The sequence below is a fragment of the Mauremys mutica genome, chromosome 8 (genome assembly GCF_020497125.1).
Source record: "Mauremys mutica isolate MM-2020 ecotype Southern chromosome 8, ASM2049712v1, whole genome shotgun sequence".
Lineage (NCBI taxonomy): Eukaryota > Metazoa > Chordata > Testudines > Geoemydidae > Mauremys > Mauremys mutica.
The window spans coordinates 86,739,541-86,883,719 of NC_059079.1; the positions used below are offsets into that span (position 1 = coordinate 86,739,541).

Below are 144,179 nucleotides of genomic sequence, written 5' to 3' on the forward strand. Positions count from 1 at the left end.
AATCATGTGCTACTGCTGGATGATCTGAAGGCAAACTGCCAAAACAAGTGAGAAGTACTGGAAAATTACCTCAAAAGAAAAACAAATCTACAAACATTCACTGACATTTCTAATGATGACTCTCATACTTCCTTTGCTTCTTTTTTGTATTCACTTTCCTTTACTATTCTAGGGAAAACTTTACTAAAGTGAGTACTCATGAATTGCTAAGTTTAAACTCAAATGCTCAGCTATTCACTGAAAGTGAATGTGCAATTAAATATTTGATTGTGTATTTTTTTCAGTATAATCTGTGTTGGTTATTGACATGAAGAGATAAGAAATGCTACCACATGACTTATGCTGGTAACCAACATGGCACACATTTTGAAGTTTGAATATTTGCAACGAACTCTTCATAAATGACTCACAGACCTAGAATTCTTTGCTAAAGAAATTGCTAAATAATATTAAATGATGAAATAGAGAAAAACACAACTTGTTTATGGACAATTTGTGAATCTAAGAAGAGGTGACATTAATTGACTAAGTTATCCTTTATGATTTATTATTCAGGATGGATTGCATCAGCCAATCTGGAGAAGCAGAAGAACATTTTTCTCTCCATTGCAATCATGGGGAGATGAAAAGCATTTTCCCCTTTTCCTCTTTAGTGAGACACATTTTCAGCAAACAATTTAAAAAAGGGGCCTAGTATCTGTCGGTTAAGGAGTGTTTTAATATGGAGGATAATTACATTGGCAGTTATGAAAGTACTTGTGTTTCTTTGCTAAATACAGGCAAGGGCTGTTGAATGAATAGCACAGAGCATGCTTTGACTTCTTCCCCACAATGGGCAATCATCTTTGTGATGCAGAATGTATACTGACACTTAGGCCCTGATCTTGCCTTTTGGATTGCATGCAGCTGATCAGCTTCACCCATGTGGTGTTGCAGTGAAGTTAACTTGACTTTGATGATCCTCCATGCAGATGCAGCTGTCCATCTGTACACTACACAGCACAGGATTCGGGCTCTACTTTAGATCTACCCACAATGGACTATTGGGTGAGATTAGAGTAAAACTGGCCAGTGTGATAATAAACTAGAACACCTGGGGAAATGCCAGTGTGAGGGGAGTGTGGGCTGAAGACAAGCCAGGCACGTTGAACAAATCATTGGCAAGGGGGATCAAAAAACAGGACTGAGGGAAGAGGACAGAGACCCTGGGAAACAGGGAAATGAACAAATTTCTAACAGGTTGTCTTTGACAAAAAAATGGGGTAGGAGGTGGGCATTGCTTTCTAGAGCCAGGCTGCAACTAAGCTGAGGTGTCTTATCTTGGGAGAAGCTTTAATCTAGATAGATTCTGAAAATCATTTCTTTTTTAACGATAATGTTTTCTCTATTTTAATAATAAAACTATATAAGTCTTATTGCTCTCTTGGAAAAAGTAGGCAAGGAGGTAGAGTGCCTGGAGCATGTCTCTTTTCATTAGGTGTTTCATAAAAGGATGCAGACTCAAGTGAGAAGCCCACCAGCCAAAGAGGGATGTGAGTGGTAAGGGTGCTGTGGCAGGAGAGCCTGAGAGCAACACGGTCTCCATTTTGGGAAAACAACTCCATTGACATTACTGGAGTTTTGATCATATGCTTGATTTTGGCCCATATACGACTACATTCAGCAATACTTTTAACTAGCAAAAGAGGAATAGCAAATAGTATTTCTATGATTAAATATTAAATATATTTGCAACTTGGTCAAATTATCATTGCTTTTGAAACTTTACCATCACATTATAAGTAAAATAACGATTATAAGGGATATGAACTCAACATACTTAAGTAGTTTTCTGCTCTAAAACTCTTATAAAACATTTTAAAAAAAGGTTACTGGCACATGAAAGATAGAGAGTTTATGTGGATATTAGGCACCATGCCTCAATTTGCTTTGCTTGTGCTTAAGGCTAGTCCTTGGTAAATGAATAAAAAGAGTCCTTGAAAAATAACTCTGGAGATTGATTTTGCTATGTTAATCCCAGTCCTTCTAGAATGAGTGATGGAGCAGATAGAAGGAGGAGTGAATAAAGATTTTTTTCCTTTGTGCTGAGAATTCAGGTAAGTATACTTTGATCAATAATGTATACATTATTATTGTGTGTTTGTGTTTACATACAAGAGCATCATTTAAGGCAAGATGATGATAGTACAAATTGATTTTTACATATTAAATTATCTTCCCCAATGTTTCTTTTTTCCAGAAAACTGTGACACTCTCTCCATCTTATGCTATGACATTTATCTTGCACTCATAACACTGGAAAGTTATATAGGCAACACTCCAAAACTGCTTTAGCTTTTATTGGCAATGCTTATTAGTGATAATTCCTCCATCAGGTACCTATCTACTATCATGCATCAGCAATAACTTTCAATACCTAACAGCCACTGGGCACTTGGCCCAAAATGTCCTTCAGTCATTTACAATGACCTGATTTTAAAAGTGCTCTACAGCTGCAGCCCTCACTGAAGTCAATGGAAGCTGCAGTGCTCAACACCTTTGAAAATTAAGGCCATAATTAGCTAGCTGGAATTTAGTCCATAGTACATTTTCAGCTGATAAAAGATTTCAGTTTTGCTTCCAAAAATATTGTCTTTCTATGTGCCTTCATTTTGGGATGCAGTTTGGTGCAAAGCACCAAGTAGGCTTGTCGTGATCCTGCCATTTCTAGAACTCAGTTATTTGTATTTTGGGGTCATTTCCCTGAGGGATTTAGACACAATTAATAATGGGGAGGTTTTACTGGACTAGAGCCAGAGTTTAAAACTTTTCTAACAATACATTTCTATAGGTCTGTGAACTTTCTGCTCATAAAAGGTGAATCCCCTGAAGACTGAAGTCCTGTTCATCTATAGAACAGATGCAGCCAAGGTGATAGTAGTGCTTGCTTCCCCTTACACAGCCCTGCCAATATTCATCAAACTTAATTTGGAAGGCACACTTCTTGGAGAGATAAAGGTAGTTCAATCTCCCATGCCCTTTTAGTCCTTGGAATTGCGAAGGTCTGAAAGCGCTGGCCTCATTCTCACAAATAGATTACAGCATAAAGCTGCAGATTCATGACAGCAGAGTACACTGCAGAGTAAAATTAATGTGAATTTCCCGCCAGAAGTATGTAACATATCTTAAAAGTAACCCAGAAAATTCCAAGCGCTTGGATCTCTAATTCATTAATGCTATTTTATGTCCTGTATACTATGCAAAATGGCCTTGAAGCAGCTGGAGATGGCCATTGGAGAGTTCCCTCTGTGCAAGAGAACTCTGAGCACATGGAGATCTAGTGGAGGCAGTTCCTGAGCTAGTCATCTCTCACAGACATGACAGGGGAAGGAAAGGGCGTGCTGGGGATTTTAAAGGAAAATATTTGGCTTTAGGAAGAAGGGGAGACGTAGCATGATGGAGAAAAACTCTGCTACATTTGATCATCCAACGGCATAATGTCTCTGAGCAACAGAACTGGCCAGAACATTTTTGAAGACATGAGCTGAAACTCTTCATGGGAAAGTGACAGTTTCAACTATATTTACAACAGGAAGGTTTCAGAGATCCCAGGTGGACTGTCTGGTTACTTCCATAATGCAAGAGAGACCTGAATTGAAAACCTGACCTTTTAACCCGAAAACTGACCTTTTATCACAATTCCATTTTGTGAAATGTTTGTTTCAGAACAAAAACAAAGTTCAAAACCTCAAAAATTGTCATGAAATGGAACTGTCTTTCTCTGGCCAGTTCTACTGAAAGACCTCCTGCTTGTGGAATAAGTTTATCACTGCCCTTGTCCAGCTGAGAATTTGGGAGTCTCAACTGTCTCCTTGTATCCTCCCTACTTCACTTTGTCTGAATCAAACCCTAAATATTTATCTCTAGTTCTGTTCTTTCTGGTATAGCCAAAAGGCTGATAACCCCTGGATCATTTTCTCTCTTCTCTTTGAACATCAATGTTCAAGTTTATATTCTGGTAGGTGACCTGCCCGACTGTCAGCATTTCCTTTTGGGGAGGATGAAGAAAGGATTCTAAACATGTTGTGAGCACTTCTTTCTCCAAGAAGTCACTTTTAGAGTCACCTATTTCTCAAACCTGTTTCCTGAAACCTTTAGGTGCTCACCCAGAAGGTGTCTCAAAAAAATTGTGGTGAAGCACAGTGTTGTTAGTTTGTGAATGTGATGATGATAATTAACCACCTGCCAAAAACCTTAAAATACTCTAAATATTTGATCCTCACAACACTTTGTTGAGGGAGGTAAGTACCAATCACAAATAAACTGGAGTAAATAAATAGAGTCAAAGAGGTAAAATCTTTGTTGAAATTCTATAATGGATAAGAGGGGGGATCTTAGGAAGAAACTTATCCCGCTGGACTATAGCTACCTGAAATATCCAGATCTTACATGCTGTGTAGTTCCTACAAGTTACAGTTACCTCAGAACACACTGCCTCTCACTCCATCTCTCCCCAGTCAAGGAAAAGCCCTGGAATTCCTGAGATTTGAAGGAAGCAGACAGCCAAGGCCGGCTACATATTAGCAAACTATTACCTAGCAGCTCTGTGTTCTTGGGGAACCAGTACTCAGCCTGTCTGACTCACAAAAGACCTCCTTCCTCCCCCAGCCTCTATTTGAACCAAATCTGCATCAGAAGAAAGACTTACAAAAAACAATGAAAAGGCAGTGGGAGACACACCTAAACCCTTGGGATAAGGATGACAGACTTGCAGGGAGGGATAGCTCAGTGGTTTGAGCATTGGCCTGCTAAGCCCAGGGTTGTAAATTCAATCCTTGAGGGGGCCACTTGGGGATCTAGGGCAAAATCAGTATTTGGTCCTGCTAGTGAAGGCAGGGGATGGGACTCAATAACATTTCAGGGTCCCTTCCAGCTCTATGAGATAGGTATATCTCCATTTTAATTAAGAAAACTCCCCTAGCCTCATTTACATTGAAGATGGGACAAGAAGGCATCTCCATTAGCATACAGAATGGAGAACAGAGATTCCAAGGCAAGAACCACATGGAACTCTGGGACCAGAAAAGCAGGGAAGCACTGCATGGTGGGGGATCTCTGCTCCAGATGTTAATGAACCCACGCCTGCACACACCCAGCTCAGTAGTTATCAGACCAATTCTAGTAATAAATCCTTTATTGGTATCCAAAATAGTGAAGCTCCCTAATTGCATTGTGAGCTCCCTCCAAGGAACACTGCCCAAAGCCAGGAATGATCAATTCCCATGTCTAGCCTGAACAAAACAACTTTGATATTCTCCTTTGTTTACATATAAACATATTTAGTGTTCTTCCTTGAACCATTTTTGTTTCTCTACAAAAACTCCTACCTGTGCTCAAGTAAGTGTTCTGATGCCTGGATCCAAAATCTGCATCAGTTCCATTGGGACTTCATCTTCTCCTGACTGATCATGCTGGGAGCTCTGCCTGTCTCCAGCATTCCAGACCCTCAGCTACCACCACCACCTGGGACCCCCAATCGATTCAAGCATCACAGAGTGGTGAGAACCCAGCTCTTTCTCTCTCTCTCTTTCAGAGTATAGCTTTTTTATCCTGACTTGTGAGATCAGTTATAGTTTTCTAAACCTGACTTTAATAATCAAATTTAAGTTAAATTTAATATTATAACTGGTTTGTTCGTTTGATTCCCCTATGGTTATTACCTGGCAATAAATAACTTTCATGATTAAGCTGGTTGCTTCTCTCTCACTCTCTCTCTTCCTCTCATGAGTGGGTTTTTTGGTTTCCTCATTCACTCTGCGGCACCCAAAAATCCTGTGGGGTTTGCTCAACAAGTAGGTTACTACCAAAACAATTGTAACATGAAAGTGGGGATAGAGATGTGCTGAGGTTTTTAAGGTCAGGCTTGACAAAGCCCTGGCTGGGATGATTTAGTTGGGAATTGGTCCTGCTTTGAGCAGGGGGTTAGACTAGATGACCTCCTGAGGTCCCTTCCAACCTTGATATTCTATGATTCTATGAACCTGGGACATACAAGGGTGGCAGCTTGGAAGTGCTGCTCGACCCAGTCTGTTGAGTCCAGGGGCATATGAGGGTGGCAGATTGAAAGTACTGCTTGACCCAGCCTGCTCAGGCGTGCTCTATTCCGGTGTGGTAGTGATGACATATGAGGTTGACAGCTTGAAGGTACTGTTTGACCCCACCTGCTGAGTCCAAGGGCATATGAGGGTGACAACTTGGAAGTGCTGCTTGACCCAGCCTACTGAGGCCAAGGACATATAAGGGGTCAGCTAGGGAGTGCTGATTAACCTGGTCCTCTCAGGTGTGTGTGTGTTAGTCTGATTCTGGGGCTGGAAAAACCCAGCCCTGGGGAATCTAGGTCCTGCAGGTTAGCTCCATTGGGAGGGAACTTGCAGCAGGGAGAAGTAGAGCTCTGTATGAGAACACAAGTAGTACATTGATAGAAGTACAGACCCCCCCCCCACACACACACACTCCAAAAGAGTAATCCTAATAAATGAGCATATCCCAAAGTAATGGGCAAAGCTGGTAACAAAATGTGTAAGAAGCTTTTTGGTGGATGGTAGGAAGGCCTCTGTATATTCCTAATCTTTTAACCAAAGAGCCAAAAAAAAGTTTGAGTTTGGTTTATTTCAAGATTAAGGCTAAGGTTAAAGATAATTATTATTTACCAACATAATTTGCCTGGTCAATTGCTAGTATAAAGATTCTCTATGGCTGTGAGAAACAAAAGTATTGGGGCCATATGATATAGTAGACACTACAATATTTTCTATCTGAGTTCAGTATTTCAGACTTACCTGTTTTTTTCCAGACTTCCCAGCAATAACTGGCCATTTTATCCATTGAGTTAAATAATTTGGGAAGTATCATGAAAAGCCTCAAGTTAGTATTATTTTGAGATGTACATATTTACATATTTGTGTACTTCATCTTTTTGCATAAATATTAGAAATTATTCATAGAAGTTATTCATCACTGGTATGGCATTGAAGAATTATTGGTTTTTAAGGTCAGGCTTGACGAAGCCCTGGCTGGGATTGGTCCTGCTTTGAGCAGGGGGTTGGACTAGATGACCTCCTGAGGTCCCTTCCAACCCTGATATTCTATGATTCTATGATTCTAAGAATCTTGTATTTCCCCCCCCCCCCGCCGCCCTTTTCATTGTGCCCCAAATCCCCAGCTGTGGCCAAGGAACACACAGCACAGCTGAGGTGGAGGTGAGAGCAAGGTGAGTTTAACTCTCCTATACACTTGTCTGATCCTATGCTAGCTATGCACCAGGCTTCTCTCTTAGCACAAAACCAATGGGACTATTCGCAGGCTTAAAACTAAGCACATACTTAAATGCTTTTTTAGATCAGGGCCCTGATAGTCTACATTACATTGACTGTTAATGGCCAAGCGAGGCTGTTTTAGCAGCCGGGGATTGCTGGGACACAATGAATCTCTACCTACATTCCCTTTCCCCTGGCCTCATCTCACCATGCCAGCTGAAGGGAAGGAGGTGGCATAGGAGCCATTATGTATCTGCCAGTGGACAGTAGGATTCTTGTGTCTAGCTACCCTGGCTTTTGGGTAGGGAAGCTTTGCATTGACAGCATGTAGAAAAGGGGCATGTATGCAGGGTAGAATCTGGGGTTATTCCTTTATCAAGCACTGTTGTTAGGAAAAGGAAAAATAATATTGTACTGAAACTGTAACACAATGATAATTGTATATAACTTAACCTATTTTCCAGACTCCTTTTTTTCATATACTGCACTCTGGTCTTAATAGGCTAATCGTCCTTTCTCAGGCTAGTCGAGTTAATTCATGGGCATCCGACATGCCTTTTTAAATCATTTTGGCAGTATAAAAAAGGGCATTCTTCCTGAACTGTATTCAGCTGTTTGATTTATTAAGAGTGTGAGAGTGACTGTCCTCTGTCTCTGGGATAATAGCCACTGCACTGATACAGAAGTACATTACTGGTAGCAGTAAAAAAATGAGGCTGTATGGTAGACTCATTTTCAACAAATAGAATCTCTGTGTCTCTGTAGTAGAGAGCAATACTTAGCGAGAAAAATTATTTGTGAACATTTTGATGACTTCTAAATAAAATTTTGCTTCCCCCTTCTCTTGTTTGTTTTTCATGAAAATTTGAGTGAGTGCTATTTTGTTTACATGCATGCTGATCAAAAGCAAATTTCAGCCCTGTAGCCAAGATTTGCTTAATGAAAAACTTAAAATAATTTCAGTAGGAAGTGGAAGTAGCTTACAAAGTTTAGGTCACCCAGTCAGGGAAAGAAATAATACCATGTGAGTTAGGTGGTCATAATACAAGTACTGAATACTTGAATAGTCAAAATGTGTAGAGTCCTGCTCTACCAGGAGCTGCAGTGATGAAAGCAGCAGCATGTCAGGCTGCTACTCTCAGGAGCCAGTGTCAAGCCTAGGGAGCTCCTCCGGCATGGCTGTACCACCCCCAGCCCTGCCTGCTGGGGTGGGTAATAGGCTAACTGGCAGCCACTTGCACACACTAGCTTTACCAGTGAACCTGACGCCCGCTGCCATGGGCAGGACAGGGAAGGTTATAGCCACGCTGGAGAAGATGATCAGGCTGGGTGTTGGCTCCTGCGAGTGGTGGCCTAACATGTTGTTACTTTCACCACTGCAGTTCCTGATAGAGCCCTTCAACTCCACAGATATCCACTTTATATGCATGGATATCTGCATCTGTTGAAATACATTTTGCATCTGTGCAGGGCTCTAAAATGTGTGATTTTTGTGCTCTCTGGAGGATGAAATGTGCTTGCCCAAATGAAAAATGGGTGAATGAATTAACAAAAAACAACAGTCTATTTGATGGCAGGTTGTGAACAGAAAAAGGGCTAAATTAACCAAATAAAGTATTCATTGCAAATTGTTTGCACAGTTCTATCGCTATAGTCTATTTGAACATAATAGTTAAATTAGCAGATCCTTTTTTTCCCTCCTTTTAACATGTCTAGCTAATGTTGCCTACATCAAGTACGGAAGTTAAAGTAAAGTGAACTAACACATGTTCACTATATTAATAGCATACTTAAAATTATCAAGTGAACAATTGTAAAGAATATCCAGTGAGTGCACAAAATATACACTATGTCAAGTTAATCAAGAGAGTTTAGTGAAATAATATAGTGAACAGGACATTCCCTGATGCATGAATAGGCAATATGGATATTGCAGCATTACTCTGTTTATACTTACAGTACACCAAACAACTGAGTGTTGGTACTGGATATTCAGACTGAAAGCAAACAGTTTGTTAAAATAGTTGTGTTACTATTTATGCACAGTGACAACTGATACAATTTAGTTTCAACATCAGTCTGGTATAATATAAGTAAGGGGCTAATCCAACATGCTATACTAGACATTAGCTTTATAGCAATATATAATATAAAGAAGAGTATGATCTAGTATAATTGAAGAAAGGAGAGGAAGAATAGCAAGTTACCCTCTTTTACTAACCAGAGCCCAGATCCAGCACTGAAATCAATGAGATTGCTCATGTGTTTTAAAATTAAGCACATGCTTAAGTACCTTGTTCAATAAGGGCTTGGGTATATTTTGAAAACTTCCAGGCTCTTAGCGTTTATTTATAAGTAATGCAATTGCATTTGAGTTCTTTATCCTGTCAACTACAAATGCTTGGTTAGAAAATGTAGCAATTGCAATAGGATGGGCATATCTATTAAGAAAACCAGCCGTGTATAAGCAGAAGTTTCAGAAGGCCAAAGTGGATGAGAGATTATTGTGGCTCAAACTACTTAAGGAAAATCCCTTATTCTTTGTAATCTGTTTTTTAAGATGCAGCATTTCAAAGCATTCAACTTCCATATTTGGTGGAACAAAGCGAGCCAAGATCTATTCTCCCTGCAGTGAAAGCTATGAAACCCCATTAACTCTGAGAGGAAGGGTACTCCTGAGGTGGCTCTGAGGCTGGCGATAAGGTGAATTGAGTTCAGTTCCCTATGTTGTCACAGACTTTGTACAACATCTAGCAGGGCCAATCAGAGGGAGGCAGGAGGGCCATTTGGCCTGGGCCTCAAGTTCAAAGGGGGCCTCAAATTTAGACACTTGTTAATTTTTTGGCATGTAAGTTTCACAACTTGTTTTTATGTGCAGTGCCATCAGAGGATTCAGGGGGCCTGGGGCAAAGCAATTTTGGGGGCCCCTTCCATTAAAAAAAAGTTGCAATGCTATATTCTTGTGGGGGGGGTCAAATTGCCCCACTTGCTCCCCCCACCCCCCCCTTTCGGCGGCCTTGTTTATGTGATTTCCTATTGGACCAAAATGTGACACACTCTCTCAGCTTAGAGATGAAAATTTAAGCAAATAAGAGATGTGATTTGGTAAAAGACATAATTTTTTTGATGGTTGTAATCAACTCAGACTCTAGAACACTAGATTCACCTAAATCTATACAAGGTTTGCTACTGTAACTCACACACCTCCTGGGTGTGGTGTTCTGTCCCAACTAATGGCACCAAGACCACTTAATGCAAGAAATAAAAAAAATGAGTCTGCTCTACAGCCTTAGCTAACAGCCAGTTGGCTTTTAGCTCATGCACTAAGGTCCTAGGTTCAATCCCGCCCATTGGTGACCGGGGTCTGTCAGCATTACACTACCAACTCCTCCTAAATAAAGGCTAATCTCATGGTAGATTGAAGCTCTCATGGATTCTCTGGCTCATATGAAACATGTTTCTTCTTTGTTTTATGTTAACAACATTGTTTCACTTTTTAGTGTTCTGCAATTATTTAAAAAGGAAATTATAGGAATGGACAGCTTTTAATAATATATGTTTTCCTTCAGTTATATAGCCAATGATTCAGGTCTGTTCCCTCTGTAAGTGCATGTCAGCAAAGGCCTTCTTTGTTTCATTGCAGGCATGATTGCACAATGTACTATTACTACAGTGCCACTAGTGATTCCCTAATTAAAGGGGAATTTGTCTCACAATGAGTTAAAAGTGAAGCATGCATGTAATTTTTCAGTCTACATTCCAAAATTGTTAGCGTCTGAATTTTCTTTTATCTACCAAATATTTATTAAGAAATAGAAAAATATTCAGAGTAGACAATCCTCCAGCCATCTCTTCCACTTACAGTATGAATTTTTCTCATGGCACTCAGGCCTGTGCACACCATTATATTTCAGTTTTACCTACCTATTTGCAGATGTCACCTGCCTCCATTGCCTCCTCCAACTCCCCAAGACCTCCTTTAGTGCTATTTTAGGCCTTTTTCTGTATCTTTTTCCAGATTTTAGCCAGATCTCAACTTGCCAAGTCCCAAATGTAGGATACAATGTGTGACAAAGACTCAAAAAGAGAGAGACGAAAAAGTTATTCATGCATGTGGGTTTCCTTCCTTTAGCGCAAATAATTCCTTCTATCTCTTCAGTTTCATGATTCTTTACCAATGATGCAAATAATCTTCAACAATACAAGTGAGGGACACCAAATTTGGTACCGAAATGAGTAATGTCCCTGGAGATGAGCTGAAGCCTATAAACCTAAAAATCCAAGACCTAATATAGGCAGTCCCGGGTTTATCATGGTGCCAGTGGCTCCATGGGGCCAGACCCACACTCAGAAGGGGTCCCAGTGTCAGGACCATGGCCCCAACTCCCCTCCCGGCTCTGCCTGCGCTCTGCCCCAAGTCCCTACGCAATGCTCACTCCTCTGTCTTCACCCGCCTCCCTCCATCTGACCCCTGGGTGTGGGGCCAGTAGTGTGGCTGGGTTGGGCAGGCTCTCAGGGGTCACAACCCAGGGGTCTGCCCTACTCCCCAATGTAGCTCTGGCTTGGGAATGCTCTGCTGACCGCTACCTGTGGGGCCCCGCCCACTTCCCAGGGCTGAGCTGCCTGGGACCAGGGCACGGGCGGGGCTGTCTCGGCCAGTGTGGGGGCAGTGCACGGGGCTTGGCTGCACCCCTCCAGGCAGGTGGGTCCTGAGGGAGCCCGGCCCAGGCAGGCCCCACTCCCACTTTGTCCTGGCTGATTGTGCCATTCCCAAGGGGCCAGAGCAATCCCTGACGGGCTCCAGATGTACTGCCGGCTCAGCCCACATGCTGACATAGTCACTTCCCAGCGGGCCGGTGGGTGAGGCTGGGGGGCAGGCAGGGTGTGGGGGAGTGGGTCTCTGGGAGATCTGTGGGGGGTGTCTGTGTGTGTTGGGGCTTTGGGCACTGTGGGTCTGTGTGCTGGCATAGAGAGGCAGGGCTCCAGGGTGTTTCTGGGGCAGGCCTGGCCCTTTCACTGTGTCAGGGTTGAGTGCAGCCTCACTGCCTAGTCCCTGTCCTGGGGTGGGGTGGGGTGGGGTAACTCACATGGTATTATTTCTTTCCCTGACTGGGTGACCTAAACTTTGTAAGCTACTTCCACTTCCTACTGAAATTATTTTAAGTTTTTCATTAAGCAAATCTTGGCTACAAGGCTGAAATTTGCTTCCTCAAGCTTTTCCTTCAGCAACTAGAACATCACCGGAGGATACACTCTGTGACAGTGAATGGCTATTGCAACCAGAGGACTGAGCTCCTTAACCAGTAATGCTGATTTAAAGAGTCACTTTAAAGTCACCTTAAGTACTCAGATGTGATTAGGGGTGGGGTGAAAGTAAACCTGTAACACTTTGCTTGATGGTTAAGAGACATCAGCACATCCTTTTTGTTATTCAGTGGTATATTCAAGTCCTGATCAATACAAGCTGATGGAATTTGGGAAATGGCACACTGAGCAACTGTGACAACAGATGTCAATGCATAAGGGCAGCAGCTCAGTTCAGAGGCCCTTTAATGAGAAGGCATGTATGTAGTAGCTGCAATTACAAAGGATAGAAAATTAGAATGGAGGGTATCAGTGACAGTGCATGAGGAGAAAACCCTGAAATCTCACCAGTTCCAAAACTCATCCTAAATAATTGCAAGCATCAGGGAGGGAAAGGCAACTTGCAAAACAAAATCCAGGAAAGAAGAGGGAAAGGACAGAAGACAAATACATAAAACAAGAAATATGCTCCCTTTGACCCTGTATTGCAGGGATCGGCAACCTTTGGCCTATAGCCTGCCAGGGTAAGCACAATTACCCTGTGTGAGGGACACCAAATTTGGTACCGAAATGAGTAATGTCCCTGGAGATGAGCTGAAGCCTATAAACCTAAAATTCCAAGACCTAATATAGGCAGTCCCAGGTTTATCATGGTGCCAGTCCGCAGGTTCGGATGATTGCGGCTCCCACTGGCCACGGTTCACCACTCCAGGCCAATAGGGGTGGCGGAAAGTGGCAGCCAGCACCCTCGGCCCGCGTTGCTTCCTGCCACCCCCATTGGCCTGGAGCGGCAAACCGTGGCCAGTGGGAGCCGCAATCGGCTGAACCTGCAGACGCGGCAGGTAAACACACCAGCCCGGCCCACCAGGGTGCTTACCTGTGAGCCACGTGCCAAAGGTTGCTGATCCCTGCTGTATTATCTGTGCTCCTTAACTCTTATTTGAAAATTATTTGGAAGTTGGAGTCTGAGGCCTTTCCAGGGAATCTTTTTTTTACTCAAGTAAATCTATAAATTGGAAATATTTCTAAAAGGTGATTTCTAGATATTCTCTTTTGCCCCCTATTGGCTCTGTTTATTTATTTATAAACAAATGCCCAAATGGAGTGTGTTCTTCATCTGTAAAATAGGGCAATAATCCTACTTATCAGTGGGATGAATGCTGTATTATGTCAAATCTCCACCATGAGTTGTTGTTGGGGACATAAAAATCATCTCAGATTCCACCCACACTTCGTTCAAATCATTCCCCAAATACACTTACACTCTGAGCCTCACTCAAAGATTCCCATTGGCTTCAATGAGCTTTGGATCAGGCCTTTTATCCATGTGTGCCCCTTTTCTCCTTCAACCCTGCCCCCACCACCCCTTTTCTCTTGTATGTTCTACCCTTTACTTGTCTGTCAAGTTAATTATTTATGTCCTGATCATGTAACTTGCTCTATGCAGATGGACCCCTACACACAGCACCATTGACTTCCCTGGAGTTCTGTATAGGAGCAGGGGTCTCCCCGTGCCAAGCTTATTGCAGGATTGGCACCTTAGGGCATGGTTATATAGGGGGGGGGTATTATTTCACACTGAGATTGAGCATAGTGGCTGGTATGTAGTAGGTAACCTGCAGTAAGAGCATGCACACGCACTACTTCCTGTTTCAATCCATATAATTGTGTACACATGACAGGGACTTTGTGTGGAATAAGCATGCAACATTCTGGGCGTGTATCCCATGGTCCTTTGCCTTGCTTTTGGGCAGAGTGCATTCTGGGACTTTTCTCCCAGCGCATTGCGAGATACATACTAGAAGTCATAAAATCATAGAAGATTAGGAGGTCTTCTAGTCCAACCCCTTGCTCAAAGCAGGACCAACCCTGTCTTTTAAGTCTTTTAAGTGTTTCCTGTGAAACACTGAGCACATTTATGGATGCAATATAATAATTACAGTACAAGTTAAAAGGAGAGGAAGCTCTAGGGAGGTTGTTCTAAATGGCAGAGAAAAGAAGCAGCAGGTCACAGAAATGAGAACAGGAGAAATGTAGCGGCAGTACTCAGAACACCTGCCTTTAAGCTACAAGGCTGTGCAGTAACTAATATTTGTTTATTCCATAGGCTATTCATAGACTTTGTGGCTTCCTCTAATTGCCTGAACCCCTGTACTGGCTGTAGGTAGAGGGCATGACAAAAACCTGTGCTAGAAATTAAGGATGAGTCACAAACCCATAATTTCAGCATTTGCCAGGATTCATCTGTGAATGTTTTCAGAACTTTCTGTGACCACACAGACATATTGGTAACCCATTAAGATCTTCACTCCAGAGAAACAACAAGCAATTGATTCAGTACATACTCTGCTTTTAGCTGATGCTTCTGGGTATCGACAGGGTCCCACAGAAGCATACTGTAAAATGGAGTAGGAATAAAACATACATTTTATTTGGAAAATGAACATTTAAAAGGAGAAAAGAGAAAAATGCAGGATTGAGAAAGCTAATCTTCCCAACACCATTCTCCGATTAGTGTGGCTGCACTAATATGTCAACTCACAACAGATAATATTCCACTGTGTCTTGCAAACTTGAAGGTCACCTTAAGATTCAGCATATGAGGAACAAACAATTCTGGCTAGGGTACATCTGGGATGTCCGTGTTTTTTCGCTAAAGGACCATGTGGCAAAATGCCAGGGGAAAAAAACAGTTAAACTCAGCCAGCCTTTCATAGTTGGGAGCTATTGGATTTTGGCGTGGAGTATGACAGAGGAGCCATGAAAATGAATGCCAGCAAGAACCTGGAATGGTTAACTTGGCTGTTGCAACCAATTAAGTAATTCACTAAGCTCATATTGAAATGCTTTGTAAAATGTAAAAGTCAAGGAGTGCCAGCAGAGTCAGTACATTTATAACATCCCATCTTCATTGAAAAGAAGCATCATCTTGAGTGCTTCTCGGCAATCCTCAAGGAATTCTGAATAATTTCCAACTCATAGCTTTATCGTTCTTCATCAGTGCCAGCAAAGAGTAACCCTGAGATGAAACTGAGCCAAATACTAATATGGCCGCTTTCAGCTTTGAGTTGCTCAAGTTCCAGCAATCTCAAGAAACCAGAGTGACATCACCTGTCCACCTCCCAATTACTTAAGCAAAATACAACTTGCTGGATTTCCCTCAGTGTTCCTGATCTCACTCCTGCTCTCCCAATACAGTCCCTTGCCACATCAGCTATGGGATTTGTTCAAGAAAATGCTTTCTTAACAAACAACTCCAGCATATGGTGTTATAAAAGGATATACAATGTGAGTTCAGACAGAAGTCTAGAATATAATCTATATATTTTTAAACAAACACAAATAGTTTTTTTTAATGTTAGCCTCTAAAAACTAAACTGAGGTGCCTTCAATCGGCGTACCAAAGATCCTACATTTTTACATCATGTAAATGATGCAAAAATGTAGCCTACTGAGCTGAACTTTTAGCCTTCACTTAGTGCCTTTAGTATCCTATTCAGCATGACCAACATTTTAGCAGCTCTGCTTGAGATTTATACACAAAAGGAAGCACTTTTTAGAAACCAATATTCTCCACACTTGCTAATTAATGTATCAAGTTAATATCCATCCAGAAACTGAAAGCTACTTCCTTGCACTGGTGATTATCATTTCCACAACTTCATGGCACAGCCTCTGTGATGAACAGAACATCTTTGCATTAGCCAGGATTATTATTCCATAAAAAGTAGGAGGGTTGGATACTAACCCTCCTACTTAGACTGGTTATCTGCATAGATTTTTAATGTTCTTGGTGGGGAAAAAAGATTTCTTATTGTATTAGAAGAGGAAAAACTTGGATGCTCTCTCCCCACTGTATTGAGTGTTTGTTGAAATGTTCCAGGTTTATTTTATTTGCTTTTATTTGTACACAGAACAGAGAAATCATGAGGCAGCTGTGGCAGTTTCTCCACATGACCGGCAGTGCCACTAATGTGTTTCCATCTGCCCTAAAGAGAATACCAGGGTAGCTCAGTCTCTGTGCCTATTCAATCCTCAGCCTCCCTGAAACTTCCATCAAGGGTGTCAATTAGTGTAACTGTGAGAGCAGACTTGGGGATGTGCCCTGAGAATAGGATGGATAACACCCACACATTTTCACATGCTGTGGGCCACCAAACATATTTACAGGGTTTACAGGGTGGGCACGGGGCTGCCCCTCTGGAGCGAGTGCCTTGTTCCCCTGGAGGTAGATGGGAAGGAGGCCACTGGGTACTGGGATACGGGCGCAGAGGTGACGCTAGCCCGGCCCGAGTATTATCCTTAACTCAACCATTCTCCTACAATTATCATGCTGTTTGAGATCCTAATATATTTTTATCCACAGTTCACTCATAGAATATCAGGGTTGGAAGGGACTTCAGGAGATCATCTAGTCCAACCTCCTGCTCAAAGCAGGGCTGATCTCCAGACAGATTTTTGCCCCAGATCCCTAAATGGCCCACTCAAGGATGGGTTTAGCAGGTCAATGCTCAAACTACTGAGCTATCCCTCTATCTGTTTTTGCCTCTTCTCTCTCCCCTATCCTCTTTCCCTCACTAGAGTAGCTTTAACACCAAGCGAATAGAAATTAACTGATGTTGCTTGATTTAATATCACTCTAAAAAGCTTTAGGGACTTGCTCACTTTGTGTGCTACTTTATTTGGTGTGTAGTCCCAATGAACTGAAAGGAACATTTGTAGTATTCAGCAAGGGTAGCAGATTCTCTCCCTTAATTACCAACTGATCATTTGTTCAATAGCATTTGTATGAAACATTAACTTCCGTTGCATAAGGGTGAAATTCTTCATATATTTTTAATTAAACTGAAAGCCTTCCAGGTTTGCATAACATGTTTTTTTTTCCTTTCTATGTTGTATATCTTTGCCTATTCTTTTTAACATTTTTAATGAGTTCTTCTTCTTAGCCAGGAAACCTGCATGGCTTCTCTTTACTGTCTCTGAGCAATTTGTTGTTCTCCACAGTCTGATCCTCACTGACAGTTTTCTTGACTCTATTTTCTGTGCACAAAGAGAAAAACATGCACTTCAGTCTAGATTACTTTCATTTTAGATTAGGGAAAACAGCAGTACAAAGTGAGAACAAATATAAAATCTTCATGAGAGAGAAAGCAAAGTATCTGTACAATTGGTAATGTAAAACACTCTGTAAATTCTTTAATCTCTAATCCTCTTGGAGCCCTGTCACTAGTGGAAAGGCAGTTGGAGAGACTTTTCATTTCATGGTGTAGGAAGGATTGTTGTGTAGATAAGGTCCAGGATTGGGACTGAGTAGATCTAGGTTCCTTTCTCTGGCATGGGCTTCATGTGTGTCCTGAGGCACATTGTATGCATTCTCTGTACCTCTGTTTCTCATCTGTAAAATGGGAAGATTAATACTTCTTTTGCCTATCTTGTCTATTTTTATTTTTGCTCTTTAACAATATCTCCACAGCAATAGAAGAAATATCTGCCTGATATCATTCAAATATTGCAACATGTGTCTTAAGTTGTTATAACAACAGCCCAAATTCAGCAAAGCACTTAAACATATGCTTATGTTTAATCAAGTGCTTAAACCCCATTGACATCAATGAGATTAAAGCACCATTACTAAACAAGGATGCTTTCCTAAATCGGTGCCCAAGATTGCAGGGCATTAAATATCTTGAAGGGTTGAGTAACTCATACAAAATAAAACATATAACATAATATAATAACATAACATAATATAATATAACGTAATAAGAATATGAAATGTCCATTGCAAAATGTAAACACTAGATTTGTCTCCAAAATAAGGTAATGCTGAGGATGAAGTAAGAACAAGGCTATCTTTATTTTTTCATATATTTATATTTATTTTGCATTGCCATTCCCAAACTTTAAACACAAATTAACTTTACCTTTTTGATGTTGCATGGATATAAGCTGCTGTTTTGGAGATAGTTTCAATTGTTTGCAATTCCTTTCATCAACATTGTTCAAAAATTCCCACCAGAACCTGTTATTTTGACTCCAGGGCTACCTGACATACAGATAATAATGTTCACATTTTTGTTTGATGATTTGATGTTATCTCTTGTGTTCTTTGTACATTTCAAGGTAAATAATTTATTGTGAAACTGATTTTGTTCTCAGCAAAGAGGTATAATGTCTCACTTCATTTTAGCCCACTTTCACACTGGCAAAAAATGTGTTCACTGTTCTCTTTGAACTGGGTCAGATTTTCACTCTGCGGATCTGACCTCTGACGTCAGGGGATCAGGCATTTGCACTATGGGTAGAGTTTATTCACTTAGCTGTGGATCCGTACAAGCTCCTCTGCCTTATTTAATCCTTCATTGCTCCCGCTGAGTGAGGGGGCTATGAGCAGAACACCTGCACAGGGGGCTCTCTTCAGTTGGTAAGTAGTACTGCCCCTTCAGCAGGATTCCTAAAACTAGCAAGATGTCTAACTAATGTCTATAGAGATATTGTAGAGAAGGAGATATCCAAGAGAAGATACTCGGTGCCCTGAGCATCAGCACCGTGCTCTCCACTGCATCTCACCCTCGTGCATTCCAAAATCACGAGTCAGGCCCCTAAAAATCATGAGATTGTCTTAAAAACCAGAAAAAATAGTTATTTTTTTAAAAAGTGTCTTCTGGTTTTCAAAGCTTTAGAATTCATGTTTCTAGTTTTTCTCCATTACCTTGTTGTCTAGAGTAACAGGTCTATAAACCCTGCACTAGCTTGGGAGGGGTTAAGGAGCTACTTTGGGCTGGCATGGTCCTGCCCTCTGCACTTGTATATCATGCCAGGACTGGAGGGGGAATTAAAAGGAGGGAGCCCTGGTAAAGGAACAGGCTATTGAGCTTTTCCAGCCTGAAGACAGGGCTGACAGCCTGCAGAGCCCCTGCCGTCTCAGAAGAAGGGTGCAGATCCCCTAAAAAGGGAAAAAGAGACTGAGACTTGCACTGGAGACCCAGTGAAAGCTGAAGTGGACAGTGATACTGAAGCCAGAGCCGCATATGCTGATCGGAGCTGCTTGCAGATTTCCCCCTCCCCCCACATTTCCTTTCCTTTCTACCCTTATTTCATTTTATTTGCTGTGTGCTCTGTTGTTGGAGCCACAAGAGGGCAAGAAATAGCCAAGAGGTCTTCTTGGCCAAAGGGCTAAGCGCTGGGCTGCTAGAAAGACCCCCCCACTCCTGCAGCACCTGCTAGGGTGTGGGTAATCAGAATCACACATGAGTGCTCCCCAAGTAGCCCCTAAAGGAGACACCCTATCACAGACTGACCGAGACAGCTAGAAACTTGCTTTTTTAGAATATGAATGTTGAGATTCTGATGCGCTAACGTGGCTGCAAGACAAGAGCTGAGACTTGGGGGGAAAAAAGACCAAATATTATGAAGATCACAATAACATTTTGAGGGTTGGTTCACATTCTGCCTTGGAGAGATTGTGTATGTGTGATAAAACTGAACAAATAAAGGTTAGAGATAAAAGCTACCCACTTGTAATAAGCTAGCTTCTAGCTCTGAGCCATGGGAATCTTTCAGTATATATCATGGGATTCTGTTAATTTAGATTAAAAAAATAAAATTATTTTCTAATCATAGCAAAAAGAGGTTCAGGAACTGGAACTAGTTTGCTAACCCTAAAAAAGTAGTTTAGGGATTTTGTAAAATCTTGTACTCCATTACTTTACTTATCCCTTAGGACTGCATCTCTTATAAACATGTTTCTTTCACCTGCTCTTCTAATTACTCTTCCTTATCTAATACACAATTACTATTTTCCTCAGGGATATAGGGTTGGAATAACAAGAAAGAAGGTTTCCATTTGTTTTTAAGTATATTTTGAAAAATTACTGAATATCTCTAGAAAACTGGTCCCTATTGTACCTATAACAAAATATATTATGTATGAATTCTCTTTTTATGTTATAAATTGGATGGCTTTTGAGTGATTAGTGGTATTGTCTCATTTACATATGGATTAAATAGCCCTATAAATGTTAACAAGTTTTTTATTGATATAACTAGAGAATCAATTCAGTCCGTTTTTATTTTTTGAAGTGTTCAGGGAACACAAATATTTGCTGGGCAACAGGACTGTGTCAGCCTATTAATAAATAATTCACATGTGGTAGAATTACTTAATTGTACTACCACCAGAAAAGATGTAGGAAACTTCTGTTTTTCAAGGACCTCTGAGTTGGTGAAGGGTATTTAAGAACAAGGCTTTTAGATAGTCTGTGTCTGAAATAGCAATTTTGATAACTTATTTAATTTAAATTCTTTTTTTAATAATTTCGACCATACTGCTTCTTAGTTGTATGTGTCATCATTTTTTCTGATATTTTAACACTGGATAAAATGTAGGTATCTGTGAAAAATTAAGCATGTCACATTATATTCTACCTGATGAAGTGACAAGAGGAATCTTCCATAAATTTCAAACTACTAAAGCCTGAATACATCCTTTCTATAGGAAAGACAATCCCTTAACTAAATAATATTAATCAGAACATATAGGGCCAAATCCTTGTAGACAGTTTTGCCATTGACTCTAATAGTCATAGAATTAGGACATCAATGTGCTTTATGTAGACAACACCCGGGTATATTTTAACTATTTAATCCCTACAACAGCCCTGTGAGGTAAATATATATTATTGTTATTCCTACTTTTAAAGATAGGAAAACTGATAGATAGGAAAGGTTAAGCCCAAGGTCACATAGTGAGTGAGAACTTCATTACTTCTAGCTCATTCCTCCTATGTGTTCCTTCCTCAGAGAGTTCCATCACAGGAGCTCCCAAATATGCACCCTGTAGGGTTGGGGTGAATTCTGAGAACTTTCAGAGGGGCAACTGCACCTGTATTCTCCCTTGTGGTCCTTCAAGAACACCCACTTTTAGGGTCCTGGCTCCCCAGCCAGCATCTCTTTTGGGCTCCCCTTCTAACTGGGATTTCTCCAGGCTGCACATTTCTCTGCCTTCACTGTGTAATCCCAGCAAGCCAGACTGCCTAGACCAGCCAGCGTCTTTGTGTTTTGTTTTCTCCTCAGAGGCTATAAACAGAGTAATTACCCACAGTTATAAGTTACCACACTGCCATTTCTAAGCAAGCTCTTGTACTCTTAAAGTGGAAGCATTACAGAGAAAACGTATTAAAAACAATAAAAGAACCTACACGCATGCTAATAATCTTATCAGAGATCACCCCTGCTCCCGCCAACTTCAGAAGAACCCCACCAAGGAGTTCTTCTGTGGTTACAAGTTCATAAAAGCTTTTTCTCAGAACAATCACAGCCATGAATATATCAACCTCTCCTTTATACAGCTTGGTGTTTGATCTTCAGAGTCTGGGACTAGCTAGTTAGCAGACAATGGTTCTCTCTTCAGGGCATAGCTTCAAAAGGTTGGATATTTGAATTACTGAGGTGGAATTTTGTATTCACCTTTCCCCAGGTATTTCCTAGAAAACCCACTTAACTTTGTATGCAAAAGGTCATTTTTGTCTGGCACATTGTTTCAAATAGCCTTTTCAAGTTCCTAACACTTCCCAGGATTTACACTGGTCACATCTCCCCTTTAGAGAAGTTCCATACAATCCAGCAGTGATATATACATTTTGTATTTTTAATACAATGGGACTCCAAAGCTACTTAAACTTAATTTAATAAGGATTTTCAAGGACACTGCAGGAAATTGCTCTATCTGTCATATACCCCATAATCTCCCTGCTGCATGAGATAATACAAGAATATAAACCATGAGACTCTCAACTCCTGACATGTTTGGGCAGAGCTATTCAAATGTTGTTTCTTGGGACTCCTCTCTCACACTAGACAATGGCTGTGCCTCTGTTGTTTTTTCTACTGCACCTGCTCCTAAATCCTCGCCCTTACAAGTCCCTTCCTACACATATTACTATGAGAGATAGATTGGTAGAAGCAGGATCAATTTCTGTTGTGCCATCACTATATATTTTCATGCTGTAAGCACTACCCACCATAAAATCTGTGAGGGGCAGTGTGAACCTGGGCCCCAGCTGCACTGGGGCAGGAGTTCCTGGCCAAGGCAGCTACTGCCAGTGCAAAGGACAGACCGTCTCCAAGAGCAAATACTTGAAGTCAACAGTCTGCAAGCAAGCCACAGCCTGAACATTGATCCAGAGTATTCAGCAAATATTTATGAATATTGGAAATATTCTTAGAAACCAGGATCATTTCACAAATGATCCACAAACAATAATAAAAAAAATACAAATAAATTTTTGGAGAATTTGTTTGCAATAAATAATTCAATTAATTTTCTCCAGCTCTAGAATGTTTGGACATTATTTATTTATTTGCTTGGGTATATTGTTCTGTTCTGTTCAGCATCTTATACTGCACTTTACCACTATTGGATCTGAGTGTCTTAGATAGCTCGGGTGCCAGTAGTTCAGTATGTGTAGCACCTAAGAAATGATTCAGTAAGACAGTGAACAGGTCCTTCTGGTGATGAGCATGGCTTCTAAAAAGAATTGTATCACAGTTAGCAATAAGCATTTCTCCGGGATCTAAATGCCTGCATAGTCAGTTAAAAAGAACTTGTAAAACTACCTGTGATGGTGCCATTTAGTGATTTTCAATATTAGAAATTTCTTCTGGGTCTTCATCCAATTATATTGCTGGATCAATGTTTTGGCTTTGTGTTTGTTTCTTTATACAGGATTCAGGGTATATTTGATATTTTCCTTTGTTTAAGAGGAATTCAGGGACCAAATTTATGCAAGCATGAGCATTCACAATTATCTATAGGGAATGAGGGTGGGGGAGCAACTTTTTATTGCCCATAACCATTTCCTAAGCAGATATCTGGGTTATATTGTTCTGCATACTTACTCAGAAACAACTGCAGAGCTGATATTTCTTTAATACCCTGAGGGGACTGTCAGATCCCATCCTTCCAACTTCTTCCATTAATATAATCGGAATGTGGGAATAATGTTGTGTTACTGTCCCATACATTTTTAACAAAATTATTAGTATACTCCTCATTACCAGTTGTCAAGATCCTATATTTCTATCATTTGTAAGGTAAGCTTGTGCCTAGCTAGTCTGCATCCAAGATTCCCTGACACTCTGAAGCCCCTTAAGAACCCTCCAGGGTACATTCTGCTTATGTGTTTACATTCCCTAAAGAATAGTTGAAGCTTCATGAGAAACTGAAAAATTATTGAAACTAGAGACTATGGAGGGGAAAAAATATCCACAGCTTGGTTCATAAAGTTTAAAATACATTCACTGTGGCTACACTCAAACTCTTTTGTTTTTTGCTTTCTGTAAACATTCAGGTGATATGAGCATTGGAAAGAAAATGTCAGGCTCCAAACCCAGTGAGGATCACTACAGTAGCAGGGAATAAGAAGGTGTGACCATAAATAAAGATGGATCAAAAGAGTACAAAGCCACTCTTGCGCATCTGTGCCCCTGCTCCATATGCTATAGCTCCATCAATGATACCCTAGGACAGTGGTGGGCAACCGGCAGCCCACGGGCTGCACGCGGCCCATTACGTCAAGCCGCTGGTGGGCCCCCAGACCATTTGTTTACATTTTCATGGCTGCCCACAGCTCCCAGTGGCTGTGGTTCACCATTCCTGGCCAATGGGAGCTGCAGGCAGCCGTGCAAATGTAAACAAATGGTCTGGGGGCCCGCCAGCGGCTTGCCCTGACAGGCCACGTGTGGCCCGCGGACGGCAGGTTCCTCATCACTGCCCTAGGATCTAGTCCACTAGCTCCTAAAAGTTCACCTATTATTTCTCAAAACTTATTTCATAGTATTGTTTCAAGGGATAAAATTAAGTTGTTATTATTATTATTGTTGTTAAGTGAAGAAGATTCATTATGGCTGTGAGGAACAACAAGAGTTGCCACTGGAGTTGTATTGGTTGCATGTGACTGTTGGGGGAGGGAAAGAGGAGTGGACCCAGTAAACTGCAAGACTTCTTTCACACTGTAAAGGAGCCCTTATTGAACAAACCTCTCTGCATTCCAAGAAGCCAGTTTATAGCCTGTCTAAGTTAATATTGTTATGGGCAAACCTGCAATTAGTAACCAGATAGATGGATTATTTTATGTATGTTCATCATATGAATGTTAAGAATGAAATGACAAAGGATCAGCATTTTTCCCTGTGAATCAATTAAGGTGATTTGTTTTCTGAAGCTCTACCTCATTCTCCAAAGAAAAAGATGGCATTGATCATTCATTTATAGATCTCATCTCATCTCTAAACTGTAAAGAAAAATAGAGTGTTAGTAGGATAAAACTAGGTCTTATCAGATATAGATTTCATTATGCTAGTAGCACAAAGCGTGTGCCTGATGTGAAGATCCATACTTTAATGTGCTTTGCTACTGAGTGAATTAAATCTTTGTTAATTCTTTCTTTCTTTCTTGTTTTGATAGATATTAATTTTAAATAAGGCAAAATGGGAGATGCTTTTGCACTCTTGCTGTCCTCAGATTTTTTTTCTATAAAAGAAGCAATCTTATTTACTTTTCTGAAGAAATTCACACTTGGGAGTGAAAACAATGAGGAGTCCTTGTGGCATCTTAGAGACTAACAAATTTATTTGGGCATAAGCTTTCGTGGGCTAAAACCTACTTCATCGGTTATTATTCAAAAGGGTGTTAACTTGTAAGCAGAACTGTAGCACACTGTTCACACTCTAGTACTCAAGATGCCTGAAAGCTTATGTACTGTCTCGTCTACATTTTTCACTGTATACCAAAAAACACTGCAATTAAAAAAACAAAAACAAAAACAAAAAAACCCCTCAGTGATGTGTCAGCTGGGAACTCAGAGCTTTTCAGTCATGGAATTCTCTGTATATGCTGAATATGAGCATCCAAAGTGGGTATCATTGGGAACGTTGCTTTTGACTTTTATGGGAGGAGGATTAGGCCAATAACTGACATAATGATACTTATTAACCTGTAAAGGCTTCCATGAGATTTAATTAATCATTGTTTGAAAAGCAGTTTGAAATCTGGTATTAAGGATAATACAGACATTTTAAAATATTATTATTTCTCCTAGGCCTTGGTTAGGACTGGTTTGGTTTGTGCTTCTTGCATATGCATTATTCTCATTACAAATGCATCTATATAGTTGAATTCTGCCCTCGCTGTGTGAGGATTCTTCATCAAATGGTAAGTAAAATTGTTATTTATTTACCATGGATGACACCGCCATCCACCCAGTTACACAGGCCTGGGAGTTGGTTTCATTTTTCACTTGGTCCTATCACTGAACCCGCATATTCAGGCCACTTATAAACATTGCTGATTTTTTTTACATATTGCTTCTAAAATCTGGCCTTTCTTCCATGGCCATATAGCCTAAATCCTTGCCCATGCTTTCATCATTTCATATCTTAATTAATACCGCCTCCACATTCGTGTCCTCAACTATTGCTACCTGGTTCCTCTCCAGGCTATTCAGGATGCTACTGAGGGAGAATTAATGTGACCGGGTGGTAAAGATGGTGGGTAATGAGATCGGAGAGGCAGGTGGGATGAGTGAGGCCAAAGCAAGGACAATTTTGAACTGAATTTTCATTTATCATTAATAACGGTAAAAACATAAGTTCAGTCACTCTGTCTGTGGTCAGCTTCCCATCTGTAAAATAGAATAATGTCTGCCTTTTCTCCCGAAGTTTCAAGTTTTTTCAGACAAGTTCTCTTGCTATTCATCTGTAAGCAACTAGCACAATAGGGCCTTATCTTGGCTGGGAGCACTAGGCACTGTCAGAATACAAACAACAAAGAAATAATAATTCTTGGCCGTGCTCTTACCTACCATATGGACATTCCTCAAGGGTGTCCCAATGCAACTGTGGCAGCCTGTGCCATATTGGGCTTGAATCTATTTTAGTAAGTGTATTCAGTCAACAGGCAAAGCGCTTCCCTGGAATATAGCTGGCTATTTTCCATTGCAGCAGATCTCTGTGGAGAGCAGAAAAACCCTCACTGAGTCCATTGAAATGTCACTTTGCTTGTTGCTTCATGTTTGCTTTGGTAGCCTAACATTACAATACAAAGTTGACCTTTGAGCCTGTATTGAATAAGCAGTGGAGCACATGTTCAGAGGAACGTGTCTATTCCTGCTCACTCTGAGCCAGATTCTGTTTCCCTTACTACTGCCTTAGTCTATGAATAGTCCTAGTGAAACTAATCAGGTTCCTTGAGGAGTAAGTTCGTACTCAGCCCAATTAAGGCTAGCAGGATTCTGGCTGTTAGGAGGTGTTTGAGATGATTGTTTTCTTTCTTCCTGTAGCTATACATGCTGAGATAAAAATACTCAAATCTCATGCTTCAGATTTAAGATGGTTACCACAAAGTCCTGAAAGGGATATTTTCTTCACTTGTATCACTGTACACCGTTGAAGGCTTGATGCATTATTGAAATGGGAATGTATTAGCCTTTATTTAAAATATTTATTGTCTCCTACAGGAAAAAGGATGCCAGACTTGATGATGGTGAGTGATCTGTTCTGGTATAGTAAATCCTAAATCATCATAGTTTTATTTTGGTCAATATTTGGCCTGATTCGCTCCTGCCATGCACCTTGCGTAGTCTTACTTTCAGATGGAGACTCAAACTAGTATCCTTTTTCAGACCAATACATCCATTCCACTGGTTTTCAAGAGTGGGGTGAACCTAAAGTGGTGATCTACTTGAAAGCCTTGATCCTGCAAACACTTCTTCAAAAGCTCATTTTCTCATTTTGAAGTCAAAGAGCCTATTCACATGCTTAAAGTTAAGCACATGTATAAATGCTTTCCGGATTGGGGGCTAAATCATTATTATGTCACAATCTAGCCAGTTTAAAAATAAAGCCTTCTCAAGAGCAAACTGTAATACTGTTCGAATATGCTTTAAGCTACTTTTAACAAAGTAACCACAAGGATACTGTAGAGTGGAGTGCAGCAATTTTATTGAAAAAGTCCACTAGTGTGTGCAGTTCCTTTATTAAAAGGTTGTCAAATACATTGGACAAGGAACAATTGATGATCAAGAATTAGTTATACCTTTCTATACATGTTTATTTCCAAAACTATACAAACAGTGGAAAACTGTCCTTATGTCTCCATATAATCTATTAGTAATTGTGTAATAACATACACATACATCTCTCGTAGCAAACTCCAAACCAATTTTTCTAGAGTTGACATTTTACATCTTTGACAATAAAAAAAAATGTCAGTAATATTTACATGTGCTTAACGTTGCATAATTGAGCATCATACAGGTTCTGAAAACCACTGGCTAAATGAGTTTCAAGATTCACCCAGGTGGGTTAAATAGTTCTTAATACACATAAGCTATGCACATATGATTTATTAACAAAGACACTCTTCATTTCTTTTCATTGTTTCAAGGTTACCTGTAAAGTGTGTGCTAGCCAGGGTTAGAGTCTGTATTTTTGGAAAGGTACGCACAGAGCAAAAAGCAGCACTGACTAATATTGCTGTTCAGAAACATGAATGGGTGGTGAATGATAGGTGTATACATAGTGCAAAGTATAATGAACCAAAATGAACCTGAAGTTTGCCTAAAAAATAAATATTTGTTGTGGTTACTAAGAATCAAAGCTGTTTCTAATCCTTCTGATTAATTCAAATTGATTGTGTATTATTATTATTTATTTATTAGTGTATTTGTATTACTGTAGCACTTAGGTGCTCTACTCATGGGCCAGGACTCCAGTGTGTTAGGTGCTGTGCAAACACACAACAAAAAGGTGTCTGCTCCAAGAGGCTTACAATCTATTTCCCCAAAACACCCTGTGTGAGAAGAAGAATCAAAGTTCAGGCTCAATATGGGAAAAGATTCACTAAAAACTTAAAAGACCACCGATGATCTTGCAATGTATAATAACTGTAAATTCAGCTGAGACTTAATGTTATCATTGGAAAATGAGGGCTAAAACAGCAGCAAACACATACAGTTACTTTATAAACTAAGTATTCGATTGGTCATACAGATTGTTCTGTCTACATGTTAGTTGTTTCAATCCTTAAGGCTTCTCTAAAGTCTTACATGAAAGTTTTGTTGTCTGCTTGAATCTTCCATGCATGAGGGAGAGGGGCAATTCTTCCAGGGGGAAAAAAATATCCACATTTCAGTTACAATAGCACAGCCAGAGACACAAAATAAAAGACAATACGTTATGGTACCTTTGCTTCATTTATTTTGGCCAAAAGAGATGCATGCACTAGAGACTTTAAGTACTACAAGGTATTGAAATATTTACAGCATTGTACATGTGTTCTTAAAAGGATGGCATAGTGAAATGTCTATTTTTATTTGAGAGGGAAAGTTACTTTGCTAGCCTAGTAACATTTATTTGAAGTGAAAGGTGAAAGATGACTCTTCCAAAAAGAAAAGCCCACAGAGGACCAAGATATAGCATATTTATAGTAGATGCTAACAAACTGTACAATACTTTACCTTGAAATTCTAGCCTCAGTCACTCATGATTGAAATGACAATATCCAATCATTACTGAAAGTTGGCATGTTTCCCTCCCTTTTCCCCAATACTGCTCTGTTTGTTTCTATTCCAGCTGGTAGAGCTGCATGTTACCTGTTTTATTTTTTGTTTCAAATCACTTAAACATATTGAATGGAATTGTTTAAATCACAATAATTATATGATAGTTTTAGATGAACAATATGATATGGTTGATATTTACTGGGTTATGGCACTAGAGAATTCAGACCACTATAAAGCGTGTCATAAATACCTTAAGTGGACTTCAAAAGGAAACCATCTCTCTAAGAAATTCAGTGAGTAAGGCTCATATCACCTATTTCCTTTCTGATTTTAAAGGTAAAGGTAGGATACCCAGTACACCAGGTTAAACAAACAGAAGGCAGTTGGAAAGAAGATGCGGGCATAGGAGTCCATTTTGGCAACGCGGATGTGTATTCTTCCATGCCGCCATGCCCCTGTTCGGCAATCCTCAAAGCAGCAGAAAAAGCTGGCACAGTCCTTGCCATCGAGACACTCATACCCATACTCTTCATCCCTTTCTTGGAGGTGTGTGGCATTGTTCATTTGAATAGTAGCTGATCTTGGTCGGATATCAATTGTAGGTGCCTGTGATGAATGAGGGACAAAATATGGGAGCAGGAAGAAAGAGATTGTTACAATCTTCGTAACAAAACTTGATTTAGACTAATGGTCAGTCTATGCAAATAGGAGTAAATAGGGATAAATAGGGACTTGCTAAAGAACAAGGAGCTCTAATATTAAATCCTTAATTTTAAATTATTAAAAGAACATTTGCATATATATAGCTTAAATTCTGAGATAAGCAATGCAGATTAATATTACATATTAATAAATATGAGTAGGTAGGTTTAGTGCCAAATAAATTAAACTTTAGAGGTTAAAGGAAACATTCAGGAATGCAAGTTAATGGCCATTTGGATTGCTTTTGCCTTTTATATTTTAAGTAGTTGCATGATATATGAAGACAATTATTGGTGTTGCACATGAAAGGAATTGCAGTAATCAACTGGAAATGCAGGATTTTCTTTAATAAAAGTATGTCCATGCTTAGGCAATGGCAAATATCTGTAATTTGCTGAAAAGAGCGAAGAGAATGTTAACTGGTTCTTCTGAATCAAGAGGTTTGAACAGTCTCCAAAAGTTTGCTTTTATTAATCCATACAGCTCAGCATCTATCATTGTTCACCATCTAGAAGCCTTTACATGTCCAACACTATATACAGTAGTTGTACATGTATGTACATTTGCTATAACTTGAATTAATTAGGCATTTCCAACTATTTTGAGCAATTGGTGAACATAGCATTGCATAATGCATGCCACCCAAACTTTTGGCTGACACCTGGCCAATTTTTTTTAAGACTCTAGAAAATTACAACAGGTCAATTTCCACAGAATATGTCAATTCTATTCGCTTCAGCTTAGACCTTCTTAATTTTTTCCCCCTGGAACTCAATCTTTGCATTTCTGAATGAAGATCAGAGTCAGATGTAGTGTACAACTATCTATATTTGCTATTTTGGATAACAACAGCATGTGGATCCAGTGACAGTATTAGAAAATGTATGCATTTAAAACCCTTTCAAAACTCTGACATTAGGCATAAGAACACCATAGGGGTAATTAATGATGGCCGTGAATTTTGAACAGCTCATCATTAGAAGAGATTTGGGTTTTGTTTATTTAAATTAGATCACAAATGTTAAAAGGGGTCAGAGTTGAGTTCTAAAAGGGTGCATTACTGGTGCTCAGTGTGGCTGGTGGTATTGGATCCCATGGGTAATTGATAAAGAGAGCAATACAGATGCTTTAAACACATGAGGCTCTCTTAACTCATGCGATCCAAAAATTTTGGGCTCTCTTGAACTTCAAGTTCAAAACCGTAAGTGAGTCAGGGTTCGGGCTGCTGAATCAACTCTACAAATTTGTTTAGAAATCTGTAGTCATTCTACTTATTTAGGATGTTGCCCTGAGTAGAATGCTTAAATATCTAATTAAAAAGGAATAATCTCATTTAAGCTCTAATAGTTAAATTCAGCAGTCGCATGCAGTAAATTTCCATTCCAAAAACTTTATACCTTGAAGGAAAACATCCGAAGAAGCTTTTGTTTTGTAGACAGAAAGAGAATCAGAATTTTTAAAATAAAGAAAGAAAGAAGAGGAAGAAAGAGACAAAAATAATATAAATTAAAGATACTTTTAAAAATTTAGTAAGTAAAAAAATAAGTAAATTATAAACAGGAAAGGGGGACAGGCTTTTAAATAAGAAACTCTGTTATAATATGGATAAGAAAATATTTCTTTCATCTCAGTAACGTGTAATTAAAGTGGACAAAGCCACAAAATAGGGAGCCTGGTTTCAATCTTTTCATTGTTCAGGGGAATTTAGAGCTGTCATTTGGGTCATCCCATTTTAAAATTAGGGGCTATCTGCAAAGTTTGGGTTTACATTTGGGGCCAAAGTCTCTGCTACTGGAAATTGGCCCTTCAACTCTCCACCCTAATGTTCAGGGTTTCGTTGAGCCTTGATTTAATATCAGGCCCATCCTTTCTTCTGATTTAAGGAAAGAAAACCTAATCTTCTATTGGACTGTAGAAAACAGTTGTAAAAGTCCCCAGGTGCCCACAAACCTTTACTGTTTACATGACTTCTTCATTTGGTTATTTATCCAGCACAAACAAATTCATGTTTTGTTTGGTCTTTTTGGTAAATCAGCAGATCATTGACAAGCTTTTAAGGAATGAAGTTATAACAAAATTATTTACAATAAGATAAAACTGTGCATTACAGTGACAAAATATGTTAATCTTTATTTGCTCTCCTGTGTATTTGCTCTCCTATGCACTATAAGTGCCTAAAAGATTTAGAGTAGCAGCCGTGTTAGTCTGTATCTGCAAAAAGAACAGGAGTACTTGTGGCACCTTAGAGACTAACACATTTATTTGAGCATAAGCTTTCGTGGGCTCCATACGTCCGATGAAGTGGGCTGTAGCCCACGAAAGCTTATGCTCAAATAAATTTGTTAGTCTCTAAGGTGCCACAAGTACTTCTGTTCCTTTTTCTAAAGGATTTAGGCGCTCAAGTCCAATTGACTTATGTACATTTGAAAATGTCCCTTAGGTACATTTGAAAATCTCCACTGGTATGCTCCATGCACTGTGAGTGTGTGTAGAGGGAATGCAGAGGAGAAACTTCAAATGCATTTTCTTTCTTTTTATATTTTGTCTCTTTTGGTTCCCTCCCTCTCCCACACACTTAGATTCTGTTGCTCTAGAAGAACAGAGTTTTGCTTCAGCATAGAAGGGAAAGATGCCAACCTCACTGAAACCAAATAGTCTACAAATACTGCACTGACAACAGGGGATTTCCAATGGCCTTTACCGCAGCTGTTATAAAGGCTGTTATCATATACTTGTTACTGCTAGCAGGTAATGCTACAAGTGTTAATAGAATCACATTCTGGGGTAAAAAAAAAAAGGGATTCAGGAGAGAGGGTACAGTAAGGAAAATAAAACAAGGAAAGAATGGAAAGGACAGAGAGACAGGGATTTGCAAGAAATACATTTTGTGCTTTGAAAATAAAAATTAAACACTCAAGTGCTCTGTATTCTTTGCTTTGCCTTTGTCATTCCCCAAGAAATAATGGTACTTAAACAGGTATTTTTCCCTACATGAATGAATCTAAAGGAGAAAAATTCCCATTGTGACCAGAAGTTTTGCTAATCATGCAACAAGATGGGGGCAGCAATAAAAAGTAGAATAGCTGAATTTTTAAATCTGTCTTGTGCGGCAAAGAAAAGATAATCAGTTCAGTGTACAAACAGGAAGTCACCGTATAGGGTCACAAGATACGGGCAGAGCTAAGACAGAGAAATTGATTCTCATATCAGTGACTCTATTTACCATAACACAAAGGCATGGTTTTGGTAATAGTTGTATCTTTCAGAACACTTTGGTTAGATGGAGCCTGCCACTAAGAAATCAATCTCTAGGCTCCCAGACAACTGTAATATATCAGCTATTCATTCCCCATGGTTGACTGAGTTCACATTCCCATTTACGTCTGTGAACGGTTTACAGCTATAGCACAGTATAACGAAAAGACAAACACAAAGTAGGATTTAAATGCTCTCTCAGAAAACATAATTGAGATTTATATAGGGAAGTTTTCAGTCTTGATAGTAAAACGATACATACTGGGTTTTTCTTCTTTTTGTCTTTATCCTTGCTTGGCTTTCTGTTGCTGACAAAGTAGTGCAGGGTCCCATACTCCACCAGTGCAGAAAAAACAAAAATAAAACAAACTGACACAAAAAGATCCATTGCTGTCACATAAGAGACCTTGGGAAGAGATTTCCGAGCGATTGTACTGAGGGTGGTCATTGTCAGGACAGTTGTAATACCTGGTAAGGAGACAGAATTGAACAAAAGAAATGTTACTATTTAAGGTGACAAAGTAATTTACTATGCATCCGAAGAAGTGAGCTGCAGCTTACGAAAGCTCATGCTAAAATAAATTTGTTAGTCTTTAAGGTGCCACAAATACTCCTGTTCTTTTTGCAGATACAGACTAACACGGCTGCTACTCTGAAAAAAGTAATTCTGTCACTTGCCACATGCTGACTGGTTTTGAAGGATGCCCTGGAGTCCTGACATACAGCAAGAGTGTTAAAAAGGAGCATGCTAAGCACTGAAGGACTGGTGTACTCAGTGAGAGACTCCAGGCAGTCACAGGAAATACGAATTACAATGCGTTGTTTCCAATGGGACTCTCATGCTGTAGCACCTGAAGAATATTAGGAAACCTTTTCAGCAGAGGTAGCCAAACTCAACTGGGAAAAAAAGATCAACCTCAACAACTTTGTCCTTCCTTAGAACTGAACTTTTTGAAGGTTCTTTACTGTTGAAATAAGTTTCCTTCATTTTCAGTTTCTGGGCAGTGCTGAAATACCCAAAGAAAAGTATTTGTAGCTATGACAAGAGGTGGAAATGCCTAAAATCCCTCAAGGAAGTATTATGACAAAAAAAAAGTGAAAAAAAGGGGGGCTAGAATCTTAAATGTCAACAAAAAGCCAAGACCTATATTTAACGTCTCATATGAATATCTCATATGAATGAGTTTGATGTTCATTAAATGAAGGATTAAGGATGCAATCCAAAGTCCATTGATAGTGGAAAAACTCCTACTGATTTCATTGGGATTTGCCTCTGTTCTTCATAGCAGTCAAATATGTGGGGAAACGTGCACCTCACTAGCCACACTATAATTCTGACAATTCACCTTAATTGTAACTAATCCACTGTCTGTGAGACTATCCTATAAATTTAAAGTTTTGGATGCAAAATCAGAATTTCTATAGGACCTAATCCAGAGACTCCCATAGACTATGATGGGCTTTGAATCAGGCCCATAAAGATTTAACAGGAAAAAAAACCCCACAATTTAATCCCAATTTGTGCTTTTAAGGATTGAAAAATACAAAAAAAAATTGGGAAATTGCCATTTTTCCCTAATTACAAAACCCTTAATTATAATAATAATAAATAGTTGTCAGCTTGAGCTTTCACACCTGCCTACATTCTTATATTTTGAGTTTACATTATGAATACCTATATACTTTGAGTACAGAAAACTGCTCATCCACACACAAGAATTGAAAGCCAACAACGATCACCAAATAGAGACTGAACTTGTATGTATGTGAAGTGACTTCTCCTGTATAATGTTGAAGGTGAACATCACTGATGGTTTCCCACTGTTGAAATAGCCCTGAAACCCACCTACAAAATGACAGAAACTCTGCTGATCCTTGTATGACACTAAGAACATTGGTATTCACACCCTTCACACGATTGAAATAATCTTTGTACAAAATATGTCTTGTAAGGTATCATAAGAAAACTAATAACTCACAGATCATTAATGTTCTTCTGTGACGTATGTATGCGGTGGGGTATTCAGAGTTCTGGATGTATGTATGCTAGAATTATGACTAAAGTGTGTAATCCTGGAAGGTCAGGGGGAGTTGTTAAACAGGTCTATGTCCTGTGCTGTGTCTAATTGGAAGGGTGTACTTACCACAGGTAAGTTAATAAGTTGTGATGTGCTTTTGGATCATTAGAGGAAAAAATGAACCTTATTATTTCTCTGAACTGTCCCCGAGAGGGCTGGACATTGCAGAGAACACAGTTCTGGGAAAATTTGGGACAGGGGTGTGTGTTGGGGTCACCTTGTTGGTTGTAACCAAAGTGGGTGGAAGTCAGATTGGGACTGCAGACAGGCTGCCGTAGTCAGAGCTGCTGAACCAGGCCTGTATAGAATATGGACACTCATGGTGTGATCTGCATATTGGTAGGTTGGCTAAGCACATCTCAAGCTGGGAGCTCCAGCAGCAAAGCATTGTAAAGCACCCAGGGTTGCAGGGCAAATGGTGACACAATCCCTCACTGGTCTGGATTGTCCCACTCCCACCCTTGAACCCCATCACACCCTTTGGTGGGGAATGACTGGCACAAAGCCAAGAGCCAGCACATTTGCAACAGGGAGTTTCCTTCTAACAGGGGAATTCTCTGCTGCCCATTTGTTGTCAAGTTCTAGTCCCTTTAAGCTACCTGAGTGGTGCAAACAGGCCAGTTCTCATGAGAGAATCCGGTCCATGCTGTACATCTCAAAAATAATTGAATTCACTTACTGATCTTGTACACATACAACATTATTTTAAAAAGCTCTGTCCTGCAAGTCCTTGATAATCTGGTTCTGAGTCTCCATTGGAAAGAACTTTGCAATCGTGTTGGCTAACCTGTATTGTGTTTTTGTGCAGAACTGAAAATTAGGCTGGCAAATCTAAAGACATTTTTACTTATCAGGACTCAAATCCAGGTCTCTGAAAGTGAAAAGTGGGTGGCCTTAATTTTATCATCTAGCCACATAATTTTACTTTGCATTTTTAGTGCCATCAACTGTTTCTCAGAAACAAGTTATATTTATCCTACTCTAAGTTTATCAATCGGCCAATTCATGTAGAAATTGCTAATTGTAACTAATTGCATGTGAGACTTTTGGGACAACATATGATAGGAACTCTGATGACATCTCAAAATTTGTTTGATTTATAGTTGAGAGGACTCTGTTCCTGTGAAGTTTCCCCCCTAACTTTTGCCAGACCCAGAGGTTTGGAGATTCTTAGAAAGCTGGTTTGAATTTGGGGGGTGTTTACTTGAAAGAAACCCAGACTTGGGCCTTTTGAAGTTTGCCCATCACTAGCATAAAATCATGTGATTAAAAACTGCCATGAAATATTCCAGGTACATTTCAGAAATGCACATATTCACATGCCTGGCTTCAGTGTCCCATTCTGTAGGTGAAGTAACCCCCTTGGATGAAGTTCATCCCTGAGGGAAACTTACAAAGCATAGACGGACCACTGCAAGTGCACAGAACCCTGCTGAAATCAATGGAGCAGGCTGGCTGTGCATTGTAAATTGCAGGATCAGAGCCTTAAAGTCTAATTTCAGATCTTAAAATAGGTCTTATGTGGTGTATAGGCCTTGTGTGTGCCATCTGCAGAGGGCTGTCTGAAGATGGGTGATGTTCAGAGACAATAACTTTGGCAACAGCTGAATATTTTTTGTGGGAGCAGGGGGCCAGGAGAGGTCACATAGTAAAGAGTCAGGTATTAAAACACATAATCATACAGAAGTAAGTATGGAATTAAAATACAAACAACCGAGATACCAAAACATGGTGAACAATAACTCTTTAGATACAGACAAAAACAAATCTTATAACTAAACACCACCACTTCTTAACAGAGGTAAAAGAACAGCTGATTTTTGGTGCTTTTGAGACATACATATGAGATTTGGTAAAAAGAAAGATTGTCCAGATAGCAAGATAATAAAAATAGGTTTGATCCTTTAGGGAAATAAATTTCTCTCATGCATGGATGTCCTTTACTGAACCAGATGTTCACACAAGGAAACTGGGAGTTAGGCTATTGTGCAGCTATCAAAAGAAAAAGGATGGAATCAATTTTTCTAGTGTGAACATCACATCTTTTTCCAATAATCCATTATTTCTGCTACCATTTAAAAAAATTAATAGTGGGATATACAGACTTGTAAAATGTTAAACTACATGACATGCTGCCCAACACACTTATAACTGATCTTTTTTTTTAAAGGATATTCTTATTAAGCAGGCAAAGGAGGGTAAATATCCATTTTCTTCATGAATACACATGCACTATGATGGCTGGTACAGATGTGATGGGAGATCTTGCAGCACCCTTAGAGACACCTCAGCAGAGAAAGCTCAGGACTTCACACATGATATATACCCCTGTGCCATGCATGTACCTTTGTTCAACTTTGTTCATGGTATTTCATGGATAACTGGCCAGATTAACTCTTCCTTGGCATCGACTATATTCATAGCATTGGATGTTTTTGTGTAAAAGCCAAGCTGCTCAAATATCAGAAAAATGTTCCCCAACATTTTTATGGCAAAAAAAGGATGAATTTCAAAAAAATGCAAAGTCTTGAGTATATAAGGGAATCAGGTGCTCCTGAAACTCACTGGTGTGCAGGCTTCCACTGCAATTATTTGAAGTATGCAGTCCCTTTGCAGGACTCAATATAGTAAAAGGAGGATGGGAAAGAGATGCAAATACTGCTTGACTCACATTATACCTAGACAAGTGACATAAATTCCAGTTGCCATCTAAGTGACAAATAGAACTCTTTCGCATGTGATGCACAGGGAACTATACTAGACTTGCAGCCAGATGCTCCCCTATACTGGAGCTCTGGTAGATACATAGATCATATCATACATGCTGTAAGACACGGCAACTCACCCAGAGATGTTCTGGCTGGAACTGCATCCTTGTTAATCCAGAAAGAGACCCAGGACAGCACTACAATGAGTGTGCAGGGGATGTAGGTCTGAATAGTGAAATAACCCATTCTTCTGCTCAAGTCAAAGTAAACTGACATGACTACGTAGTCCCCTGTAAAACAAAGATATACATAGAATTGCATTTAAAAAACCCTTTAGATTTACCATCTGTTACCTAGGTATATACATACTGAGTTGTGTTCAGCATGTTTGGATAGGCACAGGCACACACACATATTCTGTAGAGCTGTGTAAACCTGGCTGAGTTTGATTTCCTGCTGTTCTTTATTAAATGAACCCTGCTCACTTCCATGTTAGGGAAGGAAACATCCCCCATGGCCCCACATGTATGTACTCCAACCTTCAAGAGGAACAATTGTCTACACAGCACAAGGTGCTCCCTCCCCAACTGTCTTATTCCCCTCAACCTGCTCTCCTTTCAGCTGGATTTATTGACCAATCTGCAACTCCCTAGCATAGTGCTCCATGTATCCTAGCACCTGTCTCACTAATGGTACAGCATGTCTCCAATCACTGTATCAGAGTGCTTTTCACACCTATAGTGGGAAATCCTTGGTGCAAAAGAGTTGGTGGGAGAAGATGGCCCCAGGCCCACCAAAGGCTCCATTCCAATTTGTGGAAGTCTCTGTTAAAGAGAAGCCCCAGACTAGAATAGCAGGGATGATTGTAAATCTACATTTGCAGAGCTGTAGGAGGGAGGGTTTACCAAAACTTACTCTTGCTCAAGTCAGCATAGTTAGTTGTTCATTTTGAATACAAATTTACAGGCATATTAAAATTAAAAACCGGTACTTAATCTTCACTAGAATAATCCCTAATAAACTCTAAACATGAAAGAGTTTAGAGGTAGCCTTTCCAGGACTGGTGCTTTTTCCAATAGAAATGTCTCCATCCTAGCCATTCCTCACTGCCCATACTAACCATATTGACTATTACTGTTATTATAGTCTTTATCAACTAAAGCAAAAGAAACCTCCTTACTACCATTAGAATACTGACAAACTAATATAATAGATATCTGATATATACTGAGGAGTCCGAGCTAAATGCTAAGGGTCTGTTTTTATTACTTTACCCTAATTCTCATATCATTTCATGGACAGGCTAAAGTTAAATATTTAAAACATACATGGTTAAAGAGAACTATAAAATCAAAACCCATACAATTGCAATATCAATGATTCTTATCTCCTGTGAGTCTAATTGGCCACTTTGTGAAAGATAGTTTTTTTTTCAATTTGAATTTCTGTATTGATTCACTTTAACATATGCTATTAACTGCCCTGGCATTTCTAAAATGGGTTATCTCTCTGCCATGCTATGATAGAGATTACACTATGTATTAGCTGCTGTATTTCAAAGGAAACATCCTTTAAGAGGAAGCTCTTTTCATGTTTAATTTTTTTTTTGTTTAAATGAGGCTAAAATCAGCAGAGGAACAAGAGGTAAAACAAAGACCAAAAAGTCTGACAAGGAACAGATACAAAACACTGGTTCATGGTAGAACTAATGGAAAACAGATTTTCAATGTGCCTAGATAACTCATCAGAATATTAGAGTCCAAAGTCACAGTCAAGGACATACATAGATTGTAGACCCTATGAATGTTGAAAATTGTATTTATATTATATAAAATTACAACAGTCCACTGCAGGGTTTCTTGCTTCTTTCTATGAAATTGCTGGTCTTGAGCCAGTATGTTGGAATGGATGGACTGGTATGTAACTAATTGTTAACCCCGCATTTTATCCTAGTTTAGGACTGATTTCTTTTGGCCCAGAGCTCCAGAACCTGTAGCACTCTCAGCTCCAAGCACTTTTTACTCATAAGAATAGGAAATGGCATGGCTAACTCATGGCAATACCATTTTTGTTGTTGTTGTTGTTGTTGTTGTTGTTTTTTTTTGCAGGCCTTCTAGGACAAAATCCAGACCTCAGAATCCACCCTGACAAGATGGGCAGATTAATTTCACCTACCCAGGTAGCAGAACTGCTGTGAAGTCCCTGTGCAAAGCAGATTCAATAGGACTTTATGCAACATGCCCCCGACTCCCACCCCTTGCCCCAACTTACAGGGTGGGGAAAAAGAATAATTGGAGATATACCTACCTCCTAGAACTGGAAGAGACCTTGAAAGATCATGGAGTCCAGCCCCTTGCCTTCACTAGCAGGACCAATTTTTGCCTCAGATCCCTAAGTGGCCCCCTCAAGGATTAAACTCACAACCCTGGGTTTAACAGACCAATGTTCAAACCACTGAGCTATCCTGACAGGAGAATATACTGTTACCTATATTTCCCCAGCTTGCCCAGGTCCTACCCTGTGTGAGACCCCTATACAGCCATCCACATCCAGTCTTCTATTGTGGTACTACTGTCTGGGAGTTATGAGGCAGGAGCTTTATTCCTTAAGGCAAATATAAAGTATTAATTATTATTATTATTTTATTATATAGTACATTTAATGGACACATTTTCTTATTTAATTAAAAAAAATAAAATTATGTCATTCCTCAATCCTCCTCTCCCCTGCCCCCCCAAAAATATATAAGGAAACTCTCAAGAAGTTAATAAACTAGTAGAGGTCTTGACCCACTTAGCACCATTTAAACATACCTTGGATTCTCACTCTGATGTCAACAGCTCTTCTCTATGAACAATTTATTTCCATGGAAATGTGAGTTCCCTTTCATCTGGCACTTGCTATACACACTGGGGACACTCCAGAGCAGGGGTGGTCAACCTATGGCTCCGGAGCCATATGTGTCTCCTTGTATAGGCACCGGCTCTGGGGCTGGAGCTACAGGTGCCAACTCTCCAATGTGCTGGGGGATGCTCACTGCTCAACCCATGGCTCTGCCACAGGCCCTGTCCCCACTCCACTCCTTCCCATACGCTCCTCTGAACCTGCCGTGCCCTCTCCCCCTCACCCCCGAGCCTCCTGAATGCCATGAAACAGCTGATCAGGAGGTGCGGGGAGGGAGGGTGAGGCATTGATCGGTGTGACTGCCGGTGGGTGGGAGGTGCTGGGAAGTGGGGGAGATGATCGGGGGCTGCTGACGTATTACTGTGGCTCTTTGGCAATGTACGTTGGTAAATTCTGGCTCCTTCTCAGGCTCAGGCTGGCCACCACTGCTCCAGGTGCTAATGTTTTCTATTTAATTTATCAAGAATTTTTGGTCCTTTTTCTGCTGCTGGATTCCTGAATTGGAAATGTTGGTAAATGACACATTTCGGTCAACATGTTCCCTTGAATCAGACACTGATCTAAGCTTTTAGATTTTGTTCCTCCTTCACAAACACCTTTTGTTCTTTCCTGCACTCAAGACCTGCCTAAGGAACTTGATTAGTGCCCCTGAATGCATCAGCTTGTGGCAACATCTACATAGTTCCCAGGTCTCACTGCCAAGGTCTGGGCGAGGTTGGGGGAAAAGGTCCTTGGGGGCTGAAGCAGCTGCACTCATAAGGGTAAAATGCGAGCTAAAGTCAATGGGAATTCTACTGAAGAAGTGCTGCCGGACTACATCTCCAGTGGTAAAGAGTGTTTATATCTGTGCAGCTGCTTTGAGGTGCTTGTGGGGAGTTGATGATGAAGGACTGTCTACCACTCAGGGTACTGGATTAGCATTCAGGAAAGCTGGGTTCAATTCCCAGATCAGCTACAGATTTCTTGTAGAAAATGCTGGCCCTGTTGAAGTCAAGGTGAGTTTTGCCATTGGCTTCAATAGGGCCAGGATTCCACCCTTTTAAGTGAAACCCACGTATGTGTACTTCCACCTTTTCATCTTCTCTGTATGTATAAATATCTCATGTCTGTGTGTTCCATTCTATGCATCCGAAGAAGTGAGCTGTAGCTCACGAAAGCTCATGCTGAAATAAATTTGTTAGTCTCTAAGGTGCCACAAGTACTCCTGTTCTTTTTGCGGATACAGACTAACACGGCTGCTACTCTGAAACCACTTACTCTAATCTATCTTGCCTCTGTTGCCTATTTGTAAAATGAGGATAATACTTCCCTAACTCACAGTGGTGTTGTGAAGATGAAATCCATTAATGATCACACACTACAGCTGGTGGCGGTGGTTTATAAAAGTAGCTAGTTAGGGAGACCCTCTGCTGTATATTTATACAGAACCAAGCTTTGTGACATATAGACAACGAAGTGTTCTTTACACTGTAAAGATATCAGTAGTATCAAGGATCACTTGTAATAGCAGCCACTGTGACCCCACACTGCGAAAGTGCTCTGTCTGAGATGATAGGCTTGTTGTGCCTCTCACACCATTTTCACACTAATATATCACTCTATTGACTCCTCTGGAGTTATTCTTTATTTCCACATGTGTAAAAGTGTGAGAGGAGGACCATGCAAGGTATCTTAGTGATCAAAAATAATGTCAACACTTCATCAAAAATCCCACCTGACTCCCAGCCCAGTGTTCTACCCATTATATTCCATATATAATTCCATAAATTAAATATATATTTGCCTAATTTTTCTTGAACAAGAAGTGACATTGTACATACTGATAAAGAGAACCCAAACTGTGCAAACATATACATTGCAACTAAAATATTTCTCAGTGAAAACTCTGGGATAATTGGTCCCATAGCATGAAAAAGAAAATAACTGTTCACTTTCAGACTATAAAAGAAGATAGCCTATCTTATGCTAACTATATTTATAAGCAGTTTCTTTATGGATATTTATTGGCAGTTGTTAAAAGCCAGGATGCAGTCATTCGGGATATTGCTAACACAACCATATTTGCACCCATCTATGAACACTCGACAACATATCTTATAAACATACCAAATGCTAATTCACTTCAATTATTTTAATAAGTAGCTCTCAGATTTCGGGCAATAAAATTATGCTTGCCTTTTGTTCAACCCTAGATCCAAAGTGCAGGCTAATTACATATCTGCGTTGAAAGTGTAGTCAAAGGTAACAATAAAATATTCTTTTTATGCAGCTTCTTTAAGAGTACCATATTATTGTGACACTATAAGGGCCATTAATTAGCCTTTCTCACTGTTAGCTATACATTGTATCCCCATTTCAGAAGAAATTCTTCAAATTCTACCTGTAAACTTCCCTTTCACAATTATCTCATTTTCCATCAAGCATATGTTTGGCTTTATTTTTAAATTTCCGAAGTACACCTGGAAGATTCTCTCTCAGCACAGGTGTATGATATAAAAATTAATTGCACAACTTGCAGATATTCCAGCTATCCAGATTTCTAATGTTTCTCTCCCCACACCCCTTTTACTTGCAACTGAACCCAAAGGAAAAAATAAACATGATTTAAAAGTATGGAAACATGGAGACATAGATAGGAATAACATTTTATTTCAAATTAAAAAGAACAAAATAATGTATGATTTAGAATGTGTGGAGAATCCCATCTTTTTCAATTAGCATGGACTATAAGCTAAAAGCTATTCACTAGGAAATATTTCTGTAAGAATACGTGGTTTTGACCACAGGAGGGCACTGTCACCTCAGAAAGGAAACAGGCAAAGACCATAAGTCTGTCAATGGAAAACAGAATCTTAAAGATATCAATGACTGCTCCTTAAAATGATTTGCATAAACACAGCAATGGCATGATGCATTCTGTAAGTATATTGATATGGATGCTCCTCCAAAAGAATGTACTACAACTTTAAGACAACCCAAATCCTATGTGATAGAAATGTTACTAAAGTAATGGTGCCATCATAATATCAATAATTGAATATAAACACCATGTAAATTGTTAATGGGAAAATTGTTGTCCTATGGTGGCAGACCTTACCTTCATTTTCCCCATAAATAACTAAATTAATGGGCAATAGGTCCATCAATAGTCATTAGCCAGGCTCAAGTTGTCCCTAAACAAATGCCAGAAACAAGAGGACAGGGAACTGATCTCTCAAAATTGCTCTGTTCTGTTCATTCCCTCTGAAGCATCTGGCATTGGCCACTGTCAGATGACAGGATTCTGGGCTAGATGGACAATCAATCTGACCCAGTATGGCCATTCTTATGATCTTAATAGATACATTCTTGATCTGTCTCTTTTATTCTTAACACTACCAAAATAATCTACCTCCAGCATACAAAGATTCCATTTCATACAGCTTTTAAAGAATTAACTGATTAGGCAAAATACTGGGGTTTAATGGAAAAGGCATATTTTGTTATTTTTAAGATATATTATATGAAAATATCTTCACGATATAAAGAGTTGGCTTTCATGAATATAGCCTTTCAATAAGAAGTGATAATTATACTACCTTAATCAAAGCAATCCTGGGCGTCACTCTGAATAAAATTTTTAGCCAAGGTAAAGAAACAAGTGTTAAGTGACTACAAAGGTCCTTCTCTTACTTATTTCCCAAGACCTATATATGGTTTTCTGCAGGAGTTTGCTGTATTTATGGGGAAGCTGGTGGGAACTCCATAATTAAGGTACTACTGAAAAATGCAGTTAGAGAGACGTTTTACCCTATGGTGATTTTGCAAGAAAAACAAAATTGCTATTTTCCAAACTCACACAATTTACGAAAGGGATGCAGATTTAATATCTGTGAAAAATGTAAACGATTCCACTGACTAAGTTAAAGTTTAGAAGCTGTTCAAAATGACCCATTTAAGTTTTATTAAGTTCTTAGGGTCCCTCTAATTTAATACCTTTAAAGAGGTGAAGTGTCAAATTTACCATGTGAAGAGATATTGATAGTATCTTGTCTAACACAGCATGGTTTTGTTTGCATTTTTCACCATAACGTCTTTCATTTCTGCCAAAGCATTTGATGATAAATGCACATGACGATGGATGGATTTTACTATAAATGGGACAGTGACGCTACAATGAAAGTGATATATAATGCATTTAACCAGGGCACTGCCAGGATTTAAAGAGCCCAGGAAAAAGAGCCCACCAGCTGTTCCATCAGCACCCCACCACCAAGTGGCAGACCCTACCATCAACCCTACAGCCCCATCCTACCCTTAATTTTGTTTCTGTCCCTCACAGTGATTTTAATTCTGCCCCTCAGTCAAAAATGACTATTTTACTTACTATTTCCATGCTTTGTTGTATTTGTTCATTCATTCATTTTTCAATCACACAAGGACTAAACAGTTTAAAAAAGAATTAAAACATTTATCTGCTGCAACAACAACAACAAAAAATAATAATAACATTCCCTTTCCTTGCAGTTGTACAGCTGCCAAACTTCAATAAAAGACCAAACAGATTTCTGGTTTTGGAGAAAATACATTCAACATTAATATCTTGGGGAGGGAGGGGGAAGGAACAATCTGCTGCAGTACTGTAGATAGTTGCTTAAAACAAAACAAAAGCCCTCAGAACCTCTGAAATCCTACAACCGAATGTTCAGTATTTGGCGTGTCTGTCTGTTATATAAGGGACAAGGCAACCCGTGATTATCATTGATGCTGCATGGCATCTGTACTGAGTGAGTTCCATTCCTGTCCATTTCAAAACCATGATTATAGTTTGATTATGTAATGAAGTAAAACAACATTAAGGTTTGCACTGTAGTCGATTTATAGAAGATTATCTCTGGGATTCAGCTATCCACAAGCCTGGTTTTCAATTTACATTCCAAAAGATGAATGAATCCTAATTACCTTCTACAACATGAAGAGAGAGAGAGAGGTTGGGGGGTGGTGTTTTGTTTTTAAACAAATTTTGTGTGTGTGTGTGTGTGTGTGTGTGTGACAACAAACACATTCTGATCATGGGGAAAAAAAACTGGTTTGTGCTTGTGTTTGTAATGACAACCCCAGCAGATGAAACTACTGCAAAATTAGAAGAATCATATGGCTATCCAAAGAAATGAAATAACTTTACTACTGGCTACCAGCCTGACAATTCATGGAGTTTGTTCAGTCCGTAGCCACTCATTTCAACTTGGATTTTGATATCTCATTTCATTTCACAGATGGTGTTCCAATATCATTTAGTTTCTAATTATAGGATGGTCCATTGTAATGATGCCAGACAGTAGCTAAATGTCCATAGGTTTCATTAGTGGAACTCTCCCTTCTCCCCTTTGAATCTATGAGAACAAAACTCAACCATAAGAATTCACTGTGGCCTGAAAATTTTGGCATGTTACGGGGTCTCATTGTGGTGTGTGTTATAAATAGTCCATATCTGAACACTAAAAATTTGAAGAAATCTTGAATGTGGGTGGCTTTGCATAGTCCAAACTATTTTCAAATGCAATTCTGTCAGTACTTCTTTCCCCATTTGGGATGTAATTAAAAACAAACTAACTCTTTTATTTTGAAAAGCAGCAAAGCAACTGAGCTGGCATTAGCAAGCACTTTCCAGCAAAAACAGAAGGATTTTTTCGTGTGCGGGATTAATGTGCATGTGTGGCAGTGCCATTGATGTAATAGATTGTAACTGCTCTAAAGGAACCGTTCTGTGTAAATAATCTGCAAATTAAAGAACCTTCTGCTTGCTCTCCCTTTCCCCTTCCCACTACGCTTCAAGGTATGGTGAGATCTCTGTGTTTCACTCTGAGCTGTTCAGGTTGGTTAGAGTATTTCTTTTCGCATTAACTTCTGGGACACAGTGATAAATATAATAATGAAGCAAATAACAGCAAATTTAAAATAAATGCACATGTATATGACTAACATCTGCAGTTACAGCAGCTAGAATAAAAATAATAAGGCCAGATTTTCAAAACAACTCAGCATGTAAAGGGTGGAGTTCTTTTGCAAATCTGGCCAGATATGTCACATTGAGTCCTCAGCGCTTTTGAAAAACTAGCCCTTATTTAGATGCTAAATGAAAGCTGTTCTCTGTAAACTGGCCCTGAGGGTGGGTGCTGAACCTGGCCTTGATTTATTTTCAACATTTTGACCAAAAGAGTTATCATTATAAGTGTGAAAGCTCCAAGAAATAACGTGATTGTGAATTTGCATAAGGAAAAAATATTGTCCGATGATATAATCTTGCATAGTTAGAAGCTCTGAGGTAGAGCTCCAACCTTGCTGCTGTTACAGGGAGGCAACGTGGCTGGATGGATTATTGTTGTGGTCGTGTATGGATGTTTCAATATTTATGAATTTATTTACCTATCACTGCTGGTTTAGATTAGATACTATGCTAGGATTATGGAACTGCATGGGATGGAATTTGTAAAGATGCTATTAATTTAGTCATGATAAAAACATAACCATTCCTTTGGATAGATAGTGACAAAGAAAGAAATAACCTAAAATGGTGGATTTTTAAAAAATTGGTTGGGGTGGTGGTGGATGAAGACAAATTATTAAGGAGGAGGTTTTGCATTTATGGACTTCCTAGACAAAAATGTATTTTCAATAAATATTTGAATGACAAGAGGGAGGGAGTCCACTGCACTGAGGATATGGAGATTATTCTGAGTATAGCAGGATGCTTGGAAGAAGGCATGGAGGTAGGAGTGGAACAAACAGAGCAGGAGAAGACTTTGTAGGGGTCCAGTTATATCTAGTTCTTGTATCTGAGAATGGCAAATGGGGAAGCTTCTTAAACATAAATTTCCCCAGGCACATCCTTCCACATTCTTGCCCAAAACTTCAGGAGAAGGTGCTGTAAAATAAATATAATGCTGATCTCCACAATAGGAGAAATCAAATTAGCTAAAGCTTCTGTTCCAACTAACAAACCACTTGCATCTAGTGTCAGCAAAGCTCCCAAAAAAAAGCATTACTGTTGAATGAGCAGAATTTTGGGCATGCCATGGGCACCGATGTGACCATTGATGAGTGGTATAGTTCATAGAATGTTGCCTTACGAATTCTCTTTAAAGTCTTTGTGGATTGTCTGTGATATGGCAAAGGTCAGTTTGAAATTCCTCTGAAAGCCTTTCATTCTGGGAGAGGAGAGAAATTCAAGGGTAATGAGCATTAATTTTTCATCTTTATATTTCTAGTTATTTTCAGAGCCAAGAAACAGCATTATACCCCCACTGCTGTAATAAAACCAGATTTTTTTCTGTTTTTCCCTCAACAGGGTGGAGTATATGAAATGCAGGGAAGTCAAGTTCTATAGAGAGGGTACAGATTTTACAGATTCATTCTGTCTGCAGGAAGTACCACTAGAACACCAGCATCATGCTTCCACAGAATGCACACAGAAATCACTCGAATGTTGGTCTTATAAACAAAGAGCCAGGAAGATTCTGGGATGCAAGGAGGAACATAAGATGCTTTACTGCTTGAGTGCCTGCATTTTTTTAAAAAAACCACATCAATTTCATTTATTTTTGGCTTCCTTTAAATATTTTAAAAGATTGCATCTGTGTTTCACTGGAATTTTTGTTTTAAACCCCCAGGAAACCAATCTAAACTACCAAGAAACGACTAAAACTCACCCGGGTATGAGATCCTGGAGGGCAAAACATCAAGGAGCAAAAGTATTTCAGATCAAAACCAACTTTCTCCAAAGCTCAGCATGATCAGCTCCCAACTGTCAGGCACTTCAGAGAACCAGGGCAGCTCAGTGATAAAAGGAGACGAATTTCAGCATAAGTACAGGAGCCAAACAAAGCTAGAGAGAGTGAAAAGTGGATTGGTTTCTTGGGGGAAACAATACCAGAAAACTATCACAAGGAGGCACTGTGGAGTAATGAATAGGTCTCTGGACCAGCGTTTAAGAGTGCTGAGTTCTAATCTCATCTCTGCCACTGACCAACTCTGTGATGTTGAGCAAGTCACTTCATCTCTCTGTTCCTTTACTGGCGGCCCCATTGTTACTTCAGAATATAAGCTCTTTGGAGGAAGGAGTATCTCTTACTATGTGCTTGTGCAGTGCCTGGTACATTGGGGCCCTAAATTACATGGTATTTTTCACAGAAAAAAGTTTCAGCTAAAAAATTTTGCCCAGCTCTCGTGAAGAGGAGATTGGTTTCCTGGCTGCCAGGACTAAGGGCAAGGGCTGTCTGTACTTTCTGCATTTGCTTTTGTGTCAGCGTTCTAGGGAAATACTCATTAGTGAATTACATCCATTATTGGTATGTGCTGAAGAACTGTGAAGCACCCACTAGGACATCCTTTAAGTGTGTACATTAGTCTTCATTAGACATAGAAATAAGCTCCCATGAGGGAAAGAAAGATAACAAATCACAGTCTAAACAGCTTAGAGGCCGGTAGTTTCTTCTGTTAGAACCTTCCTCAGCCCAGTTATATCTAACAACTAAGGCACAGAGGCAAGCTTGAATATCAGATGCAACAATTTTTTCCCTGTTCTAGCCAAAACCAGGTATTTTAATTAACCCATGTCTGCATTTTTGTCTAGAGTCTCACTTGAGCATGCGGAACAAAGGTGTCAGACAAGCATGATAAAGGTGCAGTCACTAAAAAGAAGTTGGCCACAGTGATTTTTGTGGATCCTCGTCTCCTGGACATTGCATGTCTTTGTAACAGAAAGACATGATGGAAGGGTCAGGGACAAAGGAATGATAATACTTCTACTTCACTCTTAATGATTTAGTGGTTTTCTCGGTAATATCAGAGACAAGGAGACTGAAGGAGTGAGCAAAGCAATCGATAATATAGTGGCCTTCAGAACCATTATGTAAGAACTACAGAGCTGGAACCTTGGAGGTTTTGGGCCACTGACACCTCTGCATCACCACAGGAGGATTAGGCTAGGCTCCCTGGGCTCAGCAGGAAGTAGCACCTAAGAGGACCTGAGTGGCAGCCCCTCACAGCCTACTGATTGGCCAATACCAGTACTTAAACCAGTAAGCCATGAAACAGAGCTGTCTGAGCAACAACACAGACTGCCTGCCTGTCTCTGCTTCAGACCATGCTTGTGATAGACCCTAGGTTTGGCTTTTGACCCTGGTTTGTCCTCAACTTCACTATTTCACTGCTGTCTGTAACCTGGCACCTGACTCTGATCTATTGGTAACCTGATCCTGTCTGCCTCCTGAGGCCTGATTCTTATTTTGCTCTCTTGCCTGTTTCAGACTGTGATCTCCTGGTACCTGATGGGCCTGACTTCTGACCACCCACATCCCACTTGTGACACATTAAGTGACTTCAGCTATTGGACCCATTGTCAGAGGCAAGGAAAATAGCCTAAACTTTCCCTATTCTAACCACATACAGAAGGTTGTCCAATATGTACTGGGGAATGTGGACTTTTTCAAGGTGATCATGTTGTGATTTTTTGACCATAAATGTTACCCTTAGCAACTGTGAAAGTATATGAAAGTTCATAACATGTCACCATAACCTATGACTTTTTGTCTGCCTGAGAATTAACCTTGGAGAATAGGTCAAGTTATTGTCAATAAATAAATGTTGTGAATGGGTGCAAGAAAGCTAGCGAGAAAAATGGAATTAGTCCAAACGAAAATGGCCTATTGATATAAGTCAAGGACTATGGTGAGAGCATTCTTAGTAAGCAAGAAAATGTGGGAATTAAGTTACCTATACCAAGTTTGGCCTTATGGAAATGGATTTACTTGGACAACAAAATAATGAGGATAAAATATGCCACCCACTTTTACTCCTTAAAAAGAAACTTTTAAAAAAATCATCTTCTTTCCCCATGTCATTCCCCAACCTTACGGCATTGCAACTCATGTACACTCTTCTCGGATTCCTTGACTTCAGGTCAGAAGGATCAGATCAGGCTAAGGGATTTTTTTTCCAAGAGGAAGGCCAGCTTGCCTTGCTCTTGTTTAAAGACTTTGTTTTCAGCTGTGAGTGGTGAACATCATCACATCTAGTTCTCAGCCCATCAGTGGGGATATTTAGTTACCCACACTGCAGAGACACATAAGATCCGGTATTGTTCTCCCTTCCCATATTTTATTGTTTTCTGCCTCTTTCCATTTTTTCTACTAATCCTATCTCTATTCCCTTGTCTTTTCATCAAATCCTGAAATCCAAGCCTGACATGTTTAAAGAAAAAGAATCAAACCAAATGATGTCCTTTACCAGAATGTGAACCAAGGTCCAATCAGCAGGTGTCATAGTAAACTTTCCAGCTAAAGCATCCACTCTTAACCATCTAGTAATCCAATGTTCCAATAACATCAGCAAAAGCCATATTTCACCCATCTTTTTTATCCTGTCTCTCCTCCACCTTTTGTCTGTCTGTTTCTTAAAAACAGGATAAATGAATGCCCTCCACACATCAGGACTGAGAGTAAAATTAACACATTCCTTTTCATCAAAGAAAGGTTATTAATGAAAATTAGAAACTTTAATATTTTCATTCCAAAAAGATTAAAAACTTTAATTGGGTCCAAATAAGGTATGTGTTGCATAATCACCCAACCACAGTTTCAATATGAATGCTAGTTTTCATTTCCTGGGTTTTTTTTCCTGTGTGTTTAATCAATCAACTTTCAACTTGAATGAATGTTTTTGTGTGTTGGCCAAATAACCAAGTAAATCCAAGATCTCTGTAAAAATAAATAAATAAACATAACTCTATCACTATTTAATGTTAGACAGTGCAGCCCATAGAGATAGTGCTTGCTTATGTTTATATAGAAATGTGTTGAAATGTAAGGAGGATCAAAAATCTATTTCCTAAAAATAGGCTTGACAATAGTTAAATGGGGCCTGGTAAAATTAGTGCAGTAAAGTGGGAGAGCTCAGAGGCAAGTTAGAGATAAGTTAGGATATAACCCCAGGTCATGTTGTAAACATGTTCTGGTACTAAGTGGTTTTTACAAATGTTTTTGCATTTTCCTAAACATTAACAATTTACCTATCTATACTGATAGTTATTGATTACCCCCAATAGTCATTTCATTTTATCATGCAAGTACAAGTAAAGCAAATGAGCATCACAATATAACCATAGACTGCACTAACTATTTTATATTAAAGGGTTTTTAAAAAAATGTATAATTCATTGAGTCATTCACAGTCCTCCAATAAATTAAATTATCTGTAACTGTCCTGGAGGCTCGACCCTTAAAGAATTCAGTTTGGTTTTACTTCTCCTTTTGTAAATTACTAATTGGGAACACGTGCATTGAAAGTTACAGTAGAGAGAGTTTATAAACACTTTTACCTCTTGGGCATTTAAGATCACTGTTGATACAACATTTCTGGCGCTGTGACCCTAGGCAATGATAAAACAGATCTACTTGCCTAGGAAGGTGCACTCAACAACTTGCCACAGGAATTTACATGATCTGACCAGGCATCTCCTGTAAAATTCCAAGTAGGAACATTGACTTGAGGTCAGGGAAAGAAAGCACAAGCTACTTATGATGCCACTGCTTTCACTTCTGCAGGTGGGAGTCAGATAGAGCTGGTATGACCTTTATCAAAGATGACCCCAAAAAGGATTTGGTCCAGGCCCAACTGAATGATCCAAAGGTATCCATTATGTCCAAGATCCTGTTAAATATTCTATTAGAGATAACAATGGGAAACAAAATCCAGCACTGCAAACAATGTAATTTAAAAGTCAGACTTAGCATTAAAAAAAACCATCCAATGTTTAAAAAAAACAGGCAAAATTAATCAGGATGGTGCCTGGGTTCTGGTGGTGTCCCTGAGCAGGGAACTTAGTGGTGGATAAAGAACAACAGGAGAGCTGGTAGGAGCCCCCCTGAGCGACCAACCACTCCAATGAGCTGTCAAAGACAGCTAAACATGAACGACCTCAGTACAGCCAGGGGGAAGCAGGGACTGTACTTGACATGGGGATCTCTGAGACAGAATATCTCTCGGGGCTACTTCTGGGCTGATGCAGCTTATGTATGACTCCTTGCTGAGGGCTGTGTCTAATTTACACCACCTTAAATAACTTTTCAGAATATGTCCTCCTCCAATCCCCAACGAATCTCGGTTATACTCCATGTCTCTCTGCTCATTTCTGTGTTACTGCTGCACTGTGACTCAATACCATCCTGCTGCAGCAGGCTGTAGCTGTAGCTGTTTGTGACTACCGGCATGAGTTGATCACACCTGGGCAGTTCACTGTATCAGTCTATGTGCTCCACTCTGTCCATTATCTTGGTATATGATTGCAAGTCGTGTGTGTGTGTGTGTGTGTGGTGTGGTGTGTGTGTGTGCTGGAGTTGGGAGAAGAAGGGGACAATGTCCTTTTTATCTGTTTGTACAGCAATGAGCATTTGTCAGTGTTCACGTAATAATAATAATCAGTCCTGGTATTCTCTGCTCTTACTCTCATTCCCAATATACAGCCAAGTGCAGTCTGTATAATATGTATCACTGAATTCCACACTGTGTCCTTCCTACAGTCTAGCCAAATGCAGTGGTGAAAGTAGAAATCATTTCTTGCTGGTACTGCACTCAGGGGAGGGACACAAGAAAGGGCACGTGACCTCCCCACGTGACCCTCCATGTGACTCCTCCCCATCCCGCCCCCAGCCCAGGCCCCCAAACAGATGCAGTTGTAAAATGATGCTTTAGGCCTCTGGTGCCACCTGTACTTCCAGATATCATTGAGGATCCAGCAGTACCCCAGATTGAAAACTTCTTAAATGAAAGGAGGCTAGGAAGGACAATCACCCCATTTTCCCTTAACACACTATCGGTGCCTCCCTTACATCCAAACTAAGCATCTGCCAGCTTGCCTTTATCTAAGTATTGCTCTCCACCAGTCACTAGGAAAGCAAAGATGCTGCGCCATCTGGGTTTGATTAAAAAGAGGCATAGAACTGTGTGTGCCATGTGCATCTTGATAGAACTACAGCTCAAATTGTTTTATTATTTTCCTCAGAATGACATACAGGAGGGGCAATCAAAATCAGCCTGGCAGAACATGCATGAGAACTGTCTCTGGACAGAGAAGCAATTGATTGAAATCACATTCTGTGATCTCTTGTGGCCAAATCCTGTTCCCATTGAGATCAAAAGGAGTTTTGCTATTGAGTTCAATGGGAACAGGCTTTGACATTTGGAAAGGAAAGAACAAAACCACTCAAGCAAGGGCTGTGTTGCTTATACCCCAGGTATCAAAGGCTGCTGACTCATGAGAAAATCAGCAGACATCTGATCTTTGTCCACTGCAAGGGAGAAATCAGCAATCAATGAGGCTAAAACAGTCTCTGTACCATTTCCAACTCATAAGTCCATATGCAAAGGACCAAGGAAATATGAAGGCTCCAGATTACCTTAAAGTCCTCAGTCCCTTGGTTAGAATGCTCCTATTAGCATATGTTCATAGACCAGAGGCTGGAGCAGGAAAGAGGCCAGAGCAGGAAAGAGACAAAATTGAGATGTTTCCAGGCCAGGGCCTTTTTGGCTTCTGCAAAGTGCCAAGTAAAGGGAAATCTGTTCTTACTGTGAGAGATGGTGTTTGGAGTCACATGAGCAAGTTATATGTCCATCACCCCCACCCACATTCTAGTTAGAACATTCACAAAAAGTCCATTAAGTGTAGACAAGAGTTTTCCAGGGTCCACTGTGAGCTAAGTGTTCCTTAATGGGCCATTCAACTGGACTTGTCCCTTCATGAGCTGGCTAAATACCTTGTGGGCTTTACCACAGGAGCAAACATGTAGTAAACACAGCTAATATTCATAACTTCAGATACCAAGCTGAATATAGATGCACAAAAATAGCATAATCATAAGTACCAGCTATTTCACCTACATGACTGTTCCCAAAAGAGATTCTGAAAAATCACACCGCATACCTCAGAGCCTATGTGCCATCACCATGCCCCACTGGAGTTTTGTTATCTGTTATGTAACAACAGAGATGAAGATGGTGACATGACTCCATTTAGCTTAAAAGGACAAGGCTAATTTTTAGCTGTTCAGGTGTGACGGCACCTTTAGTCCATGAGGGCGTACTGGCTGGCACACATTCAGGTTAATGGGCTTCAGTGTTCCTTTGCAGTTAACTTTTTCATGTTCATAAACCTGGTATGTGCTGAGGTGGTTTAAAGCATAACACAGGTTTTTAGGTTTGCAAATCTGTGAACCTCTGCCTTTTTGAGAATGTATTATTATTAATTATTAATTATTATTATTATTATTATTGCTGGTCATAACTTGGGAGGGTCTCGTCTCTGCCCTCTGCTCATGAGGTTATGTTTGTGTCTTGTAGCACTCTTCTGAACATCAGTTGGAAGGAATTTTTTTTTTTCAGTAAGTGTGGACTGATTATTTTCTCTTAGAAGGCATGTAATTTTTTCAGGTTCAAACTGATTAACACAGAAAACAATTGCAGCTGGTAAACTTTCTTTAAATTCCATAGAAATTTAAGTTCAGCTATATTTTCCAGTACAGTGATGAAATGGGTGTTTGTATATACAAACATCAACATTATGAACTACTCACTTTCCCCCCGAATATGTAGTATTTCAATCTGTTTATATGGAATACGGGAGTTGGGTGAGGAGCCATTTCAGCATATGTATGACTTATTAAAATACAAATTGTAAGTAGAACTGTATCCTAAACTGCATTATTGTATTGTACCCAAACATTGCATTTCAATGGGAGATTCAACTTTAGGAACAGAATAGACTCCTGAAACTCTTACCACAAAAGTGGTCCATAGACATGCAAATAATAAGAGTTCCAGGAGTCTGTTAGACTAGTTTTGCTGCAAAGACGAATTCTATATACACTGGGGACAACACCTGATATCTGTCAGGCTGCAGAACTGGGCTAACATCAGAATCCAAACATCCTCTGATCCGTGCAAGCAGAGGCCTACCTCTACTGATTTGGACTTGATGTGATGCAGTATGAATATCATGGATAATTCAGACCAATGGGGAAAAACAGAATAAAAAACACTGTTTAAACACCTTCCGTCCTCCCGCCCCACCACTCTCCTCTTGAGGGCTCCTGACCAATTTAACAGCACTATACACATGCTAAGAAACTTAAACAAAGCCTTTGTTTAAGTTTGTTACCATATGCATTATGCTGTTAAAGCCATATAAAGAATGAATGCCCTCCCTAACCATGTTCTGCTCCTTTAAGGAGCAGAGCGCAGCACCAAGTCTTTCCGGTATCCCATACCCAGTAAAAATCTCTTGCCGGTACTGCGTACTGGAGAGTACCACATTACTTGAACTACTGGCCAAATGCAGCTTCTGTCCAAGATTCTCAGTACTGCTACTACTTATTTCTGGACAGTGTCATTATCTCTCTTTTGCTTACAGTGAGTGTTGGAAGGAATGTTTAATATTTTCAAGAGATGGATGCTGCTCAAGAATGATGATCAGGAAACAGTGCATGGTTTCTGTTTCCAGCTGACACTGGCTATATAAGGTGTCCATGGACCCCATGAGGATGCTTCTGCAGTGAGCTAGGAAAACAAATAGCTGATATTCTGCTTGTCTGCCTCTGATGCCCATCCTAGTGCAGAATCATGCAACCTTTTGTACCGGAACCCCAAATCCACCACAGCAAAGTGACACTGACATACAGTCGTGCATGCTATTGTGGCTCAGTGGCTGGGCAGGGGACTTGGTATTTGGGAGGCAAGGTCACAGTGTGAACTTGATCAAGTCATTTAATCTCTAAAATGGGGATAACGATTCCCACCCACATTGTGTAAAGTGCTTTGGGATTTATAGGTAAAAAATGATATACAAGTTTTATGCATTTTTATTATTGTAATATTTCTAAATATTTCCTGAACAATAGAACCTCTATGTATAAATATCAATTGAATATAAATATTAAGCTACTTGCCCATCCCTAATATAGCTATCAAGCCAAATTCTCCTCTAGTGTACAACCATTACAGGCATTGGCTAAGGATATTGCATGTTTCACACAGTAAAATGTACTATAATCTTGTGAAAGTTTTAAAAATCAGTGAAAAAGCTAATAAGCAAAAATCAAAGAACAGGCATGTCAAAATTTGATTGGAACCATTTTGATTGGGGTACATTTTAAAACAATATTTTCAAACACCAATTCTAAAATGTACAACTTACCTAAAGGAGATGCATACAACCTTAGTAAAGAGTACCAAGATGTATACAGACAATGGGGACAGATTCTATCCTGTATCAGAATTCTGCTTAGATGCTTGCACAGTTCCTGATTCTGAGAGCCTGCCATGGCCAGAGTGTCCTTAATGAATCTTATGCCAGTGAATTAGTGTAGTGGTAATCCACCATTGCTGCTCCCCAACACACCCACTACACTGGAAGAAAGGTTTGGCAGAGGTGTAGGATCAATTAACAACACAGATGTGCCAGCAGGGAGTTTCCTACACCGCGGGAAATTCTTTCCTGGTGACTTGTCTGTGGATTATGACCCCTGTATGCCACCTGAGTGGCACAAAGTGGCCAAAACTGGGCTGGAGATTCTGGACCACTATGCTGACTGTCATGTAGCAAACCTTTCAGAAGCTGGACTGTGTCAGAAAGTATATTCCCCCCACCCCTCCCACACACACAACTGTATCAAAAAGCTAGGATATAAATATAAACTTTAGAAATAAAAACAACTGGGCAAAAATATGCCTCCAGGTATGTGTCTCTTTCTCGCTCAGAAAATGAAAGCCCCAACAATCTCAAGATGCATTGTCTCCATCTGAAGATCTTGCCTTTCCAGCCTTAATTATTTGCTGAACACAGACAAGAAGAGAGGGAAAAGAGGAAGAAATAGCATATGTACATTTTTAAAGAATTTGCTAGTTCTTATTTCTTAATTGGATTGCATGCAACCATGCACAAATATGTCCATATACCAGTGGGAACCTTCTATTTTATTCATAAAACAGAACTTTTAACTATGTATGATATTATATTGCTGTTCATTTCAGCAGTAATATAATTATTAGTGCCTAAGACTGCCAGTCCTGGTTCTTCTAGGCACTTTTCAAACAAAAAAACAAAAAGACAGTCCCCTCCCAAAGGCCTTACGAGTAATAGTAGTAGTGGTAGCTTTTGCTCTGTCTCCTTTGTCCAGCTAAGCTATGTAAAGTGCTTAAATGTGTACTTGCATCATTTCCATCACTCCAGTATCTGACTACCTACAGTTAAAGCTGAAATTCAACTTCCATTATAATTCCATTGTTCAGTTACTCTTAACTCTTTCAAATAAAACCATTTGGGAATGAAATGTCCCCTGTTTAGTCTCTGCTCAGAGGTGAAATATTCTGAAAAGTGTGAAATGTGTTCAGTGTGTGTGTGTGAGTGACAGGGTGGCCTGTCCCTTTAAAGGTCAGAGGCCTGGAGATGACAGGCCCATCCAGTTAGCTCTGCCTGCCACACCTGGAATAAGGTCTGGGATTAATTAGTAGAACCAGCTGGGTATGGAGGGGCTGAGTCTCCTGTAAAGAACAGCCGGAACCTGAAGAGAATGGTGTGCAAATGCCAATGCTAGGAAGCTGCAGCAAGAGGGAGAGATACCTGTAGGGATGACAGTGGGACCAGGGAAGTTGCTACAATAAGGCAGAGCTAGGTGCAGCCTGCTAGGGTAGGAAGTACCTAGAGACAACAGAGGAGTTTGGCTGTGTCCGGCTTAACATTGGGAGGAAGACTGTTGTATTAATTTTGAACTTTAAATTAATACAACAGCTCCTAAGGAGGGTTGTTGTCATGAAAGCCTTTGTGGAGTTTATTTAAAAAGCCTCTTGAAAGGCGAGAAAACAAGGCAGGCCACCGCAAAACAAACTTTGGCCATTATGGGTCACTTGTCATTGGGTTGGCTATCTCCTGAGTGGCCTCAGGGTCTCCCCTGCAGGAGCCTTGCTTACTCTTTACAGCCTCCTGCTGCTTTTCATAGAAGCTCCACCATGCCCAGCTAGTTCTGCTAATTAACCCCACACCTCATACCAGGTGTGGCAAGAAGAGCTAATTGGAAGGGGCTGGCCCGCTCTAGGACTCCAGCCCTTAAAAGGGCAGGCCACCCTATCATAGTGTGCTTATGTTACATAAGTTCTAATTAGAAATTTTGCACAACCAACTCCACAGCAGTTAGACCACTGTTGTTCAAACAAGGACATATTGCATTCTGCACGTCTGAGGAGCGGAGGGTACATGGGCCCAAATGGGACATGGATGGGCCAAGATTAGATGACTCTGTGGTGCTAGTTAGCTACACAGGAAGAGCAGGTTGCACCCTTGAAAGGGTACAATAATGTGCATGCCATCTCATGCATCAAGTTGATTTGGGAGACTTTTTGCCTTAAAACAGGATTGTGCCTATCAGGTCCATTGAGCCCTGATTTTTGTAAAACACATGTGCAGTAGGATTGTTAGGTTATTTGCTAAATATAAGCTTTAAAACATTGGGGTGCAACTGAAGATGAGACTTTGCTTTTTGTTTCTGATCATTAAAAAACAGCTTCAAAAGTTGGGGATGCTGTGAAAAAATTAGCTTACACTAAATCTGCAAAGACTTCAAAACCTGACTAAGATTTTAGGAAACTTGGTGTATTACATGTTGTAAAATAAAGAGAGTATATGTTTCCTGAGGGACATACTGACCGCCGCTTCCAGCAGCTCCCATTGGCCTGGAGCGGCGAACCACGGCCAGTGGGAGCTGCGATTGGCCGGACCTGAGGACAGGGCAGGTAAACAAACTGGCCTGGCCAGCCAGGGGCTTTCCCTACACAAGCGGTGTCCCAAGTTTGAGAAACACTGGTTTACAGGATAGTCACTTAACCACTATAGATTGTATTTGTAAACTGGGGGTGGTAACTAACTTGTGTTTATGTAATGCTTTTTCATCTGTAGATCTCAAAGCACATTAAGGTGCTATAGCAGACTCCCAGGGATCTTGGAATTTAGTGTTTTCAGACTTCTACCACTTTTAAAAATATAACACTTGGACTCATAGTTCTGACTTTTTATCATTATTTAGCCATGTTTACAAATAAAGAAAAAACCTAATACACTTGTATTTTAAAGTGAAATGTCTCACTAGGATGGACTCTCCCTCAAAAATACCACTGCAGACTCCAGCTGAGACACAAATAAATGCCATTACTCATTCTCATTCTCCCATCAATCTGCCTAAGGATGATGCCTCCTCTGTCTGTAGATTCCAAAGTAATCATGGTTTGTTGAGCATTTTGTCTTGCAGAGCCAGGTGCAAACCTTCAGCAATGTGCAAATTAATCTTGTTCACAATCACAACCAACATTTAACAGCACAAGCAAACACTGCCAAAAGGAGGTGCTGCAGAACAGCCCACTGTATGATTGGTGAGGAAATTGAATAGAGGAAACTGTCAAGTTTAGCTTTAACAGAACAGTTATTTATGTGCTGGGAAAGGAGATGACAAATTTATTTGGGTATATTTTTAGCCTTCTTGAGCTTTTTAGAAGGATATTGTTGCCAGGTGGAGAGTGAGCAGCTTTGGAAGAAAGAGAGAGGGAGAGAAATGCCAGGTAGAGAGTGTGAAGGAAAGAGAGGGAGAGAGAGAGGACATGTCAAACCCAGGACCCCTACAAATTTTAGATAAAAAAATAAAGCTTATGGATGTGGGGAAAGAAATGGAGCAAGAAGAATGGCCCCTATTATGGGAGAACAAGAGGAGATGATTGCACATAGCAAGGACACAGTCAGAGAGAGATGGTTGGGGGAAGGAAGGAAGTATGATCAGGGTATAGAAAGTATAAAGTAACAGAGACAGATTGAGTCAGAGACAGTGATATGTAAAAAGCGACAAAGAGTCCTGTGGCACCTTATAGACTAACAGACGTATTGGAGCATAAGCTTTTGTGGATGAATACCCACTTCGTCGGATGCATGGCAGTGATATGATATTCTAGAATCATACTGGCTCTAGAATAAAGGAAGGAGACAGCCTTGAGACCTTGAAGCAGCAAATCCTAAGGAAAGAATGGAGCAAGAGTGTGTTTTGCTCAGAGATAATATCTCAAAAGATCCAGCTGAAGAAATATCAATATTTTATATTCATTATCATCATTTAAGTCCTAATAGATCAGTTTAGGACATGAAAAGTCCCCATGAGACTACAGACACCATCTTCGGCTTACTGTTTTTGAGTATTCAGATTTATATTAGAAAATGAAGCTCTTCCAAACAAATACAGGCATTCACTCTTCAAAATAAACATACCCAGGGGAATGTTCAGAGTCATGCAAAGTGTGGTCATACAGGAACTTATAGCTTACATTACAATGCGAAAATGATGGCACTGGATTTGTTTTCAGGACACAAATTGTATCCTAAAAGAAACATACATTTTGAGGGTCATGTGAACCCAAAACTCACAGTGAAACTTGGGCACCCAAAATCATAGGCATATCCTAAAAAGAAATATTCCATTGTGAATAAGAATCCTGACTGAAATAAAAAAACAGCTTTAAAAATGTTTTACCTTGGGAAGCCTTAAAAATAAGAGGAAACAGAGGAAAACTCCCTTTAGTCATTGAGAAATTGTTGAGATTTTCCTTACGGAATTAGAACAGATGAAGTGAGAGGCAGAAGGGAAATCCAACATAAACCCCAAACATGACAAATAGAAGAAGATAAAGTGCCAAGTACAACTATCAGCACAAGCATTATAGTCAGTGCCAGGATCATGCTGCGTCATATAATCCAAGTCCAGCCAGATAACCCAAACATTATGCTTCCCCCCCATGTCATGTAGGTCATACCACAGTTTTGGTCTATTGATCCTAGGGCTAGTGGCAGCTGAGCTCACAGAACTGTTGCAAGATTCTCACTCACTTCATTAAGCTTTGGATCAGACTTTTACTTCCCCAAGTAGTCATATTGAGCTCAGTCCTTGGTAGTGTTTTACAGACACTTTGCACAGCTCTGTATGGCAACAAAAGGTATATGGCAGTGGAGAATCAGGTCCAATGTATTTCTTAGCCAAGAGGTTATGCATTAAGACATAAGTTAAAACATCAACCAACCGACCAGCAAAAAATCCCATAAAATGCAACACTTGAGGCACAATTTTACAACCACTGGTGTATGTGGGCACAAAATTGTGAATGCAGTTATTTGTGCTCCAATACAGATACTAACTATTCAGCTACCAAACATAGCTAAAATTAAGGGCCTAAAATTCAGTGGAAAAGATAGTATGATGTAAAGATGAAGTCACTAGAACATCTAAATTGCAGTGTTTTATACCAAGATGTCAACATTTTTGTGGGGGAGAAAAAGTAGGGGTATTGTTATGCTGTCATAACCCAAGTTAAAAACCCTTCCTACAGTGAAGTGATAATTTCTGTACAATTTAAAGTATAAAAAGAGGAGACGCTGAAAGTGTGGGGAGGAGGGGGACTGTTTAAAATCAATACATATTTCCTCCTAGACTATTAATGGTTTTAAGAAGTAAATTCTCTCTCTTCATTCCATTACTAACATAAACACAATCACATTGATGTCACAATCACAGAGTATAATGAGCAGCATGGTGCTATCTGCATCGTATAGTGTGTTGAAGAGATCTGCACTGAGCCTGACCCAACTCCTCTTTGAATCAGTGGAAGGAATAATGTTGCCCTCAAGAGGAGGTGGGCTGAGCCATAAGATGTGGATGCTCTTATTTGGGATGTGGAGAGAACCTTCATGTGTCTTAGTACTCCCTATTGAATGAAGCAGCACTGTAATCACTGTCAGTCAAATACACTTTGACTTTCAATAGAACTCTCGGGTGTTTTGTTTCTAAGAGGGTCCCTTCCAATGATATGGGGCTAGCTGCCATCTCCTGAATAAACATAATGCTCTTTTGCCAATCCAGCAGCCTTACTCCAAGACAGCAAGATCTGAAAACCCTGCTACAGAGTAACTCTTATGGTCTCCTGTTTGCTGAACTGGATTGGAAGTGTCTGCTCACTCTATTCTTCTTTCTCCCTTCCTGCTGAATATCTTCAGGGCAACACTATGGGTTGAGATGACATTCAGAAAATCCAGTGAATCCCCTCTGCTTATAAATGTGAGGGCTGTGCAACCCCTTTCTCACTATTTCACTTCACTAGGGCCCTTTCAGACCTTACTAGGGAGATCAGTGCCTATGATTTCTGGTGCCCTAGGTTCACTGTGAGTTATGGGTTCACATGAACTTCAAAGTGTATGTTTTAACTTCATTTTATATTATTAAAACAAAATTGAGCAAAAGCCATGCAAACCAGGTAAGCTTAGCCAAAAATGATGCGTGCAGTGCTCTTCTCTTTGGGTCTTCTGTGGGGCTAACTACGGGCACAGGGGTTAACCCACATAGATTCAGATTGGGGCTGAGGTGAATTTCATCTGGTTCAGGGTTTCATAGTCAATTACAAAAATTTTTGTTCAGCATCAGTTACTTTGTCTCTGTCTTCATTCCCCTATCCTTCTTTCCGCCCTCTCTTTGTGGACACAAATGACAAATTAGCATACGGGGTTTGTTCAGGAGCTTCATCATCCCCTGCTGTTGTACAAACCTGTTCATTTTACTCAGTGTTCTGTCCATTTTACACTCCTGTACCAGTCCTTTCAGTTAGGGTTTAGGTGATAATGTTACAATCTGCCTTGAGTAAAGGGGCTGCGCTGTAGTAGGATCACCAGAGAAGGAATTATGACTCAGAGAGAGAGAGACACAGCCTCTCCTGCTGCTCACTTTTTTCTGGATGAGCAGGAAATTAATCCACCCCTTTGTTGGAAAAGTCTACTCTTCCCTGTGCACCCAGCCAGTTATTTTAGCCAACAAGAAGAGGGGACAGAGCCAGAGCTCCACACACTTCTTGACTTCTCTGGCTATTCCACACCCACTTCCTCCAGGTAGGGTCTGTCAGGTGAATAGCCCCTCAGTTCAACCAGAGTCACTACCTGAGCAGAGCTGTGCAGGGAAATAAGAGGGAACCTTGCTCATTAATATCCTAAGTACATCCTGTGACAATCTAGCCCTTAGTCAGAGGGCAGGTCTGCCTGTCATTGAAGAATTCTATAGCAGAAACTTTCAGAGATGGTCAAAAAAGGGGCTCATTTTTCATGACATTTTTCACAAAATATTGTCCTTTTTCCTGCCAAAAAAGATTGAAATTATCCAGTCAGCTCTAGCACCTTTTATTTTATCCATTAATTCCAAACTATGAAAATCAACTTTCAAATGTCTCTGACCTATTGACTTTAATGGTATTTTCTGCTGTAAAGTCCTTATGTATTTTAGGATGAGTTTTTTCCTTTCCTCATAAATAGTACAGGAGCTGCTAAATGTAATTTTATGAGGTCTTCCTCAGGTCTCCAAGGCCTTGCTCCTTATCTCTTAGGCACCATTAAGGATAGACAACAAAGACATTTCCTATCCCCATAGCTCAGATACTATCGTGATGAGGGACATATAAGCACATAAATGGAGACTGATATTAGTATGAAGGATAATAGAGAAGATTATCTTGGAAAATGGTTTCATTCATCAGGTATATGCGAACACCATAATGCAGTATTGGCTGCCACTCTTAAACTTACTGAATCAGCAGCAAGGGCAGAAAAAGTTGATTTTGCTAAAATATGAGCTTAGCCAAACCTAATGGAAATTCCAATAACCTCCATGAGGCCTCTTTTGGTTTCAACTGGAGTGTCAGTATCTTCAGAAGCTGTAAGTCCCTGAAACTAGTGCCACAATAGACGTTGTTTTCTGTTAAAAACTAGTTACACCAACTGGACCGGTTAAAAATGTTCAGTTGAAACTTCTGAACCATTTCTTAAAACTGTGCTTATGAAGCCTGTTTGAGGTTCTGTAAAATTCTGGTTAAGGCCCGTGGTCTCCTTTCGTTCCTGCTATTCATACTGGTCATGGTTGATGGCTTGCAGAGCAAACAGAATAGCTGGTGCTATTTCATGTCTGAGTTAACATTTCTACCTTGTTTGCTGAACAAAATGGGAGAGGTATTGGGAATAAGAGACAATTCAAATTTTGGAAACCTGTACCCCAGATGTTGACTCCCCAATGCTGATTATGCAGATACATTACCAATTCCAAGCAGGCATGGACCTATGTTTTCCAGGGCCCTATATGAGGCAAACGGGTCTCATCATCCCTTCCCATTCAACACACCTATGAAACTCAGCCTGTCTCCTCCTTCCTGCTATAAACATTTCTTGTATGGTGATTCAGCAGCTCCTAGTGACCCCCTAAATGGACTGGGAAGCTAGGAGATAGAGCTGGCACCACACTGCATTGTTGCAAAATTCATTTTTTGCTGTAATTTGCAGCAGTAGAGTAAGGCAGAAACACAGAGAGGGAATAAGGGATGATGCTTGTCCTGGCAGGTTGGATATGTGCATTGTAATACAGAATCTATGGAAGTGCAGGGTCCTCTATGGTCACATAGGTTGCATTGAGCTAAGGCTGCCACTCTGTTCATGTTATTCATTTTCTACAGATAAAGCCGTCAATGTGACTAAACAGATTAGGATGCATAAAACAATCACCCAAGCTCGTTCATGTTTATCTTTCTGTGGAAGACACTATCATAATAGACGTGAGGTCGAGATGATTGGTTGGATGTAGGAATAATATACTGGCTATTCACTTGCAGCTGGAGTCCGTTACTTATAGCCTCTAAGTGAGGCAAAATCAGTCATGATGTTGAGTCAGTTGTTATAGCTGAGCAGGGTATATAAAAAACAAAGCGATAAAAACCCCACTGATAGCTCATCATACTACATGGAGGTATTTGTTTAGCAGGAGCCCAGGAATTTCCTGGCAGGGATGTGAAAATGCTTTTTTCTTACTAATTGCCAGTGTCTTTAGACAAGCTGACATTCCTATAAGGACAGAGGAAGCAATCTTCCTTCAACAAGCTGTCTGTCCAGCAGCATGTTTCTTTTTAGCCTCCAGTGGCACCATTCCATAAGAAGCATTTACCATTAATTCACACATGCTGCATACAGGAGAGTGAAGTAGGAGCCAAGAGAGTCAGCAGTTCATGTAAAGCACTGCAGTAAAGCGAAACAGGACGAGTAAACAATTCACAATAACCACAGGCTTTAACTACATAAAGAACAGTAATGGTGTTATTAAATTGCATCCCAAAGGGATGCCAATTAATCTTAAATCTTACATCTAGTTTTAGTATACAAATGTCTCTGTTCAAAAGAAAACCTTTGTGTCTGCTCAGCTTTGTGGGCCAGATTTTGGAGCCATTATACCCCTTCAGGAGCACTTACTCACGTAAGTAATCCTATTGGAGCCAATGAGACTGCTTGCACGAGCAAGTTCTCACAATTCTGAGCAAGGGTTCCAAGATCCGGTTCTTTTTTTTCACCTCTATTACTACTATTGATATGTATTGCCATAGAATGGAGGAGCCCCTGTCCCGGAGCAGGACTCATTGTGCTAGATGCTATGCAGAGAACAAAAAGCCAGTTCCTGCCCCCAAAGGGTTTGCAATTTAAGTAAATTATCACTGAAACTTTGTAATATTATAATTCAGAAAGTCAATTTCTATTCCTTGTGATTTTTCTTCATTCTGGATCATTACTGAGTCTTTCCTTTACATTTATTTTTATTTAAACACTGTACACCCAGTTTTCAATCTTGGTACCACCATTAGTACCACCAATTTTGCATTCGGATGTTCATACTGACAGTCCCTAAATTCACCTTTTGAGTTCCAGTGCTGACTTGAGCAACTGCAGGGAGCTCTAGTTCAACTAGTCAAGTCTGAAAACTGGGCTCTGCAAATGAATTTTAGCACTTCTAAAAGTGAGGGAAATCAGCACAGGCAAGAGATAGGCATAGATATGGGAGAATTTGTTGTGAAGGCTTTTGTCTCAGCTCTGTTAATATACTGCCATCCGGATTGGAACTGGTCGATGATTATTAGACAAACAACATATTTTGCCTAATTTTGCATGCAGAGCTCACTAGGTACCCAAAATCCTGGATGCTTGTCTGAACCATATCCAAACTACATGCATCTCTTAGAATTGAAAATTTAGGCTGAAAATTGCAGAAGAGTTCTATATTTCATGCTTTCAGTGTATATCCAAAAAATGTCATGGGAACACACTTCAGGTATTTTTGGCTCTTCCAGTTTTCATCCCATCTGGAAGTTGAAGTTGCAGAGGCTTGAGAAAATTAATTAAAAACAAAAATGAACTTAACTTTCTCAGAAATGGCTCTGTTTGGAACTTTGGTTGAAATTCTGAGTCACGTATTCCTTTTAAAAAAAATCTAAACTTGTTCTTAAAGGGAAGCCTCTTATCACTCATGGAGACACACATCCTCTGATCAACTTGCATACATTTATGGACAAATGTGAACACACTACAGAGAGGAATACAGAGCAGGGAGCCCTTTTCACCTACCTTACCTGGAAGCACACTTGTGTCTGTTGAGTGGGTTGAAACTAGTGAGGTGTGCTGAGAGCTCCGGAGGGGGAATTTCTGCTTGTCATCGTTAGGGTGTTTTAGCATTACAATCTTGAGGAGTTGTGGTAACTAACACAATATTAATCATGACTTAACACTCAGCATAGACAGGTTTACATAATACCAGCTGGATTTACCTTAGCTTAGCCAACTGGCATGACATTAAATAGTGACAGTCCTTGTCTGCATTGAGTGTTTAACATAATATTACCATGACACTCAAGAGCATGTTTTAATATGAGCTAATTGTCTAGTGAAGTCTTATGTTGGGTGGGGTGAGAAATAAAGGCATTATCCCTCTCCTCTGTGTGTACAAATACACTAAGGGAGACACGCAGAACTCTTTGCAAAGGTATAACTTGAACGGTTTCCCAAGCAGGCTTCCCTCAGTGCCCAGACAGTATTATGCCTTTTGAAGAGTTAATGGTTCTACGTATCCGTTCTCAGGCACTGCATCTCCTTCCCATCTCCAGTACAGCTCAGGCTTTTAGAATCCATATGTGGACCCCTAATGTTTATACCATTCATTAGCAGTGTCTTTCTCACTGCCAAGTTCTCATCTCTTCTGCTCAACTCAATGAGATGTTGTCTTCACTGGGAACTGAGGGGAAGCCACAGGTGCCAATAAACCACTTGCTTCCATGCATAGTTGAAAGTTTGTTAGTTCTTTCTATTTTTATAACATGCCTGTTAATAGAGTTATTGGGTTTTTTAATGACAGAGATGGTGGGGGAAAAGTAATTGGGTCCTTTTGTGTTAGTCAGTAATATCTTTGGTTTTCTCTGGATGGCAACTTAACACTGCTACTAAATTGTTTTTCAAGGAATCATGATAAAAAGGACCCCTGGCTCTGGAACAGTGGCAGAGGCAGCAGGAGTGAAAGATACTCTAATAAATTACCTTTGGTTACTGCTACTGAACCTGCACAGGCAGTGGGAGGAAGAGCCATTGTAGCGTCCGAGACATTAACTTTCTTCTTTGTGATTTTTACCTTTCTCATTATTTTTGATAGCTTTGTTCCAGACTAGTAGTCTACTGCAGTGAGCTGAGAAATGGACTTCCAATGAGGGAGGCTTGGAAGGATTCAGGTTTTATTTTATAAGAATTTGAGTGGATAACAGCAGATTATATTCCAAGAATATCCCCCCAGTTTTTACTAACTTTAATTTTTGCATAATTTAATGTGTATACTATATGACCACAAATAATAATTATTTATTCAAAATATAAAGGCTTCTGCTCTCATTTATATTGGTTTTTCACTTATTTAGTCAGGAAATACCAAAAATAGCATATGACCAGTTATGACACAGGTTATATGACAAATCAGCAATAGTTCAAACTAGCATTGTCAAGGTGCTCTAAACTCAGAGAGAGGAAAAATTGTTGGATGAGCTACAACCTAAGTGATCTGGAAAATAAGCATTTTTCCAGCCATCCGTATTATTGACTTTTAAGGAACAGAAATCTTCTGACTAGTACCACAACCATTTTCAGCCCTCACAAACCAAGGAGTTTGTTCTTCATGTCACAGTAAGACTTGTCCACTTAAAAACCGGTGTTGTGAGGCATCATTCATTAACCTGTAACGTGTTCTGAGATTCCCTCATGTAGGGCATGAAAGAAGTGGGAAGCATTATTACATTAACTTTATCCTGCAGCTCTTTAGCAGCATATGTTATATTTTATTTATTATATTATTCTAATAATTGTACACTCTGCTCAGTGGCAGCAGGGAACAAATTTAATGGACTGTATTTTCTTTTTAGATAAGTGGCATATATATAGCTGATATATACATCAAAATGAGGAGATTATGCCTTATTTAAAAGGAAATAAAGAAATATGGTATTTGCAATAAAGAAAATTCATCTTACCAGCAGAAAGCAGTCCAGTTCATATTAATTTATTAAACTTGATTTCATAAGGATAAAATATTGTTTCCCATTCAGAAGGAGAGATTACTGTATTTAATGTTTCACTCTTGTATTTCCCTTCCTAGGCTACTGATCCTAAGAAGTATACTAAAAATGTTACCAAAGCAAAATGATCTCATGTGTGGAACTGCAGAGTACATCTACCAATAAATGTAATATAACAGCATGTGCAGTATTTACCTACAGGGTAGCTATATTATAGGGAATTCTAATAAAAGCCTGCACATGCTGTGCCCATTTCCATTAAACCTCCTATTTCTATTTTCTTTTTATTTCTAACACAATTAAAAGTAAACTCTAGATCCAATGGAACTATGCCAATTGATGTCAGCTGATCACCTGGTCTCTTAAAAACCCGATGGTCTTAAATTTATTTTTCATATCATTTTTCCATATTTAAGTTGATTTGGTTGTTATTACCACATATTGATGTTGTGTGACTCTGACAAGTCAGTTGCACTGCCATGCATTTAATCAGTCTCTTCAATTATATCCACTCAAATACAGTGATGGAAAACCCACAGCATCTTAGCTAAGTAGGTTACCAAAAATGCTGTGTAATGACATGAAGCTGAGAAGCTAGCAATTGCACTTACAGAGTGAAGGGATTTAATTGGGCAAGAACAACCTTGGAGGCATATGTGTTTATTATTTAGGACACATATACACCAGAGGCAAATCCAAATTTATTTCAAATGAGCAATCCCTCCGTGATGCACACCATCCGCGTCAAGCTATCACTGCCTTCACACATTCCTTCTAATGTTAATTTTTAAACAAGCAATTTAGGTTTGTTAAAGCCTGATTCAAATATATTACTCCCACAGCAAGAGGAACAGGAAGGAGCTGAGGAAGGAAGAAGTGGAGGGGGGAAAAAAGAGAGAGGTAATCATGGCTGAAATAATTGTACAGTGAGTCAGTTGTTATGTTTGGACACATGGAGTTTCCAGAAATAAAGCATGAGTAGGGAAGAAATCCAACAATCAGTGCATTGTGGATCAGTGTACCGTTTACCTAGCCTACTTCATGACTCCATAACTGCATAATAGCCTTAGTCTGAAGAGTTCAGGATATCAAAGTAGATTCACATCCTACTTCCATTGCAGAATTGTTTAATGTATCAAGTTGTTTAGACATAGAAGTTACTAGGTGATGAAAATTCTAAATAGCATTTTAGGCAACTCACCAGAATATAGCACTCATTCCTATATAATTTTTAATGTGCCCTTCTATTATACAGAAAAGTCTTCTAAAATAGGACTTAATATACAGACTCAGAGTAGCTCAAAAGTAATTATGAATCTACATTTTCTTTAGCCACTAAGCCATTGTGTATAATCTTTTTGAACTAATGATTTCCCATCACAATTCATTTTAATTAGATCCATCTCCAATTGCAAACAATAAAATTACAGTGATTTTCTCTTGTGATACTGCAACAGTTTCCCGGACAATCAATCATTCATACCAATATTATGATTTTGCTGCAAACAGGAAGGGGGAAAAAAGAAGAAGAAAAAGGAAAAAAAAGAACTGAGCTGTGTAGATGAAGTTTTCATTTTATATACATAATGTGCCTCAAAAACTCATCAGTACTTACAAAGCTATATTCACAACTGTGCTAAGGACAACATGATTGTTTTTGTGATGTCTATAAGTTGTTTGCTTTGTGGAAAATGCTTCTGAACATGGGATCAAACTATGGATTTGCTGTTTTTATCCTTAGAAAGAAAAACAGTCAAGAGACTCTTTTTTCTTTCTTTCTTTTTTACAAGTTTAAATTTCATACTTTATATGTTCAATATTATCTGTCCTACTATTTTAAATAGATGAGTAATTTTTTTCCCTTGAAGTCACTGTTCTCTCATATCAGAAACAGTCCTATATTTATATTTATTACAAAACCAATTATTGCATTCAGTATAGGTGCTTTTCTAATTAGTACTGCATGAGAAGCAACTGAGATGTTTATAAAATCTGGCAGCTCCTTCACTCTCTGATTGTTTGTATATTAATCTCTTTTACCCCTACCTGTCCTTCCTAAAGTTGTAGTAAACCTTGCTTGCAGGGCAGATACATAGAAAGGCAAACTTGAGCCCGAAGAGCATCTGCTCAATAGGGCACTCTTACTATCTGAAGATAAGAGCACTTTTATGACTCGGCTACAATTCCTGCTAGGGGAAGTCATCTTTTTACTTTGTTGGGGTGACTCAGGCAGCATTACAGCCATCAATAGGCAAGACTGATCAAGGAATAAGATGGCTGAATTATGGTCACTGAAATGTCAACACCCATGTGATTACTGAAACCTTTAACCTTCCCTAAAGGGAGAAAATCTTTATCAAAGAGTCTTTCAACTCTCCTTCTAGCCACAGTTAGCAGCAAGCAAACTTGAGGCAGAAAATGGAAGTGTAAAGTTCTCAGTATCTTTATCAATGCAAACTTGAATAGAAAAGTACATCTTTCAAAGTACAAGAGTTCAAAATATGTATTTCCATAAGAACACAGGATTTTCCCCATCAGTTCAGACCTTTAGTCCACAAAGTCTAAATTTCCACTGTAAAATGATAGTTACAAAGTTAGGAAGTCTTTTTGTTCTGAATGCTTTTATGCATTAACAATGAAACTCTGATGGCCCTTCAAACTCAGTTACAATAGCAGTATGTGGCTAATGCATCTTTTATAATTCAGCTTTCTTGGCTGTGTGCTCCCTCTCAGCATTTTGCATTGAGCTGTTTTCCAATAGTCATTGCAGACAACAAAATTACGGAATCATAGCATGCACTGATGCAACTATCGTGGTCACATTAGCCCAAAAGGTCCCACTGAGAGCTGTTGTTCCTGAAAGAATGACATTTATTTTTCTCCAACCAGCATGGCAGGGCTGCATCACAAACTTTGCTGCACCGTATCCAAAAATAATAGGCCTCAATTAATTATATTTCCTGGATGCCCTGACTGTGTCCTGTTGGATTTCACAAATGTGTATACTAGAAGCCCTTGTTCCCTAAGGGCTGAAATCAATATAAGTTTTGTTATTGACTTCACTTGCCACGGGATCAGATCCATGGTGATTACAACAACTTCAGACTATAGCACAGAATGGCTTGGTGGATGGTCTTTTCACACTGTCGTCATGAGGTGCTGCTCACCTGCCTCTGCTAGACAGTAATATCTCATTGGATTGTATGTGCTATTGTCGTATGTGAAGTTATGAAGTTCAGCTATATATATGTTACTGAAACATGTTGTGAGGTTGAAAACACCCACAAGCAGCCTGTCAGGTACAACAGTAAAAAGGATAAACAATGATAATAGCTTATTGAGGAAATGCACACAGCTATTACCCCAGGAACTGTGTACAATAGAACCATCTCAGAGATAGCACTACACAGTGAGAACTGTTTGACCCAGGTCACAGCAAAAGGACTTTCCAGCAAGTGGGAAGAAGATATAAAAGGGGGAAAATGACATCATGATGGTTCCTCATTCTCTCTACAACAACACACCTGGAAATACCTGAGGGCAAGGACTGTTGGAAGTGATGGTCCCAGGCTAGAGGGATTTTTAGCCTGTGTATGAAAACCTGGGAAAGCCAAGGCAGATTGTACCTGAAGAATCTGCCAACCTGTTTATCACTCAGGGTGAGAATTTGCTAATTCATATCCTACCTATCTAGTGTTTTAAGTTCAGTTTGCAGTTTTATTTCCTATGGTAATTTGCTTTTATCTGTTTGCTATCACTTAAAATCTATCTTTTGTACTTAATACACTTGTTTTTGTTTTATCTAAAACCAGTGTGTGGAAAATATAACTTGGGGCAGAAAGTTGTTGCATATCTCTCTCCACATTGAGGGAGGGGGTGAACTTTATGAGCTTATGCTGTATAGTTCCCTTTGCAGCGCAAGACAGTATGCGTTTGGGATTACACTCCAGAGGGGGGGGGTGTCTTAGCAATGGGGAGGTGTCTTAACTGAGCCTTCCCATGCAGAGGATCTCAGCATCTGTGTGTGAAGCTGCAGCTGGGTATGTCCCTATCTGTGTGTATAGTATTAGGAGACAAAAAAAATCAGGCAAAAACGCAAGCATGTGTAAATTGGTTCATCCATGCAGTTGAGTAAATACATTTATAATTATTCATTTGTCACACAATTAACCAATTTGGATGGCCAAAGGTGGGGCATGCAGTGGTATATTTTTGTGCTCTCACCTCCACCTTTACTTTGTGAACAGATGACTCTCATCTAGAGCGGTACAAATTATTCACAGTAAACAAATGTTCCTGAACAGATTATAATTTCTACAGATGTGTTCATTATTCATAATTGTTTGATTCATAGTTACATGACTAAATTTGAACTTCTGGACTATTCAGGAAATGGTTGCTATGCAGATTCACTGATCTTGTTTGCTATTGTAGGATTGGTCACATAAATTATATGGTATTATTTCTATTCCCTAGTTGGGGGTTCTCAATTTTATAAATAGGAAAAGTCCTTTTTCTGTTCACAGATTATCCAGAACTATATAATTGTTGTGAAACAATAAATAAATAACAAGTATTTTGTGTGAATAATAATTAAAAAAATCTTTACTGAAGAGTGGACCCAGTGTGGATCCACTCACAAGTATTATTGTATTAATGGCAGTTTTGCTTTCTGCAGATATTATTATGAATAAAACTTTTTCACTTGAATATTCACAAATCAATGAATAAAAGGGTGGTCTTGTATGCCATCAACAAATAGGTTTTGTTATCAAAAGTATTCACTAGTATTGTTTATACTATAACAGCTGTACCCTAAAGATTATTTTCATAGGCAGCAAGACAAGGAAGACTCCTGGTTGAGTCTCTCTGTATCTTCTGGAGTACTGAGTTTATTTCTGGATACTACATTTCAGGAAAGATGTGGAAAAATTGGAGCCAGTCCAGAGGAGAGCAACAAAAATGATTGAAGGTCTACAAAACATGAGCTATGAGGAAAGAATGAAAAAAATGGGTTTGTTTGGTTTGGAGAAGAAAAAACTGAGGGTGGATATAACAGTTTTCAAGTACATAAAAGGTTGTTACAATGAGTTAGGGTGAAAAATTGTTTTTGTTAATCTCTGAGGGTAGGACAAAAAGCAATGGGCTTTAATTGCTGCAAAGGAGGTTTAGGTTGGGCATTAGGAAAAACTTCCTAGCTGTCAGGATAGTTAAGCACTGGAACAAATTGCCTAGGGAGGTTGTGGCATCTCCATCATTGGAGGGTTTTTTAAGAACAGGCTAGACAAAGACCTATCAGGAATGGTCTAGTTCAGTGGTTCCCAAACTTGTTCTGCCACTTGTGCATGGAAAGCCCCTGGTGGGCCTGGCCGATTTGTTTACCTGCCACATCTGCAGGTTCGGCCGATCGTGGCTCCCAGTGGCTGCGGTTTGCTGCTCCAAGCCAATGAGAGCTGCTGGAAGCAGCGAACCGTGGCCACTGGGAGCCGCGATCGGCCAAACCTGCGAATGAGGCAGGTAAACAAACCGGCCCGGCCCGCCAGGGCCTTTCCCTGCACAAGCGGCGGAACAAGTTTGGGAACTACTCGTCTAGTTATTACTTAGTCCTGCTTAAGTGCAGAGGACTGGACCAGATGACCTATTGAGGTCCCTTCCAGTCCTGCACGTCTATGATTCCTTAGGATAATTCAAACTGACATAGAACATAAGAGTTACTGTACCATTGGGGTGCTGAATATCAAGATTTGGGATTTCAGTCTGTCTTTTCTGCCTGCTGCTTTAAATGTTCCATTGTCCTACAGAGAAGATGTTCTTTTGGCTCTTGTGTCTGAAGTCATAATTTAGTATTGTTTTTTAAAAAAAAAAGCAAACAAGGGTTGTGAAATAAATATCCCCCTAGAGCATTAAGAAGGGACCAATAAAGATCCCAAAGATAATCTCAGACACACTGGTTGTCCACGGCCTTGCACCCGTGCAATGTGATGTTTAAGTGAGTGCTGCCCACTGCTCAATCAGAATACAAGTATTTAATACCTTTTCACTAACTAACTTCTTCAGTTCTGGCCATGGAATACTTGGTATTGCTCAGGAGGGAGTATGTGCATAAGTGGCTTTAAAACCCCCTCCTCCCTACCACTCCTAGTCCTGTGGCTGCTGTTCACTGGGCTGGACCATCAGTTCAATTTAGAGCAACTTAAGGGTTGCACTAACTTGCATTGTCTGCCTGAGGCATTGCTAGGTACAGGGACATTTCAGCCATGACCCTTTGGCCCTATCCCTGTACTATGCTGGCTTCTAAACAATCTCAGGATTGTGCTATGTAGAGGAGAACCTCCTGCAGCCACTCAAGCCAGTTTTACAGTAGCCTTGAAACAGAAAAGCAGTTAGAAATCTGGCCTAATGCAGGTGAGAATTGGGCTATATAAGTCATTTTGTACTTTCCTGATCCTGGGTAGGCTGTGCCACCCATGGTCATCTCCCATCATAAGTTAGAACAGACTTAGGCTGCACTAATGTTCACTGGCTGTTAGTGGCCCAAAGAACTGTTATGGCCGTTGGGGATAGCCAGCACATAGCGAGGCATTGGACATGCCCCTGTCCCCTAAACATGCCACTATTCAACGAATATTGCTGATCACTGCATGAAGCTGCTGTGCAATTGCAGTCTCGTGTCTGCTGGAGGACATCAGTCTACTCCCTAGTAAATATGATTTAAAAGATTATCAAGTAGATACTAAATATTTCTGTGAATAATAATGTATAGACTACACTATGTGAGTTTACATGAGCATCTCCATTTCCTACAGAGACATCTAAATATGACATACAAAGTATATTTGTCAGAATAAAGCGGAAACATGGGAAACAGGGGAAAAAACTGATGGCTGTTAGGTGCTCTCTAGGATTTAGGAGGATTGGCTGCCTGCCAACTGTTCACTTCATTACAATGGTGCATCAAGATCAAATATAAGAGCATGTAAATGTGTTCTGTTTAACAGAACAATACCTCTGACCAAATTAACTTGTGCAAGCAAAGAAGGCTGCTTGGGGAAGAAAGGTTCATTTCCTACCTGACTGAAAAACATCAATACAGGTTGACCAAGATTTTGTGAGCATGGACTGAGGTTCATGGGCTGCATGAAACCTCACGCCCAAGCTCAGTTCAATATGAATGTTTCATACAGCTGTGTGGTAATGGCCTATGGACATGTGAAATATTTGATTGTAAAGAATGTGAGCTAAATCACTGCTGTTCCAACAACACAGATCCCAGGAAACGAAAACTTGATTCTCAATGACATTCTGCCCCTTTGCTCAACTTCACAGCACAGACAACTCACTTCACCCATGGCTAAAACACAGTTACCTCTGGTGTCGTGCTATAGGTGGCAGCCATTCTGTACCAGCATCACAATAGCTTTTCAGTAGGGAAAAAAATAGTGCATCCAACTGAAACTACGGGGGAATATTTGCAGGCAGAATGCAATTATTTCCACTTAGGAATCTGATGCTGAAGAGCTGTCTCCTGCTGCACAGTGAAATCATTTGGCAAATGAATTAACTGCCTGAAAGCTTCCAAATGTTCCAGCTATATCCACACGGAATGCACTGGCTGCGTCTCTGACTGTTACTGTGCTACTGAGTGTCTAACAATCCATTCCTTTCAGTGGAGTATTCAGAGACAACAGCAACAGCAGCTTAGCACCTTTAGAGTTAATATTTCTTATTTACATGAAACAAATCCTGGACGTCATCAAAGGCTAGAGCCCATTTGCTCGGTCATCACTTGATTTTTTGGTTCCATGTGACTTTCCAGGTACATTAGAGATGGTTTGAAAATTTCACTATCTATGGGAACAGGTTCACAACTCAGGATGACTCACTGCATTTAAAAGGAGATGATAGGTTGGCTCGTGATATTCTAGTCTTTTTTTTTCTTTTGTAGAGGGTAATATTCTAGGGCCAGATTTCCAAATTTGGGCTCTCCCAATTGTGTGCTGATAGTTGTGTGTGTGTGTCTAACATGCTGGTTGTGTGTATGCACATTAGGGAGTTGCATGTGCAGGCAGTCATTTAGGCAGGGCTGTCAGGTCTTACACATCTTATGTGTCACTTATTGTGATACCCAGGTCCCATTAGTTGTTCACTACTCTGTGTCAGCAGCTCCTGTGAGGCCTGACACACTCACCACACCTAACACATTGTTGTCATAATCTGTATCTAAAAGGTGTCATGTAAGACACCATATCAAAACTCACAACTCACTAGTCCTGAAAATCGTGGGGTGTATGTATGGCATGGGTACAAAGAGTTATAATTATGTTCTTAAAATGTGTTGGGCAACAATACATAAGCCCAGTCTGTCACAGATAAAAGAATGTGAATTTGCTTATCTGATCGGCCTAGTCCTCAAGCAGAGATAATGGAAGTACACTTACACATAGGGTAACAAAGCTATCAAAATAACAAGCAGTGGGGAAGACAGCACGGTGTCTATACCCCAGCAGCAGAGAGAAACTTTGTCTGGGCTTACTTTTCAAACAATACATTTCAAAGGTTTGCTGAACTATAAAAAGGAGGGGAGAGAACCCCATAGTTATCCTTCACCTAAGGAGTCAAGGAAACCAAGCGCTTTGAGCAATGTGTGTTGTGTCCTGGCTAAAGGTTTAACCAGCCATGTTGCAAGAAAGTCCATGGTGAGAAAAACTTCTTTGAACAAAAGACCTTTGTTTGTTAAGTTGAGTTTTAGTCTTAGAAACACATTTTTACTTTTTCTTTGTTTGTAACCATTTCTATCCTTATTGCATATACTTGGTATCATTGAAACCTATGACTTTTTGTTAATAAATTTGTTTTACTTTTACCATAAACCAACATGGGGGGTTGACTGAAGTGAAGCGTTTGTCAACCCCAGTTAATAAGCTGCTTGTACCGTCTCTTCAAAGGAGCAGCAAACTTGCTAAGGCTTTCTAGATGCTACAGCAGGGGTCGGCAACCTCTGGCACGCAGCTCGCCAGGGTAAGCACCTTGGTGGGCCGGGCCAGTTTGTTTATCTGCCGCATCGGCAGATTTGGTGGACCGTGGCTCCCACTGGCCGCGGTTCGCCGTCCCAGGCCAATGGGGTGGCAGGAAGCCGCGGCCAGCACATCCCTCGGCCCGCAGCGCTTTCCGCCGCCCCCATTGGCCATTTCCCTATTGGCTCTTCCAACACACCAAGTTGCCCCCAGTTGCCACTGCTCTAGGGGCCCATGAAGTAGTTATCAGTGACTGTTTATCATTACAGAGAAATGTCACACATGGAGCTACACAAAATTTGGCAGCTATGGTAAGGCCTTGTCACGTTAGGGTTTTTTTTCCAAAAAATTCCCAATTATTGTGCCACTGATTTACACTATGGATCCACCACTAGGACTGCCACTAGTGCAGGTGGATAGAGTTCTAGGGACCAGACAGGCCATGCATGTGTCCAAATGCCTTACTTGTGCACACACGTTGGGGATTTCTTCATATAAGTTATGTATATGCAAATGTATCCATGAACGCTCGAGAGTCTGACTTTTAAACTCAGCTGAGGAATAAGCAGCATGAAATAAACACATAGGGAACAAAGGCATTGAATTTTGGATCCTGGGTAGAACAGCAGGAAGTATAGCTTGGTTGCATTGTGTAAGTGTGAACCATGAACTGTGGCTACAAATGGAATGCATTGAAGAGTAAGGACACTGAGTAGAAATGAATCTTATGCATCTTGTCATAACTGCAATTCTCAGCCTGATCATAAGGCACTTAGCTATATGCTATTATCTTTGGCCTGTCTGGCATTCAGTAGCTCTCATACTGATGTAGGAGCAGGATTCCCCATACTAATTTTGTTTATACGTGCGACCCTGCACACCTGCACTGGGTTGAATCAAGGCTAGACTCAGTTTTCATGCAAATAGCTCTAGCAATAAAAAACCGAGAAAAGAAAATAGAGAGAACATATGATAAACACTACAGGGAGGAGATGCCTATGAACACAATGTTTTTCCAAGTTGTCTGTGCAGCCCCAGCAGGCCTTTAAGAGAAGCTTGGCAGGACTAAGTTGCTTTGGAAAGCATTTCTTGTCACTGATCTAGCGTTGGCTAAAGTAGGTATTTACTGACTTTAAATGCACAATTAATATTGATTAGTTTATTTGTTTAAGTAAATGAAAAAGGGCAATGTGCACCAGCATACTAATAACAAATATGAGCTTTAAATTATATTGGTTCTCTCAGAGCACTATCATGGTTTCTCAGACCAGATTAATGGTCCCACAGGAAGAGCTTTTCGTTTTGTGAGACTGCATCATTTCTTTCAGTGAACACTCTCTTAACATTACAAGGAACATCATCAAATGCTCTCGATTCACAAATGCAGGAAGCAGTGGAACAATGGAACTGAAGCTTGTAGCGTGTTCAAATTGTATTACTTTCCCCTTCCAGCCAAATATTCTCCATTAGAGAATGGAAAAAAAAAACAAGGAAAGGGAAACAGCAAATAAAAGAAACACAAGTCAAGTCTGAGTGAAGTCAATGTGAGATTTGCTGCAGACTTTAATAAGAGCAAGACCAGACCCTAGAACCATCCACATATTCATTGCTGTCTTTTGTGAATGTGCCTGTTTTAGGGGCATGACTGAGGAGAGATGCGATGCTGATTATATATTTTTGCTCTGGGGATGAGTGACTCAGCCATGCCTTACACAATGCGAGTTATTAGTAGCTGTGTTCCACCACTCTCCCCTTGCCCTGCTTTGCACCTTTCATCTGCCAGAAATGGTGAAAGGTCAAACATTTCCTTAATGAGATGACAAAATATTTTCTACAGCAAGGATGGCAGAAGGTGCTTTAAGACAAATGTGACCACAGGCTAAGAAGCTTCAGTCCTTTTCTTCCTTCCCAGAAGATTAAATATGTCATCAGTGGTTAATATCCACTTTCTCAGGAACTAGGAACCCGACATATCCTGAACCGCATTGTTTTCACTGCGTATAATGTACAAGCAGGCAGCTTTCAGCACTAGCATACCTCCTTTTGGATTATGCTGGCAATGTGACCCTTTTATTAATAATTATTATCATTAATTATTGTCACAAACCCACAGATCTCTTTGAACTTGTGGAATAAAATTTGGTATCATCAAAAGAAACCTCTTTCATTTCAGCTTTCCTTTTGAAAGTAAGAATCAACGACAAAAGAAATGTACATGAAAGAATATTAGTATGCAATACCCTTTTGGACCCTTAATAGCTTCCACCAGTCTCCAAATGGCTAATCCTTTCCACCACCAATGCTAGAGTGTATGTGTTTCTGACCTAATTTATTAAGTGGCATGCACTTTCCTGCCTAGTTAATGGAGTAATGTTAAAAATGGTGACCTTCTTACTGTATCATTTTAAAGTCTATTACACATACTGAAGGAGGGTATGAAATATGATAGAAATATGGAGCAGAACTACCTGAGACACACCATGTCTAGTTCATGGTAGCTTTTAATAATTCAGAGCTAGCTCTGAGTAAGGGGCAGTGTGCAGCTATGTTGCTGCAGCAAGGGACTTGTAACTTTGGGTCACAATTCTCTCCCTGGCTACCCCCTTGCTTTGAGGGAGACGGGGAGGGAGGAACAGTATCATGTAGTATGGCCCAATAGTAGCTTATTACCCTCTGCACAACTGCTCAGCTGCACAGCCCAGTGTCCTTAGGGATCCAGTCAAGGCTCCACTTATTCTCTGCTACCCACTCCCTGTCCACCTCCATTGGAGGAGGGACTGTGGCCTCTGAGAGGCTGCTCTCTCCTTCCTGTGCTGCTGAGTGTGAAGGGCAAGCTTGTGCAAGAGACAGCATTTCATTTTGCAGGAAACATGAAGATCTGGTGACTCATAAGGAATTAAAATCAATTTGTTCTACTAATTGCCAGTGCTGAGCTCCATACATAACATAAAACAAAGAATTTGAATGAAAACATATTAGAAAACAACAGCTTATCTTACCTGAGGTTGTCTTCACCACTTCAGTGGAATTTCTCAGTCCAATAAAAGAAAACTGGTAGAGCCTCCAAGATCTGGTGTCTCCCACTTCCACCGAACTGCGTTTCCACTGGTAAATAATTTCTTCCCTGGGGTAGCCATCTTCAAGACAATTACAAATACAGCTTGTAATGTACGTTGTGGGAAACATGTTCATTTTCTATTTATCCAGAAAAATATGGAGCAACATAGTTGGGGGAGGGGAGTATGTTAGTTACCTTTCAATTCATTTAATATTTTATTTATTTTCCAAAAGCACATTTTTGGATGCTTCCTCTTTTCTCCCCCCACCCCCAGCCAACTTGAGACATCTAGGGCACAGCCTGCCCCTTCTGAAGTCATTGTCAAATCTCCCATTTCACCCTATAGCTTGATTTCAGAGATGTCAACCCACATGCCAACAGTAGTCATGGAGTGACACATGTATGCAACAAGTGTGACAAAGATACAGATCACAACATTTATTAATAAAAGCTAACTCTCATGGCAAGCATAATTAAGCATTATGAATATCTGTGTATTCTCATATACGCTATGTGTCCCAAAGCACATGCCATTCTCAAGTATAATTATTTATTATACTATATCTGTGAACATATACAATAACACATTTACAGAATAAGTTCCAGATCCTCCCTGATCCAAATTCAATTGAAGACAACAGATTGTGCTAAGAATCTGGCCCTAAGTATGTCAATGCAAATGAAGGTGGAACAGGTAATTTAACACAATACTTACAGCTTGAAAACTCCAGCGGACAGGAATGTTCATCCATTGGGAAGTTATGCAACTGCAGCTGACACTCAGCATCTATTGTCAACCTAAAGAGAAGAGATGACAAAGATTTAGTATCAGAATATACAGCGCATGCCATAGTAATTTCTACTGAAAACTAGTGTGGCACACAAACCAAGATTCTTATCAACATGCCCCCAGCACACAAAATATACAAAACACAAAATATTATACACACATAAACACTGTATACAATAGGTATAATTAAGACATGATGACGGGATTGAAATGGGAGCAGGGTTGGGCACCTAATAATTCTTTGCTCAGATTACTGCTTTTTTCTTCCTTTCTCATTTCATCCCTCATCAATCCAACTTCAAGATCACCTGATATAAACCAAGAAGGCAAAGCAATCTGCTCATCAGATAATGATATTCTGATCTCTAAATACTATTTTTTCACTGGTGTCCTTGTTTAAAACTGTTTGAATTTACCACATGCTCCATAAATTCAGTGACAGTTTGGGTTTGTTTTCTGTTGTGGGGATGTTTTAATATAACTCACTAGCATGAGTCCCATTGGATCTTTCAGGCTTGCAAAAAAGCTTAAGTCTGTGTTAGTAATTCTACCTTGAGGGGCAACGTTGGCTAGAACATAGTCATACAAATGCCAAGATTCTCACTATTTTCATTAGAAAATCACTTAAGATTTGTTAGGGAATTTAGTGCTCATGAAAGTGAGTGACCAACAGCAGTGGCTACAGCCAGGCATAATTCCGGCATGCACTGTGCAAGCTTCAACACACAAGTCTTTGTTCAATACATCATATTTCATCACTTCCAATACTCTTGTAATATGGGATCTTGACTCAAGCCAAGATTTATTATCAGGATTTGAATGTTACTGGCGCTGATCATGATGTTTAATAGAACTACTGATTACATGTTAATGTCAGATCACTAAAGAGAGAAATTGAGTGTTTTGAGGAGAAAAGTAGTGAGGTCTTAAGAGAGAAGAGAGCATGGCTTGAGATATTAAGAACTATTTAACATGTCAAAAGCAGATATAGGATGTGATTTATCAGACTGACTTTGATTCACTCTGGATTTAAATTCCAATCATTTTCCTATTTCTTCCTCAAAATGTGATGAATAATGAATGTAAAATAACTACAAAATAAAACTCTTGTAATTCAGACATTTCTTCCAACATTAAAAAAAAATTCTTAACCAATGAAGAATGAAGAAATTTTTTACTAACCTCTAAGAAACCAAAAGGGAAATACATGAACAGATAGATACGTACATTGTCCTAAAAAACTTTGATGAATATAAACTCAATAGGCTTTGGATCAGACTCTAAATGACTAATATTACCTCACTCATTTTGTCTTTATTTCCACAAGGATTTCCAGGAATTAAACATTTTTCACCTAGGAGCTTTATCCAGCTCCACTGAAGTCAAAAGGAGCATGAAATGAACTTGAATGAGAACAGGAAACTTTGATGCAAATTGGTCATAAATACTGATTAATTCAATCAATGATTTTTAAATCCTCTAATTTAATAGCTAGAAGAGAAAATGATAAGAGTGGCAAAACAACTGGTAAGCGATAAATTGTAAACACAAATCAGGGACAAGATTGTGATACCCTTATATTGAATAGTTCCTTATGCCTCATGTAGTTCTATTTACTTTAGTGAGATTCCTTGAGGAATAGAATAGTAAAATCTGGATGGAAAGAGACCCTTAAATGTCCAGCCTTCTAAATAGATGAAGTACAAATTATCTCATCTCATTTCTCATTTACCAGGACATTTTAAAACTACAATCAGACAAGTTATGTTCTAAGTTATGCATTCCAGTTATGTTTAAATCTCTCCTATGATTAGAAATTAATTTATAAGGTATTTCCTATTCACATTGCAATTGCAGAAAATGTACTTCTTTGGCTTTTCCTTGAGGAACCAAATTTAAATTCAAGTGTAAATACCTTAGTGTATATAGCACTCTGCCATCATTCCAGATCCTGAGCATCCTATTGGGCGTTGTTATCCAATGAGCATCAGCCTTCTTGGAGTTTCGGAAAAATGTATCTGGTATCCAGATCTTCCCAACCATGTTACTGTTCAGTCGGAGCACTTTTATCGTGCTGTTGAATTTCAGACGTCTGTCATACCAGGTTTGGGCGAAAAATATATCGATTGTGTATTCCTGTTCATTAACCAGAAATAGTAGTGAAAACATTGTGCACGGCAGTGTCAGAGGTGCACTTTTAAAAGCATTTCTCTGAAAAACCTGAGAAAGAATTTGCAGTCACTACAAGAGGGATTGATGATAAAGCTGGTTGAAAAACTTATGTGATAAATGTTGTGATTTTTATTTTCAAAAATAAGGTTTGATGCTCCTTCCCCCCCACTCCATTATTCACCCAGTTATAACTGATAGCTGCTGGTCGTATCTTTTTCAAGTCAGTATGTGTCCCTCCCACCGTCCAACCAGTCTTAGTTGGGAGAGGTGTGTTTGATCAGTTATGTAGGGGATACACAATCCCTAGGGTCCTGTGAGGAGGCATGGAAAGAAGGGGAAGGCTTAGCTGAGCTGGAACCTCCCCTTTCTCTTTCCCTGCCTTGGCATCCAGAATGCACATGGAAGTCATGCCTGATCAGGGAGTGGGGTCAATGGAAGGGAGAGAATTCTCTGCCTCTTTATGTCCTCCCATTGGCCAGTCTGTGGTAAGGAAGGAAGACTTGATTGTCCCTTATGCTTGTCCCCTTGCTGCAGCCATTCTGCAGATCTTAGAGGTGTAGTTTGAACTGTGTTTCCAAGAGGCTGTGGGTCTGGCCAGTCACTAGTTTGGGGCATGAGGAAAATATTTGTTTCATATGGCAAGATTGGCAAGGTGTCTGAGCAGGGTTTTTTTCTCCTTCCTTGCAGCATCCTGGAGGTCCAATTCTAGGTTAGTTAAGAGAGAAATTTAAAAGCTTTATGTTAATAAGTGACATTTGTAATTTTGTTGCAATTTGCAGTCACTGAGAAGATCAAAGGGGCCAGCTACCAACGGTAAACATAAGAGACCCAGTAGAAAGCTGGTGGACCCTATCAGTGTGCAGGCCTTAAGTTTTCACTTTCTAACCTTTCATGTACACCTTCATTCCACCTCATGGAGAGAGGGGGAGAGGATTCAGAGGTGTACTGAATCCTAGGGATCAGGCAGAAGGGAGCCACCCCTAACTATGGGATATTTGACATCAGGTCATTTAAAACCACACTGGATCAAAGTAAATGTCAGGTATTTCCTATGGAAGGTCTATCACCCTCCAAAAATTGAAAGTTAATTAAATTGCAGATCCATCCCTCCATCTCTGCTTCATTCTACTGTGTGTCATGATCAATGTCTGTATTTCTATATCAAACATTGCCTCTAACACAAATGTTATGATGTACGTATTACACAGGCTGTTCCTGGCTGTGAGATGACACGAATACTAAAGTGTTGGCCCCTCCTCACCCAAATTATCAACATGTTCTGGAGTGGATCTTGCAAGCTCTTCCATGATTAAATAAGGGACCACAACATGGTTCCACAATTGTGAGCTAGAAACCATGTAATAATGTTAAACACACTCACACCATTTTCTGATATAAAGAAAACCTCTGCTTCCACTTCCCCTTACAACCATGCCCTTCTCCATGAGATTGATATAATAAGGCTTTTAAAATAAAATACATACAGTGCAAGTGTCAAAAATAATGGACGCATAATTGCACTGCAACTATAAAGGAATTATTGCATGCATCAAACCGAATATACCAATCATTAGAAGTGTAGCAAAGTGTTAAAAACAGTTACCTACCATATTGATAGCATTCACTGGACCGATGCTATTTACATACATGTCAGTGTGAATTACTGTTGGTTTCACTGCAAGTAAAACAATAAGAATTGCTAATACAAATGAAGGTTAAAATCCACTACATAAAAACCACACATAAGGTTATTATTTTGGAGTGTCTATTTTGTGTGTGGTTGGGGAGTGGGAAGTAGGGGTGTGTGTGTGTGAGTGTGAAAGAGAGAAACACAGATTTCCAAACAGCAAATATAGTACAAAATAAATTTTACAGCAATAATTCTAGTTCCTCAATAGACAGAGATACTTCAGAGCCGGATTCTGATTGCACTTATACTGGTGTAAATGAGGAATAATTATTGGACTCAAAGACAATACACTGGTGTGAGTGAGATCAGAATGATGCTATGCCCATGTGGTGTTGTCTGTGTAGGGGACTTTGTTTCTCAAAAACATATTTTATCAAATGCTACTCCTTGAGAAAACAAACACTTTTTTCACAGTCCTCTTACACTGTGTTTCATCACTCATTTCACATGATGGGACTCAATGCAATGTGACTGGCATAGCCTGAAGTGATATCTGCAGATAAACAATCACTTCATGAGCCCAAAACAACATTTGGGGCTTGCAAAACAGGAACAGAAAACAATTGTTAGACTAACTTAGTTTGAAATATTGTTCCCCCACTTTGACCATATTAATTCCAGACACTCTTAACTAAAACAAAATCAATGTTCCACTCCTTTTATTCCCTAAATACTGGGATTGGGAGAACAAGCCATACAACATTTCTGGTTATATGTGTTTCATTGGGAATTCCCCTGCTATTTTTACAATGTGTAAGTAAATATTATCATTGGGTGTTACCCACATAAACACTCAGGTTAACTTTCTTTGTGGAGTAGGTAAAAATTGTCATCCTTGGTTTTAAACCTCTTCACAGACTTGCTTGAGCTAACCTATTTCATGGAGCTTGCTTCCCCCTACTTCCCTTTGTTTCTCTAGTCCATGACTTCTCTGCTCCTTTCCACTCTTATTATTATTATTATTATATGAGACCCTTCACTTCTGTAGCTTTTATGATCTGGGATAGACTTCATATGTTGCTTCACTTCTTTAACTACTCCATTGCTTTTCTAAGCTCATATGAAAACCCATATGAGTGAGAGCCTCAGCTGATGAAAATGGATATAAACTTCAATGATGCTATGCTCATTACTTCAGCTGAGGATCTAATCCATATTGTCTCCTTTTTCTGTACTCCTTTCTATCCTCTCCATCTGCTGCTATGTATTATTTGTAACTCTGTGACTGTATAATTTAACTGTTTAGAGCACTTAGTGATTCTCACCAACATTTACAAATCTGAATGCTTAAAGTTAAACGCCTAACTCCATGTTTAGGCACAAAATCGAAGTGGCCTGATTTTCAAAGTAGTTGAGTTTCTGCAGCTTCAGCAATTTCAATAGAATTTGTGGGTGCTCAGAACTATTGCAAATCAGGCCACTTAGGTGCCTTGAGATGGATTTATCAGCCTATCCTTATACACCCTTATACACAAGTCTGACTTACACATCTTGGCCAGAGAGTTTATGATAGATATTTTAAAAAATGAAGTTATATTGTATTATATTATGTTTTCATACCTTCTTTGTGTGGATTATGCTTCCAATACATATATTGCAATGTGAGAATTCTCTTCCTCCAGCCCCCATTTCAATTAAAAATAGGTTAGAAAACACACCTCCTATGTCAGGTCTCAGTTTGTTGTCATATCCCTCCAGCAAGCCATTTAAAATCAGGGTGACATCACTCTCGTGGACTTTGGGAGTCAAAACCCATGTTTTGTTGGATGTATAATCTTCATAGTCATCATCCCCCTTTTGGCTAGAACTGTGAAGGAAAGAAAATTGAAGAACAAGAAAGTCTTGAAAAATCCGAATGTTGGAATTACATCCATACACAGCCCCTTTTGAAAGCGTGCTAAATGAATAATCCTGTTCTAATAGCACTGTAGTACTTCACAAAGCATTACACAATGTTGCCCATTTTACGACAGAAATATTGTAGACAGGATGTCGCTTATTACCTAAGGTTAAAGCTCACTTTAGTGAACTTTCCTTTGGTATAACAGAGATCATTTCCTGTGTATTCTATGGTACATCAATGCTTCTGTCCTTTGAGACATCTGTTTCTTCTCCTCTTGACTCAGCTGGGACCTAGTATAAAAAAATCTCTCGTTGTCACTTAGTTTATGCAAAACTCCAGTAGAATATTACTTTGTACGGACACCAGGTACTTGCATTATTTCCCTTTGAGATGATAACTTGACATACCCTGTTAATGACAGGACCAATAATTAGATGAATTCAGACAAACTGTCATGTGGCCTCACTGCTCTATGACGAGCCTGAGTTTGTTGCGCAACTGGAAAGTTCAACACAAATCGTTTTGGACTTGGTTTTCACTTTCACTTTTGCTCACCAGAGGCCAACCAAAAATAAAAGAGCCGATTTGCAATTTTTTTTCTGTCACCAGACTAGGACTCACAGGAAATCCAGTAATCCAACTCTCATACTATAGAAAGGGCAAGTCAGATGCTGAGAACTGTAAATTACAGCTTGCGTTTTCTTCGAAATGCCTGGTTCTAATACCAGGAAAAGTGATATTTCTCTGGCACAGTGTTAGCAGATACTGTGCAAGCTCTTTCACACAGTTCTGCTGATGCTCCTCTATCCTGAGCTGCTGCAAGATTCTTCCTATTCCAGCCTTCAGATCGTTCTTGATTTGAGACTGTTAATGGTGCTGAAAACATGCTAAATTATATAGGGTGTTCACAAATAGGAACTAAAAGGAGGTCATCACACTCATTTTTGCTTGAGAACACAGTCTCATATCCATAATGTGTGAATTATAGCCACACCTGTAAGAGGCACTAGTAGGGGAGGGGTACAGGAACTCTATTTGCTGGATCATCAGCTGTGCTGAACTCATGCTTGAAGGGAGGCAACCCTAGTGCAAATAAGTGCAGCTGTGGGATCCCCAGCGACCACTGTACTGGCCCAGAACTGCAGTGAGCTAAGAGCCCAAACTTTCATCCTTAGATCACCATCTCTTTGCCTCTGGCCCACTCTGGAAAACCCTTCTGTAGAGGGAAGAAAGGCTGGGTGGCATAAAGCCAACTATGCTTCCTCTATGCCACCACGGGATTCCAACAGCACAAATGAGATTTAACGAGGGCTGAAGATCTGGATCAGTTTCTCATCCCTTCCCATTACAATATCATGGGAAGAAGCCTTAATGAAGCAGCTTGCTTTCCCTGGTCGTGATCATGCAAGGTTCTTAATGTCTCTGAGAGGAGCCGAATGCCCTGCCCTTGAAGTCCATGGGATTTAAAGGCATTTGGCATCTCTCAGGAAGCAGTGCAGGACTGGACTCCATAGTGGAAGACAGGGCTATTTGGTGATGCCATCAAAACCACATTCCAGAGGAGATAAGGCTGGGACAAGGTCAGCACTGCCTTCCCTGTACACAAGCTAGCACTTGGAAGCTGATACTGGAGGTAGTGCATGCTATACCTTTTAAACATGTTTAGCAATACCATTTTGTGTGCACTCCCCCAGGCATCCCTCTGTACTGCTTAGGCATCATGTGCCACCAGCCATCACCGGTCAGATACTACATAATCCTTCTCCACCCAGCCAAAGAGAGATGCACATAATTGAGCCTTTAATGTTTATTGGCGATCAAGAGGACAATTTTTAATTGGCACTGTGCTGCATAACTCTCCGCTGTGTAGAGACAAACCGGGCACGGATAATTAAATTGGTGAGGGAAGCTGGTTTATTCAACGGTCTGGAGTTTCAAACATTTAATTGCATTTCAAAGGAACAAATCTCAGGCAATATACACCCTCCTGTATGGCGCAAGAAGCCATATAATCTATATTGCAAACACGGGATTGGATTATATGTTTTTTAATCTGTATGAAATGCATAGAAAACCCAAAGTAATTTATCAAAGTCATGTGTCTTTGATGTAATCAAAAGTTTTTTCAGAGTTCCTTCTGAAGAAGAATTTTCTATTTTCCTACGTGAAAAAGAAACTCTAAATAAAACATCTCTTCACTCACAGAACACAGTCCTGAATACAAGGGAGGGGAACAAGGTTTAAAACTTGAGCTGCTGATTACAATGGTTACAATGACAGAGAGAATAGTATTCTTATTTGGCCTAAAAGGATAATACTGAAGACAGTCCACAAAAGACCTTACAATCTGGATTCAAAGTTTTATGTTGTCTGCTTTGTACTGCTCTGGTGACACAAAATTGCCATAAACCCAATTTAACTGACCAGTGAAGCCAAGTTTATTACAGCTGTGTTGCATCATCAGAGCAGTGCAAGGCAGCCAGAGCGAGATGGTGAATCTGGCTACACGGAGTCAGTGGACAATGAATCTTCAGTAACTGTATTCTTATCTGAACTAATAGTCAGTCTTTATGAGTAAACCTAAGCAGAAGATTAGACCAAGTAGGAGATTTTGTTTAAACTTGTTTATTTTTAATGTTACTCTTTGGTGCCCTTCTTTTACATTTTATAATTTATATTTTTGATTAAGTGAATATAGATATATTTTAAAATATCCACATAAAAGCTGGTTTACACAAATGCAAATATAACCTGGTAAATGTTGCCTGTGATTTAACTGCAGATTTTTTTAAAAATGCATTTACTAGACAAACAGTGATGAAATTTAATATTGGGCGTGCTCTGGGTATATAAGAAAGCAACTATTAAATTGTAAATCATAACCCTGACAGAGGAGGCTGGTCATGCTCTGATCAATGCTGGATGCAAATCAGGGACAAAAATGCCCCCCGCTGTAGATGTTAGTTTTATGATCAGAAAACTTGCTATGTGAAAATGGCATCTCCTCACACAACAGAGCTGCACCTTGTGTCACTGAGAGACAAAAATCAAGTTTTTGCTACCTTAGACAGTAAGCATTAATTTTTGCAGAGTCCACAGTTATAAGATAGTGAGATATAATGCATTCTGCTCATGCATCTAATGAAGAAACATTAATCAAAACCATGCCATTTCATGGATATAATACAGTTTGGCCCACCAAATGTTATTACTGGTGATGATTCACAAGCCAAAAGTTAGTGTTTCAGGCCTCAAGATACATTTTAAGGACTAATATGTAGAAAAGAGTTCCATCTTTTTACTTGTAAACTAAGCAAATGTGGTATAAAAATCCTACAGAGAGCAATAAACCTGGGAACCCCATGATACTATTTTTAGAGTGACTATTCAGAATAGAACCTGGCTTTAAATTGAATAAATTCTCATATAGCAATATTTCCACAATCATATCAGTATTTATTTCAGAGATCTAAAGTACATACCAAGAAGACATTCTCTCCTAGCTCTCTAAAATGAGTTTGCTTCATTGTGTTTCTGTCTTATTTAAATAATGTATGACTTCCAACTTCTAGTTCTAAAGAGCATTTTAGGGGGAAAAAGAACAATTTTAACAGCTGTCTCTTGTTTATGCAATGTTGAGTAGAATTTACAAATTTGTAAATGTTCCCTTTGGCAGTACATGAAAAAAATATTTAAAACTCTTTTTCCTTGTGTGTTTTATATACTTACAATCTATTAGTTTGAATTCTTTAATTTTTTTTAAGATTAAATTCTTTAATCTTAAAAAATACTGCTAATCTCTCAATTATATTTAGATATGAAGGACATATATAGCATTTTAGAAGACCATGTCTATTATATTGATAGAAAAAGAAAATATAGTGCAGAGTCAAATGTATATGGAAAATAAAAACTTTCAAAAGTGAAGAAATGGAACACAGTAGATGATACAATAGGAGCTAGAATGCTAAGGGACCAATAAGACTTCTTGAAATATCATGCATAGTTATCTATCTAACTGGAAGTTCTTCTGGTCTGTGTTTGTACAGAGCCTCACACAATGGCCCAATTTTGATTGGAGCCTCCAGGTGGTAATGTAATACAACTATATTATTAAGTATTATGATATGCTCTTTTAAAAAATATTTAAGTTGAGAACATCTCCTCATACTACCAATGTTTTCTATTCCCAATTGACAGTTCCTGAGTGGTGATGAGCACCCGTAGCTCTCATTGACTTCATGGGGACTTGAAAGTATTCAGCACCTGGCAGGATCAGGCCTAATAGTATTTAAGGATGGGAGAGTTTAGGACTTTTCAGATTTTTTTTTGAGAAGTCTACAGACAACTTTGTTGATTTGCAGCCCACTAGTACTAAAGACTCCATCTCATCCTTGATGATGAATTGCAGGAGTGGGACAGTGATCTGTTTGCTCTCCAGGGAGGTGGTGTCTACTAAACCTTCATCAGTTGCCACTTCTGGCATTTTGAAATCCCAAACCTAAAAGGAAGTCAAAGGCTTCATGAGTGATTAACGAAGGGACAGTCAGTCTGATACCTAATGAAAGTTATGTTCTTAAAGCCCTATTCATATTCTTAGGATCCTCTGAGCCCATATTATCAGAAACAGACTGGTCTATCTTCCAAGTGTTTTCAGCATCATGAAACTAAACTGGTAAAATTCTCCTATCAAGATTATTTGGAAACACTTCAGGAATTATCTTTTTTATCCTTATGAATACTAGAGGACTTCAGATGGAATACTCAAAACAAGTAAGCAAATGTACATTCCTATCTTGCTAATGTGCATTAAAGCATATTTTTTAAGAAGTTAATTTGTTTTAGCAATTTTGACACAATGATATGCCCTCCTATCCTGTTGACAGCCTGGAAGAATAAAATATATGAATTCAAGCCATTTTATTAGAGGTGTTTGGTCTACTGTTTTGAGGTAGAACTTCCTGAGTTCTAATCCCTGCCATAAGCCAACTCTTTCTCTAGTTTTGGACAAGTCACTTAATGTCTCTACCTCTGTTTTCCCATCTGAAAAATCCAAATAATAGTAATACCATCATAGGTCAGACTCTGATCTCCTAGCTTAATATTTAATAGAACTTTAATTTCAATGGGAGTACTTCTTCAGAAAAGTACTATTTAGTGTGACTAAAGGAGTCATAATCAGGCCCTTAGAAACTGATTGCGAAAACACTTATGTTCCTATATAATCTGCCATGCTTGAAGAGTTACTTATGTGCATGTTTGCATGATTCTGTTTGCATTTTAGTGGAACTCCTCACTTGACTCAAGCTACTGACATGCATGTTTGCAAAGTCCTTTGAAGATGAAAGTTGCTAAACACTAATCATTATTTATTAAATTAGATGAGAGAATGTGTAAATTTAGATCCAAAGACACCTCATCGGGGGGTGACAACACAAGACTGGGAATCAGGAGATTTTAATTGTATTTAATGTATGTGTATTTAAATGTGTCTGTCTAAAGCTCAAGGCACACATGGATCCGTTCACAAATGCATACAAAACTAAGAGTCAATTCCCAGTAGTGGTAAAGATTTTGGACTTTGGGTAATGTAGCCTTTTTTGTCTCAGCTTTCCCAACTCTAAAATGTGGATGGCAATATCAGCCCTACCGTAGAGTGGACTTAGCATTTAATTCGTAATGTTCATTAAGCTCTTCAGATGGGTGGCATTATAGAAGTGCAAGTCTTATTCAAGTTGTTAACTATTATGGGCCAGATCTTTAGGTCCTATGCTGATTTCATAGAATCATAGGGTTAGAAGAGACTGCAAGGGTCATCTAATCTAAACTCCTGCCAAGATGCAGGATTTGTTGTGGCTAACCATCCAAGACAGATGGCTATCCCAGCTCCTTTTCAAAATCTCCAGTGAAGGAGCTACCACAACCTCCCTAGACAGTCTGGTCCATTGTCCTACTGTTCGTACAGTTAGGAAGTTCCTGAGATTTAATTTAAATCTGCTATGATGTAGTTTGAATCCATTGCCTCTTGTCCTGCCCTCTGTTGTAAGAGAACAACTTTTCTCCACCTTTTTTATGGCAGCTTCTCAAGTATTTGAAGACCGCTAACATTTCCCCCTCTTAATCTCCTCTTTTCCAAATTTAAACATACCCAATTCCTTCAGACTTTGCCCATGTGGCTTGCATTCCATCCCTTTGATCATCTTTGTCACTTGCCTCCGGATCCTTTCCAGTTTCTCTACATGCATTGACCAAAATTGGACAGTACTCCAGCTGAGCCCTAACCAGTGCTGAGTACCATGGTACTATCACCTCCAATGACTTGCATGCTATGCCTCTATTAATGCAGCCTAAAATTGCATTTCCTTCTTTTGCAACACCATCGCATTGCTGACTCATGTTGAGATTGTGATCTACCCCAACTCCCAGTTCCTTCTCAGCAGTGCTGCTGCCAAGCTAGTTTGCCCTCATTTTGTATTTGTGCATTTGGTTTTTCTTCCCTAAATGTAGCATCTTACATTTGTCTTTGTTGAATTTCATTTTGTTTTCTATAGTCCGTTTCTCCAATTTATCAAGGTCCCTCTGAATGTTAGCTGTATCTTCCAAAGTGTCGGCAACCCTCTCCCCCAAGCTTTGTGTCATCTGCAAATTTGATCAGTATACTCTTTATTTCTACATCAGGTTTGGCATAAGAGAAGTTAAACAACACCGGACCAAGAACAGATCCCTGTGGAACCCCACCTGAGACCTCTCTCCAATCTGACATCATTCCATTATTAATTATTCTTTGTGGTTATGTATCCACTTAATGGTAGTTCCTCTGAGCCTGCATTTCTCCAGTTTACGTATCAGAATGTCATGTGGGACTGTGTCAAAATCCTTGCTGAGGTCCAGGTATATTATGTAGGTATATTAACTCATGTGTTAGCTAATCTTGTAGAATGACTCATCCACTTCTTCCTCCTGATTTGGTGATCTACAAGAGACTCCCACCATAACATCACTACTACTCTTTTCCCTTTTTATCCTCACCCAGAGACTCTGTAGGTCTGTTGCTCACTTCCTCTTGGACCTCAGAGCAAGTGTATATATTCTTGACTTACAGCGCAACACCTCATTTTTTTCCATACCTATCCTTCTGGAATAAGCTGTATTCCTCCATGTTGGTACTCCAATCAGGTGAGTTGTCTCACTAAGTCTCTCAGTTAAGTCATAATTTTCTTCATATACCATGACATCCTGTGGCACCGGAACTCTTTTAATGGTGGGGGTGCTGAAAGCTGGGGCTGGACAGGGATAATAGGGCAAAGTCTGGGGACAGGCATGGGGCCAGAAGTGGAGCCATGTAGCCAGGACCCTGTGTGCAGTGCCAGCAGCAGAGCCCCAGATGTGGGGCCAGTGGCCAGGATCCTGGGAACAGAGCCCCGGGAGTGGGACCCTGGGTGCGAGGCCAGCGGCTGGGAAGCTGGACCCGAGCCTGGGTGCAGGGCCAGGGACCTGAGTGCGGGACCCCGGCACGGAGTCACAGGGCCAGCAGCTGGGGAGCAGGGCTGGTGGCCGGGACTCAAGCTCCAGGCTGGGGAGTCGAGGCCTGGGCACAGGGCCAGCAGCGCCACATAAAACCCGGGATGCTGCAGCACTTCCCGCCCCCATAGTTCCTGCGCCTATGCAACCTGCTTGTAATACCAGCTGAGGATCCAGTCCTCTATATTTATTGCAATACCAACTGTTCACACTTCTGGTGATCACTATTCTCAGGAGGGCAAATGTAGTCTCTATATCCCTAGTTATGGAAGCCCTTTGATAGTATAGATGGTTCTCTTGTGCAAGCAGATGAGGTTTGCAGCCCTTAACTAGCACAAAGCCCAGTTCCATTGACATGTGCTCTTCCTCAGTGCACAAGAGTGGAGGATAGCAGGGTTAAAGGATCATCCCTTCCCAAGTATCCTGCTCCCATGGTGGAGTTGTGTTGGTGCTATGGGGAGTTACTTTATTCAGTCAGTGGGCTGATGCAGCCTGTGAAGAGCAGCTCCTCAGCTCTTGGGAGGGGATACTTTCCTCCTCCTCTTCTCTGGGCTGTCTAGGGACACACCCGTAGTGCAAACCAGTACTCACAGACATGGCCAGTGTGCTTATATGCTACTCTTTAAATAAATACAAAGAATGGAAATGCACATCTTCATTGTGTATCTGCTCCTGCTCCTAATATTTTGCCACTACTTTAAATGAGGTTAAGGTACAAGAAGTGACCTCAAAAAATGACATTTCAGTGTCTTAAATATATTCTCCCTTAGAGATTTTGGAGTTGAGTTTGTTTGGTTCAGAATTCAACATAACAGGCCTAATTATCTATTTCTATACTATCATGATTTATTTAGTTTCTTATACAATGCCTATCATTACACTTTTGGATTGCTTTTTTGCTAGCCCTCATTTAATCCATGACCATTCAGGTTTCTGTTTGCAAAGAGTAATGCATGTAGCTGGCAGTTTCCTCAAGGGGAGATCAACTCCTGTTTGAAGTTTATTTGGAGTAACTCTAATCAAGTCAAAATTATCCAAATCAGAGACAATTTAGTGTAATTGAGAGGTGAATCAGACACAATTTCTTGGCCAACTACACCTAGCATGTGAAAATCAAGTTGCACTCTTTCTGATTTCTATATTATCCCACAAGGGGAACCCACAAGGGGAGAGGCAACTCTAGATTTAATCCTGAGTGGAGCGCAGGAGCTGGTCCAAGAGGTAACTATAGCAGGACCGCTTGGAAATAGTGACCATAATACAATAACATTCAACATCCCTGTGGTGGGAAGAACACCTCAACTGCACAACACTGTGGCATTTAATTTCAAAAGGGGGAACTATACAAAAATGAGGGGGTTAGTTAGGCAAAAGTTAAAAGGTACAGTGACTAAAGTGAAATCCCTGCAAGTTGCATGGGCCCTTTTTAAAGACACCATAATAGAGGCCCAACTTCAATGTATACCCCAAATTAAGAAAAACAGTAAAAGAACTAAAAAAGAGCCACCGTGGCTTAACAACCATGTAAAAGAAGCAGTGAGAGATAAAAAGACTTCCTTTAAAAGGTGGAAGTCAAATCCTAGTGAGGCAAATAGAAAGGAACACAAACACTGCCAACTTAAGTGCAAGAGTGTAATAAGAAATGCCAAAGAAGAGTTTGAAGAACGACTAGCCAAAAACTCTAAAGGTAATAACAAAATGTTTTTTAAGTACATCAGAAGCAGGAAGCCTGCTAAACAACCAGTGGGGCCCCTTGACGATCAAAATACAAAAGGAGCGCTTAAAGACGATAAAGTCATTGCGGAGAAACTAAATGGATTCTTTGCTTCAGTCTTCACGGCTGAAGATGTTAGGGAGATTCCCAAACCTGAGCTGGCTTTTGTAGGTGACAAATCTGAGGAACTGTCACAGATTGAAGTGTAACTAGAGGAGGTTTTGGAATTAATTGATAAACTCAACATTAACAAGTCACCGGGACCAGATGGCATTCACCCAAGAGTTCTGAAAGTACTCAAATGTGAAGTTGCGGAACTATTAACTAAGGTTTGTAACCTGTCCTTTAAATCGGCTTCGGTACCCAATGACTGGAAGTTAGCTAATGTAACGCCAATATTTAAAAAGGGCTCTAGGGGTGATCCCGGCAATTACAGACCGGTAAGTCTAACGTCGGTACCGGGCAAATTAGTTGAAACAATAAAGAATAAAATTGTCAGACACATAGAAAAACATAAACTGTTGAGCAATAGTCAACATGGTTTCTGTAAAGGGAAATCGTGTCTTACTAATCTATTAAAGTTCTTTGAAGGGGTCAACAAACATGTGGACAAGGGGGATCCGGTGGACATAGTGTACTTAGATTTCCAGAAAGCCTTTGACAAGGTCCCTCACCGAAGGCTCTTACATAAATTAAGCTGTCATGGGATAAAAGGGAAGGTCCTTTCATGGATTGAGAACTGGTTAAAGGACAGGGAACAAAGGGTAGGAATTAATGGTAAATTCTCAGAATGGAGAGGGGTAACTAGTGGTGTTCCCCAGGGGTCAGTCCTAGGACCAATCCTATTCAATTTAAATGATCTGGAGAAAGGGGTAAACAGTGAGGTGGCAAAGTTTGCAGATGATACTAAACTGCTCAAGATAGTTAAGACCAAAGCAGATTGTGAAGACCTTCAAAAAGATCTCACAAAACTAAGTGATTGGGCAACAAAATGGCAAATGACATTTAATATGGATAAACGTAAAGTAATGCACATTGGAAAAAATAACCCCAACTATACATACAACATGACGGGGGCTAATTTAGCTACAACGAGTCAGGAAAAAGATCTTGGAGTCATCGTGGATAGTTCTCTGAAGATGTCCATGCAGTGTGCAGAGGCGGTCAAAAAAGCAAACAGGATGTTAGGAATCATTAAAAAGGGGATAGAAAATAAGACTGAGAATATATTATTGCCCTTATGTAAATCCATGGTACGCCCACATCTCAAAAAAGATATTCTAGCACTAGAAAAGGTTCAGAAAAGGGCAACTAAAATCATTAGGGGTTTGGAGAGGGTCCCATACGAGGAAAGATTAAAGAGGCTAGGACTCTTCAGCTTGGAAAAGAGAAGACTAAGGGGGGATATGATAGAGGTATATAAAATCATGAGTGATGTTGAGAAACTGGATAAGGAAAAGTTATTTCTTATTCCCATAATACAAGAACTAGGGGTCACCAAATGAAATTAATAGGCAGCAGGTTTAAAACAAATAAAAGGAAGTTCTTCTTCACTCAGCGCACAGTCAACTTGTGGAACTCCTTACCTGAGGAGGTTGTGAAGGCTAGGACTATAACAATGTTTAAAAGGGGACTGGATAAATTCATGGTGGCTAAGTCCATAAATGGCTATTAGCTAGGATGGGTAAGAATGGTGTCCCTAGCCTCTGTTCGTCAGAGGATGAAGATGGATGGCAGGAGAGAGATCACTTGATCATTGCCTGTTAGGTTCACTCCTTCTGGGGCACCTGGCATTGGCCATTGTCAGTAGACAGATACTGGGCTAGATGGACATTTGGTCTGACCCGGTACGGCCATTCTTATGTTCTTATGTTCTTATTATCATGATCAACAATAGTATTTTTGAAATCTAAATCTAGAGCCAGATTGTTAACCACATACTTCTACTAGTGATCAATTAATCATGCAGGTAATCCCACTGAAGTTATGAAAACAACTGTTCACTGGTGAGAGTAAAGGGTTCACAATCTGGCATTTAGCAAACAATTTGGTTGGTGTTTCAGGAGCTAGAATAGAATGCCACTCACTTCTCTCCAGCTGTAATGACCCCCACGTAGCCTCAACATTCAGACCTGGGGCCAGATACCCAGCTGGTGTAAATCTGCATAACTTCAGTGTCTTCAGCTGAGATATACTGATTTAGACCAGCTGTAGCTCTGTCCCTTGATTCTTTGGCCATGTCAAAGCTTCCCATTAAAATAAACTTCAAACAGGAGTTGATCTCCACTTGAGGAAACTGACAGCTACATACATTCCTTCTTGCAAACAGAAATCTGAGTGGTCATGTTATGCCTGAACAAAAAACCTGCAACAGTCCTGGACAGTCACTGACTAATTAGCTCAAATCTACTAGAATATGTTTTGTTTGGTTGCTGGTGGTTGTTGTTTGTTCACAATCTAATCTTTTATACCAAAAAGGCCATAAAAGCCATAGAACCTGCAGCAGTCAGTTAATCTATTCATGCATATGGTAAATCTTCCACTAAAAGCACTGCTGTTTTCTCCCTCACACTGAAGGATTGCTCTCTTCCTTTGTAATACTAGTTAATTTAAGTAAACACAGTCAAGCTAAACTCATTCTCTGATACGTAAAAAAAAAAAATTATCCCAATCTGTCTGTCATCCATTATTCATAATGATAATGTGCTCATTCAGAGGGAAGGATGTTTTCCAAGTTCCCATTGCGGATACAGTAAGGAATGAGACACTGTGGAGACTGGAGTGTTTGCAGGAGTTTACAGTATCTCTGGAGATATAGTCATAGTCATATAATTTCTGGTTGATTGCAGATCATATTCTATGTAAATCTTACTCAATTAAAATGAAATATATGGTTACATAAAATTGTGGGTCAAAAAATTCTATCTTTCTCTCTTAGGTACATAGATAGCCACCACTTCCACACTGAGTCTCCCACAATCTTTAAGTCCTAGGCTAGTGCTTTAGCCGCTGACAATGTTTCCTGCACTACCCTTAATTCTTTATTATTAATACCAACACTATTTCTACAGTTGTGTCTTGAGGCTCCAACCCAGTTGTCGTTTGGAACTATACAGTCATGTAACTAAAGGATGGTCCCTGTCCCAAAGAGCTAACTCAGTATGTAGCGTAGCTCCACTGAAATCAATGGAACTACTTGCAGGATACAAACAGGCCAATGCTCAAAACTTTTGAAGGTGTAGTAATGTTAGTCTTGGGTGTGATTTTTTACAGCATTTTTATTCTGGCAAAAGCCACAAGGTAGAAGCAGTTAAACCTGCAAAAAAGTGCTTTCGCCAGCATAGCTTGTTTTATTCAGGGAACTGGTATGAGCTATACTAGCAGAAGCACTTTTTTTTCTGGTACAAGTTGTGTCCATATTAGAAGAGTTTGCTGGTAAAGCTATATAGGACTTAGGTACTAATGATTGTCAGTAAAGGTATCATAGTCTGTCTGCAAATGAGACTTATCTAGACAGCAACATGGAAGGGTATATTGAAGTAACTGATCTGATTTACAACTCGAGTATTCTAGTTTTAAAGTGGTATAATTCTATTGAAATAAAAATTGGATCCCGAAAACACAGTATATGTATTTTTTCTAATTCTCCCCCCTTTAGAAGAATAACTCTATGAATCTGTGAATGGCTTTTTTTTCATTATTGCTTGGGCTGTGATCACATTCCCCACATAAGCATGTGACATCCTGCAATTACAACACATTACACTACACACAGCTAATAGTTTCTTTATTCCATGAATTTATAACCAACAACCAATCAGTCACACTAGCATAGAATCTTTCCAGAAGCAACAAGCTAATTCCCAAGGTAACACACACACACATATGTCACCTGCATTGTTTCTTCTAGGAAAAGCAGGATATGAACTTAAAACAAACAAGCCATTACTGTCTCAGGGGGGAAAAAATATTAACACAAATCTTGTAAATCTAGCAAGTAATTATTTTGAAAGAAATTAATGTCTGTTCCTTTACTGCTGCTGAGATAAAAGGGTGATGAGCAAATTGATTCATAGAATCCTAAAATCATAAAAATTAAAGAGGGAAAAGATGGTGCATATAGTTCAACATCTCTGCCAAAGTATAACTGTTCTCTATGGTATATTTTCCAGGGATATGACACCCAGCAAAGTATCATAGCCTGAACCGTTCAAATCATTTAGATATTCAACACAAATATTATTGAAGTTTTCAGATTGATAATTAAATAATCAGATTGAAACTCAAGATGTTTAACAGTAGTAAATGCTGTTGAAACAGACAAAAGATGAATTACTAGACACCCCCCAATTGTAGTTCAATACAAAGAACTATGAACAATTGTCAGAAAAAATGCTAAGGGAAACAAAAATGATGGGAATTTCTGTCTTATTTGTCTGTCTATATATCTTGTCTGTATGTCTGTTAAATTGTGCTAATCAGTGTTGTGTCTGAGCTATTAGTTGGTCCTGTCATTGCTCTTTCTTCAGATATAGATATCCACAACAAGCATCAAAATGTTTCACTTCATTTATTTAACATATATATGATTATAGCGTATGAAGCAATCGTTGATTTAATTGTGTTGACTGCTGCAAGATTTAGTACATTTAACATTGCAATTTTACCATAGTCTGCAGGGATCTTAAAGCAGCCACATTGTATTTCCTTGGTATTACATTGTCCTCATCTGAATTAATAAATTCATACTTTTAAGAAAATCATGTTCAAGAGTAAGAGAAATTAAACTTCAGAGTTACTCATGTAACTGGGGTTGTTCTGTTAGATATGGATTTTATTTGGCTCCTAAATATGATTTCTCTCCTTATGTTCAAAGACAAAGCAGCTTTTAGTCAAATCATTGAACTAATATTAATAAATAATGTGACTCTTCTGGGGAGGATTAAGACAGTATTGACAACCCAAAGTGTTAAAAAATGATAACGTATGCCCTCAAAAGCTCACAAGATTGACTTAAAATGCATGAGATTTCCAAAATATATTTGGGGTTTTTTTTATTTACCTTCCAGTTTTCAAGCTTTTGAGGCACACATTTTCAAGCTTTTCTATACCATGAAGATTATAACTTTTCATTACCATGAAGATTATAAACTCACTTATGACTCATGATTTATGTCATTCTATGGCTTGAGGCACTGGAGCTTTAAATAGAAAACAACATATATTGCAAGACTCACAATTTAATAATAGATACATAGATTCTAAGGCCAGAAGGGGCCATTGTGATCATCTGGTCTGACCTCCTGTGCAACACAGGACATAGAACTTCCCCTAAATAATTCCTATAGAATATCTTTTTTTAAAAATACTATCTCAATTTAAAAATGATCAGTGATGGAGAATCCACCACCACCCTTAGTGAATTGTTCCAATGGTTAATTACTCTTGTTAAAAATTGTTAAAAATTTACATCTTATTTCCAGTCTGAGAATAGGAACATTATTTGCAATTAAATGGGGTTCAAACCCACAAAAATCACTGAATAATCTTCCTGATTTAGAGTTAGAAGAACCCAGAGGGCTAGTCACAGTAGAAGACTCTTAAATCAAGGAAGGAGCCTGAAAGCCTCTTCAGAGATGGGTCCTGGATTTCCAATATACCAGGATCATGGTTAAGACACATCTGAAATTTACTTACATATTGAAACTTGCAGCTTTACTTGGTTACAATGAATATCCCTATGAATTTCTCCTGAATACAGCAATGTCTGTCAACTCACGGCCTATGAACATAGACCATGCTTTGGGTTCTACATGTCTTCTGACAGTCATTCAGCCTCACTGGCAGAAATCAGCCATCTCTAGCCTAACACAACTGTTGATAAATCTCTTCAGTAACTCCTGCTAAAATACTGCGTGACATTCAAGACTTTATTAGTCACTATAAAGCTGTTATTCACAAAGGACTGGTTTATCTTTCAGTCATTCTGTGTCCACCCCCAAGACATTCTCTCAGATAAGCAACTTCTTGTTAACCACATGATAAATGTAAGTCCCTCAGTAGCTGGGATTTAACCAGCTATGCTCCACGTACGTGGATTCAACTGAGGTTCAAAATGCAGAATTCAAAGTTATAAACTGAGGATTATTTATATTTCTTGGGCGCTATCATGATAGTTGACTGCACCAGGTAACATATAGTCCAAACTGGAATGATAATATAATGCAGACATAGGAACCAGGGACTAGATTTTCTGTAGCCCTACAAAAAGTGCTGTGTTTGCATATTGCATTTTATTGTGATTTGTTGTGTATTCATTGAGATGGAAAAGAGACATAAAGAGAGCTGAATGGCTCAAAGGACTGCACTAGGCTTTGGTGTCTTTCATATCTATGCCATTGGTTCAAATCTAGTCCAGACTGGTAGTGACTGAAAGTAATGACTGATAGTGAAATGGGTTGGTGGCTTCTGGCCAGTTCCTCAATTGTTGCCAAATTACTGGGAATGGACACCATTGTTGGCAATCTCAGCAGAGAGGTCAAAGGTTAATGGGAACGTACCATGAAATGCAGCATCCCACCCAAAAGAGGTAGCACCAGTAAAAAGCTGAGGTGCACTGGTTGAGGGAGTTGATGTTGAGGACTGTGATAAATAAAGGGCTTTCAATCTCCAGTTCTGTCAAGATGAACTTACACATGTAGCCAATGTTGAATTATCTTGCAATGCAGGACTCCCTAACAGAGATGCTTCAATAAAAGCTATGCTAGCCAGTGAGAAATGCATACAGCAAGTAAGGAATGGGGTACCTATGAGGAGAGGTTTAAATATTCAATAAGCTGCAAAAACAACATTTGTACCTTTTCAGTATCTAATGGATTCATAAAAGTGAACAAGTGATTCATACAAGCACCCACAATATCAGATGATTATTTCAATTTATCATAGGATTCAAACTGAACTGAACATTTTATAAGAAAGTTTTCTCATATTCTATTTCCTGGAAATTATATAATTTACCCACCTTCCTCAGGTTTTTTGTTTTGTTTTTCTAATGTGCTTATTTAAGTGACAAAAACACAAAAGCAGCCTTTTTTGCAATATGTCACCAGGTTTGATTCCCATTTGGCCAGAAAAAAGGAAGAATAGAGTCATAGAGTTTAAAGCCCGAAGAGACCACTAAATCATCTAGTCCAGGGACTGGCAACCTTTGGCAAGCGGCCCATCAGGGAAAGCCACTGTTGGGCTGGGACGGTTTGTTTACTTGTGGTGTCCGCAGGTTTGGTTGATCGCAGCTCCCACGGGAATAGGTGGCCCAGCCCGCGCTGCTTCCCACAGCCCCCATTGGCTTGGAAAGGCAAATCGCAGCCAGTGGGAGCTGCAATCGGCCAAACCTGCAGACGCCACAGGAAAACAAACTGTCTCGGACCGCCAGTGACTTTCTCTGATGGCCATGTGCCAAAGGTTGCCGATCCCTGATCTAGTCTGAGCTCCTGGATATCACAGGCCACTGCTATCAACCTTCACCTGCACACTAAACCCAACAACCAAATAGAGGTATGTATGGAATGTATGTATGTATGGAAATGAATAAGAGGAGAAATAAGTGTGGGTAACCTTTTCACTTTAAAGTCTTACTTTATTCCAAATTGTTTGCCTATAGCTAAGTACAGTCATGGCCCTAGTAAAATTATGATCCTCCAATGGGTATTTGCAGTTTTTGAGATCAACACTTTCAGAAGTGGTGTTTAATTTTGAATGCCCTAATTCTGTGTGCCAAATTGGTGATACCTTCAGCCTGACTGTCATAGCTCCCATTGCTGAGCTTTCATGATGTGACATTTTGGAGATCATCCAGACCAGGAATGGGTTCTGTCACCACCTGCCCTGTAACCTTGGGGTGCCTTAATACTGTGCTTCTATAGCTCAGATCCCTGACACCCAGCCTATCCACAAGCACAAGGTCTCACCCTGGCTTCCTCCAACCTAGTTATTCCTTGCAGGGTAACACCAACAGCTCTTCTGGTCCTGAGTCTCCCCAAATCCGTCCTTCCTGAGTTCTTTCCTGCCAGACACTTGGACTTTTCTCCTCTGGTTCATCACCCCCAAAGTTGTGAAACCAGTCACCCAAATACCCGCTTACTCTGTCCCCTATACTCCACACAGTTTGCACAAAAGAGACCTGCTTGGTGTAAAAATAATATTATTTAATAGAAAAATCAGATTCAAATATGAACTAGTAAGGGAAAGCCAGCATATACAAGTTACCCAGAAAATAAATATAATGATGAAATAGGGTGACCAGATAGCAATTGTGAAAAATCAGGATGGGGTGGGGGGTAATAGGTGCCTATATAAGACAAAGTCCCAAATATTGGGACTGTCCCTATAAAATCGGGACACCTGGTCACCCTATGACAAAACCTCAGGCTTTACATTTCCATATTAGATAAAATCCCCTTTCTAATACAAATTACCTATTGCCTTTGAATTTTTAGCCCTACAGCCCAAGTCCCATGAGCCCTAATCAGTTAACCCAGATGGGGACACTCAGTGGCCTGGGTTTTTTATTGCAGCATAGATATACACAAACATGCTTCATTGCAAGGCCTGGCCTTTGACCCTTCCTGGGATAATCACTACTTGTTGCATAGACTCTAACCAAACAGTTTTTCATGTTTAGAATCCCATTTTGGGGCTATAAATGTGATGTTAAAAATGAGTAAAACTAAAAAAAAATCTAAACATTAAAATGTAATGTCTTCTGTGTGTGAATTTCATACATTCTCATCTTCCATGCCTCATGGGCTGGCAATAGTGACCAGAGTATAGGGTACTGGAATGGGACTCAGGAGACCTGGGTGCTTACCCTGGCTCTTCCACTTGTTTGCTGTATTATAATGCTTTGTGATCTGTGGATGAGAAGCACTGAGATAAATATTATAAATTATTGGAAGGACAGTTGAGAAGGAAAAATCTTCCTGCTGCTGATTTCACAATGGATTAGTTACCCAATTGATTAGCCAAATACATAGGTGCTGAGTTTTTCTTTTCCCCCGGGGGTGCTCCACCCCTGCTCTGCCCTGAGGCCCCTCCCCCACTCCAGTCCCTCTTCTGAGGCCCCACCCTCACTCCACGTGTTCCCGCCCAGCTCCATCCCCCCCTGAGGCTCCTGCCTGCTCTCTGCCTTCCTCCAAGCACCTCCCCCAGCAGCCAAACAGCTGTTTGTCGGTACATCCAATCAGCGGTTTGGCGGTGCCTCCAATCAGCTGTTTGGCAAGGCCCTGATCAGCTAAGAACCTTGATAAGAACCCTGTGAGGTATGTGGTAAGAGGTTCCGTTATTGGCAGGTTAACAAAAAACAGTTTTCCATCAGAGGAAAATAGACTTTCTGCATATTCTGTGTAAATCAATGTTTTTAAAAAAATCTTATAAACTGAGGATTATTTATATTTCTTGGGCGCTATCATAATAGTTGACTGCACCAGGTAACACATAGTCCAAACTGGAATGATAATATAATGCAGACATAGGAACCAGGGACTAGATTTTCTGTAGCCCTACACAAAGAACACATAGGAGTCAGGGGAGACAAGGTCTCCTCATCTCTTTACATGGTTGCATTTGGGTGTTCCCACTGTGGCTTGGGTGCCACGGGAGGAGAGCAGGGGCTGCACACCCAACACTCCCTCCATGGGAAAGTGGACCGGTGGGGTTGGAATCAAGACTACAGCCTCCTTATACACCGGACAGTGTAGCTGGCCAGGTACCAGGAGGGAAGCACCTTTAAAAGGGAAGAAGTAACTTCAGAGCACAGGAATAATTGTCTGCAAGTATGAATCACAACTCTATCCCAGAGCTCCTCCTTGGGTGTTGCTCCTATATGACATCTCATACTGAAGGCTGAGCCTAAAAGTTCAAGCAAGCTCCAGATGAGCAAGGATCCTGAGGTATGATTAAAAAAGCAGTGCAGAGGGGGCTTGTTTGTTTATGTTAGTCTCATTTCTTGTTCCTTTTAGTTCATGGGAGGATTTCGATTAAAATACTTCTCAGAAGAAGGATGTCTTGAGGAGGGATCTAAATGATGTTAAATCATTCACAAAAGTTCAAATGAACAAAGCCTGAGCTATTTGAATTCTTTTCTAAAATACATTTGATTTCACAACATTTTGAATACACAATATATAGTAACTCGTGCGCCTATAAACCAATTTATATCATTTACGGCACAGCCCTGTTTGCACTCATGCCTGAGGAAACAGAATGTGCAGAGGCGGATGTGGAGTTTAGTCCTGATCACAATGATGATGTGTGATACTTTAAGAAGACAAATGGTATTTAAGTGGCTTTGTGTTGATGAGTGGGAAAATATGCTTTACAAATATAGGCATTTGTAGACACTTGTTTCTTGTTTACTCTAATAACATTGCCTGTGTTGTGGTTATCATGGATCTCTGATGTACTTGGTTGCTTGGTATCCATGATGACCTAATAGAAAAGGATGTCAATCACTCATCTGTGACTGTGTGGGCAGTAAGCCCTTTATGGCATCTGGATAAGGACCATCAGTGCACTTTACATAAATGCAGATATGGTTACTCAGGGCCCAATTCTCCCACTTATATTCCCACAAAGTAGCACCTTATTCTGCAAGTAGTTTGAAAGGCTACGCAAGGAAGGAGTCATCTTTCCCTCCCGTTTCCCTTGCCTGGCATACATAAGGGTCAGCCTGCAAGTGGGAAGCTCAAGATCTGCTACTGGGATGCTCTGCATTGAGAGCAACTTGCCCAAAGGAGAGTGGTAGTGGCTGAGATTAGGCAGAGCAATGGCTTCACCCTTTCTGAGAGCGGATCTTCATGCTGAGAAAAAGCTGCATGGCTCAAAGCGGTACAGCAGACTGTGCTCCCTCCTACAAACCAGGGCAATGAGGGAGCTCCAAGATGCTCATTCTGCCTCCAAAATACAAGTGTTCCCCTCAGGGTGGTACAGATCTACAGTGCCACTTCCTGTGTATTTGGTCAGTTGAGCTATATTTTTCAAGTAAAGTATACAGTGGACCCATTTAAAATTAGTCACTGAACTTTACAAATATTATTTAGTAGGCCTTCCTACTTGTAGAGCACCTTGCAATAAAGATATCAAAGCATGTCCACAAACATTCATTAATTAAGCTTCAATATACCCCTCCAGGTTGATATTAACAAACTCTTTCTACAAGCCAATCAGCAAGGAAGTTGAATTGACTTTCCTGTAGGACTCTCAATTAATCGCAATTAACTCAAGCAATGAACACAAACAAATTAACTAGATTAAAAAATAGTCACAATTAATCAGTTTTAATTGCAGTGTTAAACAATAATAGAATACCAAGTTAAATTTGTTATAAATATTTTTGGATGTTTTTCTACATTTTCAAATATTGTTTCAAATAATGTTCTATTTGGAATGTTCCCCTTTAAAGCTTGCAGTAGTTCTACCTAACATGATATCTGAGTCACTGCTGAACTGTCTTTCCCGCCTGGGAAACATGGCAAGAGAAGGAAGGAGCGAGAAGTAGAGTGGAAAGCAGTGCTTCCAAGACCTCACACTGCCCTCCTTGGCCTAATGACAGTACAGCCCTGAAGGAGACTCTCCTAATGATCTCACTCCATTATTGAAGAGGAGAATGCAAACCTAATACTAGCTCAGTCAGACATAATTTTATTGTTAATTCCCTTCTTCAGATGCAGAACAAATGTTCACCTATCATCCACAGTGACCGCAAAGAAGGCAGGTTGCCTAGACAGCCACAGAGGGACTGGCCCTGTTATACAGCTAATGACAGAACTCACGGAGAGTCCCCATTTTAGGCACCACAAATGGCTACCACAAACCTGAATCATGGATGGTCAGAGATTCAAATCTAGACTAGGTAGTGATGAAGAGTTGTTAGCAGCTGATGCTACTAGCCTATCTTGAATTAGTTCAACATAAGCTTTCCTATTAAAAATAACAAAATGCCATATTCTTCGTTAACTGGCAAACACATTTACAGTCTCATCAGGGAGGCCAAGGAATGAATGGGCATTACGGTCTTGATTCAACTGTCTTTGAAGTCAGTGGAAGTCTTTCCAAAGACTTCAGCAATTGATTGATCAGGCTTTTACACTGACTTCTCCTCTAATGATAGTCCCCAGGTGAGAAATGAGGCACTTTGGTGGTTCTATGATTGGAAAGTCCTATTGTGGCTGAACAGCTGCTCTGTGCCAAACCATCAGGGTGTGAGGAGGATTCCCCTCTGCCCCATCAACCCTTTTTTGATAACCTGCATAGAGCCTATTTAGTCTTTTTTTTGAGTGGAGTAGGAATATTTGTCCCTAAGGATTTAAAGTGATTTAATCTGATGTGCTGCAGTAAGAACTTACAAAGGAAGGTTTATTTATTAAGGTGGATCTTAAGGCATTTTAGCCACAAGTAATGCCTCAAATCCTTACAGCAGCGTAGTCAGGAATTTTAGCCTTTTCTTGAAAAAGAAGGGAAATGAAAAGGATAAAAAAAAACTGTGTTACGGTAATGTTCATTGTAAGCTTTTTGAGGCAGGAACCATATCTCTGTGTTTGACGAGCACAAAGCACAATGAGCTTCATGCTGAGCGTAGTCACTTTTGGCACTACCCAATACAGCCTTATTATATTCCCCCCCCCAGTACTGCAAAACATTTTACTACTGACAACCTTCCTTCTTCCTACAACCCCATCTCCTCCAAAAAATAGTGATTTCTGTTCCATCCCTCACAAAAAAAGTAAAAAACAAAAAAACAAACAAAACCCACAACCCCACCCTGATTCTGGTCCACAATGCTCCCAGTCAATCGGAATGAAAATCACGGTTTTGGTGTTTAGAGAGAAATGAATATGGTAGTCATGTATTTGCAGCCTGTTCATGTGTGGATTTTTAAACAGAAACCAGCTTTGTTCTGTTTTTCATAAACCCAGCATAGAAGCCTTATCTTCCATCCAAAACATTCTCTTTTTCCCTCCTCTTCCGTCACTCTTAAAACATCACCATCCCCCCCATCACTCAGACCCACTTAGGGTTTTATTTTTGATTCCTTCCTCTCCATAGCCCCAGAGATCCAGGTCATTTCCAAACTTGCCACTTCTTCCTCCTCAACATCTCCAAGATACATCCTTTTGTCTCCATCCCCATAGACAGATCTCTCATTTGAAGCATTGTTATAATCCTCCTTGATTGCTGCAATGTCCTGCTCTTTGGCCTAACTAACACATACATTTCCATCCATACAAAATGTTGTTGCTAACCTCATGTTCCTTGCCCACAGGTCTGATCATATAATTCCCCCCTCTGAATCCATTCATTGGCTTCCTGTTCAATAAAGTATCAAATGTAGGCTTCTTGTCACCAAATACAAAGCTCTGCTTCCCTTCTCAGATCACCTCCATTCCTTCTTCCTTGCAGTCATCTATGCATGGCACAGTCTGCCCAGGTTCATACGCAAGGACCTTACTTTGTATACATTTAAGTCCCTCTTAAAGACTTGCTACTACTGTCTGCAAGTTGACTTGTATATACACTGTTTGTTGTAATTCTCCTTCCCCTGGCCTCTGTCTACTTGCTAGTCTTTAGATTGTGAGCTCCTTAAAGCAGGGACTATCCTTCCTAACTGTTTGGAAAGCACATTGTATAAATAAAAAAATAATACATAAATAATAATAGCAATGACCATTGGAAAGCTGCACTGGTAAATTGAGCTGTTGACCTTGACAGTCAGCTTGGTGTGACATATGCTCCTAAGCCCCCAACCCAACCCCAGAGTTATCTTACAATAGTGCTGCCACCCTGCCCTTCAAGAAACCTCTTCTCATTCTAACCAGCCTTTCCCTCCACATAGAATCAGATCCAACTGGGCATTGCTGCAAGTTCTGAGCCTACAAGTGGTACCCCTGCAACACCATGATATGCAGGTGGCTACTGACCTAGACTACCAGCTGGTGGCCATACTTATTCTCACCTCTTTTGTAGAACAGGGGAACACTGGGTTGTGTCAGAGTTGGAGAGGGACAAAAAAGAACAAGGTGGAGAGAGAAAACTATGAGTATATTTAATAGAGAGATGTAATAAGTGTGGCAAAGGGAGAGTGAGAGCTAAGGAGGGAAGTGGAAAGGGGGAGAAGATTAGAGGAAAAGGAAGGTGAGAAGAGAATGAACAATTGCTTCTGACCAGCACCAACATCTCCTCCTGACCCAGATACTCTTTTCGCTCTGTTTTGTTGCACTGCTTCTGCAAGTTACCATGCACAGGAAGGGATTTGGACCTTTATTGTTTCTTTCTTTTTGGAAGATAGCACCTCTTTTTCTAAAGAGCTCCCGAAAATGAATTACCCCTCTTTTTTCATGATGGGAACTCACAGAAGTATAAAAATGGAAATAACTTATGTTTACTTTGACTTACACACTTACTTTGACACATCTCTTTGTCAGATGTGCAGCACAGTGAATCAGGGCCCTAGAAGCTCAACAGTAAGTGTTTATTATAAAATGCTGCTTACATCTTAATGAGGTTTTCTTATATATATAAAACCCTCCATTAATTATGTTCTGCTTCTCTCTCATTGTTTGCAAGATTTTATAAGGAACATTTTGCAAAAGGATCGGTCAACTGGAAATGCAATTTAGTAGTTAATCCTCAATCTGCCAGGGTGCACAGACATCCGTTTATTTCTGAAGATATCCTGATGCAGATTAGCAAAAGCCTCATATGACCAGAACATGCTATTTATGTTACAAAAATATAACATTGAATCATTATTGAGAAAAAACATTCATGTTCTGATTTTCTACTGATTCCTAAGAAACACTGTACTATTTCGGAGGGGTTATTTAGGGTAAACGAGATGCCCTTTAAAATGTGTTTCTCTACATAGATTTACAGTACCGTAGATGTTTCTTCTGTAAAGCATGGAAAGTTCATAAAGGTTAAGAAGATAAATGGCTCAGCAAATTGCCAGCCTTTCAACTCAAGGATTTGCGCTGAATTCCAAGATGAGGTCCAATAAAAAAATCACAACTTCATACAAGATTAGCAATTTCATATGAACAGGCCTAAGTCAAATGTAAAAATTATATCTTCCCCCTCCAATATTCATGTCAAATGTTCCCAATTCTCCTTGTCATTCTTAGGGGTTTCCTCTCCCTTCCATGTGTATAAATAGAGTCCTTAGTTTTACATTGTCCATATATAAAATAGATTATAATGCCTTATTTAAAAGTAATATTTACTTTTCTTAGATAAAGGCCAGATTTTCACAGTGAGGCATGTACTTTCTTTGGACATGCCTACCTTATGTCCAAATAGCCACTATATATATGCCTTTAAAACAACTAAGTGGCTATGTACATATGGAAATATCAAATTTGCACATACATGCATTGTCTATTTACTCATATACATAATTTACTTATTATTTTGATATAAAAAGTTGCCTATCTCAAGTTCTATTCACCTTTGCCATCTCTTTGAAAATCACATCACATAACAGAAACAATTCTAACAGAGACTCCTAGAAAACCTCAGGTAAGTGTGCTAATCGCCTATGTTTTTGTGAGGTTGGTTAATTTCTATTATGCTTATCCTATCACTGTCTTATTTGATTTAATCTTGGGAAATTGACAAGTCTGTTTATTTATTTGGTACATTTTTAAAAGGTAGTCAAGGGTGCCCAAATGCTCTTTTCTTATGCTTTCTAAAAAAACAAACAAATAAATAAATGATCACTGATACATGATGATCCATCTTCTATTTTTACCACACTCCTAAGTTATAGACTCTAGTGACAAATGGTTTACAACCTACCAACACCGCCTCTGTTTTCTTTGTTTACTTTCTCCGCCAATTAGAACACGCTTGTGTCTTTGAGCAGAGATCTTTAAAAATGGCCCCAAATGACCTCAAATGCTGCATTACTTGTATTTCTATATTTTCAGAATTGGCCAAGAAATGGTAGGCTTTATATAGCTAGATATAGATAATAACTCCCCCCTCAAAGGAAAAGATTGCATTTACTGATTTACTATCTTACTGCTTTCTGTAGTGTTCAGAAAAGTCAACAATATTCTTTTATCATTTTCAAAGAAGACAGAGCCTCCAGCTTCTGGCTATTTGTATTTTGATTTGAGCAATAAATCTGAGGCAAGTTACTTTTGGACATCATTGGTGAAATCCTGGACCTACTGGCAAAGCTCCTATTCACTTCAGTGAAGCCAGAAGTTCACCTAAATGAGTAATTAAGTTTAGAGAGATTTAAAATTGGTGTAACTTACACCACCAATGTACATGTTGCCCCCATTTTAGACCTCCCCCCCCCGGAGTTACTTAAACTCCCTTATATTTAATTTGTTACTTGTGTCATGATACAGCAAAAAAATGGAATCTCACGCTGCACATTAAGCATGTAATTAATCCCATTGACTTCAAAATCTGTCCCATTAACTTTAAAATTGTGTGTGTGATTCTAAATGTGTCTAAGGACTGATCCAGTATAGCATGGAAACATACACTTAACTTAAAGTCTCATTGACTTATAATTAAGAATATAATAAATAATAGCAATAATAAATAGTAATATTCAAAGAGTTTTATGAAGGAGGTCAGTATCATTATCCCCATTTTACAGGTCAGTGGCAGAACTAGGAATATAATCCAGGTTCCCTGAGTTCCAGTGCTTTGCTGGAGCAGGTTCTTAGTTACATTTAGGTTCACACGCACAACTTGTAACTTATTCCTCCAGTTCACACTTTATATCACATCTGAATTTGTCACAGTGAATCTGACATGCTGTAACTCATGTGCCAAGGGCCAAAACAAAGGAGCATAGTAAGAAAAACAACAACACAGAGTGTTGCTGGAAGTATTTTATCTTACAAGTTCTTGTGCATTCTTCTGGGTCTTCAGCATACAAATTACAAGAACTTGGACTCTCTTATAACACCCCTCCCCTCAGCAAATGGATGTAATTAGATCTAAGGAAATATAAATAAGTTTAAGGGAGCAATTTTATACTACTTTACAAATCACTTCTGAATCTGAGTCAATGAGCACAGATCCTGTTCCCTGGAAAGTCACTGGGAAGTTTCCCACTAATTTCTTTGGGGGCAAGACTGGACCTGTTGTTTGAATATTTTGTTTAGAAATAAGCATGTGATTCTTTCTTTATTAACACCACATATTGTTTACAGTCCATGTTTGCAACTTTCACTCAGAGAATGCAAGTTCTGCACTTAAGTGGAGAAATTCTCTCATCTCCAGAGGGCAAAACAAGATGTATGCATCACTTAAGTCCCATTTAAGACCAGCTTTGTTAGCAAAAATGGAATTTAAGTAGATGATAGACATTAGACTGGCCCTCTGTCCAAGAGTGAATTTCACTGTAGAAGGTGGCAGTGTATCTGCCAAATCATTTCTCTGGCCTAGAAACTGAGAGCTTTCTACAATGAGTGAAAGAAAGAAAGTTATATTTAAGTATAAGGTTTTAAAAAAAAAAAGTTGAGGAAAATGCTTTGTCCAATGTAATGTATTATGATTACATATTTTCATCCATCTATAGTGTATCTTAATGTTATTTCCAAGTTCCCATTTTTGAAAACATCTTTATCTATAAGAAATTATACTATATTGTCCAAATTCTCCTCTCAGTTATACTTGTGAGATCCCACTGACTTCAATGGGTATAACACCAGTGTGAGGAGAGAACTGGGTCCATAGTATGCATTGCAGATTTTCAGTCACCTAGTGGATAAGGATGTCCAGTTCTCATTAGAAATTAATGGGAACTGGGCAATCAATTCCCACTATCTGTGTTCAAAGGAACTGGCAATGTAATAAATGTCCATAAAATATGCTGTACTGTCTAGTCGACCTGACATGAAAGTTGAATGATCTTAAATAATGCCTAGGTGAACAATTTATTTTATATCCGGTATTTATTTTCAAATCTCAACTCGACACTCCTTCATCTCCCATCCTGCTAGGAATAGCTACTCAGGCATTCTCTACTGCCACTCTCACTTTTAACCATGGCCTGTCTGTCTGTCTGGAGCCACTGTTGTATAAGAATCCTGGGTGCATCTCCAGAGACCTATGATAGTTCTCTATTGTGTGAGACAGTGGTTCTTACTACAGGGAGAGAGCAGAGAAATTCAGACTGCAGCAGACTCTAGTTACTGTGTTAAATAATGTTTACTAAAGGAATAACTGGACTGTTAAATACAAACTCTTGTTACTTTAATACAGACCACAATACACTGTCTATCTAAGAACTCATGACTCTCATCACCATAGTACCTGTTCACATAGGTAGGGATATGAAATGGTAGCAATATGAAACAAAAGCAAACAAATAAAGCCCAAGGAGTGCATATATATTACAGTAGTTGGTGTGTTTCATGTTCTCCTCTGTGCCCAAACTGCGGAGGATATGAGTTTGTTACAGCCCTATCTTTAGCTTAAGCTGTATCAGCTCTGGAGGCCACCAGCCCTTGTTTGATGGACACAGAGGCATAAGCAAGGGCTTGTCTAGGATTTAATTGCTGTGGAACTCACACACTTGGGATGAGCTTTCTCTGCCCAGAAGTATGTGAATTCCTACCTCTATCCACTTCATTGAGAACCCTCTTCTGTGCACTGAATTCAAGTCTGAGAATTGTGAGAAGAATATCTCTGTATGTCTTAACTGCTGGGATGGAATATAAGCAGAAAAGGGACCAAAGTAACACAGGTCCCTCTATACCAGAATCAACAACTTAAAATGAATCCAGAAACAAGCTGGAAGGTTGTGGAGTCTGTGGAGCACAGATGTAATATGAACCATATAAGAAACATCACCTAATAAGAACAATAAAAAGAGTAGATTTGTTTATATTCTAATATCCTGGAAATGCTGTTTGTTGCTGTGTAAACAGCAAAGCTCAAACTTTTCTTTTTTTATTAAACATTTCTTCCCTCTCAGAGTTTGAGAGATTAAGGCTCTCTGTGAAAGACTTTCCAGCATCACTTTACATTTTCACCAATGTAATTTGGAGTACACTAAAAGCAATTTAGCTTGAAAGTTATGGATAAGTAATGTAGTTGCTAAAGCGGAAGTTACTAAAAGGGCTTATCTTGTTTCTCAAATCCCTTATACACTTGCCAGCAGGAGACAAGAGTCTTTCCGTGCGTCATCTATCATCTTTTAAGATATATGAAGTTATTGATAATGGAATCCTGGTGGGACGTTCACCTCCCTATTAATGTTTCAAATCCAGCTCATGTCAGGCTGTTTGGTGGTCTAAGTTTGATAAATACAGGCCGTTCCTAGTTCCAGTTCCTATTGGTCTGGTAACCACATCACAAACTAACACCATAATTGATACAAACTAGAACCCTTGCCGGAAGTCTCAGCAGAAGGGCCAAGGAAGAATGGGTATGAAGAGCTAAACAAGACCTTAGCTCAGGTATGTCACTGTACCCAAACTCTGGAATACTTGTTGAGTGGGGAAGCTCACACTTACTCTCTCTGTGCTGTACCAACTCTGTTGGCACTAACACTTCAGTATCCAGGACAGTCAGAACCCCAAGCTTCACAATAATCTAAACAATTATAATATTAAAAGGTACATTGTTTAACAAAAAAAATCAATTCTATTTTTCTGTAGCCATTTACAACATGACATTTCTTATACTGCAGTTTTCTATGTTAGTAAGATTCAGCCTGTGCCTTGTCATGGGGCCATAGCTTGATATCCTGCTCCTGCTGAGTAGTACCTTACTCCATGAATGGTCCCATTGACTTCAGTAGGTCTTTTAATTAATAAAATACTAGTTGGTATTTGTGAGAGTATCAGAATCTAACACATAATAAGAACAGCTCTGTGAATACTGTGAAACCAAAGTTCAGCAATATTTACTCAGTTTCTGAATGACTGTTCAGTTCCACAACAGTCACACCCATTTTTACTTGCTATATACTCATATTTCATGTGTTTTTGTTTATATTAATGTTTGAGAAACATGTTCATATGAATATCCATATTCACATGTGAACAAGAGTATTTCTGTGCTAACACATGATGAATATTTGTTGTTCATTATTTGCTACGAAGCATTTGTTATTTTCCTGCTTTAGCCAGTTACAGAGCAGAAATATTACCATGTAATGAGGTGAACAATCTGACACCACAAATAAAAAAAGTGAATAGTCAAAGTCCAGCATTTCACAAATGACCAATACTCTGAGATTTGTTCAGATGAACAATTTCTACAACAACTAAGAATAACGAAAGAATTCAAAAGCTGCTCATGAACCATATGCAAACAGAATAAGGGTCTAAATTAGTGAGCAAACTTATTCACAGACAATAGCTGCAGTAATTAGATGTACATTGGCTTGTAGTTGCATGTGCAAGGAGTTTAATTAAACATTTGTGCTCATCAGTATGGTGTCTCTCTGGAACAAATATGTAATTATCGTAGGAACATCAAATAAGTCATGTGTTAATCCATTTAACTTTCTAGAGCTACAGTGCAGTTAACCATAGCCGTTCTATTTGACATCAAGTATCAGCATTTTAAAAAAAATTACAAAAACAAATATTTTAATGCACAAATATGATATGAAATATGAACACTGAGCCTGAGTCTTGTCTTGCTTTCACTACTGGAAAGTAACTCTACTTAAGTCAATGATGTTCCACTCCTGTGAAACAGGTGTATGTGAGGGGACAAACTGTATATGCAATACAATTATGAACATCATGAAACTGTATACAAGCATATCTTAACACGTTAGTGTGCAGGGTCATAAGAATGTGCTTTGTGGCAGTGCAAAAAAAATAATCTAAACTAATAGATGTTGTGAAACTGTAGTGGTAAAGTAGTCCAGTGTTGTATCACATTTGTTTTGAGACAATGAATGAACTCCTGGTCCCATTGAAGTCAATGGGGCTGGAATTTCACCCAATGACTTTAACTTACTTTATTATTCTAAAAGTCTCTCTTAAAGCTTTTAAATGCCCACAAAGTGCAACAAATGAAATTTCAATTCACACAAGCTGTTCTATGCAGCTATTTGCCTTCGTAGTAAGAAATACCCTGATGAGAAATTTTTTTGCTATATTTTCTGTGTACTTAATTATTTTGGGCAGATCCTGCAAATACTTACACTTATTTAACTTTACAGTTCCACTGAAGTCAATAAGCCTGTTCATGTGCTTTACATTCAGAACTTATTTAAATTCTTAGCTGAACTGAGATATAATCTCCAAGTGGTCCAGTGTTTCAAAACAAAAGCTACATAAAGCAATGGCAGACAAAAAATGTGTCTGGTGAGTTGTTAATGTCACTGGAGTGCCAGACAAATACTTACACACTTACACACATCTTATTATGAATAACTGCTACTCAGGACTATGTCTCCACGTGCTTTCAAGACTAATGTTTTAATAGGAACATTGTCTCCACAATAGAAGTAAAGAAATTTCTTAAATTATATTTAGAATTAAAGTTACTCTTTTATGCTGACAGATTTTAATGAAGTGATTATCACCTTTATTTTTCAAATAGTAATGTACTAAAATATCAAAGTTAATATGTCTCTGTTATTTACTCTCTAGAATATGAGGTCAATGAGAGGACGGGACAATTTTGAATACCAACTGGTTATTAGCAAAACATAGCACTTTTTAGTGGGTCTTCAGATGTAATTTAAAATCATGAATTCACATTTCAAAGAGTTTTATTTAGTCTTTTAAAAGTTCATTAGGAAATTCATCTCCAATAACATGTGTTCAGAAAATCCACCAGCAAGAGCAAAGGAATGGGTAAAAGAGAGTTAAAAAATGTCTGGTTTTATTTTACTTGAAGAAAGATGACAACATAATCTGGAACCCTGTGTGTATGTAAACTGTGCACATTTTCCAGTAAAGAAAAAGAAAGACACACATGGAAGGATATAAACAAAGATATGGTCACCTCAAAAGAAGGCCTCAACATTTATCTAGGGTGTTTCTTAATTTTAATTGCTGTAAAAGTTCATTTTTCATTGCTTTATTCATGGTAATAGTAAAACACTATTTAAGAAATCAAAGAGACGTTACACATCCTTCCTACAAATAAACAAAATGCTTTTCCTCATGGGCTCATCACACTTCACATCACTATTACACCTTTGCTCTATTTCTAGTTCTTTTACTTTCCACCTGGGATTGTGTGAAGCTCAGTCTTACAGCAAATAACATTATTTTTGTTGTTTCCCTACACAGAGAAAACCAATGGCTTTTCTGCCTGGGAAAGAAAAATCCAACCGGTAGAACTGCTCAGTCTGATTTCTATTTAAAATCATGAGAGCTTGCTTTCAGTATGGCAGTACACATGGGGGGGGGGGGGGAATGGAAAAAAAAGTACATGTGAAACAGGAGCCCATCTGTTTTTCAATATTATTAAAAATATAAAGGGGAAGGGATACTACTTGTAATAATACATGAAAGAAAGGCGCCCTTGTGTGACTGTGGCTAATATTCTATCAGGCCATGAACGGCCAGGTACTTTGCAATGCAATGATACTTTGTCACCTAACCTGTTAAATGCACAGTCCACAGTTTTTACAAGAATGCCTGGTTCAGCATAATGCTTTGCAATGCAGCAGTACCGACCCCCACCCCTTTACATCTCCCCTATACACACACTCCCTCTTTTTTCTTCTATTACTAAGATATTTGTTTTCTAGTTCCATTTATGTATGCAACAGACATACACAGCAAGCATAGGTCTTCCGTACTGTACACGTCAGTATCTATGTGTGAGGAATACACCGCTTATCATGCCAGTGTAAACATTTGCTGAACATGAGTGACTATATGGCTAACATACACCCTGATACTACATCTCAATGCTGACTGCCTGGGTTCCAAATACCATCAATAACAGACATGCAGATCTGTCCTGGCTTCCTCAAGCCAGCGAGGTTTGCATACGAAAGTGGATCTCTGTCCTTGGTCCTGATTCCTTGCACTGATTTTGTTATCCTGGTACTGAAGAATTGTAAATACAGGGTCTTGGAGACATACAAGCCCAAGCACAGCCATGATGTGACTGCTTAGGAGGAAGCAAGGATGAATACAGTGAGAATCTGCCCACAAAACACGGCTATATTATAACTCCATGCACTGTAGCAAACCTTAAACCAGAGAGAAAAGGCTTCCTTAACATGGCATCAAATTCCACACAAAAATCACGCGTGTACCACCCGTCACTTAGCCTCCCCATTCCTCTCAATGCAAGAATTGTAAAGCCAATAAAACATAGCAAGATCCCAGCAGCAAAGGAGATCGATGAAGGCAATGCTACTCTCTAAACCTTCCGCATTCTCACAACAGCTCTGTGCATTTGCAAACGGTATCTTCATCCCCCCCCCAACCCCCATCAAACAAGCAGAAAAGCACATCTTACCACTGGATGAGGGAGAGAAGCACAAGTGCCCACACCATCATTTTGAGAGAAAATGCAGGATTCGAGCTCCCCAGGCTTGTTGGATTTGGAGGACTCATCTCGCTTTTTCTCCCCCCCTTTCCCTTTTCCTCTTGGTTGCAGATGGAGCCGTCCCTTTCCTTCTTTATTTTTATTTTGTTGGTGGTTCCCACCCCACCCCCCCTACCAGGTCCCGTCAGTGGGATGATACATTGCACCCAGCTGCAGGGATTAATATTCAGAGGGGGCAGATATTAGATCTGCCCAAGCCTTTTGCAGCTACAATAAAAAAAAAAGTCAGCTTAGGCAGCAGCTTCCAAATCTAGAGAAATAATATAACTGGAGGAAAAGGGTGGGAGAGAGGGAGGACACACACAAGAAAAGCAGGCAAGGTAAGGAGAAACACACTCACACACAAGCACATACTCACACAGACACCGGTACACAGACAACACAATCCATCAGCACAGGAGAAAGGGAAAGGAGGGGGGAGGGTAAAAGAGGGGGAAAAAGAATAAAGCAACGGAGCTTCTGCCTGAATGCAGATTAACTCTGAGGTCAAAGTTGAAATGATGCACACTGCTGCAGCACAGATTAACACATGCGTGGTGTCAGCCGAGGTGCTTTTTAACCTTTGATTACACATATGCAGGCAGCCCAGGTTTTCATTTTGGAGGCAAGAAGGATCTGGCAAGTACAGAAAGGAAGGTTGAAAGAAAAAGCTTCCCCTATGATGCAGAGCATCCTCATTGCTTTTAACAGCCTGGAAATCGTTATTGCAAAGGGTAAAAAATAGAAAGGATGGACGGTGGGGGGAGTGAAAGAGGGGAGGGATGGTTGTTGCTAAGTAACTCAGGAAATGGGGAAGGCAGCATTGGTGGAGTTGCTATGAATGAGGTGGTTTAGTGTGTGATAGGATTAGGGAGAATTTGCAGGGATCTGAGCTCCCCTCCCCCTAATAAAATCAGACTAGAGAGATGCAGGAAATGCCCTAAAACAAGACTAAATGAATAGGGTGAAGAACAATGAGTGTGTGTAAAAGCTGGACCTTGTCAGATCCTACCAATTTGTGTCCCCAGCTTCCCAAATTCCACTGCCCAAAGAGACAATAAATCTAGATGCTTTTTGCCACACACATACACACACACTCACAAATTGAGACCACAACATATCCCAGTGCAAGAATGCCATACAAATCCCAATCTAGCACCTGGATTCTGCCAGATCCTACCAAGTTTTGGCCCCAAATTCCACTGCCTAAACAGAGAACAAGTCTAGATGCCCATATTGGATACACAACAGCAACAAAAATCAGGATAATTCCATTTCTTAAATGGAGAACAAGTTGAGATGTTCCTCATGAAGCAAAAACTTCTGGATCTGATACTTAGATCTGGATCCTGCTGGAAAATGCCAATTTCTAGCCCCATCCCCCCAAATCTCTCTGCTAAAAAGAGAATAAATCTACCTAATCCAAGTGTATCTAAAATTACAGATATTGTAACATTTTGGTGCAACAAAGCCTCAAAAACCCAGATCCAATCCCTGGAAGCCAGTTTTGCTTCTAACTCACTCCCATAGAGAACAAGTTTAGCTACTCTGAGTGCATAAAAATATCCTGACCCTGATGTAGCCTCATGCTATGATGCCTCAAAAACTTATATCTAACACCTAGATCCTATGTTTATCGTTGATTTACAAATTATGGTCATGATTCCTAAAACCACTGTAACTTGATGGACTTCAGTGGAAATACTCCTTATTTATACTAAAATAAGTGAGATCATGTTTGGCCCTACACGTATAAGAATCCTTTCACCCACCAGTGGCATGCAGACAGTTCTGAGATGAAATGCTATCAAATCTGTCAGTATCTCAATACGTATATATTATACATATTTATATTTGGGGCCCAATTCATATTGCTCTCGTTCCTCTCTGGTAGAATAAAAGATTGTAATCTGGCCAGATCTTGCCCATGGGGAATACTCCTAGCATTAAAGCATTCCCAGACTGCTGTTGAACTGCTGTAATGGACCTGTGGTATGCTAGAGCCATGGCCAGAGCATAGCTGCATTCCATCTATTCAGTTTTCAGAACAGCCATTTGGGAGTTCTTGACTTTGAGAGTAGTTTAGAGCAGCCCTTAGGCAGAGAGCCAAACTGGCCTTTGATTGGCCTAGGAATCCAGGGGATATAAAGGTGGTGTTCAGCCATCATTGTCCTACCCATTGGGTGCTAGGCTGAATAGAGCTCAGCCACACCTATGAATGTGGCCCATCACATTTATAAGGAACCCATCACCTTTTTCTCACAGTGTCAATTAACAGACTGTTCAATGGGAAACAGTGAGGCCAGCAGAGAATTTCCCTATTGGAGAACAAAACCCCAGCTGGTGTAAATGACCTACTGCACCTCTGCTTCACCTTTCCAGAAGAGAGGTCATGCTGGGCAATTTAGGAGGGGTGCTACACTAATCTGCCACTGACTTACAGTCCATTAAGGACTCTGTGTAAGTGGCACAATTTAGAGCAGCCTGGCAGCAGCTCGGTCTTAGTCAGAGACAGGACTGGCCCTTATAATAAGGGAAGTATAACTGTGTCCCTGACACTTCCCGCACCTTTTGTCCTGACCAAGCAAACCTCTAGTGTGTGAATGACACTTACCCTTCAATGGCTATTACCCCAATGGCTGTTACATTAGTTTTACATTTCACCCATATTATGGCACAATATTACAATACCTTTGATGGCTCTAACAGCATAACATGCATTAAAATACATCAAGTCTAGTCTTTAAAAGAAATTTGTAATTTTGGGGTGGCTATATACTTTGAGTGATTTTAGTGACAATTTTTTAGCAAAAGTCCACCTGGTTTTGTGCCCGTGCGTCCATGAAACCATAGCTAATTAGCAGCAAATTCCCCCTTCTTCCCCATTCCTGGAGTCCCCAGCTGAGGTCACTCAGACATAAAAGTACTTGACCACAACCATTAATCAATATTTGGATATCGAAGCAGTAGGAAATGTGGCTGCACATGGTTATGAATGAAAAACTGTTCCTGCAATTAAGGAGATGCTAGCTATTGAGTACCTGGCCTTTCATGTGTTTTTAGTGCTCTAGCTTCTGGTTATATAGACAACTTTTTCTGCGAACAGGTTGTTTATTTGTTCCAGGTAACAAGTAATGTAGCATCTGCTGCTAGCTAAATCTAGTAGGCTATTGGCCATTTATATACATATTGCCAAAGGAAATGTGGCCTTCTAGTTTTGCTGGCAGATGTGCTGGAATTAGACTTTGAAGTTTTAATAAGATCTTATTAAATTAACATGAAGGACCAAATTCACAGCCAGGCTGAGATTTAGTCTAATTTTGTGTGTGATTTTTTTGTAGTATATATGAGAAATTAACAGCCCCCCATATGAACATGCCATTGAACTTTTCAGTTGAACATATGACAACTGCACAATTTTTATGACTGAATTTCTGTATAACCATGCCTTTCTGAAAATGTAGATGTAATAATTATACAGGTAGGTAATTATGCTAAAAAAAATTGTTCATTCAGACTTAGACAAGAAATAGAATTTTGGAAAGTGTCTTAGTGACCTATGAACCTAAATTCAATTTTCCAAAGTGCTGATGCAGGTTAAGTGCCTAACTCTCAGTCGGTCAGAATCCTTCCAGATTCTGTAAACCTATACGAATATCTGGTAATTGCATGATATTTTCCAAGAAAGTTTAATTATTATTATTTTATTACTTTCCTCTGAGAATCTCAAAGCAAATGAAACAGTTGGGCAAAATATAATTACCTTATTTTATATAGGGAAAAATGGCATAAATGATTTTCCAAATGACACAGAGCATTTCTCAGTGTCCAAATTGGGAATAGAATCCACGTCTTTTGTTTCTCCCTAGATAACTGTAAAATTCACTGCTCATGAGTGGGATAAACTAATATCAAAATACAGAAACAACATAATTGAAATTAAACTTCTAACTTATCTTAAAATCATATGATATTTTATAAAAACAAATTCAAAGCAAAGAAGAGAGGGTTTTTTTAAATATGAAAACACAAAATATAGATAGATGGCTGTTTGTGTGTATATATTATGTGTGTGTATGTGCTGTGATGAGTTTGCCCATGAAGAAACTTCAGAATTGGACTTGTCAGAATAAGAGACTGGAAAGTGGAACCCACAATTAGATCTATGGGTCTAGTCTCTTTTCTGTCCATATTCAAAACACTGATTAGATTTCAGAGGAGCTATAGTACACATGTGAACTGAATAGAAAATATACCCAGTAGAGCGAGATTAAAATCTCAGTTCTGAGACAATTATTCAATTCTGAATGGACAGGATTTCTAGGTCTTGCAAAAAGCTCTCTAGATCAATTCTTCTTGAAGACCACTGCAACTGACAGGATTTATACATTTACATTCATACCGATTGCTGGGTCATGTATTGCAAACTACTGCATTTTGTATATAAATTAAGTGAACACTGAAACAAAACCACAAAATATTGCATTCATTTATTTACTTTGATTTTGATGTAAAATTTTAAAAATGTTAATTGTTGACTAAATTCCTCTACCATCCTTGGAGTGCTCAAGTATTTATCTTTACAATCTCCTAACAAAAACATACTCTTAACAACAATTGCTGATTTTACCATTAACATCTAGCATATCCCCATCCCAAAAGGCTCTGGGTAAAGACTCTTGAGAGACCCTCCTAATACGTGGAAGAAAAGATGGGCTTTGCAACATGTCTCGAAGGTTGGGTTCTATGGGAGTAAAGGAAGAAGCAGATTCTAAAGTGGTGGGGTCATCACACAGAATGCCCTACCAGGAACAGCCAGCTCCAGCCTATAAATAATGGGGTGATTTCTAAACCAATTTCACCTACTGCTAAGGACTGCAAGTGTATCAATATGATTTGACGCACCTCAGGGGGAGCTCTAAAAGGCATGATGTCTACATATTAGACACTACTAGCAACTACATTATCATTCCACCCTTTAACAGAGTGCAATGTACATTCATCTCTCTATCTGGAAGGTTCTGCTGGCTGATGGAGTAGTTCCAGCTCTTCCCTGTCTTATCTGGAGTAGCTAGTGTCTCTACTTGAACTAGAGTAGTTCAGTCCTTGCACTGAGAGCAAGCCCCTGGTTGAGGCTCCATGCACACTCCCTAATATCTCAACCTTGGACACCCACACATGATTTTATCACAGTTTAGCTCATCATGAACTAAGTTGCACTGTTAATAACGGGGAAATACAACATTGTGTAAAGTAACAAATTCAGAAAATTAAAAATGAATGATAAGACTTGAATTCTTAGAGCTTTCCATGGAAAGTTTTTATCTTTGAAATACTGTTTTAAATGATTATTTTATGGTATTTGATCATTCCAATGACCCCCAATAAATTATTTAATTATTCTTGAAGTAACTTAGGAATCAGCACTTCCTTATGGTGCGATACATCTGCCAACACATTCTCCTCAAAGTGAGCACTGGCAATTTGGCCTTCAAACGATTTAGTAATGTTTTAAAGCACCATGTATATAACAGTGCAATCTTTCCAGTCAGTTACTTAACCCAGCTAATGGTGAGTTTGTTACTGTATTAAGTCCACTCACTTTTTCTGTAGTGTACATTAAAGCTCAGGCTGGCTGGGAAGTGGAGGACAGACTCATGCATTATTTTTTCAGTTCATTCTTTTCATTTACTTTGTAGAATTGTGGTGTTTAATCTTTTTATGCTTTTGGAAAATTAAATATTTAAGGACTTTTATGGCTTACTATTACAGGAAGAGGCCTTTGAGGATGCTAAAATCTGCCCATTCTACACATCTGTAATATTAGGCCTGGTCTACACTAAGAATGGGGGTCGAACTAGGGTACGCAAATTCAGCTACGTGAATAGCGTAGCTGAATTCGAACTACCCTAGTTCGAACTACGTACCCGTCCAGACGCCGCGGAACCGAACTCCGCGGCTCCAAGGTCGACTCTGCTAACTCCAGCTGCCGAGGTGGAGTACCGGAGTTCGAACTAGCGCTTCCGGAGTTCGAACTATCGCGTCTAGATCAGACGCGATAGTTCGAACTCCGGAAAGTCGAACTCACCACGTCGACCCGCGCGGTAAGTGTAGACTAGCCCTTAGTCTTATTCCCAACTGAAGAATCAAAATTCAAGTTCGCATTAACCAAGAAAACTTTCTAGTCATTAGCTTCTCTATTCTGCTTCTCTAGTCTATCATACAGCAAGCAAGGCAACATCATGAGATATTTAGTGTCTGCAGAAATGCAAGAAAAACATTATGGCCTCAAATATCCTGAAAGCTGTTATTTAATTCAGGAAGAATGCATTATTTTATCACCTTTTCACCATCTTTAAAGACAACATTGTTTCTTTCCAGCTAGAGTAAAATTTGTAATTTCCCAATTTAGACTCCAATTCAGGAAAGCATTTAGGTACACCCTTACATTTAAAGAAAAGGAGTACTTGTGGCACCTTAGAGACTAACAAATTTATTTGAGCATAAGCTTTCATGGCTACAGCCCACTTCATCGGCTGCATAGAATGGAACATATAGTAAGGAGATATATATACACATACAGAGAACATGAAAAGGTGGGAGTTGCCCTACCAACTCTAAGAGGCTAATTAATTAAGAGAAAAAACTTTAGTAGTGATAATCCGTTAGCCTTCTGGGCAACAAGGGAACACTGTTGACTCATATCCAGCTTCTCATCCACTGTAATCCCCAGATCCTTTTCTCCAGTCAGTTCCCAGTCTATAGCAGTGCATGGAATTCTTCCATCCTAAGTGCAGGACTCTTCACTTGTCTTTGTTGAATCTCATCAGATTTCTTTTGGCCCAATCCTCCAATTTGCCTAGGTCACTCTGGACCCTTTCACTACCCTCCAATGTACCTATCTCTCTCTCTCCCCCCCCACTTAGTGCCATCCACGAACTTGCTAAGGGTGCAATCCATCCCATATCCAGATCATTAATGAAGATGTTGAACAAAACCAGCTCCAAGACCGATCCCTGGTGCACTCTACTTGATACCGGCTGCCAACTAGTCATGGAGCCGTTGATCACTAGCCATTGAACCCGATGATGTGTATTCTGCTGCTTTCCTTTCTTCCTTTTGTCAGGATCCTGAACTCTACCATCTCATGGTCACTGCTTCCCATGTTGCCACACACTTCTACTTTCCCTACCAATACTTTCTGGCTTGTGAGCAGCCGGTCAAGAGGAATATGGTCCCTAGTTGGCTCCTCCAGCACTTGCACCAGGAAAAATAAATATGATTTAACTTTTTGAGTCAGAGGGAAGGATTATAATGCCAAGGATCTACGCCTACTATGCACCATGGAACTCTGCTCTGTGGGTGCCCCATTTGGGGTAGACTTGCAGGATTGGGGCAGGACAGAGCCAGGGTGGGGCAAATGAGTGGCAAATATTTGCAGCTATGAGCATCTACCACCTTTCAACCGAGCCCAGTAACAACATACAAAACATAACAGATTAGGGTCTGCCCATACTAATCCTAACTGAAGTTTGTACAGATAATCACTCTGTAACACTGGTCCATCTTGATAAATATAACATTCGTAGAGCATACATTCATTGCTTGTTTCTCATTAGCTTTTTAGGAAGTTGCTCTGAAAACCCAATGGATTTACAGGCAGTAGCATACTTTAGTCACCTTATTAGAATACTGCCTTGAAACAAACAAAAAGGATGACAATTATCAGGTCTGCATATATTTTCAACCCCAAGGAGATAAATTCCAGGGTCCCTTTCATCTGTATTCCCAGGACTCAGTCAGCAAAATTCAATACTTTTGAAAGCAAGGCCATTATGAATTAATTTGATAAATCTTACTTGTTCTGTTATTTGAAGGATGAGCATCCAGAGCCTTTTGGCTACACTCATATTCACTCATGAAACTGTAGGCTTTGTTTATTTCTGTTCATTTTTCTTCTTTATGAAATATTTTAATAAGATATTTGAATTGTATTAATTTCTATTCAACACATTTGTACACTTCTATCCTCTGCATGATATATGCACGTTTTAGTTGTCTTCCTGTCTCTGTTGTATAAATAAAAAATGTTTACAACAGAAATGAATTAAAAGAGGTTCACTGTGAAAAATCTTTCCTATTTAGCTGGACATTTTCTAATACAAGAATTATTTCCTGTATTGACAACTCCTCTTTTTCCATCTCTTTCCCATATAATGTTATATTCCAGAGCTAAACAAATTGTGCCCTGATCCTGAAAACATGTGCTTTACTTTTGCTATCAGTAGGACTATGAATAGTAGTACAATGAAGCACGTGTGTTTGCAGGCTTGGGGCATGGGGCCATTAATGGAGCTCTGACAATTTACACTGAATGAGAATCTGTCCTCTAGTGACTAAGAGCATAATACTTTAGGGATAACCACTCAGATTCACACTTCTTGTTTTACATTTGTCTGAGAACCAGTTGCCTTCAGATAAGTTCATTTAAATTCAACTTAAATAAAAATTTACAAAGATAATGAATTTCTGCATAAAATACAATTAAAATTAAATGAGCAATTACTTGTAATTCTATCAAATTAAAATAAATTGAAGTTCATTATTTTTAATTGAAATCAATCATTTATAATGCTTAATATCTTTTGCAAATCTTCAGATATTAAGCTAATTCAAAATTAGAGCAGTTGAAGAGGATGAATAGAATTTTGTGATAATTTTGTAAAAATGTATTGCAATTTTCAGTGAAATTTGAAATGCTGACAAAAATTTTCACTGAAATGCTAAAAAACCCTCAACCTGTTCGAATTAAAATAGTGTGTAACGGGATGTGTAGGCTGCAAGCAGAGTTTGTCAGGCATTTCTGCCTCTAGTAGTGGGATGTGCAAGAAATTGCAGAATTGGGTTATTTTGTTGGTAATTCATAGGGCTGAATTGTTTTTTCCAGGAAAATGTTCAGGATTTTCAAAAAAAATCCTGTCTCATATTGGGACAAAAGATCAAAAATTCTAATAGATTCAGGTTAATGAAAATATTTCAGTTTGATAATTTAAAAACAAATCTGTTTTTTTACATTTTTAATTTATTTAGTAAAATTTGCTTACATTTCTAAACAAAAAGCAGATAAGTGATAAAGCCAGAGATATAGTCCAAAATCCCAGTCCCAACTACTGAACCACACTTCCTCTTCAATGACAGCTGTGATGTACAACACCTCAAAAAAGAACCTCCAGCATTTTACAGGATCATATTCTCTGTAAGGCATGTAAACAGAGCTGAGATCAGTGATAAAGTGTCCGAAATCCTGGTCATTATGAAGTGTTCTAGTATGCAGTAGTTAAGATCTTGCTTTCAATTTTGGGATAACATGAAATAGTGATCAAACAATTTTTGGAATAACATTAAGAAAAACCTGCCCATTCCACTTTTAGTTATCTCAAAGGACTGACAAAAATGTATACCCACTCATTTAGTAAATCAAAGGGTAGTGAAAACAATTGATGACAATTTAGACATTTGCTTAAAAAACACTCAGAGGCCTGATTAAATTTTTTAGATCATCTTAGGGGAAAAAATAATGGGGTGAGAAGCAAATATTAGAGGCAAAGGGAAATTAGGAGTATTGCTTAACAGATCAAAAGAAAATGGACAGAAAGAAGTGATTACCAAGGACCTTATGAAAAGTCTATGACTTCTTTTCATCTGTATCTCTGAAAGTCTCTTTCAGTTTTCTAGCTTTAAAGTCCATAGTTAACAAACTATTTTTAGCAAAATGTTCCAAACATAAACCTACATCTTGTTATATTTCATAATTTTTGGTCTTGTACCACATGAAATATGCTTCAGACCTGTGGGTGTTTTTTGGAATCTCTTCAAATAGACAACATTGAAGGATTCACAGTCCTGTAATGCTTTTTATGTTTCTATTCCTATTCCTTTTTCTTTTATTTTCTAATTTAAACAACAGAAGCATCTTCCTCAATTCCAATCCACCTTTATGCCTCTGAATGAGTATAACAAGTTCATGTGGACCATAAAATAATGAAATACAAAGCAGATCTTCCCAACAACATTATTTGTTCAAATTATGTCAGGTATTTCTCATCCATAATAAGTCCAGGATACATACCTTAACATACTTAAAACTGCATTCATAAAAAAAGAACACTCCATTAGAGAAGTAGATCACATGATGGAATGGACCATCCTAATTCCCCAAGGAACCTACTGCAATACAGAGGAAAATACCACTGACTCCACACTCCTAGTTGTCACCTACCACCTTACACTAGAACCCATCAAACAATTAAAACCCATACTTACTGGGGAACCACATCTTGAAAGAATCCCTTCTTCTGGGCTTCAAACAACCCTTCACCTTGCAAAGCTCATCACCAGAAGGAAGCTCCCCACAGACCAGGACACATGAACTCTAAGTGGCACCAGCTCTTGCCATAACAACAGATGCAAAACCTGAAGCCATATGTCTACTGCTATGATGACCACTACCCCACACCACACACCTTTCAAGATGCATGCCTATCCCAATTTGTGGTGTGCCTCATTCAAAATATCAAATGCCCCACCAATAACTATGTGGGTGAAACTAGACAATCACTACACTCTCGACACAGACAAATGATAAATGACAAAAATATCCTATCGCCCATGCTTAAACACTTTTCACACAACAGCCATTCCATATCTGACCTTTCAATCCTCATTCTCAAAGTAAACCTATACAACACTTTCAAAAGATGAGCCTGGGAGCTTAAACTCATAACTGCTTTAGACATGAAAAATCATGGAGTCAATAGAGAAACTGGTTTAATGTCTCATTACAACAATCAGTAGCCCACTAATTCTCCTTTGTCCTATGACTGCAGAGTTGTCTATTTCCCACTTCGTTTTGAATGGTTTCTTACAACATGTATTCAATTCTTTATGCTTAACAATCTGTTCCACCTTGTAGTAGCTGTGACACTCGGATTACTTTCCCAAGCTGAAGAAGAGCTCTCTGGAGCTTGAAAGCTTGTCTCTTTACACCAACAGAAATTTGTCCAGTAAAAGATAATGCCTTCCTTATCTCTCACCCCCCTTGTATCCTGGGACCAAAAGGGGTACAATTCCAATGAAAATGATTTTACTCTCTTTGATAGAAGATCATAAGAGTGAAAAATGGCAAAGACCTATTAATTCATTAAATCCATCTACTTGAAAGAGAAGAATGTTGTCCCCAATGAATATATATCAGCTAATAAACTGATACTACAAGACATCTTTAAAAAAGGTGATCAAGTACTTTTTAATTATTATTTTTCCTATCCTTTTTTTTTCCTCTTAAAAAATGCCACTTTTCCTGACATTTTTTTCATTTGGCAGATATTGGTTTTATTTTTTCAATGGTCAGAAGTGTCATTGTGGGAGCTGGTCAGAATTTTTATTGAATCATTTTTTTTGATTACACAGATTGTTTTCATGAAATCACTTAGATTTCAAATAGCATTCCTGCAGAAAAAAATATTTTGAAATAAAAAAATCATTTTGGAAACTTTTCATTGTTTGAAAATTTAGAAATTTTGTTTCACAATATTGAAATTTCATTTTAATTTTTATATTTTTCCGTTGTTTATTTTACATCATTTTATGACATGTCAGTAGTAGTAGTAGTAGTGCATAATATGAGTAATATGACTTAACAACAAGTACCTGGTCACTTACACGACTACTATTTTGTAGTGGGCATCAATGAAACAACAAGAATCCTGTCAGTTTTAATCAGCAGCTGCCAGGGCATCCAGGGTTCCCAGCCCCACAGCCTATGTGTACAGCTGGAGATCTATGGCAGCATATTTCTTTTCAGAAATACCATTTTTCAGTGTTTCCAAAACAAAATATTGCCATAAGTTTTCAAGTTAGGACTTTTGATCCTGATTCAGGATGAAAAATATTTCTGGAAACTTACAAATCTGGGCAAAACTAAAATTTGGTTTCCCAGCCACCTGTATTAAACAATGATGTCAGGATTCAGCTAGGAATAAAGGTAATTCCCTATTCAAGCTGCTAAAAAGTAGCCAGGTTTTCAGAGGTATTAAGCACTCATAGAATTGTGTGATGCTTAAGTTCAGGCAACCAAGTGTGAAAACCTGGGCTATGGTTTATAGTAACTTGCATGCCCTCTGCTGATGGGATGGTTGTAAACAGGGCAGCAGAATAAAAATATTAGACTGGCATCCACTAAATGCTAGGGGGCTGTTACAAAGCTGACAAGTGCTATGGCTGCTTTATTCTGTTCCAGGGTCTGACCAGACCCAGTCGGTATCTATGATTGGGGAAATAGAAAATAGACAGGAAACCACCTATACAGGGCCGGTGCAACCATTTAGGTGACCTAGGCGGTCGCCTAGGGTGCTAGGATTTGGGGGGCGGCATTTTCTTCGGCAGCGACCGCAGCGGCCGGATCTTTGGCCGCCCTGTTTGCCGCCGGCATTTAGGTGGAGGGAGCTGGGGCAGGGGAGTGCAGGGAGGGCCGCCTGCAGCAAGTAAGGGGGGGGGCAGCACACAGGGGAACTCCCCGCCCCAGCTCACCCCTGCCCCGCCTCCTCCCCGAGCATGCCGTGGCTGCTTCACTTCTCCTGCTTCCCAGGCTTGCGGCACCTAAGCTGATTAGTGCCGCAAGCCTGGGAGGCGGGAGAAGTGAAGCAGCGATGGCGTGCTTGGGGAGAAGGCGGGGCAGGGGTGAGCTGCTTCACTTCTCCCTCCTCCAAGGCTTGCGGTGCCAATCAGCTTAGGCGCTGCAAGCCTGGGAGGCGGGAGAAGTGAAGCAGTGACTGCGTGCTCGGGGAGGAGGCAGAGCAGGGGTGAGCTGGGGTAGGAGAGGTGCCTCAGGGCAGAGGGTGGGGGGTGGGGAGCTGCAGCAGGGGGGGCGCCTCAGGGCAGAAGGGGAGGAGCTGCTGTGGGGGGGAGTTGCCTCAGGGCGGGGGCTCGGGGATGGGGGAGGGCGCAAGGTGGAAGTTTCGCCTAGGGCGCAAAACATCCTTGCACCAGCCCTGCACCTATGAATGTTCTCCCTTGTTTCTCAAGTGCATTTCCTCACCCATGAGCGTCCTGGACTCTTTTGTTTTCTAGTAATATTAAATCCTATTATTAACATTCTGTTTTCTGATCTGGACATAGCCTTACATAGAAATGTGTCCATAGCGTGTAGTATCTGGTTACTGCACATGAGCTGAGTGTCACTGCTCAGGATAGCTTTTAAGTAAGTCTCAACATTTCCAGAGCTTCCTCACTCACTGCTTGATTGGTCTGTTAAAATGTCTGATAACAAACATTGTTTTAGATTTCCTTAGTCTCTGAGTGAAAACTGAGGAAATGTAACATTATTCTTAGAAAAAAAATGCAGGCTGGAAATAGGAATAAGAGCAGATGGCACAAGTTAGCATTTTTAGAGATTATATTACATAAGATGGTAGGAGGCAATTTTTTTATACAAAGTTGCTATTTACCTCTTAAGTAATAGAAATATTCAGCAGATGCTCTGATAACCAAAGCTCAGTTATAGTGTGGAAGCAAATAGGTATGTTCTGTAGCCTTAATATGCAGTAGTTATTCTCTGTCCTGATACATAAAAACTGAAAGTCTTACTACTAAATAAAGTGCTTTCAATATTAAACAGGTATTTAAGCTTAAGATCTAATTCACAGGGACACTAGCAGTAATTATGCATTTCTATTCATTGTGGGTCTTTAGACCATTTCACCTTTTGTTTGAATTCATTTGAGAGAGAATTTAATGACTGCCTAATTTATTTCACATAGGGCACATTGCTCTTAATTTGCGAATTATGAGTCTGATACAGTCACAATAACATCCATCATCACCGAGGGGTCTTTCCAGACAAAAAGCTCCTACTATGATTTTTGTCTGTAAGCTCTCACTGTCATGCCTCTTGCTCTGATTTAGGAGCACTGTTATTACACTGACTTCTGCAGTACGGTCACAGATCTATATGTTGGATACAGGTAACACTTCTTACTATATTGAGGAGGAAGGTAAGCCAAAGAGAGACAGGAAGGGGGTTCGGGACATTTTGGGGGAAAGGAGTTCCCTCAGCTTCTCCTCGTAAGTCATGTGCTCCAGCTAGACATGGAGCCATTGATTACTACCCATTGAGCCTGATGATCTAGCCAGCTTTCTATCCACCTTATAGTCTATTCAGCCCATACTTCTTTAACTTTGCTAAAGTCAAGGAATATCCACTGCTTTCCCCTCATCCATGAGCTAGTTATCTCATCATAGAAGACAATTAGATTAGTCAGACATGACTTACCCTTGGTGAATCTATGCTGATTGTTCGTGACCACTTTCCTCTCCTCTAAGTGCTTCAGAATTGATTCCTTGAGGACCTGCTCCATGATTTTTCCAGGGACTGAGGTGAGGCTGACTGGCCTGTAGTTCCCCGTATCCTCCTTCTTCCCTTTTTTAAAGATGGGCACCACATTAGCCTTTTTCCAGTCATCTGGGACCTCCCCCAATCGCCATGAGTTTTCAAAGATAATGGCCAATGGCTCTGAAATCACATCTGCCAACTCCTTTAGCATCCTCAGATGCAGCACATCCGGCCCCACGGACATGTGCTCACCCAGCTTTTCTAAATAGCCCTGAATCACTTCTTTCTCCACAGAGGGCTGGTCACCTCCTCCCCATACTGTGGTGCCCAGTGCAGTAGCCTGAGAGCTGACCTTGTTCATGAAGACAGAGGCAAAAAAAGCATTGAGTACATTAGCTTTTTCCACATCTTCTGTCACTAGGTTGCCTTCCTCATTCAGTAAAGGGCATATACTTTTCTTGACCTTCTTCTTGTTGCTAACATACCTGAAGAAAACCTTCTTGTTGCTCTTAACATCCCTTGCTAGCTGCAACTCCAAGTGTGATTTGGCATTCCTGCTTTCACTCCTGCATGCCTGAGCAATATTTTTATATTCCTCCCCGGTCATTTGTCCAATCTTCCACTTCTTGTAAACTTCTTTTTTGTATTTAAGATCAGCAAGGATTTCACTGTTCAGCCAATCTGGTCGCCTGCCATATTTACTATTCTTTCTACACATCGGGATGGTTTGTTCCTGCAACCTTTGTGAGGATTCTTTAAAATACAGCCAGCTCTCCTGGACTCCTTTCCCTTTCATGTTATTCTCCAGGGGATCCTGCCCATCAGTTCCCTGAGGGAGTCAAAGTCTGCTTTTCTGAAGTCCAGGGTCCATATTCTGCTGCTCTCCTTTCTTCTTTGTGTCAGGATCCTGAACTCGACCATCTCATGGTCACTGCCTCCCAGGTTCCCATCCACTTTTGCTTCCCCTACCAAATCTTCTCTGTTTTTGAGCAGCAGACCTGAATTCCTAACCAGATATGTGAAATTTGATGTTCAAACCCTAGAGGAAGCAGATTTGTACCAATAAATTGTGAGTGAGTTTAGAGTGATTGTTGTGTATTTGGTTGTCATGGTTTTTGTTCCTATGGGAACTGAGTTAGATTATTAGGGGATAGCCCAGCCAGTTTCGGACGGTTGGGTGAGCTCTGTGTCTGTAAATAAAATGGTAGTTTTGTTAGCTGTCTGCTGTCTGGCCTCAAGTGATTTCTTCCTAAACCGGCTGCCCCCAAGGATACAACAGTGATAGTATCAGAGGGGTAGCCATGTTAGTCTGGATCTGTAAAAGCAGCAAAGAGTCCTGTGGCACCTTATAGACTAACAGACATATTGGAGCATGAGCTTTTGTGGGTGAATACCCACTTTGTTGGATGCATGTAGTGGAAATATCCAGGGGCAGGTATATATATGCAAGCAAGAAGCAGGCTAGAGATAACGAGGTTAGTTCAATCAGGGAGGATGAGGCCCTCTTCTAGCAGTTGAGATGTGAAAACCAAGGGAGGAGAAACTGCTTTTGTAGTTGGCAAGCCATTCACAGTCTTTGTTTAATCCTGAGCTGATGGTGTCAAATTTGCAGATGAACTGAAGCTCAGCAGTTTCTCTTTGAAGTCTGGTCCTGAAGTTTTTTTGCTGCAGGATGGCTACCTTTAAATCTGCTATTGTGTGTCCAGGGAGGTTGAAGTGTTCTCCTACAGGTTTTTGTATATTGCCATTCCTAATATCTGATTTGTGTCCATTTATCCTTTTCTGTAAGCACTGTTCGGTTTGGCCAATGTACATAGCAGAGGGGCATTGATAGAGTGATAGGTAATTATCAATATTCTCTTTTGGACACATACAAATTGTTGTGTGTAACTGGACTACAGCTGGAACTAACTATTTCAGTGTTTCTTCCCCCTTCTATGATATTTGCTGGTTTATTCTGCAATTACAGTCAACTCGGTTCAAAATGAACATGTGTGCAAGTAATTTCAATATAATCCATTTACCCAAACTAAAGTGACTTTGGGCATGACTTACATTATTGCTAAAGCCTGGCAATAGGTTATCATTACTATTTATTATTACAAGCCCTAATCATGACCTAGGCACTGTACAAATACAGAACAAAAAGGGTGTACCTGCCCAAAGTGGCTCGCAATTCACATGTAAGAGAAGAGACAGCAGATGGATAGTCAGACAATGAAACAATATTGGTCAGCATGATAGACACTGGTCTCTGCACACTAGCAGCCTTGCTGTTGTCAAGTTTTATGTAGCATTACAGCATAGGACAGATTTGAGGAGGGATTTGAAGATGGATAATGAGGTAGCTTTATAGATGGCCACAGGTAATGCTTCCAAAGCATATGGGGCAGCTTGGGAGAAAGTACAAAGGTGCTTATTTGAAAATTTTATAAGAGGAAGTGCAGGAATCATGAGTTCATTGGAGGTGAGCACAGTCAGCTCAATAGCAAACAAGAGACAATAAGAAGGATGGGGATTGACTATGAAGGCCCTTGAAAAATAATACAAGCAGCTTGTGTTTGATGCAATAAAGAAGGGGAGCCAGTAAAGGGATTAAAATAAGTATGGTGTCTAGATTTTCTGGACTCAATTTTTTGTAACTCCTGTTCCCCAAAATGTCCCGGACCCCCTTCCTATCTCTCTTTGGCTTACCTTCCTCCTCTGACATGTTCCCTGAGATAGGAAACTATCGATACCAATACTGAACAAACATTTAGTAAGATGGGCTTTACCTGATAGGTCTATCAGTCCAATCTTAATTTATAGGGCTGGGTTGAAGGTCTCTCCTACAGCAGGTTCTGGCTCCTTTATTTCCTGGCTGAGAAATGGCTCAGCAAATAGACTCTCTCTTCTTGTGAAGGGGAACTGTGTGTGCCAGGATGAGGCTAATCTCTCTGTGCTTCTCCCACTATTTCTGCAACTAGGATGGCTTTCCCTCATTCTCTCACAAAGATTTCTTCTGGGGCTGACTCCCAGAACCTCCTGATTGGCTTTCCTCCTCTTTTCTTCCCTCCACCTTGCCCACACTCCAGGTGTTCTTTTCACAAAAGGATGGGAGTGGTCAGACATCATGGGGCTCGTGATACTTTGGCTGTCCGTTTGTGGCCTTTGACCCCCGTCCCATCATGCTGAGGGATCAAGAAGCCTCCAACTGACACTTTATTTATAGTCTTCTCTTTGCCAGAGTCTCTCAGTGAGAGAGGAACCCACGTGGTTATGTAAGAAAAATATAAATTGTTTTCCAGTGTAATCAACAGTTCAACTGTAGGATGTTCCTTTTCCTCCTTATACCACATTTAGAGTGTTTGATAAAGAACACAGTGACTGTATAAAGCCAACAGGTCAGCTATATATTTCAATTTGCCAGAGAGTATTTTGTGGTTTTTAAATCTGCAATCCTATGCTTTTCTGCCTAAGTGAGTAGTGACTGAGTGGAGCACAAAATCAAGGCATACATTTTCAAGGTGCTAAAATGAAATCATATTATTAATGCAATCCCTAAATGGAGCCCCTATTTTTGGGGGGGGAACCAAAGTCCCTCAAAGGCTCCAGTTGCTATAGCCCATCCTATATATTTACTGTAGTAGCCAGATAAAGTATTAATGCAACAGCATAATATAATAATGTTTTTATGAAACAAACTAATTATAATGGTCCCCTATCCAGCAAAGCACTTAAACATGTGAGTAGATCCTTTGAAGGCAACTGAAATCAATGGGACTACTCATGGAATTAAAGTCAAGTATGGGTTTAAGTGTTTTGCTGGATCAAGGCTATAAGAAATAAGATGAAGTAAGAGAAAAGGGTGAGAAAGGGGGAAGAGGAAATGATTTAGAAAAGTTACATCCATCCATCAAAGTCTGTAACATTATCATGAATCCAATGACATCTGAGAACACTATATGAGCTAGATCCCAGCTGCTGTAAATCAGCATAGCTCTGACTTCAGTTCAGCTATGGTAATTTATGTTAGCTGAGGATCTTGCTCTGCATTGTCAAATCTAAAGTTACTATCATTCTATCTCTATCCAAAGCAACTCTTTCACATGTGTGTTAAATGTAAGCAGGTTAGTTGTAGTGCATCTTTCCAATTAGATGAGAAGATCTTCTGTGCACCTGTTCATAAGATATCCATCAGCCTTTTTATGGATAGCCTATCTCTGATGGAAAATCAGGTGGTTTTATTAACTTAACTGAGAGTATCATAACTGGTAGAGCCTCTTTGTTATGTACACTTATTCCTCTTTTCCTTTCCATATCTTTAAATGCATAATTTAAAAATTCTAACAAAGTGATTTTTTTTGTATTAAAGTCTAAAGAATCTTTAGGAAAGTGGCTATATGTGAAGGAAAATTCTCCTGCAGGCAACTATGAAGTATCAGGTACAATTGGGCAGCTCAGATGATTCTGAGAGTATTTTTTTATCCTTTGTCATTTCATGTGTTTGTTTGTTTGTTCGTTTTTGAAATATGAGATGTGTAGATTCCAAGGCCAGAAGGAACTACTGTGATCATCTAGTCTGACCTCCTGTATAACACAGTCCATAGAACTTCCCCCAAATAATTCTTAGAGCATGTATTTTTAGAAAAAAAATCCAATCTTGATTTAAAAATTGTCAGTGATGGCGAATCCACCATGACCCTTGGTAAATTGTTCCAGTGGTTAATTACTCAGCATTAAGAATTTAGGCCTTATTTCCAGTCTGAATTTGTCTAGTTTCAATTTCCAGCCGTTAGATCACATTACACCTTTCTCTGCTAGATTAAAGAGCCCATTATTAAATATTTTTTCCTATGTAGATACTTATAGACTGTAATCAATTCGCCCCTTAATCTTTTCTTTGTTAAACTAAATAGATTGAGCTCTCCGAGTTTATCACTACAAGGCAGGTTTTGTAATCTTTTAATCATTCTCACGGCTCTTCTCTTAGCCCTCTCCAATTTATCACCATCTTTCTAGCAACTGAACTATTAAATTATTATTCTCCTCCTTTTCATCAACTCAGATCATTTTAAAGAGGCTAAAGTGAAATGAAGTTTAGAATTAAAATTTTTGTCTACATTAAGAAACTTGCCCTTACTGGTAACTTTTGTCTACACTAGGAATATTTTGCAAACAACATTTCCTCTTGCTATTTACACTGAGTCAGTTCCTTTAGTACTAGCACCATCTGATTCCTAAGATAAACAAATATTGATAGAAGCATGATTCTGAGATATCCTACAAGTATAGGATTTAGGAGCTGAATAAAGGGTAGTTAGCTCCTTGTCTGACTCATTTAATAAATGCATTAGGATACACAGTTAACACAGTATACTACAACATGGAACCATATTGTACCCAGCTCAGGGGACAACTAGATTGGAACCAGATCCCCTAACTCAGTTGCAGTTGTATTGTTCACAGGCCTTAAGGGATAGTAATACTGGGCATCTGGGGAATTTAAGGATGTTTTATGACATTTGTCACAGATTCCACATTAGACCTTTCATTGGGCTAGTTGGCTGAGCATTGACAGATCTGCTGGCACTCTGAATGTAAGAACCATACATTCAAATTCATAACTATTTAAAGACTTATCTTTCCTCCATGAGATTCTATTCCTGAAATAAATTCTAAGATTCATCCTAAATCTTGCTATGGAGATTTTATTGCTTTTAAGTCAAATGAGAATTTAAAATGTGTTTGTAAAAATTGGGAGTGTTCATGTAGTCAAACAGACCATGTGTTCTGTTGGGACTTGTGTCGCATCAAGGGAGTAATAGTAAGAAAGACTGCAGCGTGTAGAGACAAAGCACAAACCTGACTTTCTAGATATAATCAAAGGCTTATTCCACTCCCCTTCTTTTGTGGAGAAGCTTCTATATTTGGCCTTTGTAAAGCAGTCTCCTGGATTATACTGTATGCCTTAGCACTACAACATCTGGCCTTCAGCAGTGATGTCATGTGGCAGATTAATTCTTCAGGAGGTGGTGCAGTAATTCTTCCATATGGTGTACTTTTTATATCATTTTAGTCCCAAAAGGCCAGGACTAATTCTAAGGCCAAGGAATATACCACAAATTGGCAATTGTCTTCAAATTCTGCTTCAGTCTATCAGGGAACCGTCCTTGTTTGACTCGGGTGTGACTTAGTTATTCTTGTTAAAAGGTTTGACCTGACATTAATATTTATATCATTTTTATTACATTCTTTATATCACTACAAGGGCAAAGCTAACAAATTTAAAACAAAGGAACTAATCTATACAATAATTAATTATTCTTTTATGTATCTGTCACCACCTACTGGAAGACCATGGTAACATAACTCAGTAGTTCTAGACTGGCTTCAGTATTTACAGAAAATAAATTTCCACGTAGGAACACATTATTCTCTTTTGAGTAGAGCCAACTGATGGTAAGGTAGAGATCATACTGATTAGACTGGGAAAAGGAAGGAAAAGGGGCTTTTAACTGGTAATGTTAGATACACCTTTCATATAGCTATCTAAATTATTGAGGAAATTATTTTTGTATCCTGTTGGTGAAGGAAAGAATGCTGCAGTGTGATATTATTTTTATATCATGATATCAATATTCTATCAAATAATCAGAATTTTTGCATAGTATTTTAAGAAGATAAGAATGGCCACACTGAGTCAGACAAATTTCCTGTAGCCTAGGATCCTGTCTTCTGACCGTGGCTGGTGCCAGAAGGAATGAACAGAACAGTGCAATTTATCAAGTGATACATCTCCTGTTTTCCAGTCCCAGGTTCTAGCAGTCAGGGAGACCTTCAGAACACCCCTTTGCAATGAGTTCCACATTCCTTGCAATGACTGTGTGGTGTGTGAAGAAATACTTCCCTATGTTTGTTTTAAACCTGCTATTCATTTTCATTGGGTTACTCTTGGGTCTCGTGTTATGTGAAGGGGTAAATAACACTTCCTTACTCACTTTTTCCATACCACTAATGATTTTATTGACCTCTACCTTTAGTCATCTCTTTTTTTAAACTGAGCAGTCCCAATCTTTTAAATCTCACCTCTTATGGAGGCTATTCCATATCACTAATCATTTTTGTTGCCTTTCTCTATATTTTTTTTCCAATACATCTTTTTTTTTGAGATGGGGTGACCAGAAGTGCACACAGTATTCAAGATGTGGGTGTAATACGGATTTATACAGTGACATTAGATTTTCTGTCTTATCTTTCCCTTTCCTAATAGTTCCTAACATTCTATTAGCTTTTTTGACTGTGGCTGCACATTGAGCAGATGTTTTCAGAGAACTATCCATGATGACACCAAGATCTTTCTTAAGTGGTAACAGCTAATTTGGACCCCATCATTTTGTATGCAAAATTGGGATTGTTTCCCAATATGCATCACTTTGCATTTATCAACACTGAATTTCATCTGCCATTTTGTTGTCTAGTCACCCAGTTTTATGAAATCCCTTTGTAACTCTTCACAGTCAGCTTTGGACTTAAAACTATCTTGAATAATCTTTTTATCATCTACAAACTTTGCCTCTGTATGCCCCCTTTTCCAGATAATTCATTAATATGTTGAACAGCACTGGTTTCAGTACAGATCCTCTAATTTCCCCTCTCCCCTGTGAAAACTGATCATTTATTCCTACCTTTTGGTTCCTATTTTTTAACCAGTTACTGATCCACGAGAGCACCTTCCTTCTTATCTCAAAACTGTCTACTTTGCTTAAGAGCCTTTGGTGAGGGACTAAGACTTTCAGAAAGCCTTTGACAAAGTACACTATATCCACTGGATCACCCTTGTACACATGTTTGTTGACACCCTCAAAGAACTCTAATAGATTGGTTAGGCATGATTTCCCTTTTTAAAAAGCCATGTTGACTCTTCCCCAACTTATAGCAATAATCTATGTGTCTGATAATTCTGTTATTTACCATAGTTTCAACCAATTTGCATGGCACTGAAGTTAGGTTAATCGGTCTGTAATTGCCAGGATCACCTCTGGAGCCTTTTTAAAAAATCAGTGTTACATTAGCTATCTGACAGTCATCATATACAGAGGCTGATTTAAGTGGTAGATTACATACCCCAGTTAGTAGTTCTGCAATTTTGTATTTGAGTTCCTTCAGAACTCTTGGGTGAATACCATCTGGTCCGGTTGACTTATTACTGTTCAGTTTGTCAGTTTGTTCCAAAACCTCATCTATTGCCATGTTAGTCTGGGACAGTTCCTCTGATTTATTACCTAAAAAGATGGCTCAGGTGTGAGAATCTCCATTGCATCACATTTAGCTTCTTTAGGTTCATTTTTGACTGCCAGAATCTCTGCTATGGACAGAATAGGTGATAGAATTAAAATATTGGGTACCCACATGCCTTTTGTACCTATTTTAACATTTGTTATTCCTCAGGCTGGCTTGTGACTACTGCCTTGTGAGAGTTTTTGTTTTTCTTTGTTATTAATTCATTTTCTCAGTATGTAGCCTCCTTTTGCATTTTCAAGCTATAAACAGTAGAGAAAGGAGTCCCTGCCAACCAACAAAATGCAACCATCTCTGGGGTGAAATATCACAAACATTACAAAGATGCTGTAGAAATGGCAAGAATCTGGGAATTTCATCACATTGTCATCCAATACCTGATGGTCTGATACCATTGTGAAAGCACCACTTTTAAAAGCAGGGTATCTGGGTTTGACAAAAACAAAATGATATGTTAGGCAGGAACAATATATATATTTTAGCAGGTAGTGTAATTCAGTGATATCCATACTGAATCAAAAATATGTGGCCATATATGAAGTCAAAGTTAATAAAGAACTATATTTTTTCTCTGATGCAGAAGAGGGATGGAGGCCACCAGGTAGCCTGTTATGAATCCCTGATCCTTTTGGCTAATCTGTACTGTCCCTGGCTCTGGCTCTTGTCTCAGCACAGTGTAGAACAGCCTAACAGCTGATTTAATCTACACCATGTGGCAGTGGTCCCCATGGGACTGCACACCAGCTGGGTATTCTTGGTGCCCTTGTCCTGACCCCTTCCTGCTCTTCCCCACCACTAAGATGGACACATGTAGGAATCCCACTGGTTGGATTCTCAGGATACAGAATTC

At 39.5% G+C, this 144,179-nt stretch overlaps 1 protein-coding gene across 1 annotated transcript; it reads right to left on the bottom strand.

Moving 5' to 3' along the window:
- Positions 1 to 27,686: 27,686 nt before the first annotated feature.
- Positions 27,687 to 120,713, bottom strand: GABRG2 (gamma-aminobutyric acid type A receptor subunit gamma2). Its single transcript, XM_045027516.1, has 9 exons — positions 120,592 to 120,713; positions 87,697 to 87,845; positions 85,956 to 86,023; positions 84,092 to 84,312; positions 82,102 to 82,184; positions 81,328 to 81,465; positions 38,042 to 38,194; positions 33,381 to 33,586; positions 27,687 to 29,767 (listed from the first exon to the last, which is right to left on the bottom strand). The coding sequence occupies exons 1-9, from the start codon at positions 120,687 to 120,689 to the stop codon at positions 29,492 to 29,494; spliced, it is 1,392 nt and encodes a 463-aa protein (XP_044883451.1). The 5' UTR covers positions 120,690 to 120,713; the 3' UTR covers positions 27,687 to 29,491.
- Positions 120,714 to 144,179: the final 23,466 nt, after the last annotated feature.

Excerpts from the sequence above, each read along its gene's own strand:
- GABRG2 (XM_045027516.1), bottom strand. The coding sequence starts at position 120,689 with ATGAGTCCTCCAAATCCAACAAGCCTGGGGAGCTCGAATCCTGCATTT. Across the intron at positions 81,466-82,101 it reads TCCGCTGGAGTTTTCAAGCT|ATGGCTACCCCAGGGAAGAA; the intron begins GTAAGTATTGTG and ends ATTGTCTTGAAG. Across the intron at positions 38,195-81,327 it reads AGTGGTGAAGACAACCTCAG|GGGACTACGTAGTCATGTCA; the intron begins GTAAGATAAGCT and ends TTTGTTTTACAG.